The sequence below is a fragment of the Mugil cephalus genome, chromosome 23 (genome assembly GCF_022458985.1).
Source record: "Mugil cephalus isolate CIBA_MC_2020 chromosome 23, CIBA_Mcephalus_1.1, whole genome shotgun sequence".
NCBI lineage: Eukaryota > Metazoa > Chordata > Actinopteri > Mugiliformes > Mugilidae > Mugil > Mugil cephalus.
In genome coordinates this window covers 3,415,706-3,558,408 of record NC_061792.1, presented here as the reverse complement: position 1 = coordinate 3,558,408, position 142,703 = coordinate 3,415,706, and the positions used below count along the sequence as shown (strand labels likewise).

The following is a 142,703-nucleotide window of genomic DNA, read 5'->3' as shown; positions in this document are numbered from 1 at the left end:
GAAACGCTAGGTTTTCGCCTCAGAAATATCGCGATACACACCGAGAGGGGTGGCTCACGGCCTGCGGCTTTGGCATGGCATGCACACACTCATACAGTGTGGTTAGAGTGTTTCAGCCCCACTAAACCACGCTGGCCTCTGGTGAGCCACAGAATCCATGGGGTGTAGAGTGACAAGCTCCCTCGCTCTCCATCTCCCCGACACACACAAGTATTCAAATGGTCTCGATCTTGTCTCTCATAAACCCACTGGTCTTTCTTGATAACTCACTGGATTTTTAATTTAATTTAATTTAATTACAGTATCAAGCCACAGATATAGACTCTAATTTTGTTCAGTTTTGCATGCATTTTCACTACAGCCAGCTTTTAAAAATAAAGTTTTAACAACTTTTATCACTGCTTCTGTCACTTTATCTTCCTCTAAATGGACTTTATGCTGAGGTTCAATTCGGACTTTGGACTTGCAGTGAATTGCAGTAGGTGTAAATGTTACAAGAGTACGAAACTTTCTCTGGCTGGACAGGCCCGCTGTAAACAAAGTGTTCAAACTGAAACGAGATGGAGTGGGCATGGACGGCACAGTGTTTCTTCTTCACTGGATTTCCAGAGCCAACATGCTGCACATACGCAGTCAGATGTCACCATTTTGCCAGTATAATGCAGAATTATTTCTTGCAGATGCAGTCTTGGACATTTAGTGTATGTTCAGTTTTACAATTATTAGCATAATTTCAGGAATGTTTCAAACAACATTGAAACATTTGGATTAAAACAACAACTAACAAACATAGATTTAGATAGAATTTATTGTTTGTTCAAAATAGTCCAGTTGCACATAAAAAAAAAACACTCTTGAAACACGAGTTAAAAAATAACCACATCAAAATTTAGTTATATTCGAAAATATTATACTACTACTATTAATAATGAAACAGATAAAATAAAATAGAATTATACATGATTTGCATATGTACAAATCTATAAGAAATACAAAAATATAAATATACACTATATACACAGGAAATGATAAGGTGCAATTGCATGGATGGACAAACAAACCAATTAAACAATGAGACACACTCTGAAAACTTGTTGTCGTCCTTTAGTGTTGTGCTTGAAACTACAGTACGAAGAAGACAAAGTCAGTTGTTGTCATTTCATTTCTCGTAGAATCCCTAATTTGGATAAACTGTTCACCACCTTCTCACTCTACAAAAATAGGCTTGGCTAAAAAGAGACCCACTCTACCCAGTGAATAAAACGCCGCAGGTACTGTCCTGGGATTTTAGTGATGGCAAACAATCTAATATAATTAGAATCATAACCAGTCAGCATTAGCTTGTGTCCTTCAGCCTACATGACAAATTCATCTTTGTAAATCATGAGGTCACAGATTTTTTTTTTTTCTTTTTTTTCTTCCTCGTGCACATAAACAGACACGCACGCCCAAACAAACACCGCTTTTCTCCGCAGGCCACTCTTCGCCTTCCATCAATCCAAATGCTTTTATCTAACAAAATACGGCACAGGCATAACATCAGTCATATAAGCTGCAGAGGCCAGCGCACACAAACTTTACCTACCCTTTTAATCAAAGTCAGCATCCCCATTCTCTATAGCTCTCTCTTTCTCACACACACACACACACACACACACACACACACACGCGCGCGCGCGCGCACACAGAGTCAGGTCGTGCCCTTCTCGTGTTTCCTTTGACACATGGTAATAGATTCCGCTGTAGTTCTACGCCTCAGCTAAGTGGCCTCACCTTTCACTGAAAACAAATCACTCCCTCTCTCTCCTTCCCCCCCTCCCTCTCCCTCTCACTCACTCACTCACTCACTCACACACACGAACAGAAAGGGTGAAAAGGGTCACATATGAGACGCAAGCATGTATCTATGCTAGTGAGGTTATTTGGCATGTATTTATGCCCCTTGTGCATGCATAAATACATGCACAAGGGTCCTTATCGGGACTCCCCGGTTGAACTCCACAACTATGAAGAACCATGAAGACCTTTAAATGTGGATGAATCTTTATTGCGACATCGGCTGCAGTGCAGTGTGTCATCGTTAAAAAATCTGAGTTTTAAACGACTGGAGTAGACTAGTGTCGAGATTGGTGTGATTATACCGGATCATGCTTCGCTCACCCTCAAACCCAAGGGATCATAGCTAAACGCTACCACCTACTGACCATAGAGAGCATCAGAAAATTTAAGATGATAGGAAAATCTGAATAAGAGATTGGTTTTTGTACGTGTTTTAAGACTTATGGAAATGCGGTCATTTCTGTATGAATTATTTAATTTGTAAAATCCTTTTTGCAGGAATTTGTGCGTGAAGTTTAACATGGTTAAGCCAGGCTACACTGGTCAATTCATTGACAAACGCCTCCCTTTTACCGTTGCAAATAACTTTATTGATAAACAGGGATAGACGGATGAGAAGAGTGAAAAGGCAACGGATGAAAATGGTCGAGGGGATGGGATGAAAACTGGGAGAGAGAGAGAGGGTGTTAGGACACACTTTTATAGGTACCATAGAATGATACAGGCCATGGTCTAGTACTGGAGCTTAAGTTACACTAATGTCATTATATGAATTCTAAAAAGCACCTGTATTGGATGGGTAAGGGTTGGAGTTGGGGTTTTGAGGTTAGGTTTAGGGTTAGAAGGATACGTGGCATGGTCTATTTGCTGAAGTTTTAGCAACTTCATTATATGAATATATAACAATAACAAACAACTGTATTGCATGGGTAAGGGTTGGGTTTAGGGTTAGAAGATTTGGAATGTCATCGTCTTGGGCACAGTCCATCATCCCTCACCCCTGGACTCCAAACAAACCTCCACCCCGAAAAAGATGAAATGTGGTTAAGATAGGAACTTTGAGCCAGGATGAGATATGGAGAATTAAAATTGGAATTCAAATCCATAGTCTGGTTGAAGTTAAGGGCCCAAATCCATAATCTGGTCAGGGTTAGGCATAAACCCAGTCTGGTAAGGGTTAGGATTCATTAATCATGTTAGGGATAAGCCAAAAATCCAGGACCTGGTTAGGGTTAGTGTTAAGGGTCAGGTAATGGTTGGTTTTAAAGACCAAAATTGAAAGTGGAGTTTCAAAAGTGTCAGCTTGATAAAGAACAAGAGTACAAGCATTGAAACAACATACATTTGAACATTTGGTTGAATAATAATAATAATACGAACACACTGACATGGTGGTATTTTTTTTAATTATGTTTCATTTAGGCCGAGTGGTTGCAGAGTGTCCAAGAAGCTGATCCACCTCCTCTCTGCTCTTCTGCACTGTGGAGTGGATCAACGTAGATTCCCTTCAAGGACAATGACCTTCAAAGATGTCCATCCATGCTCAATTAAATTTTTAGTAACTGGGATATGTGTATTGTGGTGTTTACCAATATTGTATTTATATTGGTAGAACCTAGTATGAATTGTGTTGCCTGTCTCACCAACATATTGCATGTTGCAAACGTACAAAAAATGAAATACACACAATTACTAGACTCCACGCTAGTGCCCAGTTGTGTCTTAAAAACACTGCTGTTGTAGTTATTCTGCACCCAACAGCGGTGCTGAAATAATTCTCCATGTTTTGCAGGTTTGGTGCTTGACAATGGTTTTAATTTAACCTTCACCAAATAGTCCTGTAAATTCTTATTTTTCTGTAAGCAACAATGGGTCCGTGATTCTGGAGCAATTGAGACCCTTCAATGCCCTGGTAGAAATATCTCTTAATAACTCTGACTATATTATCAGAAGAAGTGGAATAATTAGTGATAATAGGGAGGAGATCAAAAGGCCTGGTCAGCTGAAAGGTCTTAAAGGACTTTCTTAAAAGGGAGCGAGAGTACCCTCTGGTGACCAAAGTAGAGAATAGCACTTTAGTGGCTGTTTTGAAATCCTCCTCCCTACTGAAAACTCTGTGGAATCTCAGGAGTTGTGATTTGACTATTCCTGAGAAAGTATGTTTGGTGGGAGTGTAACGATTCGTTTTAACACCTATTCAATTCAAATCAAGATTCATGGTCACCAATACGATTCAAGGACGATTTTGGTTCATTTAGAACGATACGATCCACAACGATTCAGTGATTTGAAATCGATCCAGCCAAAAATTAAACCAGTGTGACTGAAATAAATACCTACTCAGCAGTGGTGGCTCTAGATCAAAATTACCAAAATTATCTGTTTTTGCATAAAATAAAACTTACATCTGCACAATGACATTTTTTTAATCTAAGCATTTAGCTACATGCAGAGTTCTTTTTCACAGCACGAGACTTAAATGTACTTTACATTATCTCACTCTTTCTTTATGTACAGTGAGGAGGAAAAATAGAAATAAAAAATAAAAAGGACACTTCTTTCTCTTTTTCATGATGATAGCCTACTAAAGAGAAAATGGAGAGGAACTCCTCTCGTCTACTCTCAGAAGGCCATTCAAGTTTTTCAATAAACAAGAAAGCTACATGATGTTGGTTATTTCACCCATTTCCCAAGCATGACATCATGTTTACTGACTTCAATAGCTTTGCTTATTCAAACATAACAAGACCAAGCCGCGATTAAGCGCAATAAAAATGGATTTTATCATTCTAGTGAACAACAGTAAAACACGAATATGTGACGTTATTTTAAATTGAATAGTTTTCCAACCTTCTCCTCTTTGCAGTAGTCCATGCAGGGCTGTTGGCTGTTCATTTTCACATCTGAACTTCCAAATCCGCGCTGTCTGTCTTTCAGAAGTAGGTAACACCATGTGTAGCACTTCAAGGAGTCCGTGTAGACCTAAAAAAAAAAAAAAAAAAATACGTCAACATAAATTCTGACGTGCTTAAATTTAATGCGTTATTTCCTAGTATCGATACAATTGATTGATTACATTTTAAAACGATATTAGATTGATGTATGTCATCCGGAAGGCCAACTTGACGAGCACAGATCGATGTAGTTGGATCATAGGAAAATAAATCGATTCATCAATGTAGTAGATGAATCATTACACCCCTAATGTTTGGGATGACGACTGGTTTTATACAGCAATGAATGCGTATCTGTTTTCTTGAAGAAATCTTAATAACCAATTTGTGGGTTTGTGGGAAATTCGGTCCCTTGTAGGCAATAGTATGCAAAAAGAGACTGAATCAATAACCGCCTTGAGTTTAATGGAGGGTGGGCTCGCTGTGGAGGAGTAGGTTGTATTAAGGGGGATCTACTCCTCCCCAGGTCCTCTCAGTTGTCCCCATTGTTAGGCTGGTCAAAGATCAACCGGAGAAACAACTTTGTGTAGGCCCTGCATCTCAACACTTTGAAAAGCGCCCACGTGGCCTCATTCCTGTCCCTTACCTGTGTGCAATTACATTGGAACGTTAGCAACTGTGACCGGACAATGCCTTTAAAGGTATGCTGTGGGTGGAAGCTGTTGTGGTGTGGGCTTGAAGTAGACCCGTACGTCTAGCTGTGTTGTGCTGTATGGATTGGGCCTTGATGGAAGGGAGATGTCAGTTCAACCGGGCCACAAAGTCGACAAAATCCTCCTCCGGATGTGTCCAAACCCCAAATATGTTGCCCAGATATCTCCAGTAAACATGCGGCAGTTTGGGACATTCCAGGAAGGCCGTTTCCTCCCACTCTGCCATATAATTGTAGGCCAGGGAAAACTGTTGCGATTCCCTTAACCTGCAGGTAGTAGTCCCCATTGAATTGGAAGTCATTACAGGTTGGGTGGAGGTGAAGCAGGGAGAGTAGGAACCTGTCTGGTTGGTTTTCATCCAGATGTTTTTCCATTATCCTGTGGATCCGGTATCCATTTCCATCTCAGTATTAGTGTAGAGGCTCTCCACATCCATGGTGAAGAGGAAACAGGGTCCCTACAGCCATAGTTCTTGGATTGAATTCTGTGGTGTCCTGGACAAAACTGCGATGTCCTTTTGAGAATGGGGTCAAGTGAAAGTTTAGGAGCTCTGCCAAGCCATAAGACTTGCTCCCACAGTTTGACACGATGGGTTGCCGCGGGGTGATTCTGTGCAGAACTGGCCAGGTCGATGGTGGCTTGTGGATTTTCGGCAGAAGGTAGAAGAGACACGGTCTTGGAGACACATCCCCTTTCAGTTAGGCCAATTGTTGTCCCATTTGAAGTTTCAATTTTGTCATTTGCTCCAAAATTTTTGTAAACACTTCGGCATATGGCACACTCGGGGGATCGAGCAGCTAACCCTTCGGTTCATGGACAACCCGCTCTACCTACAGAGCCAAAGCCGCCCCCAACCTTTCAGGTTTAAGACTCCAATTGTTTCCTTTGTCGCCATTGTGTTCATGTCAGGTGAAGAGTGGAGCCTCATCTGCCTGTCTGGTCTGTTGGATTACTTCCCCCAAATGTTCCTCCAAAGTCACGGAGGTTGATAGAATTGCCACCTCCTGAGGTGAGCTTGGTGGGGCCTGTCGGGGCAGTAGTTTTGCCCAGTTTTGCAGTGGAACTGAATCTCTTCTCTCCAACAGGGGAATCCCCTGTGCTGGAGTGTTTACAGTGTTTTGAAATTGGTTGTGAAGCTTCGTCATCCCCAGGGTGAGGGTTAGGGTTAGGGTTACGGTATGATTGGGTTCAGGGTTAGGTTTGAGGTTAGAATTAGAATGATATGGTGGGCGGTCTAGTTCCTGAACTTAAGTTATATATAACTTCATTATATAAATTGTAACAAACAACTGTATTTCATGGATAAGGATTGGGTTAGGACAAAAAAAAAAAAAAAGTTCCAGACCCCTCATTGGAGGGTCTGGAAATGCGTGGACTATCCGATATATTTTGAATGGGAAAAAAGGGTTTTAATTATTGATGAAATGAGATATATAAAATTAGATGATCAGTTGGGATTAGCGTTAAATAAATGAATTAGGGTTAATGTAATATAAATGGTTACGTTTAGGGCTATAGAAAAATGGTTAGGATCGATGGGATTTTTGGTTGTTCTTTGAGTTTGTTTTGAGGTACTATGAAATTTTTTAGACATTGTTTAAGAAAGGATTTGTTATATCCTCTTTTAAGGAGCGACTTGAATAATGTTTTAACTGTCTCCAAAAAGGTGTTGTTTTCAGTACAAATTCTGTGATAGTGCAATAATTGAGATTTAACTAATCCTTTGTAAGTGTGTTTAGGATGGTAGCTAGTTTTATGAAGTAACAAATGCTCTTTAAAAAAAAACATTTGACGCTTAATTGGTTTGTGGAATTAAAATTAGGTCCTTTAAAGACAGTGGCATCAAGAAAATCAATTGACAAGTCATTTAAAACATATTTTAATTTTATAGATGGATCATGTTTGTTTAGAATTTAAACAAATTGTAGAAAGTCTTTTGTGTGGTGCTATATCCCCCAAATATCATCTAAGTATCTTAGATAATAGGTGAGTTGTTTTGGACATTTTTTCAGGGCATGTTGCTCCCAATTTGCCATGAATAGAATAGTTTTAGGATTTCAAAATCAGGTACAAGTTCTACAAAATGATATGTATCTTTGACTTATGGTGGATGAGTTATGGATCAAGGGAACAGGTAATCAATATATTCAGCCATCTGATAAGTTTCAGAGCGAGAAACTATTGGTCTGCCTGATGGTATTTCAAAGGGTATGGCCCATTTATTTGGTTCTTTATGAATTTTTGGGAATATATATATTTTTTGGGGGTTAGGTTACTTGTCAACATTTAAATATCATTGTTTCCAACTAATACTAATACTTTTTTTTTTTTTTTTCAGTGAATCAATGATAATGTGAATTTCGGGGATCATTTTAAGATAAATAGGTTCTATCTTTTAATTGGCATTGCACTTCAAATATGTATTGTTCTCTTATCATAATGACTATAGCACTACCTTTATCTGCTGCTTTGATTACAATGTGTTTGTTATTTTTAAGCTCCAAAAGTGCTTTGAATTCATACTTAGTGATATTGTGTTTGATTTTATAATGGATGTTGTTGTAAAATTTTCCAATCATCTTTTATCAGTTGGACAAGTTCTTCCGCTAAACTTTGGTCCGTTGGGTACCAAGCTGAGGGTGGAATAAATCTGGGTGGTTCTCTCTTACTAGGAAAATCATGAAAATAGGCTGCTAATTTTAATTTCCTATGGCAGGACTGAAGACCTACTTCAAATTCTCAGTTTGCTTCTTTTTTGCCAATTCCCAAAGTGAGAACAAATGTTAGGCCTTTGTTGAGAATTTGTAGTTGTACCTCAGTGGGAATAAAGTTTTTTGCTAAAATTTTGACATTTTGACTTATTAAAGATATAGGTCTTGAACGACCCTCCTCTAAGAGGTTATTGGGGCCTACCAGTTTAAAGCAGCAATCCAACGTTCAAACATGTTCTTAGCTGTTTGTTTTGTCCAGTGGATTCCATCAGTTTCAGTATGGAACTGGTCCCTGGGTAAAAGTCTGAGATAAGGATAGTTTTTTTCAATGTATTGATTTAAGGCTTGGATGATGGAGATCTCTTTTAGGCCTTCGTAGCTGATCAGTGGGACCCAGAGTTCAGCTACCTCAAATAGTTTTTTTGCTGCTCTAATGGCACCTTGCATTTGTTAGTGGCCGTTTCCTTATTCTCTTGGGAAATATGATTTATTCCCAAGGATTGGACACCTTTTTCAACTGTTAGTGTTTTGATAGTATTTTTGATAACATGCTCAGCATTGTGAAAGTTAACTCCAGGAAAACTGTCCGTTTGCAAATCTGGAATAGAATGTCAGGGCATTCTGGTGATGTTCAAGTCACCCATGATGACCCATTTTTGGGTCGTTGTGAGGTGTCAATCCACATTCTTGCGTTTGGTGCAAATATGTTTTGTAGGTGCAAATGGATGGGTTGGTGTGAAGGATTGATCTTGATCATCAGTGGAAGAGTCTGGTGAATGAAAATGTGGGCTCGTGGAACTCCCACGCAGATGCAAGGGTTAGGTTTCTTTGATAACAGTCTTTATTAAGAAAGCACAGGTTCAAAAATCCAAGACAGTGAAAGCAAAGCAGGGTCTGAAAAATGGCTTCCATAAAAAATACCAAAAATAATAATCGCTCTTCTAAAGGAGGAAAACACAAAAAAACATACAGAAGAAAATCTCTCTTTGGAGGAATCAGAACAAAATCTAAATAACGATCAAGGTCAAGGCTGTGACAAGGCCGGTGAATGTATATAGACAAAGATGAACACTCTGGCACAAGACAAAAGGAGACCCGGACTATTTGAACACATGGAGGTAATGGGGAACAGGTGGAAGTAATTGAGAATCAGGGCACACAGAGAAAGGGCAAGTGACCTGAAACGAGAGGAGAGTTACTCTTCAAATTAAAACAGGAGGTGACGAGACAAAACATGGAGACAGGACAAAAACTTGACCTCACTATAGTGTGATACCCATGTTGACACACAGAGTCTTGAGATTGTCTTTGTGGCTTTGGAGAAAATAGTTGCATTTCTCCCTTTTGGTGAGTCTCCCGTGAAACTGTAGTGAGAGATAAAGGCGTCAAATCGAGACCCAAAGTTGTTCTGCGTTTTTTCTGACGGTTTTTGGTGAAGGTCTTGGCTGCCCAGAAAAATCTCTTCTAGAAACTGAGCTTGAGATTCCGGTAGAACTGTTCCCATCCTGCGTTTTAGTCTTTGAGGTAGAGCTGTTTTTAACAGCTCTTCCTCAATGTCACAAACATTATCATCTTCTTGTGGTTTTTCTACATGTTGTGGTTTAGGTTCATTTGAGTCTAAGCAAGAAGCCAAGAAGTGCTCCTGAATGATCCAGAACTTCCTGAGAAATGCAGTTTAGGTTGCGTCTGGCCATTTCACAGTGACCTCAAACTTACTTTTCTAGTCTGAGTCCAGTTCTATGGATAGTTCTTTGAGTAGAATGTCCAGATTGTCCTGATAATGGTTTTGTAAGAGTAAGAAGGTAGTATAAGATCATTTTAAGACCTGGCTCATCCTGATCCGTAGAGACGTTGACACTGATGTGTAAGTTGGTTTTGGGATTTAAAAAAAAAAAAAAAACGCATAGTGGCTTGAGGGTATGGAAAAGCATTGAACCTGGGTGGAGGTACAGGCTGGTTTGATTCAAAAAAAAAAAAAAAAAAAGAGTTCCGGAGGGGTTAGGGTTGAGGCTTGAGAATTAAATTCAGTTTTATTGTAGATGGTGAGTAGATGATGACGAATGGAAGGGTAGTGGAGACCTGGATGGGTTTGGCCTGTAGGAAGGTTTTGAAGCTGTTTCTAAGAATGGTCCTAAAGTACTCTCTGCCGGACAAACTCGAGAATAGCACCTTGGTGGTGATTTAATTGATCCTGCAAATGTGTGTTTTGAGTGGAAACTGTGATTGTGTAAAGGTGCATGTGTATCTGTGTCTTTGAAATAAACCTTTATGGCCAGGTAGTAGTAGTAGTAGTAGTAGTAGTAGTAGTAGTGTGAATTTGAGTGCTTTGAATATGGTTGTGTCTTTGTAGCTTTTAATTTCATGGAGGGATTATAGTTATTTAGGGTGTCTAGGAGCTTTTCAAAATCCTCCTCCAGATGTCATCCAAGTATCTATAATAATATAGGGCTTCCTGTCACATGCATCGAGTGTAACAGTCTCCCACGTGCCTATAAAAATATTTGCATATGCAGGTGCAAAATCTTTACCAATATAATTGTAATATTTCTTCGTCTGGTCTTTTTTTTTTTTTTTTTTTGTCTCTCTGATTGGTTGGATGCATTCTTGTCTATCAATATTTGTATAAACAAATAAATACTGTCAGCATCCATCACCACTCCTACACTGCCCTTATCAGCTGATTTGATGATCATTTTCTTGTTTTGCATTGTTCTTTTAGAGCTTCTCAGGAGTTTGATTGCATACTGCGAATTTGGAATGAATTTTCAAAATTGTGTAGGTCTAATTTAATTAATCATTATGCCCTCCTCCACTACATAAAAAAAATAATGATGCAATCAAATTTATTGCTAATCCTTGTCATATTCAAAAGTCCAATAACCACCAAAGCCCCATCATCTTCTTTTTTTTTTTTGCAAAACAAAAAAACATTTAAAAATACGTATTCTCAGACCGGCGTTTAAAGGGTTAAAATCCAGAAAACTCTTGAAATGTTGGTAGTTTTGAGCAGGTCTCAAGTTGTTTAAGTGATTCATTTAAAAAAAAAAAAGTAGAAAACAATATTGAAATATGAGGATGTTATGGCTGTTTTTTGCACGTGTACATTTTTGCCAAGAAAGTTTCCAGAGGGGTCAAAATTCATCACAAGAGTTTAAATGACATGTGAGAGTAAAAGGCACTGGATTTTAATTGGCAGGATTGAAGACCTACTTCAAAAAATTTGGCTATAGAGACGAGTTCCTGTAGAAAATCAAGTCACGAGCTGTAACACAGCCAAAATGATCACCAAATGGGAAAAAAAGAGAAAAAAAAAAAGTATAAAAATGCCTGAAGAGGGCATAAGGGTTAAGCAGGGACAAATGAAACGGGGTCAACTTGGTATTTTTGGCTAGTAACGTAACATTTTTAAACCCAGCCTGAAAAAAATGGCTCTCGGGGACCTTTACTTTAATGTGTTGGCCCTGCGATAGGTTGGTGACCTGTCCAGGGTGTACCCCACCTCTCGGCCGATGCCATCTGGGATAGGCTCCAGCAACCCCCGCGACCTTAGTGAAGGATTAAGCGGTATGGAAGGTTAGATGAGAAGTTCAGCTAGTCGTATTTTGGGAGAAGTTTAACAGAGGCACCTGAACTGTGGCTTCAGGTACCCTGTTCCTGGCCACCCCAAGACCCCCTGCAACTTGACCATTGTAGCTCATGTCTCCTGTTGCCAATTGTTAATCGCACAGGATAAGATGAAGGTTTTCACCTCTGTGGAGCACACAGCCTTGCACAGGAAGAGACTCTGCATGTTTAAAGGTTGTGCCACGGTAGCTGTCCACCTGCAAGTCCTGGCTCTGGAAAGGAGTAAACCTGGGGCCTCATGTATCAAGGCTGCGTACACACAAAAATGTGGCATCAAATGACCATGGAAATGTGCGGTGCCCCACGCCAACCTCATGGCTAGCGTATGCACGTTTCCACACCTATTGTTGCTTTGGCAACACTAAGAGGCGATGCTGAGGAAGTGTCAATAATGTGAAATCCAGTAGTCCTCAGAGCGATGTGCACATCAGAGACACATTAATGCACAATTAACACACACGGGTTTGCGCACATAGGTGGATATAAAAGCATGCGATAAAGAAAATGGTAGTACCAATGTCAGCCTCGGCTTTGTTAGAAGATATTGCAAATGGTAACATTAGGCGTGAGACAGTGTTTAGAGCACACAAAGAACTACTTGCAAACAACAACAACTGGCTGAGTAATTTTCGTTTACTGAGGCCAGTATTACTTGAGCTGCAGATGGCCCTAGAGCACAATACAGCGCAGAGCCAGGGGCTGTCCATGCCCACACAGGTGCTGACCACTCTGGGGTTCCTGGCAACGCTTTCCAACGGGAACTGGCTGACTGGTCAGGGGTGTGAGCATCGTGCCAAGGTGGCCTGGTTCAATGCATGACTCGTTCATTCTGATCATCAGCATGGTTGGGAACAGGCTGGAGACTGGCACGGTGCACGATGGCTGGCTTCTCAGTGAGCAAATAATTTATCAGTTAATAAAGTTGTTTTGTCCTTTGTGTTTGTCTCCCACTAAAGCACCTATAACTAGAAAACAAACAAACAAAAAAACAAAAAAACAACCCCAGAACTGACCAAGAAACCAGTAATCTGCGATGCAGGCCCTATTTAAATTAATTTGTATGTTTAAATTGGGGCATGGACAAGGAGGAGTTTGGTACTTCTACATGTGCACTCAATTCCATGATTGATTGGGATGTATAAAGGAAAAGTGCTTGGGTGTAGTGCTTGTGATGTGTGTGGTTGTGGGTGATCCTTTTGAGGTCCCGCTGCAGGTTGAATGGTGGCTTTCTGGATAGCTGTGGTGAGCTAGTCGTGGTGGCCAGGACCAGTTGATGCTTGGGGTCCGATAGGTGTGAGTCTGGGTATGGAAAAGGAGAGCTAAGACCTGGTCCTCTGGCTGAGTTTGATGATTGTCGGCTGTTCCTCTGTTAAGTCTGGAAGTGGGGACCAATCTCCTCCTCCGCAGTCAGTCATTGTGGACACTGACATAGTTGGGGCTCGAGGTGGTGGCCCGAGGAGTACTGGCATAAGGGGGTCCAATGAATCTGTGCCCTCCCAAGTCTGGGTGGTGGTTGAGTGTGTGGGCATTTTTGGGGGGACAGCATTCTGATCTTGTGGGGCAATCTGGGTGTCTGTGGGAGCCTGTTTTGCGAGGTTGGCCTTTAAATGGGCCTCAGTCTTCTGGGTGGTCTCTGGCTTGAATCTGTGTCCTAAATTTCTGTTGGCCCAGGTAGTGGCAACCTGAAAAGGGCCCTGTCAATCCTGGCTGGGGAATTCTGCCAGATGTTGTATGTCATTGATCATACATTTGTCATAATGTTGGTGCAGGATGAGCAATACAGTGTGCTCCCAATTTCTGGCATTTCCCTCAAGTAGCCCCTGTGTAGTGTTATTAGGGGATGCTGGGTTTATGAAGTTGGCCTGATTTTGTGTGACTTTGCTGATTAAGGGGGAGGGTCAGTCCCTGAGACATTTCATAAGTGATGGACCAATTTGATTATCCTGTGAATTATATGAACCTTGTGCGTGAAGTCCTGGGACTGGAAGATTGGGTTTAGGGGAATTGGGTAAGGGTTAGGGTTGGGGTTGGGGTTATGGTTGAGTTTAGGGTTAGGCTTGGGGCTATGGCTAGAATGATACAGGGTGTGGTCTATTTCTTGAACTTAAGTTATAATAACTTCATTTTCGCAATTCTCACAAACACGTATTTTGGATGGGGTTAGGGTTAGGGGTTAGGGTTACTGTAATCTAGTTCCTGAATTTATATCATAGTAACTTCATTATATGAATTCCAGCAAGCATCTCTATTGTATCGGAAAGGGTTGGTTTCAGGATTAGAGTTGGGTTGGGGTTAGGATTGAGTTTGGGGTTATGGTTAGAATTAGGGTTGGGGTTACGGTTACAGTCTGTATTATGGTTATGCTTACAATGATATGGAGCATGGTGTAGTTCCTGAACATAAGTCATAGTAACTTCATTATATGAATTCCAATAAACATCTGTACTGTATGGGTAAGGGCTTGATTAAGGGGTTTAGGGAATTAGGGTTATGGTTTGCATTATGGTTATGCTTACAAGGGGCATGGTCTCATTCCTGAACTTAAGTTATACCAACTTAATTATATACGTTCTAATGCCAACATCTGTGTTTGATGGGTAAGGATTGGGTTCAGGCGACTTGGTTTAGGGCTGGGGTTATAGTTAGAGTTTGTATTATGGTTATGATTAAAATGATATGGGACATGGTCTAGTTCCTGAACTTACATCATACTAACCTTATAAAATGAATTGTAACACTAACATCTTTGTTGAATGGATAAATATTGCGTTCAAGGTTTGGGTTGGGTTCAAGGTTTAGGGTTATGGGGTTAGGGTTTAGGGTTGCCATTTTCACACATCACGCCACACCTCCCCTTTCTTTCAAACATTTCTTTCACCCTCTCTCCTGTCCATTCTCTTATATACCTCTCTCCCTCTTCTCTTCTGTTTATTGTATATTGCTCTTTTCTATTTTTTATGAATGGTTTGCAGTGGTAAGTGGTTACAAGTAGTAAACCTTCTGGTGATTTGCTTTCTTTATGGTATGCTTGAGCAGTGGTGCCTAACTCCACTAGAGTACTCCACTTTGCTGGTGTTCGGTTTCTAAGATTATCCAACCTATTCCAGCTTTTTTGATGTAGCTGAGCTCGCTAGTGTTGTCTTATTTCCTCAGAATTTGACAAAAGTATTGATTAGCCCCCTGCTAATGTTCCTGCTGTCCTCATTACCCATCTGTTGTGTGTTTGCAGCTTAAGGATGGTCTTTTGGTGTAAAAATACCATACTTGGAATCAGCTCCAGACCTTTTAACTAGTAAATAGATGCCCCTCAATTGTCCTAGAGACAGATCAAGAGTTGTCCACAGAAAGAAAAGGGGGGTAAAAGGGTAGTAAAGGAAATAAAATCCTTGAGTTGCAAGTAGCAGAAGTTTAAAACTTGTGTCACATACACTGCAGAAAGGGCATTTTCTTTGTGTGAAGAGTTTGGTTTTGTTGTTCCAAGCTTTGAGTGAAATTTAGCAAATTATCCATTTTCATCACGAATTCCTACCAAAGAAATAGCTGTCATGAAGACAGACAGTGTGGTCTGTGGAATACAGTTGGTCAAAACCATATAAGGGCTAAGGGCTAATCCCTAAGAGGGATAGGGAGACAGGTATAGACTTTTTTGGTTCACAAGGGAAATTGCTTGGTCATAGTAGCTCAGTTGCACATAAAAACACTCTTAATTTGATGTAAGATAGTTAAACATAATGAAACTAAAAAAAAATTAAATCAAAAATAAAAATGATAAAATAAATTGCAACATTTCTTTACGAGATTTGCATATGTAACATTTTTACAAGAAATTGAAATGTACAAGAAATAGAAACAGGATTCTGTGGCCAAAGCAAAGGAGAAGAAGTGGCATGACTAAAGACATAGAGACAGACAGACTTGACGTTTCTAGAACAAGATGGATGAGACGGGGGGAAAAGGATAAAAAAAAACGCTCTTTCTTTACTTTCCTTGAACTCCTTCACTTCCTGTCTCTCCCACACGTGGACACAGACACACAACGTGTCAGACAAAGCTCTGCAAGACGGACAGTAATGAATGAGTGGATGTTCTTAAAGCTGAATTCTCTTCACCCGGCAACTAACTCAAATGCAAACACACACACACACCTTCACTCTTTGAGCCGTTTAGTATTTTTTCCCTTCAGCGATTTTCCACAACTCTCAACTAGATTGGTAAAAGGGGCGAGTATGGTATATTAGTTGTTATTAGCAAGGGTTTCCCACCGTCACTCTGTCAACTTCTTGCCTGAGGGATTAGTCATCACAATGAACAACTAAACAAAATGCAAAACCGTGTCTTTTTGTAATTTTGGACACGAATTCTCAGCCTTTGTGTGCGCTTTGATGTGCATCCCACGCTTCTTTTTACAATCTATGTGTGTCTATGTGCGGGACCTCCAACCTTTCATCCAAGTTCAAAATGACCCCAGAATTGTGTGTGTGTGTGTTTCTGCGCATGAGTTTGTCATGTCGTTTTCCGTGTTGAATGCTGTATTTGTGAGCTTTGTCTGTGTGTGTGTTTATGCGCAGTTGGTGTGGCTCCAGGCCCTCATGCGTCAGAGGGCCTTTCTCTTTCTGTGGCCCCTGAGCAAACATATTAAGAACTACCTTATCACTGCTTATACAGCCAGGCCCGCACACACACACACACACACACACACATTAAACACAAGTCTAAATTCACACATTCACAAAAAGATAGCTTTGACACCCAACACACAAAGCCTGCCGCCAAACTCCCCAAATGTCACAGACCCTTCGAGGAGAGAGGGGCGGGGGCTAGGGAGTAGACGGTCAACGGTTGACGACAAGCAAACTCGGGTTTATAAAAGCGAGATAGGTCGACTGTATGTGAAAAGGGAACTCACTCTAGACAAGCCATCTTCAAGAGGCGCATCCATGGACTATGAACAGAGAGATTCAGTTTGTTTAACAGATAAAAAGTTAGATATTTAAGTGTAAATTCTTCTTATAAAGTAGACAAGAAACGGGAAGATTTTAGAACTACTTCACCTATCGCAGCTGGAAAGAATTCTGGTTGTCACGTAGTGTTTTGGGCGTTTTAGAAAATACCAAAATCTCCAAAGGCCAAGTCACTGAAAGAATTCAAAAGACAGAAAAACAAGCTTTTTATTGATTTCACCTGACTGGAAAATAACCACAGCTAACGTCTACTAGCCTGACTTTGACAGAAAGTCCGAAGAACCAAATGGATGAAGTTTTTTCATCAGGAGAAAGATCATAAATTAAGAAACCTGTATAACAAAGGTGCTTTAGGAAAAATATCCTGACTCCCAGTTTGAAATACTTAATTTTCAAGAAATTCAAGTTACTGCTCTACATGCTCGTCTTCTCAACTACCGCCGCAATGGTCAACAGAGCGCCAGTCCTGTCGGGGATGAAGGTAGTCGTGATGATGCTTATGATTCTTGGGAAGCAAGCAGAGACCATGACTACAGAGAGAGGTAAAGAATCTGTAAAAAATACCAATCACTCAATGTCATCAACATGGCATGTCTTAGTTGTGGGAAAAGGTTTGTCGTTTGTAGATCTAGCCCAGTTGCCGACATACCTTTTATTAGGGGATTCTGTTAAACCAAGAATAAAGTTTTCCTTTTTTTGCATTGTTGGTCATAACATTCTAAATTGTTTAAATTGTTTGGGATTGAACCTAGGGCAAGGGAATGCCCTGCTTATGGCTAATCAACCATGGTATTGCCAATGGCTCAGTAGGTAGACCGGGTTGCCCAATAACCAGACACATGCTAAAGTATCCTTGAGAAAGATAGTGAGAACTGAATTACTATGTTTACAAATTGATAGTTCTGTGTCATTGTTACTGTAAAGTGCATTGGATACAAGACTATTTATCACAAACCACAATGTGGTTGGGGTTCAAAAATCCATTTGATATAGTATGCATATTCTAGTTTCAAATGGGCAGTTTATTTAATGTGTTGGGGTGTCATATTTCTGGAGAGGAAAACTGGACTGTATGTAATAAGCATTTTAAGAAACATGGATCTCTTTAAGGTGGTTACAGAAAAGTCCTCACTACTGCAATGAATATGCATATAAAATGGCGGGTTGATTAAATTCCTGAAGACCATATTAATCCCTGCCATGGCACTGGCCTTTGGCTCTAGAAGTGAATTAACTTGACTTATCTTAAACAGGCCACATTGGTAAGTCCTAAAAATACACCTCTCCATACATACAGCAGAAGTTGAACAAACTGCTGTGTATGAAGAGGAGCTGTTTAACCCTGTTGTTCTTGCAGATACAAATTCAGAAATCACCTGGGAGAGTACAAAAATACAATATTCCTTTAGCTCAAAATACCAGCAGTCGACATGAAAGGGGCACATTTACAGCATGATAAGTGCTATTTGAGGACCTTTTGGTGCAGCGTGACCACATTCCTTTCATTCCTTACGAAACTACACAGTACAAAATAAATTTGTGTGTGTGTGTGTGTCTGTGTGTGTAAACACAGTGACAATGAGCCGCACTATGGCAGAGACTACGACGTCACGGTGCCAACATGCAAACACAGTTCATGCAACTCTTATGTCACAGCTCTGGGTTCAAGGCTCCTGCAGTAACCAGTTAAAACAATCCCACCAAAATAGTCTCTGTGTGTCTGTGTGAGGGTTGTGTGTTTGCATGGGCTAACAAAAGACAGAGAATCTGAAGATGTCAGCAAATTAAAGACAAAGCTCAGCTTGCTCAAAGAAAACCTACTATTCATTCTACATTCTGGACACAGTGGCAGTGCAGCCAGTGAGAAGTTGCTCTTGGTTAAGGGTTTAGTCTGACCTGTTTGTATAGTGGTATGTCAGAGTCAAAACCAGTCATAGCAAGCTTGTATTTCATTGTTTAACGTGATGGAGTTACAACTTGCACTAAATCCTTCACCGTAATACCTCTTGCATTCCAAAAATCTATTTACCATTACAATAGACCGTAGCTTGTCAATCTTAGGGCAGGGTTCAAGGTTGTAATGATGCGACCCTGTCCTTACATCCACACTATGACTGCACATATTGAGTTCAACCAATATCATACATTTCCCTGCAATGTTAATCGAATTTCTGCATCTTTTCTCCCAGGCTTCGGAAGACCTCCCCTGGATCCTCTTCCTACATACACTCAAGTGTCAGGTCTTCCGCAGAAGGCGTTCACAGTAAGTCCGAGCCAGTACCTGAAACGCTGGCTCCTGAGCGTCAAAGCAGCCGGGCTGGATGGGACAACAAAAGCCGCCGACAAAACCACTACAAAGACCGTCACCGACCGGGACAGGGCCAGCCGACCGAGGATCGGTCTGGATGCAGCCGATCCGGATAAACGATCCAAGATGCTCAAGATGATCTCGTCCCTGGAGGAGCTGCAACGGGCATTTACACTGGGTTCACAGATCACTATCATACCACGAGGTATCAACGCCCTCATGTGTAGTTTATTGACTGTTAGATATATTGCGGTGAATATATCAAATATATAGTATATGAATAATAGTTATTATTATTATCACTTAAGCTTGTTTTGTTTTGTTTTTTTCATTTCAGCAAATGGCAAAAATTCAGGAAGAAAAAATAAAGTGGTAAGTTCCAGTACTATAATTGCAATTTTCAGTGGAATGTTATACGCCTAATAGCGTGCCACAGTTGCATAAACCTGGTGAATTATAATAGGCTAGAATTAGTTTACAGTCTTCATTAAAGACCTGAATGGTACATGATAAAATATACAAATCTTGGAGGTGGAAGAAGTAAATACCTTCTAAGCCTCAAACGGATCCAAAGAAAGGCACTAGAACTGATAAAATGATATGTAATGAAACATCAGTACAATAAAACCAAGGCGTTATTGGTTCAATGTATGTTTAAAATCTCGCTTTAATTAACCATTCCCGGTGTGTTCTTCCTGTTTCTTCTGTGTGGAAAGCTGCCTGCTGCCGAGGGAGCGGTCAAGCCCACGACTTCTGCCCCGGCAGTGGTCGACAGCACCGCAAGCGCAGACGTTGACGGGCCGAGCCTGACGGGCCGAAACTTCAGGAAGTCTCTTCCGCCGCAGGCCAAGAAGACCAACAAAAGAGGTGACAAATGTTAACCGGCCTTTTCTGGACGGTGTCTTTGCAGCCTTGGGGTGGGTTGCTATTGTTGGCCACAGAGGATGACCAACATGCCATCTAACCCTAACCTTTTTGTTCTTAGAGACGAGGTGCCCAAATAAACCAGATTAACACAGCATTTGTACTTACCAGCAACTATAAAAAGCCTTTAAATGCTAAACAGTTGCAACTTATATTTTGTGGTGTAGCAATAGACATCAATATCTCTTCAAATTTCATATAAATGTTTTGAATATCTTTTAACCAAGAGTCCTCTTTCTTCCACAGTGTGTTTTTGGAAGTACTGCTCCCAAAACTGACTGACCACTTCACCTTCCTATCATTTCATTACATCCATCTAGATATCCCTCATATAAGTATCTCCTAATTAACAGTACACACAAAAAAACAGTCTTACCTGGTTATGCACATCTGATATAGTAAGCATCTCTCCATCCCATTTCCCGTCCTCTCCCGTGCCTGCTCCCAGTGCTAGGAGACCGTCATCCCCTGGCATTATGAAAGCCCAGCGCCTCCCACCAGGCTGGCGCCAGCCGAGTCCCGGACCTTTTCATTCACTCATTAATTAACAAGACTGACCAATCAAAGAAGACGATGTGTGCCCGTGGCTGGGGCACATGAACAATCTTTTTTTTTTTTTCTCACTAAAGCTTTTTTTTTTTCTTCATTATAAGACAGACACGTGTCACTTTGTATGTGTGTGCCAACTTTGAAATAAAGTTCATCTTTAGCATGGAAAACTGTGACAATAAAGATTGAAAATGTATTTTTCTACAGTTATACTCTCTTTAGTTCTTCATTATGTTGACAGATGCAGATTCTGAGCTCCATTCAAACACTCAACTAACTGCCCACTTTGTTTTCTTGATCTATTTAATATTTTAATACATACAATATTTCAATAATTCTACAAACGTTCAAATAAGCTTTCTATAATATATGAGAAGTAAAAGACAAGATTTGTTTTTTTAGTAATGAAAATATAAATATGAGAAAGGGTTAAAATTCACATTTAAATTACAACAAATTTTGCTAAAGTGGATGATTTCTACACTGAAAAACCTATAATGGGGCCCGAAACTGAATGGTTTACATGAGTAAAGTGCTACATGTCAACCATAAGGATCTATAACAAAGAGAAAGCTTTTTATCAAAAAAAAAAAAAAAAAAAAATGCACAAAAAACTGTAAAATATGCAACAACCTCTTGTTTCTAAATATATGTTTTTCGCTAAGACTCAGGTCATTATTGCACACGTATTTTGTGTTGCACATTGCTACTTATACGGCCTTTGTAATAAGGGTATTCAGAGTTATGAGTTTGTGATGAAAGAGATACACAAACTCCGGTGTAAATTGTCCAGGATTGAGATTGAGATATTCTTAAAATGACCGGTTATCAAATTTAATAATTTTTGGCATTCTACTACCGATTCATGCAGATTCTTCTAGGCTGTAATAGAAGATGAGATGAGATGACCAAATGATGGTGGTGTTGTAAATCTAAATCAAATGAAAGTAATAAACCCTCAACTCTAAGGGGGTGCAATGATAATATTTGCACAAAAATGCTTGTGTTTCCAATATAGAACGGCATCTACTAATGACTGACAAGGCCTAATGTAAAAGATATCTGAAACTTCCTTGACAATGATTATTAAGCACAACTTTGATTGTTCACATGATATTTTATGCACTCACTAGGCCAAGTTAGTGATTCAATATACAATAATTGGTGTGAATATAGGCGACAGTCAGATTTTTTACAAAAAATGTCAATAAACTGTACGTTTAAAAGTCAACATCATTAAATGAATTTTTATTATATTTAAGGCTCTAATGCATAGAAGCTGTCAGAAACCTATTGCATTTGTTAATGAAAATATTTTATTTCTCTGTATTGTTGTGACTATTATTCCATCACACAAACCGAGTGTGGAGGATGAAACCTATGCAAAGATGAAATTTTAATGGAAGATAATGGGGTCCAAAATTCGTGAAAACTGTCGAAAGTCCACACTCTTTAATTTGAAAACTGAATCTTTGAATTGAGGAAAGGGTGTAGGTAGGAATTGCAGCTAGTTGTATATATTTATGGAGCTCAAAACTGATTTGAGAAAACAGCACAATCATAAATAAAATGCTGAGTGTTTTATATTTCGATAATCCATTGCAGGAAATCATAGCCGCAAGAGTGGAATGGACGGACATTGCCATAGAATGGGTTTTCTCTTTAAGATACTTTTTACTGTGAGCAAATTCATGCACAAATGGGTCCCCTCTAGTTTGACCCTTAAATTAAAGCTGCAGATCTGCACTTTAAGCCCTCATTCATTATAAAACTATAAATAACACTTCGAAAAAACAGCAATGTCTTAATAACAAAACATATATGGACCTAATCCTATAGCATAACAAGACTAATTAGAGCTTGTAATGGAACATGGGCTTGACAGATCATTGCTTTCTCCTCCAGGTTGCCAAATTGAAATCAATTGCTCCATTACAAATATAGAAATATTGAAATATGTAATTCCAGCAGCAAAGATCAGACACAATGACAATGTGTATCTTCCTATACATTTTGTGCCTACTCAACCCTGCAGATATGTCACATGCGACTTTGCCCAGCCTTAAAAGTATAGTATCAACTGAAGGGCATTCTTCCCCTTCATGTTTCTATAGTGATTGAGCTGTGAGTGTTTACTGTCTGTCTGGGTCATTACATCGAGGAGATTTCCACAAAGACTTCCACACCATCATTGTCTCTCTAGTCATGACTGTGTCATTCTGCATATATGTACTTTGCTTGAAAATATCTTTAACAAAATTAGATCTTAACAAAGCGTTTACATTACATTATATGTTCTGTATCTAAAACAAAGCTAAAAATATTAGGTAATTTACAGACCCTAATTATATGAATTGGGAGGTGGACACCATCCCAGCTAAAATTATTCCTAATAAATCTCCAGTCAGGACTGAAGAAGCCAGTGGTTAACACCTGTTATGTCGACGTCAAACTAAATGGAATGTCTCACTCTGTGGTGGTTTGAAGAAAAAACATACTAGACCAAATGTCCAACAAATGAGTTTATTTAAATAAAGCTGCTTTAAAGGGAACTAAAGGGAAAAAAAGACTTTAATCCACTTTTTTTTTAAGGCAGAAAAAACAAAACAATTGAAAAAGGGTGATTTCTCCAACCTCCTGAATCACAACGTCTTGGAAATACCCATAGCTGAGTGTATATGTTTTTTTTGTTTTGTTTTTTTTAACAATTTTATAAAAACAAGGAAAATAAATCACCAATGGTTCTCTTGAGACAGAAACCTTGTATGACTAATATTATGTGTGACATACGACTTTGTCATGTTAGTCAGAGAGACGGTAATAGATGACATGAGATGAAACTTTGGATGTATTATACAGCTTAAATCATTTTTTATACTAAGCTAAGCTACAGCTACACTGTGTCACTTTGACAAACTAACCAGAGCACAGGCCTGCCCACACTTTGATACATTACAAAACATGTGTCCAAAAAAAAAATCACAGTATGAGTAAATAGTCTCATTGCGACATCATAATTGACTGCTTATAAAATGTATATATTCAAAACACTCTTCGACAGCCAGGACTTTAAATGCTATTTATATTCATTAATGTTTAGCAGAGGAATTAAAGGATAAAAATGAAATCACATTATGCACAACGTTGTGCTGTACTAAGCAATATTATCAAGGGGAAATGAACTAGTTAAAAAATCCTAAATAGACATCTGCCAGAGATAGAGGTTATATGACTCATATACCAAAGTCAATTCTCTTCTTTATAACACCAAACAACATTCAGACACTCTGATGTCTTCCAGTTTCCACATATCCACAACCGGTAAATGTACTAAACGTCTCTTGAGTATTGTCTTTTGTACGTGCTTACATAATTCATAATTAACTGAAATGTGGGAGGGCAGCTAGCCTGGCATTGCCATAACCCAATCATGCCCCATTTGGATTTCATTATGGGCTGCGTTTCAGCCGATCAGATCCATTTCGTTGTTGACAAATTCAACGCCACTAGATGACTAAAACGCTGTTACTTTTCTGTCCATCACCACATAAAGCCCACAAACGTGATGTTACTAGTCCGGAAGATTATTGCAGGGTCATAATCGGCTCCCAGTGGAGTGGTTCCAGACCACCTTTCCACTGTAGAGCTTACGTTTTTTCCCCACAGCTGTCAGAACTTGGAATGTTAAAACAATGACTGCCACTACACCTACATGTATGTGTCTTTATGTATGTATGTCTGCTCGTCTGTAGTAAGGTTGCTTTCCTTAGTATTGTCTGTTTGTGTAATGTAACTGAGATGCATTGTTTTCAGACCTTGTACTGAAAACAAAATACCACCGGCGCCGGTCGCGTGGCTAAGTTAGGGTTCTAAGTTAGTTCTAAGTTCTTTCAGGGACTCCAATAGGGGTATGTAACATGCTTGATACATAAATCTGCATACTAGTGAAGGAGGCACATACAGTGGGATTTGGTAATTGGAATTGGGTAGCAGGATGCTAGGAAAGAGAAATTTGAGATTATTAGTCAAACAATTTTGTCAAGAAAGGGTTAGGGCTAGGGTTGGGGTTAGGGTTGAGATTGAGAAAACGAACGCATCACTGTAAACCACCACTCCAAGTATTGGTCAGATGTGGCTGGTATGCAGAGCTAGGATGTAGGTACTTGATTGAGGTCCTGTGTTCTTGACAATTGCTATGCCAACAGAGACCACCAGTCAAGTGGGTAGGGATTGAGAGGTTGTTTGGGACAAGTGAGTCAAACAAACTACAATTCCATTCAAAAGGACTAAATGGAAAGGAAACCCCATCATCATGTGGATTAATTAGGTTCATTGTCCATATACCATTGGGCTATCTTGAATTAAAGTATACATCGAATAGAAATGACCGCAGTGGACGGTAACCTATTTGTGGGCTGTTCCTGTGAGCATGCCGTGTTATTGTGCTCTTATAGACATAGAAAAATTAAATCCACAAGCAGCTTGGCAGCGTTTTTCTGACCTAGCACTGCCCCAAGGCTTTTCTGCCAGAGAAAACTGCAATATGGACACTTGACTTCCCCCAAACACCTAACTGTGCTATTTCTGTCCCTGTTACTAGTTTTCTTTCTTTTTCTAGCATCTTGAATCTGTTATTATATGAGACACTTTTCCGGACTCTCATTTGATTCGTTTTGCAACATCCAAATAGGCAAATTCGATCTCCCTCTCGGCAGGGCAGGTCTTGGTGAACTCCTCTCTCTGGTAGGCGCAGTTCAAATAGCTCCACACCCGTGTCATCTCTGCCGGGATCTCAAAGCCCCGGTATTTTTTGGCTACCACCTAAGAAAAAGCACATTAACGTGCATATTCAGAACAGCTCAAGCGATCAAAGCAAAGTGATCTCTATGGAAACTTTGTACTTTACTATATATGCATCAAGCTGAACCTTTAGGATGTGCAGTTTAGGTAGCAGGTTGCAGTCAGCCAGGGTGAGCTCAGGCCCATCCAGGAAACTCCTCGAGGACTCGGGCAGGTCTCCTGAGGCATATGCATCGATCTCCTCCGAAAGGGGAGTCCTCAGAAACTCGTCGAGGCGCGAGAGGGACTTCAGCAAGGCTTTTTCTAAGGCTGGAAACACAAATGACAAGACTTGTGACTGCAACCGCACCAAAGGTATTTAAAACTAGAGCTCATTCAAATTTTTTTGTCCACTTGAGGGCAGCAGATGTTTTTCAATTTTCTGCTTTGGTCTCCCCTGAAAAATATGTTTGTTGTTGTAAGGGCTAGGGCTATGCTTCTGCTTCACAGCAATAGTGTCTGAGAGATGTTTTGTATGTTTGCCAGGTCACCACTTTGACCTCTATGACTGAAAAAGCTGTTCAGGCATCACCAGGGGATCTTCTGTAGTAAAATTTTGTGCAGTTGTGTTACCTCTTTCTTAATTCTTAAAGCAACTAAAATAAATGAATGAAAGCACAAATGTAAGATTTCTTTATGACTGGATTTTCTTTGTCTACTTTCAGAACCTGTGTGAAGATCTGCTGATGTTTCCATACAGTTAAATTGATTGATTGTTTAACTGTTAACAAAATATACTGTACCAAATATGGGTTTAAAATGTAGAACATCATATCAGGAATGTGTTGAATATCCAATTTGGACAGTTTGAAAAAGAACTGATGTGTCATTCGCGAATGAGCCGGTTCCTAGAACCGACCGTAGTGAATAAGCCAGTTCCTAGAGCCGATTCTTTGTAGCGAATGAGAAGAGCCGATTCCCGCCAAACTTAGATCCCACCATTGTGTTAAAGGTCATTGGGAAAAAAATTTAAGTGAAAACTGGACAGCCAAGCTGAAGCATCTGGATATCTATCTACTTAGTCTTTACGTAACATTTACATACACTGTTCTATTTATTCAAGGGTTCACCATGAATAAAATTAATAAAACAAACAACCAACAAACAGCAGAAATATATAACATATATGGGTCTGTTTTTATGTTCATTTTTTGTGCCATTTTAGCAGTTAATGACACAGTAAGTTATAGTTGTATACCAAATATAGGATTAAAGGGCAGGCCAACAGCTTGGTACATTTCTTGGTACATTTTCACAACAAAGAACACGCCGGTGACCACCATCACATAAACAGACCTGAGTACCCACAGAAGAAAACATTAGTTTGACGAGTATGTGATTTTGCTGTGGTAATGAATACTCTCTATTTTTACCCAAGCCTACCATTAACAGAGCGAACACGGAGGCGTCTACCATTCATAAACCTCAGTATTTGATACATAGATGCCATCACTGTCCATTACTTTTTATTCGACCTATTACTAAGGCAGGCCTTCTGAGTTAAACACACCAAATACACATTTGTAGCTATCCACTGTTTTCACATTTTATATGTAGAACAGGTGCTGCACTTGCAAGGCGAGCGCGCATCGCAGCAGACTGCCCAAGGGCTTTATAGCCCACTTCCACTTAATGCTAATTGGTTTGGAATGGTGCTTAATGTGCTGGACCGTCCATACTTAACCGAGTCAAAGTGGGTAGGGAAGCAACGGCTTTCCCATGATTCATTTGCCATTTAACTGATTACACAGCAAATTGTACACTCATTCTGCCCTAATCACTTACCATCGTTGGTGTCTTTCCTTGAGTTTTTGATGTATGCGGAGAACTTGGCAAAGATGTCAATGCCGGCCGTGTTGGCTTCACCATGTTTGGGAGCCAGTTTGGGATAGCTGGTGTTAAGGACACATTAGCAGATTAGATGAACCAGCTTGCAGTTATTTCTCAAATGATACTGACATTGCATTTTCTGTTATCATTATAAAAGTGTGTTATAAAAGTGTGAAACAAGCTGTTTCTCTAAAGAACCTCATGGACGTTTGCAAACAACATATTCTTGTAACATCTTTAAATCAACTTGTGCCAGTAAATGTGCATTTGTGTACCGGGGCGGGGTCAGTTTCTCCTCCAGGAACTCCTCTATTTTGTTGACATCAACCTTCACGTCACCGTTAAAGGTCATGAAAGGAGGGTTAGTTCCGGGAGCAAGGTCCTGGAGGTCAGCGGGCTTACTGACCAGGCAAAGCAAAGAACACCAAATATCAATGACCTGCTTTCCCTGTACGGAAATATGTTCATAGTATGAAAAGGTTCATGTGTGTATAGTGGGTTACCGCTTGAGGTCGACGGTGGTGACGTTGAAGAGAACTCCTTTCAGCCACAGAATCATAAAGAGTCTCTGACAGAAAGGACAATTGCCGATGGACTCCCCATCGCTTCCTGCCTACACACACACACGAACATAAGTTAGCCATACAATAACTCAGTCATTCACAAGACACTGTATTTTAATGAAGAACCACAATTGTGTCCCATTCGCAAATTTATACAAACTCTCTGATCCTGCAGTACCTGCTGAGCTCCTTCTTCTAGAATGCAGTAGCCATATAAGGTACAACATCTAATGTGAACATCATGTCTTTGTAGACCTCCTCGGGTGATAAACCCTGGAGATTGAGGTAGCCAAAGATCTTATCAGTGTCACAAAAGTTTATGTCATACTTTCGGCAATATCACAAGTATATTGTGTATTGTATTTCACCAATATAAATTGTGTGATTACAAAATACGGGTTGATATCAAAGACCTGCAAACTGTATTCTCCGCCTGGGATCATGTGTTTCCCCAACACATGCACACAACAATGTGGTGCAGTTCAGATTACCAGTTACTTTCTCTGGCACCTGCTCTACCAGGTATGAGTTAGTAGATAGATCGGGCGTGAGGGAAAGCAAGTTGAAAGAGAGGGTTCTTCATGGGTTGTGAGGACCTTCCATCGGCTGCTTCACATACACAAGTAAATAAGTCAGTCAAATTGAACACTTGCCAACAGCGCAGAGTGAAAGGCCCGGTAGGGAGTCAGCTCAGAGGGTCAACAAAGAACTAACTGAAACCAACGTGATCTAATATAGTACATTATTAATCCAGTGACATTAATTAGTCAATCCTTGGCTCTTGTTGACAGGGTTACCTAGAAGTTCCTCATAACCTACACAGTATGTGAAGTGAGGTGAGAACGTGTTGTTTGCGGCGCCTCTGTGTCCAGAACTCTCAGCACCAAATAACATGCTAATCAGCTTACAGAGCGAGAATGTTGAGATTAACCCTACATGCTACCACCATAGCAGAGTTAGCTGCTTGAACCCAAATCCTTAGCTATATAGGTAAAACAACAACAAAATAAAAAACAATATACTGTATTTTATGATAAACCGAAATTAGCACTTCTTTTGACAAAACTGTCATCATGTCATAGCGCTATTCACATTTGCTGACAAATTTATTGACCAGTTGGCTCGTTGTTATCTCAATAAACCCTATTCAACCTTTCTGGACCTCAATGGTATGGTTTTCCAAATGAAACAGAAGAATGCTTGAAGCTTTCCATGTCCCTACCTACCTACCTACCTACCTACCTACCTCAGTCTGTGTTGCCAGCAGAGCTGCTGACAAAGGAACTCATTGTTTGAATGTGGTCACCCACAGAGAACAAGGTCGCTGTGTGTATGTGCAAAGCAGCGCTCAGATATTAGTACATTTTTTCTCAGAATTAAACCTCTCCGGTAATGCCCTCTATTATTCTTGCCTCAGTCAGGAATGCTCCTAAACCTGGCTTCTCTAACCACTCTGTGGGAATGTGTCCACAGGTCTGTGTTAATTAAAAGCAAAGCACACATGTCCAGAAGATGTAACAAAACATTGGCCGTCATGAGCAAAGGTCACATTTCCAACTTAAATGTGTATGACGTTTTACGCTTATTGCTTCCAATGCCTTTACAACTGCATGCATGAAGCGGTGTTGGCTATTATGCCTGACGGATTAGGACATCACCATGCTAATGGGATAAGGTAAGCAGATCAAGATTTATCTCTCACTTGCTCTCTCTCTGCACACATAAACACACTCATACAACTCTAACACTAACCTCAAGTTAAACTTAATTTGAATATTAAACCAGAGGATTACCTACCTACAACAACAAATGTCCTCATAAGTGCAAATGTCCTCACAACTACAAAGGTCCTCACGGTGATAGAAAGACAAGAATACACACACACTTGTGTATCTCTGTGAGGACCTTCCATTGATATAACGCATGCACCTAATTGTAAGTCTAAATGGGTGAATAAGTTGTTGACCTCAGAATAAGTAGCCCCACAAAGTTAATACTTGGACAAAATACACACTGACAAAAATACCAGAGTTTGCATGACTGTATATGAATATGGACAATGCATCCCCACATCCTTGCATTGGCAAAGCCAATGCTAATTTCCCTGGGATACGGATGGCGCCATCTTTCAAGTTCAGAGTCTGCGCAGTACACTTCAAGAGCAGAGCCACGACATCAATGACCCGCCCCCACTTCTGTCAGAATCACTCATATTTTCATTTAACTAACACAGCGCTTTGCTATGCCTCCACCAGTTTTAAAGAATTGTTGGATTACACACTCTACTCATTGTTTATTATATTTATTTTTTTTTCAAACACTCATGGTCCTATGGGCCCACTTCACGGATTGGTTGGAATGGCAACCTGATGATGATGTCACATCCTGTAGCTATGGCATCAAATAACTAACTAAAACAAAACTTATCAGACAAATTGACACAATTGATTGTATGTGTCAGCTTTATATTAACTACCTAAAAAGACAGAAACCCAATTATTTGACGTGTACTGTAGTGTTTTGGTTTAGTCTAGGAAGTGGAGCTTGTGACCTATGCTGCAGCTGGTCGCTAAGGGGAGCTTCACTTTTGAGGAGCTGTTCCGTCGTCCTATGGTACAACCTATGGTATGGAGTCATCCAACACATAAGCTGATATGCAACATGCAGCTAAAAGGAGTACATTTAGTTTGAATTGTTACATGGGAATCATTTGACTAAGACATTTAACTTATCTTGTATGTCACAGTGACTATGTAAGCACCGCTTACTCGTGCCACCAGACAGCCTACCCTACTGTCATTCAGCAGCAGTGGGCCTCATTCAGCTAGTTTTCGGTCTTTTGTTTATGCGTGTGGCTTAAAAATATAAATGTTCACATGGCTTAAATTATTTATTTCACTGATAAAATGCATTCAGTGAAATACAGTTGCGAAGAGTGGCACATTTGCTGACGATGCAGCTAATAGTTTTATCAATTTTGGCAAAGCTGAGAATTTGTAGAACTGGTCCAATCACATTAGTCTAATACCTGAGACTGTTATTTACTGCAGTTTTGATTAGACTAAAGTAAAACAATTGTATTTCTTTTGGACTTTTCCAAATGTCATTTGGGTATGCTCAGGAAAGTATGGACAATTTTTGTATCCCAAATATTTCATTTGACTGTATTTGTGAATGTTGATGGTGACTTTGCCTAAAGCACCAGCAGCATCTCATCATACTTGCATCAATTTGTCTCCAAGAACTGATGCGTTCCATCTCTCCAAAATGTTTTATTAGCATACCCTAGCTAGCTCTACTTTCTGTCTGTCTAAAACACATTTGATGTAGACAGTAACTTCCTCTCATGTCAGACAATAAAACAAAAATAAAACTCTGAGACAGGATGTGGCACCCATTACAGGCAATTGCATTGACCAAGGAAAAAATTAAGGAACCCTACTACAGGTTTCATTGGTAGGGCTATCTGTTAATAAACTGCATTACCTTAACATAAAGTGAGATCTTGTGGTCCTCATCATGGAGAGTTCTGTTGTTCCCGCACATGGGGGGCAATGGGCTTGACACTCTCCTATGGGAGATCAGTCTAACCTCCTCTGTTACCTCCTCCCGCTCACGAACATATGAATGGCCGTCCTCCATTAGCACCACCCGCTTTTTCTTCACATTCTCGTCTCTTTTTCTGGGCAGGGATTCGTCTTTGATCACTGACTTCAGCTCTTTTATCCAGTCCTCCTTCCTTGTTGGAGATTTCTCTTCACGCAGTGTGTTTTTCGTTGTCCATTCTTTCCTTATGATCTCAGCCCCCCGAATGTCTTTTTTAACAGGTTTCAGTTCTTTCTCATATTCCTTTGGTTCCGGGGCTATCTCTTCCTCTAATTGATCTTTTTTAATCCAGTCACTGTCTTTTCTCCTAGGTGACAGCACTCTTGCTTTCCCCCACCCTTCCTTCCTAAGAGGCTGAGGCTCAGGACACAAGCGTTCGGTTTCCAATGCTTGCTTCAGTCCTTTGACTCTTCCATTTATATCCAACTCTACCTCTCTTTTGTCCTCTTTCTGCGTCTTGTCCTTATTTGTTTCTTCTTTTTCATCTTTCTGTTTCATGTCATCCTCTTTGGAAACCTCAGCATCCTTTTCATGCAGCTCTTCATGCTCTTTTGTCTCGGGTGTGGCCTCATCAGACAGGCTTGCAATTGCGGCAGGAATCTGTTCTTCAGGTTGTCTATCCAGGCTCTCCTCTGTCTCTTCAATCTCGTCATCAAGAACGGTTACGGGCTCTTCCGCCATCTCTATCTCCCCCTCTGTCGTTTCTTCCTCTTGTCCTCCTCCTCCCTTTTCATCTTCTACAATAGCTTCTTCTTTTAGCTCTTCTTTTGAGCTGTCTGTGTCTGTGAGTTCTTCAAGAAGCTGTGAGGGTTGTTCTTGAGAACCTCCTCCCTCACCTGTTGAGGATTCATTCTCCTCTGATGTGACCTCACCTCCCAGCTTGTCCAGTTCAACTGCTCCCACTTCCCCCAGTTCAAAGGCTTCCTCCACATGGTCCAAACCAAAGTCTTGCTGTGTGTCTACAGGTGTCACATCTTCATCCTTCACCGTTGGTTCTGACTGAGCGACCATACCTGAGTTTTCAAGAGAAACTACTTCTTCTTCCTGCATTTCTAGATTACCTTCTCCTCTGTGTTCTTCCTCACCCATTAACTCCCCAACAACATTGACACATTCCTCCCCCTCCTCTTCTCCACTCGTCCCTCTCTCATCAATCACGGATGGAGTGTTAAACCCAACAAGTTGGTTTTCCTCTTCCTCCTTCTTGTCAATCCCCGGCATCTCCGCAATTGTCTCCTCAAGTGTTAATTGATTAGCCTCATCAGTTGTACCAACTGTATCAACGGGTATGCAGTCAGTGCTAGGAGTTGAGGTAGGGCATAGAGTACCTTGAATGTCCTCCATGTTATTTACCCCAGCGGTGACAGCGGTTACATCTATTTCTAGATCATCAACATCTTCTATTACCTCACCAGTAGAGAGCAAAGTAGCAAATTCTGATGCTTGTGAGTCATCAGCAGATAGTTGTGTACTCTCTCCTAACTGAGTACCCAAATCCTGAGGATGCGCCACTTCGACACTGGTGCCCTCATCTGTTTCTTTGTCGCTTACTACCATTTCTGCACTTGCCGGTACTTCTTCTTGTTGGTTTTCTTTTGTTTCTTCTTCGTGTTCTATATTGCAGTCTACTAATACTGCAGAAAGACACGGATTTTCTGTCATCATGTTTGTGTCTTCACATTTTGTCTCTGCTGACTGCTCATCTGTGTTTTTCTGCTCTCCACCTCCCACTTTTTCTTCTCCGTCCCTATTTTCCTCATTTTCCTCATTTTCCTCAAGTCCTCCGATGGCTCCCTCCACCTCTGTTATTAATCCATTCGGTAACAGAGCCACTTCGATAATCCCCCCTTCCTCCGTTTCACTGTGTTCTCGACTTTTTTCTTCAGCTTGGCCAAGCACTGGTTCGGCCATCATCAATACGTCTTCCCCTACCTCCTCTGCTAGTTCCACTTCCTCATCTTCTTCATCGCCCTCCTCATCCTGCCTCTCTCTCTGGGTATCCACATCTGAAGAAATACAGATTGGGCTGTGGACAGTTGCTCCATTTGATAGATCTGTGTTTGGGCAGGAAATTGATTGAGCCATTGGGAAAGTTTGAGGAAATTGAGAGAAAACTGATTTTGTAATAAAAGGTACTAAGACTGAAATTCCAAAACAATTCCAGGTTCTAGATTAAGTCCAAGAGAGAAGCGCAGAGTGTTGAAAACCAATATTCCATAAAACAAGTAAGACGGAATGTCCCAGCGTTTCTGGTGTTTGAAAGTAGTAGCAGTAAAGTTTTTCCAACCATACAGAAGGACTCAAACCGAGGAATAGCTACCAAGTTGTTGAGGGACGACTTTCAGATGTGTCCAGGATTCCGGAAAACTCAGGACGAGAATGTTTTTCAAGCTCTGAGAATCACAAAATGCCGGCAGGAGATTCCAAAGTTCTCGGTAAATGAAAGAAAATCCAGAAAATCCACCCCCAAATAAAACAGCTAATACTATTGAGCCTTAGTGTTTGTACACACACACTCTTTCTACGGCTTGCTTTGGGCTATGGGGTTCTTAAACCACTACCTTGCCTCTCACTCTCCCCCTGCCCCTCTCTCTCTCACTCTCTCTCTTTCCTCTTTCGCTCTCTCCTCTCTCTTACTCTCTACCAGTCTACCTCCTACCTCCGAAGGATTAAATGAAGGCTGATCTCCACATGACAAGAAGCTTAAACCCCTCTGCCACCCGCAGACCAGTACCAAGTGCGTTGGAGTTTCTTAAACACACACGTTTCCACTGAGCTGAACTACCAGGCAGGAAGATTATCTGTCAATGGGAATTTCCTGGCAAAAAAAATAAAAAAAATTAATTCGAATTAGGGACCTACACCAATCAGCCACAACATTAAAACCCCTAACAGGTAAAGTGAATAACATTGATCATCTTCTGACAGTGTAATGTTCTACTGGGAAACATTTGGACCTGGCATTTGTGTGGATGTTACTTAGACATGTACCACTCGCCTAGACGAGACCAGACACCCCAACCCCATAGCAATGACACACCTTGATGTCAGTGACATTTGTTGCAATGGGTTTTATTTTGTTCGGCCACAAGATGGCAGAATTTTCAATTCAAATAATATTTGTAAAGCATAGACTGTATATAGCCTATACATAGTGTGGTATAAAGAAACAAGTAAAATATTGGGCTGTGCATAATAATTGTCAGTGTTTTGTTTCTTCAGTATTTCAGTTTAGCTTAAGAGACGTAAAAAAGGAGAAAAAATATATATTACAAATAACCAAAAGAAACAATAGATACATTAACGGGCAGATTATTTTACTTATTTTATTTTATCCCAATTTATTTTTGCTTTGTTTTTAGTCGAGAGTGATATTGTTTCCACAAGCATAAAAATGCCCACGCAATTAAAAAATAATGGACAATTAAAAAAAAGAAACAAACAAACAAACAAACAAACAAAAGAAAAAGGAAACATCCTGGGGCTGCTAGTGATGTGCGATACCGCTAGATTTGGTATCGATCCGATACCAAATCCGATACTTGTAAATGATTAAGGTGGATGCATCATCAGTCAATCAATCTGAATGAATTTTCGTGACCTTTAAATGTTTTTGGATTTGCCTTTCGGATTATTAATCGGTCACAAGCTAGTACAGAATTTGGACAAAGTAAATAGGAAATACGTTATTATCCCAATAATCTATAATAATAAAAGTTTTTGATCAGAAACAATACAAAATTACCACTTGAGAACAAATGAAAACAAATACTTTCTCAGGCAGAGTGTTCAGAAACTAAAGCTAAATCTCCCTCCTCATTGCATACTCTGCAAAAAAAGCAGTATTTAGACCAAGGGTGTCAAACTCAGTTTAGTTTGGGGGCCACATTCAGCCCAATTTGATCTCAAGCAGGCCGGACCAATAATACAGTAGCAAAATAACTTATAAGCAACAACAACAACTCCAAAATTTTGCCATTTCTTTCAGCGCAAAGAACAACAAGTCAGTTGGGAGAATGTTTATATTTAATAAAAAATCAGTCAAAAAAAGTTATATTTCTTTATCCTATAAAGCCTGAACGTATCTCTGGTGATATGGTGATGAAGTACCATAACTCATGTTTACGGTACGTGTAAATGGTTAGCACTATTGTCAAAATTCTTTTGTGACAAATTTGCTTTTGTCTGGAAGACTAATTTTCACATTTGCAAATTCACGCAGTGGGCCAGATTTGGCCCTTTTGGTCATCTGTGTTGGTCCACGGGCCGTACATCTGACACCTGTAGACAAACACAGTCAAGTCGTCCTTTAAAGCTAACTACAGACTTTCAGAGGTGTTTGTTGTGCTGTTCATACTACGTGGCTACCGCTGCAGTCGCACAACAGAGAAACTCAAACTTAAGTATCGACATCATTGCATTGGTATGGGCTAATATCGATACCAGGGTTGGTATCTACATTAACAATATTTGGATCGATCCGCCCAGCTGCTGTTCAGTTTACGTCATCTCCTTTATCCTCTGCGCCATGCTAACGCAAATGCTCCCATAGCTGCATTTATAGTTAATATTAAGAGGACATTGTGTAGTTTCGGTTGAGGGCCGTTGCAAAAAAACAAAAAACAAAAACAAAAAAACACGGCCGCCTTCGGCCGCGAGTGACAAATCGAAGACATTCACAGAAGGCCGTGTCTCACTTGTTTAGGTTCCTGGTCTGCGTAAGTTGTTAGCCAGCTTAGAGCTGCTTTAAAGCTAATACACTGAAGAGCAGCTTTGCAGCTTTTACTTGTGCTGGCGGAGGAAACCGCCGCGGACAGCGCTGTTTGAATCCACCACACTGTCATGAAATAGCGCTCACCGCGTTGCTGGTACGTGCCACGGAAAGTTAATTCTACGTTTCTAAGTGTTTTCAACAGCTACCAATGTCGGGGATGTGGCCGACGTGGGCCGGGTGTTGTTGCGCCGTTTAACTGCGCGGACTCGAGGTTCGCTAACACGACTCGTCCCCTTTTCCAGAGACAAGTCTCGAGTTCTCCTACAAGCCGTGATGCAGCGGGCAGAGAATGGTGGCGGCGGCGGCGAGGAGGAAGAGGCCACTGTGGATGTCCAGTTCACCGACTTACCGAATGCACTGATAGCATGCAAAGCCCCGGAGGATTTGTTCACCGATGGCATACTGAAGGTGCGTTAAAATAACAAGCAGCGGCATGTTATTGGGTCGTTTATGTGTATTTGGTGTATGCCGAAGTCAAGGGTGCTGCTTTTGGGTTCGTAAGACACGTAAACTAATGTGTTGTGTATAATGGGCTTAAGCGGGTGAGCAAGGACGTGCTAAATCGCCTAACATTTGAAGGGAGTTTGGTGCTATGCTCTGTAAATTCATATTGACTGTATATAAAGATGGACGCCCTATCCGTGACGTAATCAGGGGGGTCCAGACAATTTGCATTGCAGGTCGATGTAAGGTGTGGCCCCCTAGTACAATGTTTCACATACACCAATTAAATTAGATAGATGTTTTACTTATCCTGAGGGAAATTTAGTAAAAAGTAAGACCGCAGCGGTGAGAACCACAAATCCTAACCACTAGACCACAACATTAAGACCACTGACAGGAGATGTGAGTTACATTGACCATCTTGTGACAGTTTGGTGTTCTGCTGGGAAACTTTTGGACGTGCCATTCATGTGGATTTTGCACATCCACCCACCCACCTAGACCAGACCAGGTACCCCCGCCCCATAGCAATTACACCCCCTGATGGCAGCAGCCTGACACAAATTAGAACAACTCGAAACGTGAAAAACAGCACAAGGTGTTGACCTGCTTCCAAATTCCCAAGATCCCAAACTGATCAATTATCGGTGGGATGATCCACAGAGGCCCCTCCCCTTAACCCAAAGGCCCCCACTAACAATATTGTGTTGGCAGACACCACAGGACACCCTCAGATGTTACATATCCATTCTCTAATGGTCAGTATCATCTGCACAGTGAAAAAATGTATGTAGTTCCTAATAATAATAATGTATGAGGTGAAAAGTATAGGTCCTAGCACAAAACCCAGAGGAACTCCATAAATACCTTTTGTCCTTTGTGAGGAAGAATCATTGTTCAATTCCGTTTTATTTTTATAGCATTAATAACTATACAGATTTTCTCAAAATCTGGCCTGAAGCCTTGAGAGCAAGCCTGAAGGTGACGGTGGATAAGGATAAACTCTTTTCAGGAACAGGAAAACCCTCTGAACAGGAAGATATATTAAGCAGAACCCAGCTCATATGGAGGGATCTGGCAGATTTTTGTAGAGTTAAAAAAAAAAGAGTGGGAGAAGAGCAGGAGAAACAAGATAAACAAACATCTGTCATACATACATCTGACTAAAGCAAACGTAAAATCTGATGACGATACAAATGCAAGATGTAGCTGATGATGTCACACGACAGTTTGAGAACGAATATAAATAGAACCGTCGGTGACATCAGTAGTTCTGTCACAGGCGAGTTAGCTGCTACAGTGATTAAATATAAGAGGAATAGTAGGCAGGTTGGAAAATTTTACATTCAGGTGGGAGTGGGTAGCTGCAGGCTGTGAAGACTGGGCAGGTTGATGAGAACACGACAACAGATGTAGTGTGAAGCTCTACAGGTCAGAGACACACAACTCCAGCAGGGCAGGCCAGATATATTCACAAGAACATGGAGGAGGAGGAGGGAGAAAGAGAGCAAGCGTGCTATATAGTAGTAACAAAGTAGAAATTGGAGCTCGGTGGGAACAGGAGCAGGAGCTCGGTGCCGGAGCTTGGAGAATAGAATGTTGACATGAGTCAGTCGACGTCTTTTTGATCATCTTTCACACACAGGTGTAGCGAGTTTGGCTTGTTTAGCTTTTTGACCCTTATCTTTTGGAAAGGCAGTGCTCTGCTGAACAATAAGTGGGACGTTGGAACATTAAATTGCGTTTCCTGCTGGGTGACGGAAGGAGGGGGCATCACTAACTGTGCATTACTATTGTTGAACTATGTCATGTCTGTCAGTAGCCGTCGCCTTACTGTTAAAACACCCTGAGGGTGAGGGTTGCTTGGCCAATATGATTGTTTGTTGAGCATGATTTTGTCATGGATCTGATTCCTGTCAACTATCATTTTATAGGGAAATGTTTTAGCCAAGCAAAGCATCAAGCCTTACTAATCCTTAGACGAAGTGCCCCCCCCCCTCCATAGCCGGAAAGGGTTCAGAATTCAACTGGCCTCCCCTGCCCACGCAAATGGCAGCTGCGCACATGATCCTTGAATTGGGGTTGCGGGTTGCGGGTTGCCAGGATGCGTCGAAATTGTGTGTAGTCGGTGGATTGTGTGCTCTAATCTCTAATCACCATCATCACGAAACATTAAAAAAAAAAAAAGTAAAACAGACAGACAAAATGAAAGAGAGCCGTGCCACTGCTGCAGTCATTTTCGTCATATTCCTTGGGTAATGCAGGACAAATATAGGATGCCCCAATGACGCCTTTATTCGGGAATCTGTCGGGAATCCGACTCTCGATCCAGATGCACTGTACGACTAAATTAAGTCTGAAGACAGGGCTGCCCAAGCTGATGTAATGAGGAGACGGTAGCTTGTACCTTGACTCCAGAAACCCGGGTAGTCTGTACTACAGAAGTCATCTAGTCTAAAGGCTCGGTTAGGGTTAGGGTTAGGGTTAGGGTACTGTGATACATAGACGCCGCAACCCACGTACGTAGCCTACGCCGGATTGCTAGGTGTCTTTTTTGCCGGTCGGATTCCTTTTCGTTTCTGGTTCCTGCTTCATTTTCAACAACAGCAATTGAATTTCGCCAACGGCAAGTCAAGTGTTTGTGTCTGCGTTCATTTCTGGGGAGGTGCAGACCTCCTCGGTGAACTTTTTCAAACGGTGAACTCCAGCTACCAATCGAATCGCAGCCCTTGCAGTCTGTTTTATCGCAGATCTGGGGATGTCTTTGGAACATTTGTCTCTTGACTCTGTCTTTGGGAACCTTTTCTCTTACTTAAGACACAGCGTCCTTTTGTTGTTGTTTGGGCGCAGCCTTTGCCTAAGTGCACTCGGCACCTTCTCTTTCTTTTCTTTTCTTTTTTTGCGGTGAATCAAGTTGGTAATCACCTCGCCAAACATCCACATCGGTGTACTTGCACTGTTGCTAGCCAACCACCTTTGAAACAGAAGAGGAAGAAGGCATCTTGATACAAAGGATCGGCCTTGAACGAGACTCATGACGGATTAAATCCGACCACTTTAAAAACGTCTGGAACGGCGACAATCGCAGCAGGAAGTATCATAAGGTTTTCTTCCACGCGGCGTTCCGCATACCCAGCGTTTGCTGTCAACCTTTCCACTTTTCTTTCCCGGAGCGTTGTTTTTCCATTCGACAAGCGGCTCCTTTCCGCATTCAGCCGCTGCAGAAAGCAGATTAATGTGTCAGTTTGCTCAGCTGTGATTATTTTTCCAGCATCTCACTCGCAGACGCACGCCCACGCACTCTCGTTGCCCTTGTGTCTGTATGATTAGTCAGCGCCTGGTAGTAGAAGGATAGATAGAGAGGGGGGGAGAAAAGGGAGAGAAAAAAAAAAAAAACGCCCCTCCCAGTTCAACCGGCGATTGGACTAGAGTGAATGAACAGATTTATGAGACCACAGAGAGAGGGAGAGGATTGTGGGTAATGCGTCATCGGCTGGCAGGGTCTCATTTGAGTGTATGTGGAGCAGGATGTAAGAGAGAGAGAGAGAGAGAGAGACGGCGTTTGATCAGGCTGAATGACAGTTGTGGGTCTCCACACCCAAACCTCTGGAAAATTCCTCCCATTCGCAGACTGCTGCACTGCGTCCTCGGAAAGAGTGACCAAAGGAGGCAGGAATAAAGCAGATATTTAGAGCGCTGGACCAGAAGAAGGGAAGATTCTTTCTCTCATCGTCCGCGACGGCACGCTCAGGAGTGACACCCTCGGATTGTGGATTAGGCAGCGACGTGGACCGGTTCCCCGGGAGGTCTGCGAAGGAAGGTCCACGTGCGAGGACCCGCGCGAAAAGAAGACCGGACCGCTTTCGCGTCAAGAAGCGTACATATACTTCCCACTCAGCTGTCACCCTGGGGAAGGCAACTCTCCTCCGTCTCCCCCCTTCCTCTCCATCGCCGTCATCGCCCTCCTCCTTGTCGCTGTCGGTTTTGGCGTTCCGTCGCGCCCTGTCCGCGGTCATCAGGTGGAGGAGGTTTCAGCTGTCCGGGTCGCCGATCATGCACATCAAGACCGCTAAGGGTAACCGCTTCTGCCTGGTCGCCTCGGTGACCAACCAGGAAGTGTTCCACCGTCCCGAAGCGAAGGTAAGAGAGCAGCACAATCCTTGTGTCTGCACAATTTTGCGTGCATCTGAGCATTATTAAGTCGAAGTCGTCTTTTTGAAGTCGTCGCCGCCAAGTCACTGTTGGAGTGTCGCTAAAATGAATTAAATGAATGTGTTCAGGAGTATGTTACTTTCCAGTACTTCTGTACGTTCTGGCCGGCTACAAGTTTTCCAGCAAATTTTCTGTTCATGTGTGGGGTTTTATTACCTGGAAGCAAGCCAGAACTCTTTTTCTTTTTCCTTCCCACGAAACCCTCGTAGGGGAAAGTTGGTCTGGAGTCAGATATTTTGGGTGGGCTTTATGAGGTAATGAACGGAACGGTGTGGTCGCGTACGTCATCCAGGCACAGCAGAGTTGCTCTGATGGTTGCGTGCAGAGGTGGAATTCGTTCTCGGGACGAAACGCGCCCCGTGAAGGAATCCAAACGGTGTAATGAGATTCAGAGACGAAATCAGGTTAGGGATTTTGTGCTTTTTCTGTTGAAATACTCTAATATACCGTTATAGTTTCCAGTTTGCCCTCATCTTTCTCTGTGAAGTGTAAAACCTCTTACACATCTGAGGGATTACCCTTATTTAAACACACATTTGTGTATTAAGCTGTATTATGCCGCATAGGGATCATATACCCTCTTCTTATGCATTATCTATCTAAGCTAAGCCACACACATATCAGCTAATTCATCTTTCTTTTATTTTATTTTTTTGTTCAAGCACGCCAAGAGGAATTTCTTATCTGCATTTATAACTTGTCATACAAACAAAGACACACACTTTTCAACACCAACTGTGACGGCAGCCAGATAAGTATCTTTTGGACCCGTTCTCACCTTGCATCAAGATGCGTCTCATCACATCAAGTGTAAAACCACGTACACCGACGTTCCGCCATCAGTGCCGTTGTTTCAGAACCACGAACGCGGGACTTGCGTGCGTTGCGCGTAGGGGATTAGGGCGCCGCACGACTACACGACACAGAATGCGTCTGAGAAAGAGCTCTGAGAAATATCACCGTTACGCCGTTTCCAGCGGCAGCGGAAGGTCCGTCACGTTCGATTTGTGGTGACTCGCTTTTCAAAGCGAGACGGGAAAACCGGAGCGCGAAAAGAACGAGGCGAAGCTCTAGTCGGAGAGGAGAGGACGTGGGTTGGCGGTCCGTCAATGCGGCCGGGACACGTTGTCTGGGTTTAGTGGTAATGGACATCTGTGAGCCGCCGCGTCCATTCGTCTCTCTTAACTAATTATCTTCTATAACAATAATTGGACATCTAAAATTGAGTCCACAGCTCCCCCTTGACGCACAGTCGGACACAGACTGGCTACAGGCTCTCTGCGGCAAAGAGGAAGGACAGATATAGTGTCTGTTGGCTATTTTTATCATTTTTAATCATCACATCTTCAATTCTCTTAACTGCCTCCACGGCCGTCTCTGGCCCACAGTGTTAGTATTTTTAGATAGGAGGTGAAGGAAGAGCTGAAGGGAACAAATGAAGTAGAAGTGGAACCTGGTGTAATCTTTTCCAGATTCCAGTCATCGCGTCGCCCACATCTGTTCTCACCGCTCGCCCTCCCCTCCCCTTCCCCTTCCCCTTCCTCTCGCCCTGCAGGCCAGGTTCGAGGCGTTGTTCCGTTCGTTTGACCCGGAGGTGCAGTTCCAGTACTTCAAGTCCTTCCGGCGGGTGAGGATCAGTTTCAGTGACGCTCTGGTCGCAGCCGAGGCGAGGCTCCGGCTGCACAAGACCGACTTCAACGGCAAAGAGATGAGACTTTACTTTGCTCAGGTAATACTTAAGTATTTGTCCTTTGGCATAAAGAACTAATCCTCCTGAAGCTCTTAAAGCTCACTAATGCCACTTAACACAATCTGGATGGCATCTCTGTGCTGCCATTTGTATGGACCCAAAATATAACCCTCCAAACATTTATTATGAGAAATGACGAGAATATTTAGGCTACAGGTCAGTAGCTTTCAGGCTGTTATTGATCGGTAGAATCTTTATCATTCTCACAGATTGGTTCTTTGTCTGACACTGTTTAACCTTAAGGCTCCATAATATTGAGCCACGCACACTCAAAGCTGCTGCCTGTGTTTGTAATCGCTTCCCATTTTATGTTCAGCTGTTGCCAACCCTGACATCTGCCGTTCTCCTACAGTCCGTCCACATCGGGAGTCCTCGCCTGGAGCCGCCCAAGCCAGATAAGCAGTTCTTGATCTCCCCACCTGCCTCCCCTCCAGTCGGCTGGGAGCAGTCTAAGGACGCCACGCCAGTCATTAACTACGACCTGCTGTGCGCCATCTCCAAACTCGGACCAGGTACATGACACGGCGTGGTTTAATTTATTCCATGGATTGGAAAAAAATGCAAAAAGTGAAGCTAAAGCAAGTAGAGCTCCCCCTGGTGGCTGACTGCAATATAGGTTATAGTGTTAGTGGATGGGACCAAATTTTTATTTATTATTTTTAAGACGGTTTCTGTCAAGTGTCTATTTTTACCTAGAAAATTAGTTTTAGATATTTTTCTAACTAAATAGTCCATAAAATTATAAAAATAGGATGTGACATCATGATTGACAGTTGCCATTGAACGTCATCGAGATGTTTTTTTTTTTACAAGCTAAGCTTTGAACCTCCTTAAAAGATGCGGTATAGTAAAAGTTATTATTCAGTCTCGCTGGCCTCTCTAAAGCGGGCTCAGAAATCTACTGCACTGTTAATTTCCAGGGGACAAGTACGAGCTCCACACCGCCACGCCCACCACCCCCAGCGTGGTCGTCCACGTCTGCGAGGACGAGCGCGACGACAGCTCGGCCCCCGACGACAGCGACCAGGACGACAGGCCCCGCCCCCCGCGGCCAAAGATCATCCAGACCCGCCGCCCCGACTTCACGCCCGCGGTCGAGCAGTGAGCGCAATCCGCGGCGGGCGCAACCTGACGGCCGTAAACATTTCATCCTAAAGTGATTGGTCGAGAGCTGAACACGCTGTCGGAGCTTTGAAGGAGGTTTTGGGGGGGGGGGGAGGGGGTTGGGGGACTTTGAGAAGACTCCCCGAGGGGTCCTGCGACGCCCCCTAGATGAGCATGTCACGAGACGAAGCGAGAACACATTGCTTTGAATGCTGCATTCATGTTCCGTGGGAAACGCAGGACAATGATGTTCCTTGTAGAAGAAACGGTTCATCCGATTTAGCCATCAGATGAGATGTACCGCTGCTGAACGGGAGGTAATATTCATTTTGAAGCGTAGGAAATCATATATGCTAATGTTTTAATTCTAGTCTAAGAAGACGTTTCTGGATTTTTGGATTGTGTTGATATTTTTGCTAAAAAAAAAAAAAATGCAGGATGTTGATCAGGTACAAATAATGTCTGTACTAGACCATAAGAGTGATTTGGATGTGGCTTCATTCCCACATGACATGTATGCAGCATCGTCCTGATGAGTCATGTTTTCCTCATCTAGAGTCTGGAACATAAAGCGAAGAGGCAAACGTTTTTAAACTGAATCATTAGACATATCGATGTGGATATATGCTAGGGTGCTACATACAGTATATGTCAGTGAGCTGTAGAGGCTGCACACATTTTTACACCGCTGGCCTGCGCTTTTTCTGATGCTCTTGAGCCGCGTTTCCCCGCACCGAAGAAGTCATGCCGGCCGCGAAGGCTCCCCTCACTCTTCACTAGTGTCTGACTCTGTCTCTTGCTTCACTTTCACAGCTGCTTTGCGGAGAGCAAAAAGTCAAAGCTCGCCTTACTCGTATTATACGGTCAACCTGTGCAGCGTTTTTCTTCTTCTGGAGATATCGTCCCAAAATAAGAGCAACCGCATTCTTGTTACTGTAATGAAAATGTTGTACATTTATGTGTGAATGTAGAACATATGCGCACAGTCCTTGTTAATCTGAGGTCTTTAACAATGGTAATTATGGTAACGAAATAGTATTTTGAAAGAAAACTCTTTCAGCTAATGTATGAGGGGACAAAATGCAAACATGTATTCAACCACTGACTGACTTAAACCCCACCTGCCTGTCGAGGTGTAACCCCATTTTTAAAAGATTGTGCTTGTATAGGTGTAACCGTTTCTAGTCTTTTCAACAACCAAAACGATGTACGTGTGTGCGGGTCAGTTCGTCTTTCTGTTCGCTGTGCGCACACTTGTTGAATCTGACATTTTAAGTGTCGACGTTAAGTGTTCGTCCACATGTCTCAATGTTGTCACCGTAGACTGTAAATAAAGATGGACGTCATAAACAGCTCCTCGAAAGTGAATCCTAAGCAAGTAGGGCTCCCCCTGGTGACTGCCAGTTGCCTTCCCAAGTGTTTTGTAACCCCCCCCAGCTCACCCTCCACCGCAAACTGAGAAAATAGTATAAGGTTGACAGGGAAGTGGGGGCGCATTGTCCATATTTATATACAGTTTATGTTTGTTACACAGGATATGTTAAAACTTGTAAAAAGACGTGTAAAATTGCAGTTGCAGTTTTTTAAAATACTTGAGTGAAAACGCACCTCTGTTTTCCGTAGGCAACCCCTGCGTTAACCGATGTGTGTGTGCCTATAGCTTTTTTTTTTTTTTTTTCCCTTCTCCTGCTCTGCCCATCTGTTTTACGAGTTGCAAACACAGAAAACAAAGCATAACTGGTCTTTCGTCGGCTCTAAATTTAAAGATTTGGGGGAGTTATAGCAATCAAGTGCCACTTAACCAGAGCAGAATGTCTATTTCTAAAGGTACTTTTTGCTTGTTAGATTAGCTTGTTAAATCTTGTCGCGCATTCTTTGTAGTTCTCTGTAATCGGATTTCTGTGTTGGTGACATGAAGGGTCCAGCTTTCTTCTTGTGGATGTCATTTGAGGTGGGGGGGGAATATCCACTAACGGAAGCATCACTGTGCACTGTGTCGTTATGGGATTGAAGAATACATAAGGATCTTAGCTACCTTTTCACTAGCTGTTGACTTGTTTTGAAAAAGGAATATTGAGTTACAACTGAATAAATGTTTGACCATAACATCTCGTGTCTCTTTGTGCATATAGTTGAGTATGGGATACATATGAGTATGTGAATCAAAATAATTAGGAATCAACATGACAACTTCAGAACATTTCTCCGCTAGTTCATTCCACTTTTGTTAGTTGCTCTCAGTACAGAGAGTAGAGAAGTGTAAATGCACTACCATGTATAAACAGAAATGACATGCTGCCATGTAAATAAGATGATTAACATAAGGGTATTTGTTCAATAAAGGAAATTATGTTAAGTAGAAAATGTATATGAAAATAATACTATGCGATCAAAAAGTTAAAAAATATCTCAAAAAATTCTACCTTAAAATACTCAACCTCAAAAAGAGCCAGACTTATGGAAGTATTTCTGTGCCATCAGAGTTTGTGAATGAATTTCTAACTAAATTCAGTTCACAAAAATCAACATCTCAAAAACTTCATCAAAAAATTTTGCCTCCAAAAAATTTTACCTCAAAAAAATTCAACCTCAAAAATATCCAGTCTGAACATCCGGGTAACTAGGTAGAACCACTCGGCCTGTATCTCGATTCATCTTACGTTCCGCGTAATGACGTGGAGTTTGTGAATTTTTTTGTTGAGGAAATTTATTTAGAAATTCATATTAAAACTCAGTAAAAGTAAAATTAACTTGGCCTTCAAAGGGGGCGGGGCCTAAGATAAAGGTAAGGGAAACACTACTATATATAAAGAGGGGCAAACAAAAAGATTTTGAAGCTCAGTGTAATCCGTACCTTTGCAGCGTCTGAGTCTGCTTTACTCTTGGTTAATCCAAAAGCGGGCAGTGTGGCGGCAGGCGGGTTGTGGCGCCCTAGGGAGACGGTTAGCGGCCTATGACGGCGCCCACCTCTCATTCTGTGCAACTATTAAAGGAGGAAATAAATACGCTTACAACTCTGGTACGCCAAATGCTAAGAACTCTAGGGCTAATTTCCCCATGTGTCCATGCTAAAAGTGAGAGGTTGTTCCGGTCTGAGTGACAGGTGTGTCCCGTCTCAGGTTGCTATCTGGCTGCCTCAGCTTTACTCTTTGCCCTTTTTCCCCAATAAGCCGGGGCTTAGGAGGAGTAATGCACTGGCAGGATGACAACGACATGTGCCACCCGCACTTGTGTACATGTACAATTGTATCAGGGTGCAGGCTACAGCAGTAGTACTGTTCAGTGCTGATTTAGAATAGAGAATATTGAATCTCAAGTCGCTCTTCATAAATCTTTTTATTTATTTTTTTTTGCATTTAAATTTATTTTCGGGTTTTGGCCAGCAGGAGGTGCTGTATGCTACCCTATGCTTATCAAGTAGTTTAAGTGTTAATCTAATCAGATAAAATACTGAAATAATATTTAAGTAAGCCCAAAAGGTGCAAAGAAAAGCAGCATATTATTGTTTCCTCCTAGAACCACACATAGTTTCCATTTGCAATAGCTAGAAACAGTCATGCAGGAAATATGTGAACCATGGCTCCACTGATCAGACCAACAGCAAATAACCTGGATTGCTATCAGGCAGACTCATTATTCATTTCAAGCCAGAATTAACTTCTCGACAGCTTTTTGTCACATGCCAGTTTAGCAATGTGACAACTTGAATCGTGTCACTGACGGTATGAAAGGGCCAGGACTGAATAGTGGATTGACGTCAATCCTTGGCAAACAGCTCAAGGCTCAGTGGCATTAAACAAATCCCGGTTGAATATGATGACTAAATGAATGAGTTATGTTTTGTTTCTCCTCTCTATGTACTTCACCAGGGAAAGGGGGCGGGGCTTCATCACCACCATGGGTAGAACGGATGTAACTAGTCTAATAGGTTCAGCTCAGTTCAAGAGGAATAATTAAGAACTTAATAGTTGGTGTCATGATGATAATAATAAAATGTCTTGTGTTAGATTTTGAAAAATCATCAATTCTAATTTGTTCTTCTCTTTTATTCATATTATTGTGTGGCTCCATTTAACTTCAGCGCTGTGGTGGAATGGCTACGACCTGCTCACAGCAAGAAGGATGCCGAGGGTCAGCTGGAGCCTTTCGGTAGATCATATGATTTAATACCTCACTAAAGCATTTAAAGGTTTCTATGTCAACATTGGGCCAGTATCCTGTAATAAATGTGTGTGGAAAATGGGTCCAGTTTTTCATATTTCCTAATGAAGTCATTCTGAGTGAGGTTGAGAGTGGTTGTTGGAGATTCACTGCAATGCTTTGCTGCACCCTAGTGGTGAGACTGATTGCTCTGAATTCACAGTTATTCACTGAACTAAGGACCCTCTCATTCTTCAATATTTAATTTTTTTTTTTTTTTTTACAACTTTATATTAATTTGGTGATCATTTTGGCTGTGTTATGGTGTGAATGTCTGCAGGAACTCTTCTCTTACGTGATTTTTTTTTTTAATCAAGTGTCTCTTTACTGTCACATGTCATTTATACACTTGTGATGCATTTTGCATTTATATTCATATATAACTGTTGGACTGTCTTAGTTTTATAATTCCAAAATGTTCAATGTACTGGACAATGTTCAACTCGTTTAAATTGTATCCATGCGGATGTGGATAAGCTTACAGGCTACTGGTGAAGCTTTGGCGCCCCCTGCTGTGCCACCACTATTGTTGCAGTCACTCGCTTGTGGAACGCTCACCCCGAAAATCCACCGGGTCCGTCCGCATCACGCCGCGCAAGCGTCGCGTATTTGGTCCGTCCTCAACTCGGCGTCAACACTCACCGGGCGGAGACACGGGCGCAGAACGGCAGCGCAGCGCTGGCTTGCGAGCTGGCCATATTCACGCGAGATCACACGATCACGTGATAATCCTAGATGTACACGAGACCGCGGGATTACTTTTCAGGCTTTGTCCTTTCTTGTATTGTCCTTATAAATGAATATATGTATATATAATGAATGTGTTGTATCATAAATGATTTTATGATGAAAAACGTTGAAAAACGACCGGATTCGCGCTGCAATTTCTGTCTGACTTCCTGTCTGAACAATCCACTTTCTGTCCAGCTTGACGCGTGCGGCTCGCTTGAGCGTCAAAAATAGAACAGACGCGTAATGCCCGCGTGGCTGAGCGTTGAGATGCGTCTGAAACGGAGCACAACGGAGCCGGTGGAGGTTGATACATTGACTTTAATGGGCGCGTATTACTCGCGATGACGCGACGCTTACAATACGCGACGCAGATGGACCCGGTGGATTTTAGGGGTGCGACATGGTGCGACACAAGAGTGAAGTACCATACAAAGTCAAACAGTTACTGCATAATCCAAATGGTTGATTAAACCTAATTTATTGACGAAGACGTAATTCAGGTGGAAAATCCAGACCCTAGTCCACACAAACCTTCTGAAATTCCCTGTTTCCCCAAAATATAAGGAAGTGCGCCCCAAAATGCTAAATGATAGTTATCCTTTGAATTAATTTATTAGAAAGAATTTAAGCTAGAGTTGGGAAACCGTTATTTATGACAAACAGATATAAAAACGACATCATTTCATGTCATGTCATTTCAAAGTATTCAAGTTGTTTCTTAAGAATACAAAGATTCAATTCTCATATTATACTTCAATGAGGTAGTTGTATATAATGTTTATTTGGATTGGAATGGGATCTTGGTCAGTGACTGATGACATCTCGCAAGAACACAAGTATAGACAAGACACGCACATTAATAAACATCCCATATTTATATATGTAACGTTTAAACACCAAACTAATTTTGCAGCAGTTATATCGAAGGTATGTGCTAACAGTAAAGCGCCTTTATTTTGAAAAAAGACATTGAATCAGGGACATGTAAAAGATAATAGTACCAGTTCAAAAAACAAGAAAAGACCCCTCAGATCCATCTAGCTTAGACAGACCTATTGCATTGATATCACATCTGTGTCATCATCATGGAACACATGGTCACAGGAAGGTTAATATATTTTCTACAAAGTGAAGCTCTTCTGTTTCCAGGCCCTGACAATCTGCATTTAAAACATCTGTAGATGCCTCTGTGAATTAGGAGAGTTGCGCTAATGGTGGCACACTGGGTCAACTGGTAAACATCTTCCCAAGAGTGTCAGACTGCTTTGAACACAATTAAACTAACTTCATGAGTTTTCGTTAGAATCAGATCAAGCATTACAGTGGATAGAGGAGAAGGAAAAAGAAAGTGTAGCTATTGCATCTGGCAGTACCTCAGCAGTATCAAGCATAAGATCAGTCACATCAGCCTTCAGAACCAATATAATGAAATATTACTAATAATATACAGAACACAAGTTAAGGGCATATTCACACAGTTCATCTGGGTCCCTGCTCATGTGGGTGTGCGAGAAATACGATAACCAGAGGAACAATCCCCAAGGAAGGCACTAACAGCGCTTTTGGGGAAATCAGCAGTCAAGGCACACCATGGCATTATTAAGTTCCTGACAGAAACTGAGTTAGACAACAGAAGCTAGACTTGTTGTTTTTTGTTTGTTTGTTGTTGTTTTATAATCTCCAGTCCAGTTGGTGGCGGTAATGCACCTATAAGTTGGTTTTCCAGATGCCTATAAACCCCACAGAAGAAGAAGAAGAAGAAGAAGAAGAAGAAGAAGAAGATCAGATAGCAAGTAATATCGAGGCTAAAATCCCGATACCGACACCGATGTCGATACTTTCAGACGTTGACTTGGATATATTAAAATTATGACTTCTACAATGATTAATGAATTTGTGAAACGAATTAAACGAACTGCCACATATCAGACTTCCTTTCAATTGGAGCAATTAAAGACAACCTGTACAAATCAACAACTTAATTGAAAATCTAAACAAATCACATTTAAGGAATAAAATATCTCTCAAACAAAAATGAATAGAAGAGCAGTCGCTCTGATTTCGATATATTTCTTTTGGGACCAGACAGAGCGGTCTTCAGTTTTTTTTCGGTGTCATAAAAGGATTGATATTTCTCGTGAAAGCGGACTTGGTATCGAGATTTTGATGTGAAGATCGAGTCTAAAAAAACACACATTAGATCGGAAGTATCGATATTTCTGGATCGATACGCACATCCTTATGTTGTTCATGTTGTTCCGGGTCACTCATGCTAATGTAGCTTAATTTGTTCAAGCTGAATAACTCCGCTTCAGATCGTCAAAACACTTTAAAAATCTACAATACAGCTTAACAGAAAGCCTTAGCGGATTATAAAAGCACTGCTGCACAAAATGTTGGCAACAGGAGCAGTAAGTAGGCGCGGGTTTTGAAACTTTGTCATGCTAACCATACCAGATATTCATACTGCCACATACTATGAAGGGGGTGGAACTCATTATAACCACCATTAAACTCATTCCTTACGTGGTAATGTGCATATGTGCTGAAAATGCATTGGTGCAGAAGCCCGTTTATTTCAAGCGTCCAGTAGGCTACATACTTATGCACAGTTTATACTACTGCGCCAAGTTGACGCAGAAGCTCCTGCGTTAACGCAGACCCTGCACAGACTTCGCTGCAGAGCCGACGTGCAACTCCCCAGGAATGTAACTACATACATAACTACATGCTGCAGTGAGGCAGTGTGCAAGAGCTGTGATTGGTCCACTTGGTTGTGGCATAGTTCCGATTTAGTATTTCCTGCTGCTTCTCCACATCCGTACTTTTCAGATTGATTGCTTTGGATCAATAAAGAATTGGAAATGATAACTGAGGATGTTTGGAGATACATTTGTCTGAATAGTGTTTGGCAGAATTCGGCCGAAATTTCTGAGAAAGTTTCAGCCTCCATTGTTGAAAGCGAAGCAAGAAACATAAATTAATCCACCAGGCAACAAAAACACAGCGACTTCTAGCGTTTGGGTGGGGATGTTACAGAGCAAGCCGGACTGATGAGCGCACAAGTATAAATGTCACACACTGGCAGAGGATCCATGCGCAAAGTTCTTGCATAGCCCTGCGCAGTAGTACAATTACGGCATAAGACTGATTGCATCACATTTTCATTTACAATGAAAATACACTTATGGGATACCCTGATTTCAGGCTGTCACCACGGCACTGGCACAAGTAGACAGAGAAAAGATCTACCAGTGGATCAATGAGCTGTCCAGCCCTGAGACCAGGGAGAATGCCCTTCTGGAGCTCAGCAAGAAAAGGGAGTCTGTGCCAGACCTGGCACCCATGCTGTGGCACTCCTGCGGCACCATAGCAGCTTTGCTGCAGGTCAGTTGGGCCTTTAAGGGAAGATATACTTAAAATTCATACATTTAAGTGTTCTATTTTTCTATTCTATTTAAGTGTCTCATTCTATGCCTGTACCTGCATCCCTGTCACTGCCAGGAAATCGTCAACATCTACCCATCGATCAATCCTCCCACGCTGACAGCACACCAGTCCAATAGAGTGTGTAATGCACTGGCACTCCTCCAGTGTGTAGCCTCCCATCCAGAGACAAGGTAACAAGGCAATTCCTCTCACTCATTGGTTAGAAATGCCATTTGTTATTGATAGATAGACACCGATCAGCCACAACATTTAACCTGCCGACAGGAGAAGTTAAGGACATTGACCATCTTGTGACAATGCAATGTTCTGGTGGGAAACCTTTGGATTTGCATTCGTGTGCATGTTACTTAGACATGTACCACACACGTAGACCAGACCAGATGCAACCACACCATAGCTATGATTCAGGATGCAGCCTGAAAAAAAAAAAAAAAAAAAAACGGTTTAGGAAAAACTCAAAAAACATGAAGAACAGCACAAGGTGTTGACCTGGCCTCCAAATTCACTAGATCCGAAACTGATTAAGTGTCTGTGGTCCACAGAGGCCCCTCCCCTCCACCCATAGAACCAAAGGCTTCTACTTTCTGTTGCTAGACACTGCAAGAAACTCTTAGAAGGCCCATGTCCATTCTCTGATGAGTCACAACTGTTTTGGAGGCGCAAGAGAGACCTACACAATATTAGGAAAGTGGTAATAATGATGTGTATCATCTGGCTTCTTAAATAAATATAAAGAGTAATCTGCACAGTAAAAGAAATGCATTTAGTTCTTAATAACAACAATAATAATAATAACAATAATAATAAAAGCAAACATGTATAAGGTGAAAAGTATAGACCCTAGCACAAAACCCTGAGGAACTCCACAATTACCTTTTGTCCTTTATGTGGATGAATCATTGTTCAGTTCGGTCCAATCCAATTCAATTTTAGACCTACACAATATTAGGAAGGGGTCATTATGTTATGTCTGATCAGTGTAGCTATAAGTTTTTTTTATTCTGACTGCAATAAGACATCCTGTTTAAATAAATGACGCAAAATGAATATGTGGTGTGTAAATAACACTAAAACCAAGTATTAAAATATTAGGACTCAGATTGGGATCAAACCCTGTAAAATAATGAGGGAGCTCTACTCCCAGTCGAACCTATTACACCTTAAGTAGTGTTGCTCACGCCGGAGCTTTGGTCCTGTCACAGGTCGGCTTTCCTGGCCGCACACATCCCGCTCTTCCTTTATCCGTTTCTACACACCGTGAGCAAAACGCGGCCGTTTGAGTACCTCCGCCTCACCAGCTTAGGAGTCATTGGTAAGAAATCTCAATTTCTGCTTTCCCCTTGTTGAAACTGATGTCTTGAAAGAGCCTAGTCTCATGTGTTCTGTGTGTCAACTCTGCGTAGGTGCTTTGGTGAAAACAGATGAGCAGGAAGTGATTAACTTCCTGTTGACCACAGAGATAATTCCTTTGTGCCTACGCATCATGGAGTCTGGAAGTGAGCTCTCCAAGACGGTACTTTGCCCTCGACTTTTTTTTTTTTATTATTAATTTTCCTATCATTCCTGTATTGTTATCGAGTCTACTCGCAGACTGTCTTTTCCTGTCCAGTCAAGGGCAGTAACTAGAGACGCTTCAAAGAAACCTGCGAAAATGTAGATTGTATATAAATATGGACAATGCATCCCCATTTCCTTACGCTGTTTTCCTTTGTATACTGATATACAGAATCTATGATTCTTTGACCATTTTCCAGAGAATATGAATGATAACACAAAAACATTTTTTCCACTCATGCTTAGCGGTTGGGTGAAATCATTTATTGTCAAACGACTGTGTTTTCTCTTTTCAAATCATAATGACAACAGAAACTACCCAAATGACCCTGATCAAAAGTTCTCATACCCTGGTGACTTTGGCCTGATAACATGCACAGAAGTTGACACAAATGGGTTTGAATGGCTACTAAAGGTAACATTATAACCTGTGATCTGTTTGCTTGCAATCAGTGTGTGTGCATAAAAGCTGAGTGAGTTTCTGGGACCCAGACAGACTGTTGTATCTTTTATCCAGCCACTGACGTTTCTGGATTCTGAGTCATGGGGAAAGCAAAACAATTGTCAACGGATCTACGGGAAAAGGTAGTTGAACTGTATAAAACAGGAAAGGGATACAAAAAGATATCCAATGAATTGATAATGCCAGTCAGCAGTGTTCAAACTGTGATTAACAAATGGAAAATCAGGGGCTCTGTTAAAACCAAACCACTGTGAGGTAGACCAACAAAACTTTTGGCCACAGCTGCCAGGATTGTTCAGGATGCAAAGAAAAACCCACAAATAGCATCAGCTGAAATACAGGACTCTCTGAAAACTAGCGGTGTGGCTGTTTCAAGATGCACAAGGAAGGAAAATGGACTGCATGGTCGAGTTACCAGAAGAAAGCCATTACTGCGCAAATGCCACAAAGTTTCTCACCTACAATACGCCAAACAGCACAGAGACAAGCTTTAAAACCCTGGAACAAGATAATTTGGAGTGATGACCAAAATTGAACTTTTTGGCCACGACCATAAACGTTACATTTGGAGAGGTGTCAACAAGGCCTATGATGAAAGGAACACCATTCCTACTGTAATGCATGGCGGTGGATCGCTGATGTTTTGGGGATGTGTGAGCTACAAAGGCACAGGAAACTTGGTCAAAGTTGAAGGAAAGATGAATGCAGCACGTTATCAGCAAATACTGGAGGCAAGTTTATACTCATCAGCCCGGAAGCTGCACATGGGACGTACTTGGACATTCCAACATGACAATGATCCAAAACACAAGACCAAGTCGATCTGTTATTGCCTACAGCAGAACAAAGCGAAGGTTCTGGAGTGATCATCTCAGTCTCCTGACCTCAATATCATTGAGCCACTCTGGGGAGATCTCAAGCGCACAGTTCATGCAAGACAGCCCAGGAATTTACAGGAGCTGGAGGCTTTTTGCCAAGAAGAATGGACAGCTTTACCATCTGAGAAAATAAAGAGCCTCATCCACAACTACCACAAAAGACTTCAAGCTGTCATTGATGTTAGAGGGGGCAATACACGGTATTAAGAACTGCGGTATGTAAACTTTTGATCGGGGTCATTTGGATGTTTTTTCTTGTCAAAAATTTGTGTTATCATTCATATTCTCTGAAAAAAGGCCAAGAAAGCAAAAATTCTGCAGGGGTATGTAAACTATTGAGCACAACTGTATATTTATGTTAACTACCTAAAATGACAGAAACCATCCTTGAATAAAAAAATTGACATCTATTTTAGCGCAATAGACTGACGACCTGCCCAGGGTGTACCCCGCCTCTCGCCTGATGATAGCTGGGGTAGACTCCAGTGCCCCCCGTGACCCTAGTGACGATAGTTGAAGAAGAGATTAGATCTGTTTAAGTGTTTCAATTTGGCTCAAGTCGCGTCCACTAACATGGAGGAGGCGGAGCTTATGACCTATACTGCAGCCAGCCACCAGGGGGAGGTCCACTTGATTTCCACCATCCATATTCACACAGTCTATGGCAAAAACACATAGCTAGTAACTTAGCCCAAAAAGACTAATCATATTTGATTACAACCACAAAATGACATTTACTGTTTTCGACTGTTTTCTAGGTCGCTACATTTATCCTACAGAAGATCCTCTTGGACGACACGGGCCTGGCGTACATCTGCCAAACCTACGAGCGCTTCTCCCATGTCGCCATGATTCTTGTGAGTCAGTTATATCCTTTGAATAATTGAGCGCACTTGCTTTTTTACTCCCTGGGCCTCACGACCTCCTCTTGTATTTCAGGGTAAAATGGTCCTCCAGCTCTCCAAAGAACCCTCGGCCCGCTTGCTGAAGCATGTGGTGCGGTGTTACTTACGGCTGTCTGACAACTCCAGGTACTTCAATGGGCAAAAACGCAATGGAGCCAAAAGGAAAGGAGTAAACAAACCAGACGTAGGACACTCAGTGTGTTCAATTACTTAAATACTCTCAGACCTGTCACTTCACAGTTTTATAATGCATCAAAAATTTCAAATATTAATCCTGAAGTTCATGAACAGTTAACGCCTCTACTCAAATTTTTCAAAACTGATGTGTTTGAGTAATCCTAATAATGCCCAACTCTTAATGGACTCATTAGCAAACATCTCTAAGTTAACGTTACATGTATGAACTGATTCCAGTCCAATTCACTAGGTCCCGTTTTGACTAATTAGGGGATATTTCAGTTCAAAGCAAAGGGTTTTGGATATTTGTGGTATTTCCCCAATATTTTATTGGCTTGTGTTTCATTAACAATTAGGCGTGACCTAATATTATTTTGAAAGCAGTCTTGCGAGACTGTAGGGAGACTACGGGAGAAAATTGATACTGGAATTGTATGGATCAATAATGGATCTTTAAAATGAAGATTGATTTGAAATAGAAAACCTTTTTTTTTTTTTTAAACTGGCTAAATTATAGAGTACAGCTGGATTATCGAAGCTAGCATAGGTACATAATCAGTAGCTATCTAATTAATTTCTAATTTCTAATTTCTAATATCTAATTCTTTAAATTATCGGAATTATCATCGGATGAACATTGAAAGATATTTTCAAAGACACTTTGGACCAGAGGTATTAACGCACCAGAGTACCAGGAAACTTGAACAGTCTGACAAGTTGTGCTGCTTTGGCAGCCGAACTAGTAAGTAAGGGCTAGCAAGAGATGGACATTTATTCATTCCCTTTAAAGTGACTGATCTCATTCTCCAGAGGTTAACCCGTTGAATTCCACTGGTAATTTTATTTTTAACTTCATACATTTTTTAAAATGCTTTGGCGGCATGCTTGTTTGTGACGCCGACGAAGGCTGCAAGCAGAATTGGTTGGTTGGTCGGTCAAATAAAGTTGCTCCAAATACTACTAAGTGTTGCTGGAGTCTCAGGCATTTCGTTAGTAGTAGATAAAGTTAGACAGTACAATTTCTCATTCAACAGAGGTCCGTTGATCTGAGGGGCAAGGTCTCAGTTAGGCTTGAACATCTGGACATTGCAATTTTACACCATTCTTCCAGGAAAAATGCTCAGACTCAGGTTGCACGGGGATCAGGTGTGCACCTTGTCCATTCACTTTGTTGTCTTTAAACCATGTCTGGGTAGCTTTCACCGTGTGCTTCGGACCATTGCCTTGCTTCCGGTTGTCCTCCAGGACTCCACTGTGTGTTTTGCGGAATTCGTTTCACCCCTCATAAGTGACCCAGGGGCTGCCGCAGAGGATCCTCTCTATGATGCTGCCACCACCATGCTTAACAGTGTGGGTGGTGTGTTTGTAGTGTTGCACAGCATTTGGTGTCTGCCAAACATAGCACTGAGTTTGCTGGCCTTGTTGCCTTGTTCCTTCCACTTCCTAATGATTTTTTTCTTGGACTATCTTTTGTGACTTCATGGTGTAATTGTAGCCAGGTATAGGGATCAACCAATGGCTGGACCTTCCAGACATAGGTGTCTTTATAGTACGGTCACTTGAGACACATCAACTGCCCTCAGGCGATCTCAGTTTCACTGACTGTGAGACTTCTTGCATGAGTTTGCTGGGACTGTTGAATAGGATCAATGAATATTTATACAATCACTTATTTTACATTTTATATATTTTTGTAGAGATCTGTTTTTATTATTGATTATAACAGTAATTTTTATTAGACCGCAATTGCATGCATGCATGCACTGCCGCCCCCACAATGTTTCGTTTCTGTTGTAATGACAGTGACGTAAAATACATATTTCTAGGTGAATGTTGGGTCTGATACTGGCAGTGTGTCCATGAACCTATATGTGTGCTTCCTGTTGATCAGAGCGAGAGAAGCTCTGCGCCAGTGCCTCCCCGACCAGCTCAAAGACACCACCTTCGCCCAGGTCCTGAAGGATGACACCACCACGAAACGCTGGCTGGCCCAGCTGGTGAAGAACCTGCAGGAGGGTCAGGTGACCGACCCCCGCGGGATACCTCTCCCCTCACAGTGAGCGCCCTCACCGATCTCTTTCTGCTCTTGGTGCACCAGCAAGGAACTGCCAAACAGATGACGAGCCTTCATGAATTCAGAGACAGCTAGTGTTGGAAAGGTTTGAGATAACTACCTAATTTATTTTATGACATTTTCGGTTTTAAATTCAGCAACAAAGCTAGAAAGTCTTTAAAAATATGTCTTTAAACCAGGCAGAGTAGGTACTTTAGTTTATAAGACTGATTGTAGTGAAAGTTCTAGTAGATGTTTCCTCAGGTCTGCCATTTTTATGTTGACAGCAGTAATGTGAGAGACCTCTCTCTGATTTCAGAACGGAAGTTCCAACATTGAAAGGCCTTATTTTCCAGAGTCATGGCCACCCACCTTGGACTTGGCTTTGGCACCAATTTGATTGGTAGAATACAGGCAGCACAGATACAATAATTAAAAACTTGAGCGCATAGTGCCAAATGAATGTAGCCTGCCTTGTCTTAGACACAGCTCCTTATAAGCCATCCTTGATGGTGTTCCACTCAAATTTAGCCGACCTACAATGTGTTGTCCAGAAAATGCCAAGAGAAGGCATTCTTGCACAGTGATAAAAGAAAACTCGGCAGAAAGAATAAAAGAAGATTTAGTAACTCACATTTTTGTTTTTTTTTCAGTGTAATGTATTATGTTACCTTTATTTTGTAATCTAATTACAAAATACTAGATGCAGTTAGTTGTCGCCCAACAACTAAAGGAGACCGCACAATTTTTATGAAATACTTGAAAAGAAAAGGCTGTTGCCTGATTGTGTTCTTGTTCACATGTTCTACTTGAAATTTGCAGTTCTGTTCCCATGAATCCTTATATTCAAGTCGCCTCAGTGTGCCGTATATGATATACAGATTCAGTGCATCCTAAAATATTTAATCTGCTAAAAAAAAAAAATAAAAAAAAAAGTTTTATGAAACATAGGTTTTTGTTTAAAAAAAAAAAAAATACAACCAAGAGCAAATGGGTTTTCAGTGTGCATACTTCTAAACTAATACTTAATGGAAGCACCTTTTGATTCTATTACAGGACACTGTCTGTGTAAATAAGAGTCTTTTGCATTTGTATAATTTCCTGTTAATAATTTCCAGCTTAAGAAAAACATGATGCTGCCACCTCCATGCTTCAGTGTTGGAGGGATGGATCTGGTGTTCTTTTGTTGATGTGCCGTGTTGCCAGACATACATTTCAGTCTCAACAGACCACAACACATTTTTCACATAGATATGGCAGGCTCTTTTTGAAAGTTTAGCCTTGCTTGGGTGTGTTTTTTTCTTTTCTTTTTTTTTGCCACCCTGGTTCATAGCCACGTTATATTTTCTCTATTTATTTAAGGCTATCTTTATTGTGTTCTGTCTTTTATTATAGAGAGTATTAGTATTAATACTCCCTTCTGGTGAAGACAAGTGTGTACATTACATGAGCTTGATAAGTGGTTGATTCTGAACGCAAATCAACAAGTTATAAAAAGGATGCACACTCATTTGCACTTCTCATCCTTTTTTGTGTAGGCTGTAATTTTTACCTTAAAACTGCAGAAGTTCTTTTTTAACTTCACATAAGCTTGCTGCTTTAACAGAAACTTTGGCAGATGTGCCTTTATTGTCCAGAGGGGAAATTCAAAGATGACATGGCAATACAGGGAGTTAACAGTGGGAAAGAAACTGTCTATACAGTAGTGTATAATACTGGATGGTGCTTAAATACTGTCCACTAGAAACAGCAAAAAACAGTGTGCGTATATATGTGCCAGAATACTGTTCATATGTGTACATGTGAAATGTCTGTGGTATGTTTATACATATGTCAGAACATGTGCAACACATGTGGCATTTGTATCGAAAATGAATAAAACTCTTTGCAAAATCTGCGGTTAATTTGTTCTTGAGTTAAAGACAGTGGAGTTTGGAAGGTACTGCTTGATGTGGCGTTGTGGAGTCAGATGAGCTTCTTGAACTCTGACATACTCAAACACTCCAGTAAAACAGTATAAAATAATATTATAACAATTACAATTTCAAACAAATAGTAGGGATAGGGCGATAAAGTGGGTTAGGGGTAGGGTTAGGGTTAGGGTTAGATAATGTGGAACTGGCATGATATGCAGTGTGTTCCAGTTGCGCCCCCGTAGGGCGACTCATGTTACAGGCCAACTAGTGGCAAAATGTGGGTCCCAAGAAAAGTTTGGGAATAGTCAAATATCACGTTCAACTTCCCTCTCACCATCTCCTCTGTCGCTACCACGGCTCCATCCCCACCACAGAGCTGACCTTTCTGACCAGTTTACCCAGTACTGCTGCTATGTCAGCTCCCCATCACATCAACGCAAAAAAGAGAATGCTGGCCATAATAGGCTGGTTGAGCATTCTCCCTTGGTCTTCCTGATATCTTGTCATGTAGATCTTTGCCAGAGGACAATCGGTTCCCAATCGACCAATTCCAGACCAAGTTTCCACCACAAAAATATTTCAGGCTTGGAGGTTAGTTTGCCTCCCGGGCTAAGTTGCCGTCACACCATCCTTAAGTACTCCCTACTAGGTCTCCGTATTCCTTCTAATCATTTGTGTTAATGGCCAGTGATGGAGGTGTTATCAAGAAATTTTGGTGTAGATGGCGTACAAAACTGCTCTATGTTTCTGGTCACCATGTCCAACAAGTATTTTGCAGCCCAACGCACAAATTCCTGGTATTGCTTAACCAGGTCCTAGTGAGGAATTTGTGGAACAACCGATTTAAAGTCTCATGATGAACAGTTTAAATGAAAAGTAAAGTATTTTTACATTTTCTGTATAGAGAGGGAAATATGACAAGGGAAGTTCAACTATTTAACAAACTAGTATGTCTGGTATAAATGAGTTCAGCTCACCTATTGTAATTTCTGCTGCTTGGGTACTGTAGTTTTCCTACTCGAGGTCATTGTGGGGGACTCCCTCCATTTTAGCCTTGGCTCCGTCTCTGTGTAATTTGAGTTGGGTCACTGAGCTGAAGTCGTGGATTATTAATGCCTCCGAACCCGAGCGGAGAGAGCACAGCCCAAAACCACAGGGAGAACATTCATATCTAAACTTCCACGTGTGAGCTCTCAGGTGCGTAAGTGATGGCAGTAATGATGCCGTAAGTGAGATGGGAGCAGCATGGTTCATTTGATGAGTAATGCCTCCCTGATGCGCTCTCTTAGCAGGCTTGTCGCTAAACTGACTTGATCAAAGTTTGATGGTTTGGTCCTGGTAACATGAAGCAGGACAGAAAAAACACAGTGTGTCTTTGTGCAGTTGAGCTGTGCTGCTAATCCTCCAGCTGGCACCATGGGATAGACGTAGTCAAATCTAGAGGGCGACGCTCTGGTCATGAGTATCCAGAGTTACAGCAGTCATGCTGCCACACTAACCCCAATTCCCTAAGGCTAGAATGTGTTTTTGAAATAGATGGTCTAAGTCATTCTCCCGAAACATCGCTTCGTACATTGACTCCATATAGTGTGAAATCATAACGTAAATCAATCTGATCCCGTGCAGGGACTTGACACCTCACGTTGCCTGTGGAGATCCCGCAGTAGTGAAAAAGTTTCGCGCCAGTCACTTGAGAGTCAAAATGGTGTTCATTGCAGACGGTTTCAATCACAGAATATTTATAGCCCCATAGACGTACTTTGACGTAAAGGGTTGATCTTATCGTGGGTACGCTGGGACGACCTTTTTCCCATCCAGATATCTCAACACCAGAGATGGTGTCCAAGAGATTTGGTTTCAGAGCAACACGCCCATACATCATCAAAGTTCAATTCAAGAAACCATATACTCTGGGTAACTTTAAATCCATGGGATCATATACTGTATTCTGGAAGTTTCGTAACTCCCAGACGCCACCAATACATAATCACACGCTAATGGCAATAGAGCTGCAAAGTGCTCCGGTAGTCATTGGTTGGTGGCATGGTTGGTCTACCAACGTCTTGCCCAAGGACATCCGGCATGTCAAGGGGCCGGTGGATGCCACCACCGATTCTGCAACCAGCGGACAATCTTTCTCACTTTCCACCAGAGGCGCCCATTCTATAGTGGGCTGAACATTTGCATTCACACACAAAGTGAATATGAGCTTCAAGCATTTTCTTTAGCTCAGAATTAAATGTGATGTAATGAAGACAGAGCAAAAAGCATGTGGAGGGGGGAGGAGGAGGAGGAGGAGGAGGAGGGGTGGGAGGAGGCAACAGGTGAGCATCGCAGTGGGTTGACTCAGGCTTCAGTCGCTGCCGGCTTTTGTCGCTGCAGTGTGGCATGCAGAGGGACAGCAGCAGCAGCTCCCGGGACATATGATCTCTTCCAGCTCTGCAGCAGCGACGAGGATGATCCAGCAACAGGTAGGATACACCTCAACGGTTCCCATTCATCTTTAGCTTTTCCCCGTTTTTGGCTTCTTGTATAATCTTTAAATACACTTTATATTTTGCAAAAACACAATGTGTCACTTCCATGTACTTCCACACTTGAATAGTTGAATATCTGAGGGAAGAAAGCAAGAATTTATGTGATTATTTGCCGCATTTTTTTCTTTCTAAGTGAAATGCTGCTTGATTTTATTTGGTTAGGTTCATCCAAATGGTTTTTCTTAAAGCACATAGAAGGATTAGAGTTTATCTATCGGGTTTAACATTTCCCTAATAGAGTGGATATACTGTATAGACTTTGTTTAGTTAACACGCATGACAGAGGAGCACAGCTGCTATAGTTTTGTATTATAACTGAGTGAATATATTCATTCAACTTCATTCGACTTTTTCTGTTTTGTGCTACCGCTTTGGATGCAATATCTGCCTTCCACTCAGTTTAAAATGACTTGTCTGTTTTACTATAGTCAGAGCTAAGCGTTACAGCTACAGTGAAGGCAAAGGCGAGCTGGTTCTATTTGTTGGTGTTAAGAAGTGCGGGTTCTTTGTCAGCAGAACAAAATGATGGGGATTTTCATTCAGGTCACAAATGAAAGGCAGCAGGGATTTGGGAAGATTAGTTGGCTCGCACAGCTCGACCCGGAGATGGAACAAAAAGTGCAGTACGGGACAAAACGCAAAGCACACAACGGGGGCTGCAAAACAGATCAGCTTAATGAGCAGCCTGATGACGCCCTAGACAGTGTGGGACGGAAGGCTGAGAAATGGGGTGGCAATTGCCATGCCTCTGCACTACTGATATTTGATTGGAGAACAATTAATTCTTTATTCCATGAATCCATTTATGAGTTCATTAAATACCTGTCTGAAAGAGGTACCAGCACGGAAAGTTTACACATTTTTCATGCTGTTGACATGACAGAGCACCACTACAAAGTGTCCATGCGGGCACGAAAATATGCAAAACCACCAGAGAAACGCAACACAGCCCCAAGGAAACACAAAACTGAGACATATAATGACCACAAATGGCTTAAAATATAAGGTCAAAGCAACCAAACACTGACCGCAAGGAGAGCAAAATGACCACAAAAGAGAATTAAGAACAAAATGAACAAAAATAGAAGCATTACAACAAGAAAAAAAAAAAAAAAAGCAAACACCCACAGGGATAAGCAAAACAACCAGAAAATTACCACAAAAGGTAAGCAAAACAACCAAGAGAAGCCAAACTACCGAAAGGGTTCACATAGAGGGACGAATCAACTACAAAATGACCACAAAGAGAAGCAAAACAATTAAAAAGAACCACAAAGACTAGCGAAACAACCACAAAATGACCATAAAGACAAGGAAAACAGCCACACAATGACCACAAACTGAAGCAAACTGAAGCAAAACAAACAAAAAGAAACACAAAGTGGAGCAAAACAATGACAAATGATCATAAAAGAGGAGCAAACCAACCAAAAAATGTCCACAAGGTGGACCACAAAGACTCACAGGCGGAGGATGCACAAATTGCCACCTATGCTTCTGCACCACAATGAAGTGGTAATAAAATGCAGTTGTAGTGTTACAGATGGTCTATTAGAGAACCAGAGGACTTCATTATTCCTTGATCTCATAAATCAATTGAAATCTCTTATCTTTACAAAGACCCTAATTAGAAGAAGATGTTCATTTAGTGATACCAATACACAAACTTCAACGCATGGAGTAGGGAGTTAATATTACAGAGCAGAATGAAATAAATATGACAGAATTACAGAAATGTATGTAAATGTGTGAAACAATAAGGAATAGAAATATTGTATACACAATACATATGCTAGAATAGAGTTCACACGGAGTGTGACGACTGTTATATATTTAGAAATACATTTCACATATGTGCATGTGTGATGAATGTACAAATTCAGATACGTGAAATAAATGTGATAAATATCTCAAAGGGGATTTCCCTGGTGACTTTCAGCTTCCCCTTCATCCCCTTCTCTATCTCTGCCTCCACTGTGACCAGTTCCACTGCATAGCTGACCTTCCTGACCAGCAGTGTGTTGGCACCACGAGTCTTCATGCCGGCACATCGCAGCAAAGAAGATGACACTATGCACAGAAAGAACATCCGGCTCTATCCCTGTCTTTCTGTAGAGGGCCTCAGTGTTGTCTTACCTTTGTTGAGCCTAGCGACTTGTAGGGTTCCACAGGTTCATTTGGCTTAGCTTTTTTTCCCCCCAGAAAACTATATTATTTAATGCAGCCTTTTTACCTACCCCTTAAGTTTTATTTTATAAAAAGTGCTTTTCTGATATCTGTCTTGTTGTCTTTAGATGGCAGTCTGAGAAGATAACAAATGGCTTCCACGGGGAGTGACCTCCGTGAGTCAAGTCACCTTTTTATCTACTGCGGTTGGGGTTAGCTTTGTCTAAATATGAAACTGAGAGCAATATGTATATGTATATGTATATGTATATGTATATGTATATGTATATATATGAATTTAATGTGTTAACTTTTGTCACAGGTAGATAAAGGATACAAATATTCTTGGTGGGTTTATATAAAGCTTTTCTACCTATTTGTACTCAAAGGGCCTACCTATTCTATGCAGACATTCATAAATCAGTGCCAGGCACTGGGAGCAACTCAACGCTCAGTGCATTGTTAATTGACTCTTTGGCATGTGGTCTATATACGAGGGATGGAACCTCTAAGCCTCTGGTTTGTTGACAACCCAACAAAACTGCTGTATCTGACAAGCCACAGTAGGTATAGCAGGCTACCTCATCACTCACTAGTATAAGGGTATGGAAGTTTAAGTGTGTCAAATGGACCTCAACATGCTGGTCTCTTTTCTTTTCAGGCATTCAGGGGGATGATAACCTCCAGTCCATGCTGGTGGGGACGGTGATGAGGAAAATCAAGTCTCGTACCTGGAAGAAGCAGCGATACTTCAAGCTGCAGGATGACTGCATGACCATCTGGTACAAATCCAAGAAGGCTGGGAACACTCACTCGACATGTAAGAACACAACTTTTTGTACTTTGCTGCCATACCAACTCAAGAGAAAGAGATGTAAGTAATTCTAAATTGTGCTTCATTTCGTTTTCTTTAGTTTCTGTGAGTGATGTTGAGGCGATAAGAGAAGGCCACCAGAGTGAGATACTGCTCAGCATTGCAGATGAATTCCCGGCTGACCGATGCTTTACGCTGGTCTTCCGAGGCCGCAGGGGCAACCTGGACCTGGTGGCCGAATCAGCTGAGGAGGCACAATCCTGGATCAAGGGCATAAGGAAGCTAATTGAGAACCTTGAAAACATGGGAGAAAGGGAGAAACTTGACCAGTATCCTTTACTCAGAGTATAATATATGTATGCCAACAGTGGTATGAAAGAGTTTTCCAGTTGGCAGTCCAACCTAACACTAGTCGCCATACTCATTGTGACTGAGCCATGCTGAGCGCCTCGGCTCGTCAGACTTCATCAAGTGTACGTTGAAGCCATTGAATGGGACACTTTCCTTAAAGGTTTGTACCCAGATGGATTGGTGACTGGTTCAAGAAAGCAGACAAAGACAATGATGGCAGGATGAACTTCAAAGAAGTGCGAGACCTGCTGAAGATGATGAACGTAGACATGAATGAGCACCATGCTCATCGTCTTTTCACAGTGAGAGCCTTTGACACAGACACATATACTACAGACATGTCCGTGATTTACAGATTCACGATAGAGTTTGGTTTCTGTTACCATTCTCTTGACAACCCCCGTAAGAGTTCTTGCATTTTGATGCAGATGGCTGATAAGTCCCAGTCGGGTACCCTGGAGGATGAAGAGTTTGTGCTGTTCTACAAAATGTTGACCCAGCGAGAGGATGTACTGAGGATTTTTCAGGAGTACTCAGCTGATGGCCAAAAGCTATCCCAGAGGGACCTGGAGGACTTCCTGAGAGAGGAGCAGCTGGAGGTGGATGATACCCAAGAGCATGCCAAGCAGCTCATTGAGCGCTATGAGCCCTCGGACACAGGTACACCAAGGAATGCACTGTATCTTGGTGTTAGTGGGATCCTAATGCTGTAGGAAAATTATGATTAAGTCATTTCTATTGTCTTTTAGCAATGGTTGAGACTGTTTGAGAAGGCTCTGACCCAGTCTTTCTGAATTTGCAGCCAAACTGCTGAATGCTATGACATTTGATGGCTTCTTGATATACCTGGGCTCAGCTGAGGGCTCCATCTTCAACCCACAGCGGAAGGGTGTCTTTCAGGACATGCGCCAACCGCTGTGCCATTACTTCATTTCCTCCTCCCACAACACCTACCTGATGGAGGACCAGCTCCGTGGGCACAGTAGTGTGGAGGGATACATCAGGTAAGGCTCCTTTGCATACTCAGATAACAATTAGTCACACATCCATGTGAAATAAGCAGTGCTGGAAGACTACTTGTGGAGTAATAACCGTTCTGTAACATGCTCTCTACTGTGACTCGGTTCCCATCGTTTATTTTAAAGAGCCGGTCAATAGATTTTGCTAGTTTACGAACGTCAAACTGCAGTCACTGGTAACATGCCCATGTTGAAGGGCAGTTTATACAATGGCAGACTAGGGTTATCTGCAATCACATGGTCAAACACGACTTTTTACCTTTTTCACTCGTGGCTCTCTCTCCTTTCGACAGTTATTGCTCAGAATAATTGGAAATCATCAAGGACTCCAATTTTTGGGTCAAAGTTCTCCAAACTTTTCACAAAACCACAAAGGAAAATGCTCAAAGCTTTCTCTAGTCAAATCTGAACACGTGGACCGGAACACTAACTTACCTTTTAAAATGGCTCTGTTATCTCCGAAGATTGCTGAACACTAAATCACTCTTACATCTGGCCAGTGCTTGACTTACAGCATGCCAACACATCCAAGAAATACCAGTTAACAATAGATTATTCAGAAGATGGTTCTCTTCAAATCCACTTCCGAACCTTTTAATAGATTTCAGGGTCTGTCTCTGAGGAAAATGAGTTCTGTAACATGTTCCACTGTGCCTAATGAGTTTTAGCATTAATTTCCCCCCATTCACTGCTTTTCCAATCCTCACTAATAAAATGAAGTGTGAGTACTGACATAATATTCTTTCTAAGGGATTAATTCCGTTTCATCAGATTGATCAATGCAAACATCTGTCTAATGACGGCATCAACAAAGAAGATTTACTCAGGCTCAGTGTATGTTCTACACTCATAGAACCCCTAAGTGACAAAGTAATAAATTAATTATCCTTTCTACTCAGGGCTCTGAGTCGTGGTTGCCGGTGTGTAGAAATAGACTGCTGGGATGGTGCAAATGGAGAGCCCATCGTCTATCACGGACACACCTTCACCTCCAAGATACTCTTCAAGGATGTTGTCAATGCGATTGGCAACTACGCCTTCAAGGTACCTGTGCCCATTCAGTCCTAACATGTTGGAAAAGACTAGTAAAATGGTCTTGCTTTTCAAGACAGCAAAGCACTCTTTGTAATCCTGATGCGAAAACATTACCTTTGTTCCTGCTGTCCTTGTTCTGTAAAGCTGTACCAACCAATCATTTGGCATCATATTGTCTATTAATAAGTGGAAGTACAACTGGGCAAGGTTTTGTATTAGAATTCTAGCCCCACGCCAAAGTAAACAGCTGCCAGTTCACAAGTATGTCAGCTGTGTATGATGTCTGTCTGCAACTGAATATTGTGGCCTCTTGATCCCATGTCCATCCATCCACTGGTCTTTCAGCCAGTCAGGCGTGACTCGCAGGTGTATGGCAGCACGCGTATTAGTTTTCCCTTTATGATAATGCTCTTCAGTGTTGAATTACAAACTCCCTCACTAACTCACTCCTACCCTCTACCTCCTCCTCTCCCCGTCCAGGTATCGGAATATCCAGTCATCATGTCCATCGAGAACCACTGCAGCATTGAGCAGCAGAGAGTCATGGCCCAACACCTCAATCTCATTCTCGGTGACAAGCTACTGAAAACCACACTGGACGGCAAGGCCCCCATCAGGCTGCCATCTCCTGAGGTTAGCAGTGCAGTCACTGATCTTATCCTTACTTCACTGTGCTTGGTACTAGGTGGTTATAGCCTATAGCTGAACCCCAAATTACTCCCAATGTACTATTGTATGAATTTCAAAAGGGACATTCAAGCTTCTCACCACAACATACCGTCTCAATTTGCTTGAGATATATATCTTCATCTCCTTGTTCACTTGATTCTTTGTACCGCATCCTTGTCAATGTGCTACACAAATTACTTTCAAGTTATCAAATGTCTATGCAAAGGACTCTGTGGCAAATTGGTGCAGTGTCAAACTACTTTATGTTCATTGTTTCTGATCATTGCCTGTGAGCTAAAACAGGTAAACTCTATACATTCTGTCTCCTTATCAACAAGCTGACATTCAAAGGCAAAATGGCAGAGCAAGTTTGCCTGTGAAGTTCCCAGTAATTCCAGTCATGGTATATCCTACAGACAGGCTGACACAAGCGCAACTCAACAGTTTCTTGAAGATATTTCACCCTTCGTCCATTCTGTGGCTGTGAGTTTTTGATGTTCAGATGTTCCATTTGATCTTCAATTCCCCACCAGTCTTGTAAAACTGTGGAGTGGCAAAACATCTTCAAGAAACCCTACAAGTCCTGTTGCCCTAGTGTCTGCCCCTAGCATCTAGGCATCATTTCATATATATGATTTATTTGGAAATTAAACTGTACATCGTGGGTGACTGGAATTTCATTGGGCCTCTCTGTCAGGATCTTAAGGGGAAGATTCTTCTGAAGGCAAAGAAAATTGGCGGCCTAGAGGAGAGTGTGAACGGAATTGCAGAGGAGTCTCTAACGGGGGAAGTCAGTGATGAAGACGAAGCGGCTGAAATAGACGAAGACAACCTACACCGCGAGAGTGTCCGTCACAGGGTTAAGGTGGGTCCAATTGCTTTTAATGCGCGGCTTTGTAACTTTCTTGCTTCAGCCCCATTATGCACGGCATCATGATCCAGCCTGATATAGACCATGGAACGTCCATTTCAGGGATTTTTTAGGCTGATGATTCAAGACAATCAGGAAGTGGATTTCATTGTACGAATTAAACACTTAATAGATTAAGGTAACCCAAAATAAAGGCTCTCCTTTTGATTAAACATGTCATGTTAATAATTGAACATATTGAACAGTTGTTGCATGCACCGGCATACTGTTTACATCCCAATAACCCTATATGGTTTTATTTGGCACTTAATGCCAAATAATGAGCTACACATATTTATTAAAAAAAAATAATACATCTCAACTCAGTGCTCAGGATACCGTCTGCTTTGAACCCTAGGTTTCCAGTGATTACAGAGAACACAAATGTTTGTTGTGTAAGCAAACCCATGTTCCGTGAGCAAAGACATAACCCTCTAGTAGCTGTTTGTATTGAGTTAAACCTTCACAAGTGTGCCGTCCTGAAGATTCCCACCCTGGGGGAATCAAGCGAGTCCTTAGGTCCTGATCTTTAGCTGATGTTGGTGGAGCCAGTTTTTCTAGACAACCAATCCTCTATTAGGACCTGAAAGGACTCATGCAAGTCACAGGGCAGCACATTTTTCAAAACCAAAGGTGCTACAGATTTCTTTGAAGAATGTTCAGTAGACCACTGCAATGACTGTCTGTGCCCTACTTACCGAGTCTGGCTATGTTTAATGCTTATAGCTATACAGTAGCAGATTTTAAGTGCATATTGGTCCTAAGTTTTGAAGAAAACAGCTGTGAACCATTGGTACTGTCTTAAAACTACAAATTCTGTGTTTTTGTCTTGGGTGAGAGTTTTTTTTTTTTTTTCTTTTGGTGAGCCAACCAAAGACGCCCAGACACCTCATTCGCCTTTTCTTCCAGTAGAGAAGGATTGCATAAACTGCTCTCATCCCTCATGAAAAATAGAGAGGATTGAAAGGCAGGGAGCAGACAGACAAGGTGATCTGTTTACACAAATGATAGCACAGTGAGAGATAGTGGTAGGCAGGGAAGACAGAGAGAGAAAGAGAGAATGGAACTTCAACCTTGGGCAACCACTCACGACACCAACGTCCTCTGCCCTAGCTATCAAGATGTAGAGTTAACTCAAACAAATCCTTGTGCACAGTATTTGTTTTTATGATCTGAATAGATATTATGCATTGTGGTTACGCAGTTACTTTTTTAGCTAGATAATCTTTAAATTTTATATTTTATACTTACTTTATGATCCCAGACATTGGAAAAATGGAAGATAGCATGTTCATTTGATATGAACAGTAGGAAGTTTCTCATACAGATTTATTTTACACCATAATAAAGATTTTTTTTCAAAAAGCAATAAAAAGTGTAAATTTGAAATACTTGTTGAACCTAATACTCATTATGTTTTATTACAAGCCTGCTTATGAAGATGATTAGCAGGCATTACCTGGCCCGTTATGTAGACCATGTGGCGGTCATATCCAGTGTTGCAAATCAAGAAAGTGCTGAGGTTTTTTATTGTTGAACTGAAATGCACAGTGGGAGTAGTAGTTGACATATCCTGTAAAATTGCAAGTTAAATGTCAACTCAACAACTCACATTGGGACTGGGAATGGTTTATACCTCGGTGAGAAATGTACCAATAGGTAGAACTTATTATTATGTTTTATGTGGCTGACTTAGAAGTATTGTACATATACTTTGTATTGGGTTTACAAACCCTTTGAGTTTGTAACAGCGTGTTGAATGTACTTCTGGGCCTAGTACAGCAAACTAAGTGTCTAAAGGAAACAGTTGGCACTTTGAGACATGTTTATTGATGAGGGGCATGAAATGCTACCCTGGGAATCCTGTCAACAGAGCCATAAGAGGTGAGCCCAGTGTCTGGTTTGGCAGCGATACGAGGTCTGAGGTGCCCCTGCTGATGGTTTAAATGTCGGGGGAGATGTCTGGTAGATGGGTGCTGGGGAGGTGAGGGCGGACCGGCCTGATCAGCTTTCATGTGGAAGCTGGCAGGCGTGCACGTTGAGGTACGCTGGATGTTTCCCTATGCCTTTGATCTGTGCAGCAGTGGCAGCGCACCTGCTTTCGCTTGGCATTGTGGTTGTGTATCGCTTACACAATTCAAAAGGGGGTTATCTCAAGGTTTCAATGTGCTTGGCGCTTCCACCCATGACAGGACTCCTTTTCACCCCAAGGGGTTTACCTCATCACATGATAGTGACTGGAGCACCAGTCAACTGATGCTAATGCTCGGTTTGGACATGTGTTGAAGTCAATGGGCCTCATGTGACTTAATGAACCTGTAAGGTTTCAATGCCTAATCGTCCTGCCAGTCAACAGAACCTATGAAGCCTCTTAGATGACTGACTTCCCTGAAAAACTTCTTTATTAACAGTGATCTGCGCAATTAAGTGTAGTTGTCATCCTTTAGGTATACAGAAATCTTGAAAAAAGTAAGTATTTTGTCAAAAATTATGAGAGTTTTCATCTCACATTAATTGCTCAAATGTTTATATACTTCTCGAACCACTCGTCGACTAGCTTACAAGTGTTACTAGGTAAAATGAAAGTTTGGATTTGCTGTTTAACAAGATTTCAGAATGCATTGTAATATTATAGTCTCTGGTGGGAAACCCAAGTTCCCAAAATGGCTTCAACCTATAGATTTCTATAGTCAAGACTGGACCACCAAAACAACATAACAACAAAATATGCTATGGTCCATGTGGCTGATACTGATAGCTCTTCTTAGCTAGGTGATATCATTTTCAGTGTTGGGCTTAGCCACAAAAACCTCCTAGCTGTGGACAGGACACAGTTTGCCTAGCTTATTAAAATTAGGAAAGATTTATGTTCATGGTTACAACATGCATCTTCACTGTATACAACACTGCATCTTCCAGTGTAAAGGTCCAGTGTTTTGTTGGCTCATCCATGTGTCCCGCCCTCCTCCTTGTACTGAATTTGGCGCTCTTTCATGTTACCTAATACTCACTAAAAATACAGATTTTTCTTTGGAGTGTCGTATCACTTTTGCCTCTAATGTTAACTGCTATGTACAGCAACAGTAATTTGGTTAGATTATAATATTTAGTCATTATAAAATGCCCTACAGAGCTTATGTGACATGCCTATATGTGAAAGCGAATGGTCTGAAGAGTGTACCGGATCTCGAACTGCTAACCCTTCCGGTTCGTGGACATTCCGCCCTACACACTGATCCCTAGTTCCTTGCCTTGTCACAGCAAAAGGTGTTTATTACCAAACCCAAGCATCGATCAGTGTCATCCCTCTTTCATCCCTTGTCTTCATTTCATTTATTTTCACAGAGGTCAAGGCAGCGTCTGTCCAAGGAGCTATCGGACTGCGTTGTCTACTGCAAGAGTGTGCACTTTATCAGCTTCAAGCACTCCCGCATGCATTCCAAGTTCTATGAGGTGACGTCTTTTACTGAGTCTAAGGCCCGCAAACACCTGAGAGAGGCTGGTGAGTCCTGTTATACCATTACGCATCACTAATAAGCACAACATTCTGTATTAATTTTTTGGCTCCAGTTACACCTCAACATTAACTATCCTTCTGATGTATTATTTCCATTCCAGGGGCCGAGTTTGTGCACCACAACTCGCGACAGCTGACCAGGGTTTATCCCACCGGCTTCCGAACTGACTCCTCCAATTTTAATCCTCAGGAAATGTGGAACACTGGGTGCCAAATCGGTGACTGCAACTGAACAATAGATTTGACTTGTTTCAGTCTTAGATAACTCTCAGATTTTCACCATTACCAGTGTCTTTCTTTCACTATTAAGGCTGTACTGGGCTTAATTTTGCGTGATGAAATCTTTTGCGGAACGGACGCCATTGAGACTTCAGACGCTGTAAATGAATGAATGAGAGTTCTGACTCTGTGTCAGTCTGGCTGTAGTGCTGGGGTTGTTGATATATTTCCCCTATAATGATGAATAACATGTGGTTTTAGCATTGTGAAGTAGAGACGGTATTTAAGACTCTTTGAAGGGCGCTGGATCTTGCGGATCTGTTGCTTTCAAACAGCTGTTCCAAAGACTGGTTCATTGGGATATAAAACTCTATTATGAACAAATTATATTAGACCAGATTTGATTGATGGGAAATACGCAAGTCTATTTCACCAAATTGTTTTGTCTATTATCTATAAAAGATTTCCACATAAGTTTCCCAGTGCAGCTTTAATAATAATTCCATTCTTACAAAGTGCCTCAGTACACTCCGTTTTTTTTTTTGTTTGTTTTTTTTTACCAAAACATTGTCAAATTATCATAAAGTAAAACATTTCTCTTTCCCTCAGTCGCACTGAACTTCCAGACAGCGGGAGAGGGCATGGACTTGAACGACGGACTTTTCAATCAGAACGGATGCTGCGGCTACGTCCTGAAGCCCAGCTTCATGAGAGAGGGAGAGAAAAGGTTTGACCCCGAGACGCCTCAAAAACTGGATGACTACCAACCTGTTGTCCTCACCATACAGGTACAGAGCCCAGAGAGCCTTAAAAAGACTTTATACGGTCGTCACATGCAACATGGAATAAATTTGTGTGTTATGCGATAAAGGTCATCAGTGGTCAGCAGCTGCCCAAAGTCAACATCAAAGAGGATTCTATTGTGGATCCTATGGTCAGAGTGGAGATTCATGGGGTTCCTATGGACCAAGCCAAGCAGGAGACCAGATACATTGAGAATAACGGTACAGAACCATTTTTCTTGGCTTATACACCACAGAAATACTTTTGTCTGAGTGCTAGCAGTGAAGATTTTGGCCTTTTCACAGGGTTCAACCCCATATGGTATGACACTCTGCGCTTCACCATCCACACTCCTGAGCTGGCCTTGGTGCGCTTTGTGGTGGAAGACTATGACAAGACGTCTAAGAACGACTTTGTGGGGCAGTACACGCTCCCTCTTAGCTGCATGCAGCAAGGTAGGGTAGATAAAGTTCAATGCATTTATACGGCTGCCCCTACGTAACATTTTGTGGAATTCAAACCAATTAAACCCAGTAGTTGTCCATCATCGTTCAAATTGTTCCAGCAGATCTTTGCCAGAAGCGTAAGCAGTTCCCAACCAAGTGCTTCTTGACCAATTTTCCGAGGGAGTGCCCTTGTGACCGTGTGCACTACCTCCACGAGTGTCTTGATTCCAGTTCTCTTACGTACAAGTAACTGAAGATGTCCTGCTGCCTCCTAATCCCTTTTGTTTTCTGTTCTCAGGTTATCGTCACATTCACCTTTTGTCCAAAGACGGAACCAGCATTCCTCCTTCCTCGTTATTCGTTCACATCCGGATCACAAATGTAGAATAAACGTTCTAATCCTAAGAGACAAAGGTACCGGTTAAAGCATCTTCTTATTATCTCATTTAGTGACAAGAGTAGAGTTTTTCCTCACTCTAGAAAATATACTTCCAAATAATGCTTGATATTAGTATTTGATGTAAATGAATACAATGCCAAATCATTAGTGGTATTAGTTCGAACGAATATATTAAATCTGCTTGTTATTGTCTGTTTTGTTTAGTTTACTGTACTGTATGTAACTTGTTCCTGTGAATGACTTGAACTTTGCTGCTCATGTTTGTTGTAGGATGCGTTTCTTCTGGAATGTTTCGCTGTACAGGAGAATGTGCCACCATATGTTTTAATTGGGATGCGCAGTCAACTTTTACTTTAGGAGCACTTTATTAGGAAGGCGTAATCTTATGCAGTTTAGTCCTAGCTTAGCCTAGCCTAGCCTAGCCATACTCAATTCTCATCCAAAAAAGGAACTGGTTGGTAACACTCTTTTGGATGTCATTTGGATTTCACTATGGGGTGTGTTTTAAAGCCTAGCATAGCATAGCCAGACTCAGTTCTTATAAAAAAAAAAGTGTCTGGTCTGAGTCTTTTGAATTTCATTTGGGGTGTTTTAAATAAGCCTAGCCTAGCCTAACCTAGCCTAGCCCACCCAGACTCAATTCTTATCAAAAAAGAAAAAGGGTTTGGTAACATGGCATTTGGATTTGGTTGTAGTTGTTCTGGCTTTCAGGGTATTGGGTTTTTCTGTCAATATACAAATTTAATTGTACCTAATGCAAATCCGATACATTCTGAAAATCGACTTGTTTCTAAAACAAAAATCCTACAATTTAATGATTGATTCTTTTATCGACCATACAAATTCAGGGATGAGTGCTTCGTTTCTTTGACGGTTTGGTTTTTATCTTCTTGGAGATTCTCATTCCCTTCTTGTAGTTTTTATGCATTGCAACTCTGAAACAGCTGGAGGTTGAGCGTCAAGGGGCATTATGACACCTCCCAGTGTCAGTTTTCCGGGATTATGGTTGTCTTTCTGCGTTTTGTATTGAAGCCTCAGGCTGAACAGGAAATATGTGATTGTGGCCGATTTGCTTGAATTCCCATCCAAATTTCAATTAACAGAGACAGGCTAAAAATCCATATAGTTGTTTTCGTGTATTTTGTGGTATGTACATATTACCCATTTGTGTAAAATCGTTTTGATATGCCTTTTTTTGTATACACAGATGCGTTCATATGTACTGTACAGCATAGCACGTTGTAGTGTTTAAATCATAATTTGCTTGTTTGTTGCTGTTGTTTTTTTTTTTTATTACCGTAGCTAAATCGCATATTCACTTGCCACATCCTGCTGCAAATAAATATTATTTTCACTTACAAACAAATGTGTCATCCTTCATTTTTCCTTGAGGCCTGCTACGAGTCATGTGCTAATCGATACTGAAATATGGATAGTTCCGATCCCAGATCTTTATGCTCTAAAATTGATTCTCAAATCAAAATATTGATACTTTCAATACTTCAGTCACTAGTCGCTCCTCACCAACTAGTTGTGGACTAGTTGTTAACAATTAAAGATTTTAATTTATTTTAATGGTGTTATTATTTTACTTATTCCACCATTTTAACATATTTTGTATGACTGTGTAATCTGTTTGGTTTTACTGTTGTTGCATTAGCTCAGCTATATAGTAAATAAGGCCACTGCCTCAGTTTACTTCAGAGTTTAAAATAAATAAATAAATTACTCTTACCCTAACCCTAACCCTATTCTTAATGCACTAATCCAGCGCAGTATTTATCATAAATAACTATGTTCCTACTTTCCGAAGGCAGCAGGTGTATATGCTTAATTGTTTTATTTAAGTATTTAAAACAAGTTTAAAGGGAGTAATTTAGAACTTATGGTGTTAGTATTACGTGAAACTGTCCTTTTGTGCTGTTTTCACCCGGCGCAGTAAACCGGAACACTAGCCACGCTTGTTGCCATATGGTTGCCATGTCAACATTGCGACGTGAAGTTACCGGAAGTGCAAACATACAGTGCAAAATACAAAGTTTTAAATTTAAATTATAGTTATCTCAAGTGTTTCTGCAATGTATATGTCACGTTTCACTGAATTAGCTTCAAACTGTAGCCATCGTAAACAATACCATAACAAAAATTATCAAACGAGGACACTTCAAAATGAACACAGATGAGTTTACTTTTGTACAAGTATATATCAAACTGTCACCATTGGCAAAACACAAGCCAAAAAAAAAAAAAAAAAAAAAAAAAAGATAAACAAGACATTTTCTTTGAAGACGGCTGAGATTTACTTCCGGTTAAGCGTCCTACGTCATACGCAGTCGACACGGGGGGCAGCGAAGCAGCTGCTCGTGAGGAGAAAAGAAAACACCCCTAGATTAGTTCGCATTTAAAGTTTGCTCGGCGACATCACCATGGTGGGGAAGATAAAACACGTCCGGCAGAAGCTCCACCAGGAGGCGGTGAAGTTTGACAGGCCGGGCGACCTCACAACACAGCCCCCCGGCTGCACCTCGTTGCCTCTGGGTTTAGTGAAGCCTCCCTGCGCCTCGGAGCGAGACGCGACGAGGAGTCCTCCACGCGTGGAAAAACATGTCACACAGGTCTGTCATGTGGAATGTTCAAGTAACCCACGCTGACGTGATGCTAAGAAAAGAATATGTGCGGGACTACTTTAAAACTATTTATAACGAGTATGTTAAGAGCCGGTTATTATTGTTATTATTATGCACTGTCCACGTGACTGAGTTCCGCTGGAGTCAGAACATCATCAGTCAGACTTTAACACAAAATCAAGCACAAAGCGCTTTACACAATAATCCCACCTGCACCCATCCCCAACACAGACACATATACACACAATTTAATAATCTGTGAAAGGGCTTCAAATGAGATCAGCATTCATTAAAACTAAAAGCTGTGGAAAGCCGCTATCATAGGCGAGGAAACACCAGACACTGGGTAAAGTGAAAAAATTCAAACTAAAAAATAACCAAAATGCTAAGTTATATAAGAGGTAGTTTTAGTTGTGTTTCTAATGTGTGGCTCAAAGCTACGATCGGCATCGAAGGTAGCGCCGAGGTTTTTTCATTTGCTGACAAATGAAATGTTCTCTGTCTGGGCTTCCGGTGTCTAATGAATGCACGTCTTTTGCCGTAATCTCACAGGTCCTGGCGGAGAGGTCTTTACCCGCCGCTGGGATTTTTGCAGGCACTAAAATCTCACCAGAGGCTCTGGTGCAGACGCTGAAGTTTGAGGATCCTCCGGATGTGCCCATGCCTGCAAAGACGGGCGAGACAAGTAAAGCTGCACATAGTGGTAAGCATGGCAGTGGGAATTGGTTTTGGGCTACCCCTTTTGCTGATTAGTTTAACTAAGCAATAAATAATAACATCATGTTTGAGCACTCACTAACTGGACTGTACTACCTTGTGAAAATCTGCACATCTGCCCTTTTATGCCTATTACATATGATTCAAACTAATAGCTATTGCATAATTTAGTTTAGCCTCACCGGCAGTGCAAATAGCAGCAAGTGCTATCAGCGAAAAGACTATGTCTGATACTTATTTTGTGCCTATATTAGGTACATTAAATGAATGAACTCTATTCCTATTACTGTTACATGACATACCTGGACGTTAGAGGGCGCCAGAGGCTTGTATTGTCCTCTGGATACTACAATGGCACCACAACTAACTACATTAAAGCGTGTTTTACGCATTTATGTCCCACTATCTAAAGCTGAAGGAACATCTCCCTCCTGCTTTTCCAGAGTGGCACTGAGCAAAGTCGTTGAAAAAGAAAAAAGATTTATAGACCTTGGTGTAAGTTTACCCGAAGCTTGAAATCACGGTTTAGGAGCGATAATAAAATATTCAACACGCTGATTACACATTTTATTTACCTGAATACTGTGTCTAGTCTTTTTTACTGTGGAAGCTGATTAGACAGCTCCACTGCTGCTGGGCAAAGCACTCTGCGGTGTCTTCAGTCCAATTAGAGACGTTGTATCGCTTACAGACTCTGGACTGGAGACCCTGGCTTCTCTTTCTTCTGAGGTCATCTTGCTAAACACATTCCAACTTCACTCATCTCCACTCCCCTACTCATCTTTCTGCTCCTCTCATTTTAGGCCAGTTTATTTCTCTCCCCTCCTGTTCATTGCTTAATTGTAACCAGATTTATGTTCATTTTACCTCTCGGTGTCTCTGCTTTATTTATTGTGTTTCTCCTGTTTGGTGTGAGGCTAAATCACCTTTTATTCATATGCGCAGTAGCAGTCAAAAGTTAGGACACACTGTCTAATTCAATGTTTTTGCTTCATTTTCATTGTTCTCTACATTGTAGATTAATACTGAAGTCATCAGTTCTGTGACAGAACACACGTGGAATTGTGTAGTAAACAAAGCAAGTGTTAAAAACCATATTCTTGGTATTTTCCTAATCACCTGGAATGATTTTGTGTCTTCCCAAAACTGAATTTGTATAATTTCTTTCCTTCTTAATGTGTTTGACACATTAATCAGTTGTGTTATGCAGTGGTTAGATCACCACACATCCTCTACAGTGAGTAGCACTATTTAGCTGATGTTCTAATCCATATCATGACAAGAACCACTCAATTAAATTGTCAAATGCAACTTTGTAAAGTTCAATTTGTTGTACCGTGGGACATAGACGCAGTAACCTACGTACGAACCCTACGTACGAGCCATTTATACTTATGTGCTCATCAGTCTGGCACACTCTGCAACAACACCACCCAAACACTGGGTGGCGGTGTATATTTTTTTTGACGGTTGGGTTTTATTTTTGCTTACTTCCCACTTCACTTTCAACAATGGTGACTGAAAGGTCTGCCGAAAGCCCGCTGCAGACGAGTCGCACGAATGTTTGCATCTCCGAACCTCAGCAGTTAACCTTTCCTTGATGCGTTCCATGTAAAATGTGGATGAATAAATTGCGGAGGTCGAGAAGCAGCTGGAAATACTGAAATGGAAATATGCTACTGCTAAGCTGACCAATCACAGCGCTTGCAGTCTGCCTCTGCATGGTATAAGATAAGATAAGATAAGATAAGATAAGCCTTTATTCATCCCACAGTGGGGAAATTCTCGTTGTTGACAGCAGCAGACATTCAACATCACAAACAGTGCACACAGTGTAGATATAGGTGGACTAAAAAATAGAACATATAAATATCAAAAAATTTCTAAAAATGTATAAAAAAAATCTACATTACAACAGTATGTAGTTCCATTTCTGTGGAGGTGCCTATCAGGCTGTGGTGTTAGGTTCTGCGTAGGCTCCGGGGCAACACCATTGCAACAGCATCAATGTGCTCTCCAAGAAGGAGAGTGAGAGTGCTGGGTCAGATGCCCTGTATTCCGATATTACGCGACCTAAACTCAATTGAGCAAAGGCAAAGCAGCCAACAACTCCTCAACAACTCTGGGAAAATCCTTCAAGACTGTTGTAAAACCATTCCAGACGACTGCCTCATGAAGCCGTATGCGAAGAACATGCAAAGTTTTTCCCTTAACCAAATGATTCATGGTTCAATCCTCGGTACATGACACATGCTGAGGTTTTCTTAGGCAAGATGCTGAGCCTGAAGTTCCTGGTAGTGTAGGTGTGTCGTTGTGATTGCAAAGAGCTTTAGGTTGAAAAGCACTATATAAATACAAGACCCTTTTGAGTACATCCCATTGTATGGGTCTTTAAAGGGCCTGCTCCTGAAATCTTGGTAAGTCAGAGCTGATGTGGAGGAGGCACTCAAAGTATCAATTGTTTATTAGGCAGTAGCATGTTTTTAATGCTCCATCAGAGGCAAAATTACAATGAACACATGTCTGAGTAAGACATGCAGCCTGTCTGGTTTTGGACGCTGGGTAGATAAGGGGGTCACCTTTAGTGGAAAGCCGATGCTCCCAGTGGGAGTGGAGTGGTGGTAAAGACGCCCTTCCCGTTCTCTCCCCTCCGTAAACACCGCAGACACTCGCTCCTTCCCAGATTAGATTTCCCCCTCCTTCCACCCGCAATTGTAGTCAGCAGCAGATGCTTATCTTTGCCTGTTCTTTTACTGCAAACAGCGGCAGAAACACTTGTGTTGTTTCGTGCCGTGGTGGCAGATAAAGGCCTGCCAGGACTCCCGGAGTGTATAGACTCTGGAGATAATGTGCCTGTCGTGGGGTATCGCTCAATAAATATTCATATCAGTCATGGATTCGGTTAAATATCTGTCCAAACCTAGGTCCGTCACAGCCCTTAATCTTATACACTTGTGTTGTAAAATCCAATCCAATTTCTTGAACCTGTTTACAAGTCCTAAGTGTATCTCGACGGATTCCTTTCGCTGCTGGTGGGCTGCCAGCCAGCTGAGCTCACTGAAAAATGAGAAATGACACACAAGCCTATGTGTTGCTGCTGATCTTTGACCTCGTCAGAGCTGGAAGTGCCAGCAATCAATGGATGGAAGCTAGGTCATAGCCATAGACATAACATGGCCCTAGTTTACATGATACTGAGAAATTTGATATTGGAATGTATTGTATTGTACAGCCTTCAATCACAGTTTTAGAAAAATGATGTCCAACCCAATATTGGATTTTCAGCAATCAGCAATATTTGGGAATAGCGAGTTAATTGACTCTGGGTTTCCGAATCAGTCTTTTTAAATGTTGTGTTTCCTGTGTGCTGGAATGTATATACGCATACAACGATCGGTCATTACAGAAGCTTTAAATGACTTTATTTTTGTGATCTCATGGGAAGCTTTGTCTGTGATAGCTCTTTTCCACCGCCATTGAGATCAGGAAGGGAAATGAAATGTTTGAATGAATGTGGTCCAGGCCACGGCGCAGATATCTCTGCTCTGCCGTGTCAATGTTTCCCACCCAGCCACTGTTAAAATTAGACCACTGATAATGTAGAAGTACGAGGCCGAGTAGAATTTATATAACGCGCACATTCTCATGGTTTATCCGTTATGCCCTAGCCTCTCTCTCGCCCCCGAGGATGTCCTGACCACAGGGAACTTCAAGGTGGCTTTGCTGATAAGATGTCAATAAAAAAAACTTTCCCTTCCAGCCAGGGTTGTTATTCACAGAAAGGAAAGGGAACCAGATAGGTCTGTAGTTATTTCTCTCTGTATCGCTGGTGTATTCTTTTTTTTTTTTAGTCTCTTGTGTAGTATTCCTGCTTATTTATCCCGTAAGTATGCATTGCAGTTAGAATGAAATATCATCTGAGAAGGTAGCCCAGAGGTTCTTGTCCAAGTTCATGTCCATTTATTGAGGGGGTGCATTGATTTTGACACGTAAATTCAATGTACAGTTTGGGAAGAAGAAGAAGACACTTCATCAGTGTGTTAACCGTGTGTTTGTGTTTTCACAGGCCCAGAGGAGAAGAAAATCAAGTCAAAGAAAGAGAAGATGAAGGAGAGGAGGGAGCGGTGGCTCAGCAGTGAGTTGATATCGGCGCTTTAGAGCGTTAACCACAGCGTTACCACTAAATTCGGCTGATTAAACTGCGTGATTAAAAAGCGTGAAACTTAAATGCGACATTTAAATGACATTTTATAATCCTGGCAATAAGTGGCAGTAGACGACTTGTCGGGCTTGTTAGTTGTTGGACAAACTTTGAATTGATCTGGGGCAGTACTCTAGAACATATGAGGGGTGCCTGTCCAGATCATACACCCTATGAGATTTGTAGTAGAACGAGGAACCGTCAAGAGATGTGAAGAACTGAAAGACGCAGGTACTGAGATTCCTTTAATTAATGGTGAGATACGAAGGGAGGCTTCATTACTTATTGATCTGCTAGGAATGATGCCAACTACATGTCTGCCTCAAACTCTCTCCAGTCCCAGAAATCTCTCCATCGAGTGAAAGCCCGTCCGGTATTCACTCCTATGTTACTTTGGTGCCTTTGCCACCAATATTCCATGGAATTATTTTCTCTAGCTCACGCGGAGAGACTTTGATATTGTCAAGCGTCCATGAGTCATTTTCACCTCCGTTACCAGTTGTAATTGCGGCTCAAATGACCTCCTCTTTCACTGTAATTGAAATCCAGTCCCGAGCCACATCCTTGAATCTTTTTTTATTTTATTTTGTGGGAAGATCTTCTTTCCTTGCTGCATCCTCTCAGCCCGGTGTGAAATTCAGAATTCGAGAAGTCGGACAAAAATGTCCTGCCAGCCTAGCGGATGCCTGTAGGCCTGTTCGGTAACCTACATCACGGCAAAACAATTAATGCGGCACCCAGTAATGTCAGTAATCCTTTACCAACTATTTCTTTATTGTTTGTCAAGCAGATGCAGTTAAATGTACCTGAATTAGCTATTAACTGTTCTTGCTGTGCACGGCTATACAAACACCTCTCTTTCAGCTATGGGCCATTTTTTAATAAGCGCATCAGCAGCTATTCAGACACAGGTCTGTCATTTCTCTGTAGTTATAACTCATCTCCCCAACACTGCCGCCAGGATCTCCAATAATTGGGGTCAGGCCTGTAACTGTAACCTTCTGCTGAGCCAATCAATTCCTAAGTAACACAACACGTCTCCTCTTCAGGCGTATAATTAGTTGTTAATGGCCATGTGCCTCAGTCTTTGCTGAAACCCAAGCCAAGCTGAATGGTGTACAGTTTTAAGGAATAAGGAGGACATAATAGCGAGTGATTAGTTTTTTTTTTTTTTAGTTCGTAGACATAGGGCAGGGAGAGCAGAGTGAAGCTTGATTTTTGTAATTTGTTTAACCACCAGGATGCGAGTGGACGCGTAGTGGACACTGGGTCATGTTGAAAAACCTCATAGCATAACACCCAACTGCCCAAGCTAATATGGAGGTTGGGCTAGTAGCTGCCAATATGCACCTTTTGGTTGGTCATTTTCAACAACCACCATCTCCAGCCTCTCCTTAACCAGAATTAAAACCAGAACAAAATGTAAAACCGTTTTGGGATACTGTCCTTAACACAAATACATTGTGCATGGCTAAGATCCAAAAGAGACGCATACACATCATCCATGTAGCTGAGTTTACAATTTATAAAGACAAATATACAGTCCAAAGTCACAAGATGGCGCTGCTCATGTCCCTGTGAAAATAGTGTCACTTTGGCCAATGTAAGGAAGTGGGAATGCAGTGACCATATTTATATACAGTCTGTACTCTCAACAGATGACGTCCACTCATCGCCAATTGATACCACGAGTGCAAATCTGTGATGATATTTGACTAATTTAAAGATATTTTAGTTAAGATAGAAGATTTGTGGTATTTAGAGTACACAATATGTACAACATCTCGCTTATGGCTTTGTTTTTCTTTTTGTCACCATACCTTTTAAAATAAAAAATCTTCCCCTCACATCCAACTGAGGCATTTAGCCTTTTGTTTCTTTTGTCTTTCTACCGCTCCCAGAGATCAGTTCAATCAAGCAGGCTAAAGAGCAGCAGGCAGCCGAGGCCCGTAGACAGGCCACGCCCGTGGTGGGAGACATGAGGCCGCTGGCGGACGCCTTGCCCACGCTTTGTCAACTCATTGGTCCCACAACTGCAGCCACCACCTCTCGTCGGAAAAGCAGAAAAAATAAAGCGTAAGTTGCCTGTGAAGGGTCTCAGTCAGTGAGGTCAGGGTATGTCAAAAAATCAAGCTGAAACAAAGGCCTTGTGGAGTTTTTGGAAGACATTCAGGTAGGGAGGAACATCTATGGGTGATGACCATCAGAAAATCTTGACTTGAGTCTGTTAATGACCAGATCTTACCTGTGGTTGTAATGAATGGTAGTCAAAGGTGCTCTAACCTACAGTTGGCCTTGTTCAGCTTTTCATTTGGATAATGTTCAAGTTGGCATCTCAGTGAGCTGGGCAAAGTGTGGTAATCTATAATTATTGAGTTTAAACCTAACCCTGACACAATCAAATTAGAGGTTGTGTAACTGTCTTTGCAACTGTGTGCTATTACTGGCCTTTAGTGTTCAGTTGTAGTGAAACCTTGCAAGTCAAACAGAATGTCTTAGTCTCGTGTGTTAAAATGTCCCTGTCTTTTTGTCCACCCTTCTTCCTTAAGGCCGATGAAGAGGCCTGAGCCGACTGATTTCAATCAGATGAAACAGTCCCAGAAACGGAAACTCTTGTAAGCAACTTTGATTCGTTCATTTTTCTTGACTCCCATTTCCATTGATCCTAAAAAGAGTGTATTTAAAAGCATGTTTGTCCTCTTCTTTCAGGGAAACCGAGACCAACCAGTTCAACGACGCAGTAAAGAAGCTTTCTGGCAAAATGAATCCTCTGGCCGATATCGGCGAACTGCTGAGAAAGAGGATGAAGAAAGAAGAGGATGGCTGTAGCTAACGGTGGCAGCAAATGAACTGTGTGAGACGGAGGCCCTTCCACGCACATGAACGCAACACAAGCACATGAACACGAACTGGCTTTGTCAGGAAAACCCGACGCCACACCCTGACTCCTGGTACTACATCACACTTCTGGACTGCTGACTAACTGATGCTTCTGGCTGGACATAGACAAAATGAGCTGGCGTTTGTAAATGACGACTGTTAATTATCCCTCGACTCCTGTTATACACACTTCTTCTGCAGTAATAAATTACTTTTCATGATTTGAAAACCCCAACTGAATGTAGTCGTTCATTTTAGAATCAAACAGCGCACATGCAAACATATCATTGTGTTATCGTTGTGCTGTATTCAGAGATCAGATCCCAATCCTAGAGTGACTCAATGGCAATAACCATAGCAGCTCCTCGGATCCGTGCTAACTAGCTTAGGTATCACCTACCTGACTCCACTCCACTCCACTCCACTCCACTCAGCTCAACTTTTTTGCCCTTTGAATTAGTTAAGACGGGTAGCACCGAGACGGCCATGGCTGGGGCCAACACACTGATCTTCCGCAAGAATCCTATACGTGATGTCAGATAGTGTGCCATCGAAAGGTTTGTGACACCTTCACGCAACATAGATTTGCATTTGAAGCTGTCCCTGGAAGAGGCGACTAAGGTCTGTACACTTAAGCTATGCCTCCAAGACCTGCTGAGGTCAGAACATCTGGACATCTTGAAGTTCTTCTTGGCATTCCCAACAATATCTAACTTGAACTTCAAGCACAGATATGGAACGTTTAGCTAGGGACATTAATCCACCTGTTTGCCTTCTTTGACTAACAGTTAACAGATTAGGACAGCCCAGCCTCAGTCTCATTTTGGGTATGTTGTCACACTGTCCCCCTGGCTTGACTTTGCAGACTGTTCATTAACCAATGCAACTTCGTCTTTGTCAGTTTCTCCTGAAGTGACAAATTGAGTCCATTAAGCAAGCTGAATTAAGGCACAGGGGTCCTATTCTGATAAGGGAAGGTGCTGCACAATCAGATCACGCAGACTCCAGTGAATTTACCCTATAAAAACAGTTTAAAATGTCACATTTCTAGTAGTCTGCGTTTTTTTCCGAACCTTATCTCGTCACGACCTTGTACCTAATAGTTTGGCGTCCGGTTCACGCTATATACTACCAGTATTGCAAAATGTATTGAAAACAGGAAAACGTATATGGCCACATATATTGTAACACAAGTAAATTACTTTCTACGGCCACCAATTACAGGGACAAATATATTCCTTACGAGGCACTTTTTCCTGCTTTGCTTAAATACTTGTAATCATTGCTCATAAAGTTTGCTAGCTCAATATTTCAACTCCTATGTAATAATATAGCAAAGAAACCATGTGACATATCTCCCACCCCACCCTACCCCAGCCTACCCCACCGCTCTGGCTGGCTGCTATGATTAGATTAGAGGTAAGAAAAACCTAATCAATAGAAGGTTCGGTGCTGCTGCGGGCCATTAGGACTCATTAATAATGGAAGAGAGCAGTGTCAAATTAAAAGTAATCAGAGCTTGTCTTTAGCATCCTATGCATACTCTTTATATATAAACCGGTGTGAGCTCGCCGTCAAATCTGTCGGTGTGGGTTTGGACGTTTTTAGGGGTCCGAGCAGGAATGGACTCCTGGAGCGGCCCAGTTAAAGCCCAGTCTTACAGACACTTGACTCTGACGGACTATAATATCCATTATGGAACGAACAAATTGCTCATATCCAGGTGTGAAAATCCCTTGAAGACTTGTCCTAAACAGGCTGAAGATGTAATTACTGAAAAAGTGAGAGATTTCAGTTTCTTTACTAGTAACACATTTCTAAAAAAAAAACAGACGTCACATAAAGAAAATTAAAAAAAAAAAAAAGTTTATAAGCACAAAATAATATGTGCTTATAATTTTTTTTAACTGCGTCGTACAATTCACCATATTTGCATTGCAACTGACATAAATTTAATTAGTTCCATAGCATGAATTTGTATTTTGACGGACAGAAAGAGGTGAAAAAAAGGACTTATGGCATTTTCGAATAAGTAATACGTCAACAGCATATTTAATTAAGTGACACATGAAAATTTAAGACGCAAGGCATCATATTTTATTATCTTGATTGTCCTACCCGTCTAAAACTAAAAAAGACAGTCAAATCCACCGTCAAAATATGATGTAGCATAAAAATGTTTTCATTATTAATCAGACATGGATGGGGTGTTGTTGACCCATCCATCCACCCCAACCACCTTTCTATGTGCGTTTGTTCACATTTTCCCTGCCTTTATGTACATTTTTTTTTAGCCCTTAAAATAATAATCTTCTTTTTACTGACCAAATTTACTGCAAATATTTTATTTGAAACAAAAGCTGAATTTAAAGTGTCGGCCTTTTACATTTTACGTAGCGAGATGGAGATAAAACTGATTGACATGTCAGCCGCTACCCGAAGACGGTGACAACCGGTGTCTCTTTTCTGTTGGATATTTTCGAGCCATGGATATGTTGGAAAAAATGTCCCCCCACTTCCAAGGTAAGTACGTTTTATTCACACAATGTCGCCGCAATGTCAAGTGCGCTGGTTCAATGGGAGGCCTTCGATGGCACCGGCAGGGGGAACATCAAACGTCTGTTACGTGTAGGTGCAAACCCTGAAGCTATTTCACCTGTTAAGATGAGACAGGATAAGATAACACCATATTTTATTTGCAGCAGTTTAAAGGCAGTAGCACACGGGAGGTGAAAGGGAGTAATAGGACATTAAATTAGTAGGAAAATTAATAGAAACAAAGATTAATTTTTAATAGAGACGGCTTTACAGCTCTTTGAAGGGAGCTGGATCTTGTGGTTCTTTTTCTTTCAAATAGCCATTCAAAAGACTAGCTCATCTTGATATTTATTTATTTTTAAGATGCGAAGGGGTAACTCATTTTATCCTTGAAATAAGCACTATTATTTACAGGGTAATATTTAGATCAGAATCCTTCAACCTTAAATACCAGCCATCCGACCAATACATGTTCTCTTTGATGGAATACCTGAGTCAGTCTATATCTAAAAGATAGATTCTAGATGGAGAGATTCTTTATTTACTGCAGGAGTAACACCTTGAATCAAACGGCTCACAACTGTGACTCGGTTCACATCATTTATTTTATAGAGCCGGCCAATCGATCCGTGTTTTTTCTTCCTCAGTCCACAGTGTTAAATGGTCAAATGTCTTAGCTGATTTCATATAAAATTTTATTTGCCAACAGCCTTTTTAAAGCAGCTGTTCAAAAAAATCTGTAGATCGTATTCTAACCCTAAATTGCAACATTTAACATTTAATATTAAGCTCAGTTAACCTTACAGATACTTTATTGATCCAAAACAATCAATTCGAAATTTGCAAACATGTCAAAAGCAGGAAATACTAAAGCAGAAACATGCTTCGAACAAGAGGACCAATCACAGCTCTGCCCCTCTGCATACTTACATTTCTGAGGAAGGTTCGCGTCGCTAGGCTCGGCATAGGGGTCTGCGTTGTTTTCTGCGTTTATGTCACAGAAGTCTAAACCGCCTATTAAAGCAACAAAAAACAAAAACAAAAACTTGAACTGATACTTGGTTCTCCCAGTTCATTTTAAAGAGCTGGTCAATAGATTCAGTTCGTTTGTCAACGTCACAACTCCTGAACTATGAGACTTAATATTTTGCTTCTCCTGTGGCCCTAGTGTAATTATCCAATATGTAGAAGTATTTTATACCGTTTTATACTTCAATTCAACATGTTAAATGGTCAGCTAATTTTTATTTATTTATTTATTTATTTTTTTAGTTGGTGCTCATTAAAAGCCAGCAGAGATGTGCTGTTCGTGAATGAACCGAATGTCCAATATTGCACAGCGTAGCATATACTAAGTTTAAATGATTCTGTTCCATCTTACCCTATCTTTCCTCACAATGATAATTTCCTGGATAAAATTCGTTAACCCCAGGCCTCGTGGGGCACCTTAAAAGTAAATCATATCAAAATGAGCCAGTCTTTTGAGCTGCTTCGGATCCACGCGATCCGGCTCCCTTCAGAGAGTCACGAATCCCATCTCTAAACACCAAGAGTCACACATACCAATGCAGTTTTCCCTTCATATACAGACAGCGCGTCCAATCAGTGGATCTGCTGGCGCGTAAAGCCTGGCCTCATTTTATCTCCACACCACCACCACCCACCCTTTTCCTCCCGTCCAATAGGAAAAGGGAGCTTTTGGAGCCGCCAAAGACCTTACCCACAGATTCATTTTTTTTTCTCCATCCCTCACCCCGCACAGCTGACACTCCGCCACCGGTCGAGACGTCCTCTGAGCGCTACAGGGTCTGCGTGACGGCGGCTCCTGCCCGAAAGCGCATTTACGCACAAGTTGAGCGTAAGTACCCATCAACGGGTTGCTTTACTTCATATTATTTTAGCATATTTTATTTGATAGCGACAGCCTTCCTCTCCCATTCGTCAATTTATCCGAGGAAGATTTTACGCACGCTGTTTCTGAACCAGTGCAATAAAATGAGAATCCCACTCATGCGCACGCCATATAACGTGGTCATTTTGGATTTTATTACATGTTCCATGTTGCTTGCCGCGCAGATGTTTCCCAGTTGAAGATGGTGTCAGTGTCCGGGGAATTTTAGCGCAAGAAAACTGCTCAATACTGTGGTGTTAAAGATATGCTCCAGGAGTCCGCCCGACAGCCCAAACTAGAATTTAGGACATTAGTAGATTAACTTTTAAGTTTGGATTGACTTACTTGAGGCAGATGTACTGTATATAGCGATATAAATGAGACTTAAATTACATATTACACTATTAAGATCAGAAACACTCCAAGAAAACAGTTCTAATTTAATTTAATTTAATTTAACTTTATTTTATCATATTTTAAATTACACATGATATACCTTATTATCATTATTACAATAAGCATCCCCCCAAGATTATTCTATTTTAATTCGCCTTTATTTTATTTTATTTTATTTATTTTAATACTTGAAATTAAACACAATACATATTACACTATTAGAATTAGCAAAAGAGAAATAAAGCAGTGCCATTTTTATTTGATATTATTTTATTACTATCATTTTATTTTATTTATTTTTTTGAAGACTTGAAATTAAAAAATGAATCAAGAACATTTTTGAATGCTTTCCACCACTGCTTTGGTTACAGTCCAACAAGGCCTCTGGTGAGAAGCATTTATAATTAGGCAAAGTTCTCATAAAATCAAGTTTAGAACGCAAACAGGGATTAAATAGTGGTACGTTTTCAAGGAAACATGAAACTTTGAGTTTTCTTTCAGCGGAGATTTGTTCATTCACTAAATCAACACCAGATTTGATTATGTGCATTAATTAATATTGTGGACATATTGTTGCAACTACATAAGATTACAGCTTGACGGCATCCATAAAATATTCCATTTATTTGTGTGTTTTGTACTTGGCCATAAACTTGTAGGCTTTAACTTTAACTTTAATATATCCTTTATCACTCCAAAACACAATCAATATCGTGCCATGAGGCGTATGATGAACTGAGACGGGTGTTAATCTTTTGAAATATAGCTAAGTTTCTTTATTTATTATATACTAGATGCTTATTAAGTATTGATAGTACAGTGGTTATTAAGGCACAGTTTTTGTTTAACAGTAAAAGTTTGCTTATATTATGCAAATCAATTTAAAAGACTGTTGTAATAAATATATGAATCATGCGTTTGTATTCGCCCTGTAGATGGTGAGTGAGTGAGTGAGTGAGTGAGTGAGTGAGTGAATGAGGAGTAATTCCCCTGTTTTAACCCTCAGACCCTTAGGGTGTGTTTTCAGATATTTCCACCCATCCTCTGGTATCTGAGGAATATCTTATGGGAATTTCTGAAAAATACTAAGAAAAGCCAACGTGCACAAAGATCTGTGGAAAAAAAAGACGTACCAGCTGAAGTTGTCTGTTCTAGGAAATATAATATAACATGTAAAGAAACACTAAAAGGCCATGCCTTTTCTCTCCCTTTATTTGGAGGTATGGTATATTAAGTAGATTTAATACAATTAACTGAAATTGTTTGGACCTTATACATTTGTGTATATGAATGCTGAAAGTCCATTTGAAGAGAATCATGAAAAAAAAAAAAAAAACGAACTGCACATCCATTGTTGTGGCGTAATAAGTGGGTCAGGTCCAGGAGATGTATGATAGCAGGGCTAAACACATTGGGGTATCTATATTTTTTGAAGCATCACTATTGCAGTTCATGCGGCCATCACATATTTCTCGGTCCATCTAACCCCACCACCCATTTTCTTCCAATAACCATGCATTAGATGACATGCCAGCTCTCCACCCAACAATATGAATTCTGGGAGCTGAGCATCGCAATCTTTGTTTATTTCCTCTTGTAATGGATTTCACTGGAAAACTTCAAAAATTCAATTTGTGATTGTTTTCTGCATTATAGCACACACTACAGTTTGTTTGATCAGCTAATGAAATGCAAGTTTAGCTATCATGACAATATGATTGACTTAAGAGCATAGACTGTATATAAATATGGACAACACGTCCCCACTTCATTGCATTGGCCAAACTGATGCTAGTTGAATTGAAAACTTTATATCAAATTAAGAGAGCCGTTCAAGTCAAACTTTGTCAGATTTTATCATGTTTTTGCATTCGTGGTATAAAGTGTTTTCACAGCATGTCAACAGTGCAAGAAACGGGCCGAACTAATTCAGATGTTGTCCAGAGTTTCCCTGGTAGATCCTGGTATAGCTTCGCAAAACACAAGCACCTGCATTCCTCTGATAACTTTTGGCATTGATTTGCAATATCTTTTCGCAGTCTGTAAAATTCCAATGCGGTCTGCCCAATTGGTACAGCCAAAAACTCAACAATAATTCACCATTTTCTACTTCAGATCTACTTCGATCTACTTCAGGCCATGTTTGCCTTTGCTGAGTGCCTCCAATATGGAGACTTCAGGACTGATGACGCGCTGTGAAAGTCCTGTATGTATGTATTAGTAATGAGTGGACATTTTCGTTTTCATGTGTTGAGACTATAGACTGTATATAAATATGGACAACACGGAAAAAAGTTCCATAGAGGGTTAAGCCAATTTTCCCAGCAATGCAGTTAGCGGCATCTTGTGAGTTTGGAGCCAGAATTTGCACAATATGGTCCAAGAGTGGAGGCACGTGGAGTCACATTGCTTACTAAAACGAAGTAAATCTGTATCTAAAATGACTCAAACTATCCTTGGTCCCATCAGGGGACAGCCAAATTATCACTCATTTCAATTTTAACCCTACATGACTTTTTTATTTCTTGTTGTCCGGTCAGTTTCATGAGGATACGTCTGGAAAGGACGGCCATCCAGTTGGATAATGAAAGACAGATAATGCCTTAGTTTTGTTTTCTGTTTGCTTCACAGCATTTAATATGATCTACAAAACAGTACAAAGGTCAGGACAATGTCCTACAAATCTGCTCATGGAGAAGGATCCTACAGAACTGGGATCTTGAAACCCCCTAGAGCAAGCCCTGAAGCGAGGTGGCAAGGAATAGCTTTCTTTTAACAGAAAGATGCTTTGACCTATCTGCTCACCACGAGAGAAAGCTTTGCGTGTGGAGTGGTGGCTGGGGAAGAGGAGGCCGGACACAAGGACAAGGGAGAATCTGAAGCAATCAGATAAATTTAAGCTTGGGACAAAGCACATTAGCATACATGTTGCACACAAGTGTTATTCATGCAAAGGGTAATGATACAAACTAGACTGACAGTAGTAGTAAAATGGAGAGCATTTAAACTGCAGTATTAATTATAGAGCTTTGTAATGGGCATCCAGTGCACTAATAAAACTGCTGTTAATTATAAGCGAGGAAGTGATGCAGAAACAAGGTTGTAAGTGCATCCGGTAGGAAGACATGCACAAGCATTCCACGGTGAGGTGGAAGAGGGAAGCAAAATTTAGCGTCCAAAAGAGATGTGGCGGCATATGAGGCTAGATAACTTGATTGAATTACTACAAGACCTTTTTTTTTTAAAGGAAAAACATTGATTATGTATCTGAAAGTTAAAGGGATGTTGACAAACCAAGTGGACCACATGCCGGAAACTGAACCCCCAGGTGCGCCCAGTGCTCGGCTTCTTCGGACAACAAGCCCAGTTGCCTTTGTGTTGGCTTTGTTTGATTCCTTTTGGATATATTAGACCTTGTTCCGATGATCAAAAGTGTGGAACACTTGAACCGCTTTATGAAAATGACATGGCCAACTGTAACACAAAAGCATTGAAATGGTGAGACAGCAGGCATTTTGACTTAAGACACTAGGGCAGTGGTTCCCAAAGGTTTTCTGCAAGGACGGCCCTGTCTCCGAGTTGTGTCTTAACTTGTTCAGCTTGTCGGAAGCTAATGTTTTTAGACAACTTGTTACCCAAAACTGACGACGATACATGCCACGTAACAGTTTCTCATTTTTGCCTCGGAAGTTGTTTTCTGAGCTGTTGAAGAGTCATCCTTTTTCTGTAGATTCAGCTAGGAACTCTCTCCCAAACCTCTCCATGGTATGCTAGCAGCGCTTAAGGAAGCTTCATTCAACTGCCTTCCCGCAACCCCCCCGTAATAGCTCCACACCCCCAACTTTGGAAACCACTGCACTACAGCAACACATGTTTTTTAAGTCAGAATCAGAATCATGAAATAATGTTTCCTGTTTTTGGTATTTCTCGTGGTACGCGTTGAACCACAGCTGTAAATTTTAGACTTGGGCTCGAGTCAGGCATGTCTCAGATCTTGAGTGCTCTGAGATGTGACCTAAGAGTACTCGTAAAGGTTGACTTTGTACTGCGTTCAAAAGTAAATACACAGGAATTGAGTTTTTCAGTGACATTAAGGCAGACAAAGGATATACCCATCTGGAAAGTGAGCTGCACAAGCATACCGGAGTTGTCTCGTAAATCTACTAACAACAACTAAAAAATGGCATTTGTTCAATTTTTATCTGCAGTGATTTAATAATTAGCTCTGCAAGATGCTTGTGCTATGGCGCTTAGCAGTCCCTGGACCTTTCTGTGTGGAGTTTGCATGTTCTCCCTTCCAGATTCCAAAGACATGCTAGTTAGGAAAAATGGTGATTCTAAATTGGACGTGGTGTCTACGTGAGTCTGAACAGTAGGTTGTCTGTCGATGTTAGACCTGTCATAGGGTGGTGACCTCCCCAGGGTGTACCTTGCCTCTCGCCCAGTGACAGCTGGGATAGGCTCCAGAACCCCCTCAACCCTCTAGAGGATGAGCGACAGAGGATAATGAAATGAATGAAAAAGACGAAGATGATTGTGAATACCAACTTCCTGTTGGTAGAAAGAAACTTCTTGTTTTAATTAGCCTAATTGCAGAGGCATCTTCAGAGGATTCTTTGCAGGCCCGTTCATCTTCACTCTACAAACGGCTTTTCCATATTTTCTCACCAGTTTTTCCCTTTCTGTACCCGCGAGTCCAGGCCCAGCCCCGCGTAGCACCATGATGTACCGCTGTCGAGCTGGTTTTAATATTTCATAGACCGCCACTTTGATGAAGCAGAGGGAACACCCGCCCTATTTAATGGGAGTCAGGCTATCAATGCTGAGATGTCTAGTTGATGAATCATTTATTACTCTGTTTTTTTCTGTCTTTCTTTCTTTTTCCTCACCTGCTTTTTGGTGCATTCAGGCTCACCACGCATGCATCCAGACAAGCTGCTGCCTCACATTACTGCAGCACAGGAAGTTTTTTATATTTATATATTTTAACACATGAACCGACCAGCTGTTCAAGAACTGTGCCAAGATATTGGAAGCACCGATGGATTTTCTAACCTCTCCACTACATCTGCATATCAATAATCAACCCTACAGTGTAAATGTGATCGCTTCTTGGTTTAAACAGGAGCCCTTGAAATTCCTAAGAAATATATATATATATATTAAAGAAATATAATTTTAGCGATATAAGCACTGGTTTTGATCTCCCACTGCAGGAAGAGATTGCAATGTAATAATGATACAGTATATTTGCTCAATGTGGATCAAAATGAACTGACTCAACTGTTACTTACACTGAGTGGTTAGGTTCAGTGCTTTCACTTTGCAGGCCTTTGCAGGAAAGAACTGAAGATGTGACGTTTGCGAACAAACCGACAAACTATGGACAAACCATGGAAACCAAGTTGTTTGTTTTCTTGTTTGCTCAGCAGAGTTATGCCCCCAGAATAAATAAAAGTATCTATCTAGAATCAATATTTCAGAATAATTCAAACTCAGATATCACAACATCCTATCAGAGTCCCTTGCCAGGTCAGCTGAAATGATGGGCCCCGTCCATGATTTTGATTCAGATCTAAACCCCATAATTGCTCCACGTTAATATATCTCAGATAAAATAAGTAACATGTAAATATCAAAATGAACCAGTCTTTTGAACGGCTCTTGGAAAGGAACAGATCCACAAGATCCGTCTCCCTTCAAAGAGCCGTAATTCCCACCTCTAGAAAAAAAAAAAAAACTTTAGATCTAAATTTAGATTCAAGCTAGGTTTGATCTCCCTCTGATGTTCAGAGCACCTTGTAGTAGCAGTCTTACTGATTAATCTTTTATGGGCTTTTTAATTTACTCTGTATGTTCGCACCTCATTTTTCATGAACAGCTGGCCATTTTAAGCTGCTAAAAGTCATCAAAATGTGTCTTACTCTTAGCTATTATTATTATTTTAAGTCAATTCATCTGCTTGTTATTTCCCCAATTAAACTTTCATTTATGACATATGCCTCTACCTGAAACATCAAATAAACTTACCTAATCAGATGGCTGCATCTCACTCACGGCCCCGTCATGACTATATTTCACTCACTGTATACGTATATACGTATGGATTTAACACGATTACGATCAAATAGGTTCAGACTTGCTGTGAGCTTTTTTGTCTTTTTAAATATCTCGTTTCGGGTGCAGTCTTCAACATTTATAACGGAATCAGACAAAAAACTACTTTGTCCGTCATTTTTCGAACACCTTATTTGGTTTGGGAGTTAGAACTAAGGCCAAAAACAGCAGAGTTTAATGTATGGCCAGTAAGTAATGAATTAGATTTGGGTTCTAAAATCAAATTATGTGCTGGAAGCCGGAGCCCCACTGGACTCACTCCCACTGGAAATGATATCACACCCAACACTGTTCTGCCATTTAGAGTAGATATAGTAATAGAATCCTTCCCAAATTAGACCAACACTGTAGAAAGTTTGAAAATCATTCTTCATTAATTTATTGTTAAAATATTTTATCACAAGACAGTCCTTGTAAAAAAAATTTGAAAATATAATAAGTAGAAGTTTATCATACGGTGGCAAGTTAACCAAAATTGGTTTGGTTTGAATGAATTGATTTAAACCATTTTTGTTTGTTGTAGACCTACATGTGAGCCATCCTGTCAGAGTCCCTTGCCAGTTTAAATGAAATTCAGATCTTGCATTAACATCCATCCTGGGCAGTCTGATTTCAAGTGATCAAGATTAAAGTGAAGGTGTCAGTGCACCCAGAATGCACTAGGGACGCATTTGAGCGATTACATCTCAAACCACATTTAGAGAGTGGTCCATCTGCCGAAGGCCAGCTGGGTAGAAACAGCTGAAGACAGGTGTGAACACCCCCAGGACGCATTGAGAGATCCGGTCTCTGACCGCATGTGGAGGTTGTCTGGATTGCCCTGAGTCACATTAAAGACCGCCTACGGGGTTTCTCCAGCATCAGCGTAGTTTTATAATGAGAGCCATCAAATATTGTGTAGGTCTCCCTCGTGCTTCCAAAACAGTTCAGACTGAAGTCGCTTTTAGAGTACTGCGCGATCTAGATGCTGCAACCTATGTACCTATGTAGCCAACGCTGGTGTGAGGCATTTATACTTGAACTTTGTCAGTCTGGCTCACTGGTCGGCAGGGGGTTCATTTTTACTCGTACTTCCGGCTTCACTTTCAACAAGGGCAACTGAAACTTCCGTGGAAATTTAGTCCAAATTCTGCTGAAATTTTGCCAAACACAAGTCATGGTAATGTCTATATCTCCACACCTCCTCAGTTAACCATCATTCTTGGAAACAAGTAAAGGGCAGCCACTTTTCCATCTCTATCACAGACTAAAGGAACTTGAAAGCAATCAATACACATAACTGCGTAGCAACCTTGTCATTAAACAATTCTTGTAAGCGTCCTCTGAAGCCCCCCTCCTGAACTTTCATTTTCATTTCAATATCAATAAACCAACAGAGTCGGGACAGTAATAGAGTAAATGGCATAAAGCTAATGTGTGTGTTTTGTGTGTGAGCATTTCCTCAGCCGCACTCCGTCAGCAAAGTGTCCCTCGGCCCCGGCCGCTTCCATCAAGACAGACATTTTCCGATACAGTAAGAGACAGCCAATCGAACTGCCTCCGTGCCTGGCGTAATTCGACAGCGCTCTAGGGACTCATTCGGCCGTGTGACTGGCCAGATAAAAGCCCTCAACATAAATAAAAAGAACAGTTAAAACGACAAGAGAAATGGAGTTTAGACTGATGATACGTTTTCTGTGTGTCTTGGTGTTTAATTTGACAATATTGTAATATAAGTAATTGGTTCTTTTAGACTGGTATTTGATAAGCGTACAGGTAGCATTGTATTGCAAGTATTTCTGATTAACTTTAATTTGCACATAAAACACGTGAACAGGCGTTTGTTGCTTCCAGGTTTTTCCTGTAATTCATTACTATCACATTGCTCCGATTTTAATTTTCACTTTATTGACTTTTAAATAATACATGTAACAAACACCGCCACTTCCGTTCTGGGAGCATTTTAACATCCCAACGGTGCAAACATCCTTTGGATGAGCACAGAAATTGAACGTTTGCTTTCTTTTTAAAAGCTGTAGCAACGGCCAAAAGATGATATCAATTAACTGCTATCTTAAAGGAGAAATGAAATGAACATGTGTCAGTCCTGGTACTGTGACCTATATCCAGAATAACAACTTTGCTAAAGTCAAATATTAAAAAGTTAAGTTTGCCAAAGATTTAAAAATTTTTCAGATTTTCTACCTAGCTTGCTAGCTAGGGAGTCGCCATTTTGAAGTGACATCATTAGACTCCGGCTTAGACTCCTCTAGATGTCTGTGGTATGTAGCACCAAGACGTTAGCAGCAGAAGTCGGATAGTACAACCTCCAAGGATTAGGTTGGATTGGACTGAGATCTGTGGGATTTTGGAGGCCAAGTCAGCTACCAGTTCCCCTCTGTCCCTTCTGTGAACTACTTTTGATGACTGCAGTCCAGGAACACCCAACAATAGCCTGTTTCCCCTGCTTCCAACATCAACTTTGGGGAATGTCCACTTTCTGCCTGATACTGTACAGTGTATCCCACCCACTGGCAGCAGCCATCATAATCAGTGTTATTGGCTTCACCTGCCAGTGGTACCAATGTTTTGGCTCATCGGTATTAGTGTAGGAATTGCAAGTTCTCTCAGATTGCCACCATTTCATGCATCCTGGCAGGTCCTTAGAGGGCCTTAGTGGTAGCGGTAAGGCCAGCAGACAGCTGAGGAAGGGATATTCATGTTTCGGCTCTGCTACCGAACGCATTTTATGCTGACTGTGGATTTTTTCTTCCTGTCTTGTCCGCCTGTCAGGCTCCGATACTGTCCAACCCTTATTTCCCCAGCCACCCTCTGAAAAATATGCGAATACATCACACCCGAGTTTGCTTTGCACCGGTCTGCATGGGATTTGGAAATGGAAAACTCGGCTTGTCGCCCACCTCATTTCTGTTTGTGTTTTTATTACAGTCAGATATTTATTTTGCTGACGTTTCAGACCACACAGATTCCCTAAACAGGAATATCTTGTTATTGATAACGCTCAATTGTTTAGCTGAAGTGGATATTTGAAGTAGTCATCTTGAAGTGTTTGAGATCAGTGTGATGAGACTCAGGCTCCATTCAGTGTCCATTTTTGCTAAAAATAATCAGCAGTCCGTCATGGTTTAACCAACACGTTTGTAGAAATGTATGGTGGCGCAGACAAAGGAATTTTCTGAGGACCTTAGAAAAATAGTTGCTGTTGATCTTCAGACTGGAAAAGGTGTCAAAACCGTCAACAAGTCCCTCTCACATTAGCCAATGTTCGTGTTCATGAGTCCACCATCAAGAGAACACTCAACAGTCATAGTGTGCATGGTAGAGTGGGAAGTATAATGCCACTGCTCTCCAACAAGAGCATTTGGGGATGGATGAGATGTAAGTGAGAAGCATTGTGTTAAAAAAAAACAGCATTCCAGCACTATGAAGCATGGGGGTGGTAATGTCCGTCTTTGGCGCTGTTTTGCTGCATCTGAGCCAGGACGTCTTGCCATCATTTATGGACCAATAAATTCTGAAGTATACCAGATAATTCTAAAGGACAGTGTTAGGACATCTGTCTGTGAACTGAATCCTAAGAGGGACTGGCTCATGCGGCGAGACAACGACCCCAAGCACAAGTTGTTCTACAAAAGAATGCTTTAAGAAAAACAAAATTAATGTTTCGGATTTGCCAAGTCAAATTCCTGACCTTAATCCAATAGCAGTGTTGTGGAAGCTGGACCTGAAGAAAGCAGTTCATGTGAGGAAACCCACCAACATCTCAGGGCTGAAGTGGTTCTGGTCTGAGGAATGGGCAGATCGGCAGTTACCAGAAACATTTAGTCGCTGTTATTGCTGCACAAGGAGGTCACACCGGTTACTGAAAACAATGGTTGTTGTTCGTTACATGTATTATGCCTAAACTGATACGGAATGTTCGTTCTGTACAACCTTACCCTCCATATCTTCCCTGCCTTATACGCAGAATACGTAGAGTAGACATCTGTATACGACATTACCCCAAATAGAGACGAGACAAAAGTCAGCGGTATCATTTTTGTTACAGCTCATTGTAAAGGCACCAAATGACCCAATAGAGGGCCTTGCGTGGTGCAGTAGATCTACTGTTAGGTGGTTTTCTTGGCATATTTTTCACTTTTTATTTGTAACATCTGCCGCTTCTGTCAGTGTTTCACTGCGCAAATTAAAGATTCACATTACGCAACACATGGCGATCATTTAGTAGCCTCACACACTAGTAGACCCCCTTGTGTCGTCAAAGACCATTTCTTGGTAGTCTTCTTGTAAACAATAGCCTCTGCCCGACAAATGCTTTGTTTCTTTTTTTTCTAAACAACCACTAACTTGGGAAACCGTCCCGGTCACGAACACTTGACCGACCAAAAGGAATGCTGAATCTCTACAAGTGGAGTGCACGATACATCTTTCACTGTGACACATTTGGCAAATCGGGGGTATTGGAATTATTCTCATAAAACCTGAATATCTGACTAAGTCCAGACTATGTAAAATTAATCTGTGTAGGATAATGGTGGTTTGAATGCAGTGTAGCGAAGCCAAGTGTCCTATCAACCTAAAAATACGACAATGGGCCGCAAACAAACCAAATTGGTATGTGTACATACATACCACACACCTAAAACTAAAAACCAATAACTATGTTAGCTAGATGTGTATAGTTGCCTTTCTATGTGACCTCAGTGTTCGCTGATTTGTCAACTGCTGATTTCATATGTTGTTGGTAAGCCAGTCCGGGACCTTGTTTACCTTTATATACTTATATACCTTAGAGTTGTGACATTCACTAATGAAGAGAATCTATTAAACGGCTCTTTAAAACGAACAATGAGAACCCATTAGCAATTGCCCAAGTTGTATTTGCATGAAACTGTCAGGAAGTGTTGTATTCTAACCCAGCAGCTGAGGTAAATCTCATTTTAGTTTTGACAAGGAAAAAAGGGCAACTGCAGATGTATGCCTTGCTGAGCTTTGGTTTCTGATGTCATGGGATCCTCTTGTGAATCCTACGTCAGAGCGCTACTGTCCACCGCAATGTCAATCTAAAGCTGACGGAACTTTTTCCTACAGTTTGATTAATCATTAAAGCCGATCCACGGAGTCTGATCCCCAGTGACTCCTTCATTCACCTCTGAAGAATATTAAGATTTGATTTATATTATGTCTTGCATTCTGCAGCCTCTGGCTTTAAGAGTTCTGCTTCTACGACTAACCTTCAAGGGAAAATGCTTCCATTTGTCTTTGTATCATGTAAATAACACACATAAATCCACTGGGCAGGTTGGATTATTCCATAATAACAAAATAGTCAGACGGCAAAGAAACATTCAATTTCTTTTACCATCTATTGCTTTTAATTTTCAGTAAGCACCAGCAGACCTGCGACAAAAATACCATCAGTATCAGAGTATTGTTATATTTATGTATTTGCCATACAGCTCACAGTCAGATCATCACTTCCCAATTAGGTTGAACATGAATGTTATGAAAGGGTCGCAAGACGGAGAGAGAGCAGCGCAGAAATGTTACTTCTGAACATGTAGTTCGAGCTGTTCTTTCTAGTGTGAGATAGAAGTACTACAGCTCCACCTACAGGTCACTTACTGTATGGGTTATAGTCTAAAAACCATTGGATACTACATTTCCCATGATTCCTATTTTGTTACATCCTCTCTGCTTGGTGAATGTCAGCGTCACTGTGACTTACTATCTTTTTTTTATCAGTAAAGGTTTTTCAGGTTTTACATTTATTTCAAATGTAGTTGGACAGTATGATTATTTTCAGTGTAGACACAAAGTATATATGAAGTAGTGCAAAGGGTACTATTTACAAGATATTTACAAGAGAAAGTCAAAATATTAAAAGTATTGAAAACATATAAAAAATATATTTTACTGGTTCAGACAGATAGCAATAAAAGGGTGTGGAGCCAGGGCATCAAATGTGGAGGAAATGTATGTAAGATGCACCCTGCAGTTCACACATGACAAAACAAACACACACACACCTTTGCCTATGTCCCCAACATCAAATTAAAGTAATTCTTATCATTACATCCTCATACCCAGTGTCTGTTCTGTAGTCATTCTGCAATCTCCATTTTGCCCACAAGGGGTCAGTGTTTACTTTAAGCTTCGCACTCTGCTTCTCAAGACCATAACTGCCCTTCAAGACTAACCTTTACTTAACAAACAGGTTAAACATCATGCTGCATGTTTCACTCCGCTAGAGCCAGTGTTATATCGAGTATAGGTGGTTGGTTTTCAGCATAGACTGTCAGCCTGCTCACTAGAAGCTTACACTATCTCATAAACATCTTGTATTATGTGCTGTTTAGTTTCCGTGCCGTGTTGTTAAAATGCCCCCTGGAGATGTACAGCATTCCTAAATACTGCTGATAGCTTCCAGCCTAATCCAGTTTAATTGTATAGAAAAAAAAAAAAAAAGAACACCACCGCAACTATTCACATCTGGCTACTACTAAGTAGCTGGATTACATCATGCAGTCTACTAATAAGTATAGGAATACAGAGGAATAAGCAGCCAGCCCAATATTTGTTCATCCGTGCAACTTTTTTTTTTTTTATCCACACAACCAACTTCAAAGCTGGTCAATTGGGAATGTAACTGTCTGATCTGGCAACATCTAGTGCATTCAATGCTTCCAAAAGTCAAGTATAACCAATGTTAAGAAAAACCTTACAGATCATTTAAATCAAAAGCAGCACTATGTTAAAACTGCCCTTACTGATTTTGTCCACTTATAGTGGCAGGGTAACACTAACAGACAAATTGTCTGTCTCTTTAGCTGTTAAATGTCCCATTATGGTTAGGGTTAGGCTGCTCCTGGTACCGATGTTGTCAGCTGACACCAAAATAAAGTTACTAAAGATGGACAGCGGAATGGCTCCTCAAAAGTGGAGCATACGGAAGCAGAGCTCCCCCTGGTGACTGGCTAAAACATTAAAGACAAAATTATCTGTCATTTGTGGTAGTTATGATGCACATTCAAGTGTCCATTTTTCTGATACGTTAGTTTTAGTTAGTTAGCTACAAGTCGCTGTGCCAGTCGCTCTGTGAAGCAGTCCCGTACGATCATGAGAGTAGCAAAAAAACTAATAAACGAATACTACAGTGTATAATCCAGCGTTTGTAAGTGGTTTAGGTAGAGCAGAGTGCTGTAATAATCGACAAACGACAATGTGAGTGAGTCTGGAGAAAGAGTGCTCAGCTCCACTCCCTCAAACCAGCGTCAGTTTGGCCGGTGGAAGGGAGGTCAGGTAGTCCATATTTATGTACAGTCTGTGTAAAACCAAAAACTACAAACTTAAGGGATAAAAAGGGAACTGTGGTTGCTAACTTTCTGTGTGTTTGTCACAATAAGCAGCTTGTTTCACATTTCACATAGTTAATAGAACAAAATCTTCATTGAGAGTAGCGTTAAAAAAATACAGTTGCTTTAGGTAGCAGTGCCTTAGCATGACTCATTTTTTATCAGAATGTGAGACTGGTAACACTTAATTGGTAACCCTAACCTAATACAGAGAACCAAACACACTTTATGTCCAAGTCATTTCCTAATATCAACAGACATGACTGCGAACTCTGAAAACCTTGCTTTTCTGCATATTGTTGCTAACAAATTCAACTCGGTGGCACAAGATGATGTGTATGTCCACGATTTTCTTCCATCCATGACCGCACAAGGCCCACCCAAACGATTTCACCGGTCTGACAAATCTTTGCATAATCGGGGTTGTCTAGACCAACTTTCTGCTACAAAGAAGTTGTGGGCGGGGCTTTGGAGTTTGCAGTATCTGTCGTGGCAAGTGTTTGCTATACGTTAAGAGGAACAACTTGACATTTTTGACAGCGTGACATGAAGAGGAAGAAGAAGCCAGTAGTTTTGGGTGCTTTATTTGCAGGCTTTAAAAGATATTCAAATAGGCACTCTGGGCACTTATCATTTGATGAAATGTCACATGCATATTCAAAAGCCACTTTTCTTTCGAGAGCGTCCGCTTGCCAAGTTCGTTCCAGCCCAAAGTGGCGGATTTGAGTAGATGGAGAGAGTGGAGGACAGACAGAGAGGTTTACAGAAAAAAAAGGAAGAAGAGGAGATATCTCAGCCCATTTGTCTGACAGCCTTTTACCTACAGCAAGTCAATGTGCCGACAGTTCTCTCCCATTTTCATGCTACACTGGCCGTCACTCCCCATGCCACCTCCTTCTCCTCCTCCTCCTCCTCCTCCTCCTCTTCAAACTTGTGCGAGCACTCTGTCTGCACTTAGCATTAGGCTGAGAGTGACGAACACAGCGGAGCTCGCAGGGCAGGCCGAGGGGACAGGCACATATACGAGGTTCAGCCATGGCTCTGCTGCTGGAAGGCTTCCACGCCACAGCAGCCTACTACTGCCTGGTCCGCCACAGGTTCAAGAGGAGGAGGAAGAAACGGTCAGAGCGCAAAGGTATGAGCCGTGCCTACTGTTGCTCTCGGTCGGGCTGTTCGTTTGGGTGAGATGTAGACCGTCAAATTAATCCCTTAGGGCGACAGATAGACACTGATCCAGAACTGGATGTTGTCTTTCAGCTTGAAACTACTAGTTTGTAAGGCTTGTTTCTGATGTATTGGACATTTAAGCCTTTTGTTATTATTTCAAAATTTGAATTTTTTTCAAATTCAAGTGTATTTATCCAGCACTTTTTAAAAAGAAGTTGACCAAGGAGGCATGAAAACATGTGTAGAGGACTTCATGTTCAGTTCATTCAGGGTTGGATTCGGTTTTAGGGTTCTGTGTGAACCTGGAATGAAACTATATTTGCTACATTTTTTGAAAGACATAACTGAGGTGTCTAAAATGTTTGTTTGTTTTTTTGCATGATTTAGCCTGCTGATAGAAGGAGTCACTTGTTCCTACTGGAGCGGGGATTCTTGTAATTGAAGTCAAAAGAGAAGTCCCTGAGTTTGTCCAGTATAACAGCATGTTGTAGAAGAAATATATGGGAATCAGTTTCATTGTTCCTGCATGACAATAATGTACATACTTCGATCTGCCATAACATTGTCCATCTTGTGACAGTACAATGTTGTGTTGGGAAACTTTTGGACCTGGCATTCATTCATGTGGATGTTACTTAAACATGTACTACCCACCTAGACCAGACCAGGCACCCCCACCCCATAGCAATGACACTACATGACGAACAGCACAAGGTGTTGACCTGGCCTCCAAATTCACTAGACCCCAAACGGATCAAGTATCTGTGGGGTGATCCACTGAAGATTCTCAAAGACCCCCCCAAGAACATTCTGTTTCCAGAGGACACCCTCAGAAGACCCATGCCTCCTCATGACTGACTGAAGTCCTCTTTGAGAACCTGAGCCAGCTTTGCTCTTTAGATAGAGCGGGTCCCCTACAGGAAAACCAGAGGGTTGGTGGTTCAATCCCTGGTACATGGACCCCACACTGAAGTGTTCCTTGAGCAAGTACCCGGAGTTACTCCCAGTGCTTGGTCCTGATGTCTGAATGTGCCTAAGCTTGTGTGAATGAATGGGTAGATGCGAATGCGCTTTGAATACCAATGGTAGGAAAAGTGCTTCGTAAATAAAAAACTCCCTCATAGAAAACATTCAAAATTAAGTTGAAATTATTAACTGAAGGTATTTAGTTTCTTAGTTGCTTACATTAACAATATCTGAAATTGTAAACTTAAAAAACCTTCCTCTTAAAAGATGATTTCTTGTTAGTACACTGTGTATAGCCATAGGATTAATAAATGTGGGCCACTAGGCCTACAGTATGTGTGCCTGAGCCTGGTACGCAGTTTCTTATTTCTTAGCCTTAGCACCACAGGGCTCTATTGTTGTTGGGCTCAGAGCCGAGAGAGACAGAGATTGGAAGTCAGAGTAAGGTTTTCGGTAAAGGCAAACCATCAAAATAGTAAAAACCAACGAGTGTGTGTGCTCCGAGTTTAATCATCTAAAGAACACCAGCTTTAATGTAAAATATTAAATGCCTAGTTTCTGGCATCTCATTCCAAGATAAAAGTACAAAATAGCAAAAACTTTAAAGTGTAGCTGAGTTAGATCCCAACTTTCATCTGTTTTATTATGTATCAAACCAGTCAATTCTCAATGAAAGCTAAAAGTTGAGCCTCATTTGAAGTTTCGTTAATGCTCACAAGGCTAACTGAGATGCAAGGACTAGCTTCAAGACGGAAGTAGACGTCATGAATTATTCATCAAACGTACTTTCCTGTCCTGCTGAACTTCTGTTAACACAGTGCAACTAACAAACTTGTCCCCTCGTCAAGTTGTGTTACTCCACATCACGTCGTCAGTGTTTGTGAAGTTCTCTAGTAGAGTTGTGACGTTTGTGAACGAACTGAATCTATTGACCGCCTCTTTTTCCTGTTTTCAAACAGACGCACACACAAGCTCCTGATTCACTTCTCTACTTACTATTTCACTATTTATACAGTATACGGCACATAGAATGAAATTATGTATGAGTCCATTTTTAATTAATTTTTTTTTAAGTAATAATGCGGATATTGGATTTAGCGACATCTAGCAGCAGCCTGTGCAGTTCACATACTAATACTAAACAAAATGCTGTTGAGATGTGGTAATCTATGAGCAAATATAGGTGAGATTAAAGAAAGTATCAGCCCATAAGTCTAACTTATAGTAAACAGTTAACTTTCAATTTTTCTTTGCTAGCTAGCAGTGGCGTTTTCTTCTCGTGGCCAGGGGAAGCCATGCTTCCTCTCTTTCTCACCGCTATAGCTGACATTAAATAAAAACACTCTTCTTCTCTGCTGTGTCACTTCCTTTCTCTAATTATTGAGGATTTTACAATGTGTGAAACAGCGACCCTCTAAATGTTACCTGGCCAAATACAGTATTGCACTGTTGTTTGAAGGGAAAACCAGACAGAGTTGGCTTCGCTTGGTATATATAATATATACAATATTTTTTGATATGCTTTATTAGTACTGCTGTGTCCTGAATGCCCCTCCAACACATTCAAGTATCAGTTGCTAGAGGCAGGAAAAGTAATGTGCGCTCAAGAGCGAATGGTTTGTAGGAATAATATTTTTAACTTTTAAGCACTTGAGACGTATTTTCCCAGGTTGAGATGGTCACGTCTGTATAAGAAAATTTGGATTTCCCCATTGAAAGGTTTAGGACTGATAAAAACTGTAAATATGGCACCTCTACAGTTACATTATCTTGTTGCACTCTTTCTTTGGGGTGGCAGTGACCTGAGTATGAACGCCCCCAGCTATTAGGAGACGAACATTAATTAGCAATTTCGTTTGCTTCTTTTCTTGAAACTTTAGTTATGATTGAAGTTGAAACTGGCTCAACATGGTGTATACCAGGGGTGTCAAATTCATTTTAGTTCAGCAGCCGCATACAGCCCATTTTGATTTCAAATGGGCCAGGCCAGTAAGATAGCAGACAACAAACATAATAAACAAATTAACAGTGGACGAATTAGGAATAGAAGCTATTTTCTCTTGACAAACTGCAGTCTTCTATGTCATTTGTGCACTTTCCAAATTCATGCTTTTGGCCTACAAGCCATATGTTTGACACCTGTGGTGTAACAGGTTCAAGTGTAGGGTTTTCGTTGGTTTCCTATGTCTCTCTTGGGCTTCCCGATTATGAAAGTAACCCCTAATGACAGAGCAAGAGAAACTGGATATCTTAACCAGTGGCACCAGGTTATCTCGGGGGAAAGTCAGAACCTCTAAGCAGGAAGAAAAACTCACACAAGAAATGAGTGGAAACACTTACCATAAAATCAAACCAATGTTTGGCCATCACATCATTCCCACTTACTGGATTTTTCTATTATAAGTTCCAAAATGCAACCCCAGTGCACATTTTTACACTTTAAAGATCATCCACATATTATGAGTGGAATTTCAGTGATTATAGATCTCAGTACTGCCGCTGAGCTTCTAAACTTTTTAAATGTCAGCATTCACATGTTTTAAAGGAGACAAATGAGAACATTTCCTTCCCGTAAGTTTTTCCTCTATCACTTAATAAATGTCAGAGTCGCGTAGCCAGCCCGCTGTTAAGGGTCCCCCGACAGCTCCGCTCGAGTCATTTTCCGCTCATCCCGCTTCATTGGCCCCGTGCATATTTGCAAAAGGCCCGCTAATATTTTCTCTGCCTGCAAAACTCGAGTGCAGTTAATCCGTGCATTAATTCAAATTCCACGATATCACGACCAAAAGCAGCAGGCGCGCTGTGGTGTTTCATCTTTTTTTTTTTTTTATCCCACTCAGGAATATTCTGTTTATTCATGCAGAATGCGGTAAACAGTATTAATGTTTTAAAAAAGGAAAAAGAAAAAAACGGAGCCATTGTACATACTTTGCATATGGGGTGAGTTAGAATCCCATCATTTCCATGTTTCTGCTAAGCAGGGTGTTGTGAGATGAACTGAAGTGTGAGTTTAATCTACTGGGAGCAAAAGTGAATTTCAGACAAGGTATAAGTCGATGTGCTCTGTGAGGCGTGTACGGCACGCCGCCGCTAAGGGACGTGTCTGTCGGCCCAAAACCGCAGCTGCAGATCTCTGTCTGGCAAACAGGCGCCGCTTTATGATGTGGAGTTGATACAGCTTTGCCCTCCCTTCTTCCATCTCCCCCCACGCCTCCTCGCCCCTCATCCCTGCAGCCTGAAGCTATGCTGATAATCCGCGCTCTCCTGAAATCCTCAGGCTCAGGGGTTGTGAGCTCTGCTTGGGGCGCCGTCTTTCACCCCCACTGTCCATCACAATACCCCTTCAGACAGGTTTTCCTTTTTAATTAATGACTGATTTTAGATGAGATTTGTGTTTAAAATGCAGCGTCTGTCACGTGGGCAGGAAGGTCCTGCCATGTGGCACTAAGAGATTAACCAAATTTGAGTTAAATTGTCCTGTCAGGTTTATAATCCTCTGCATCAACAGAAAATAACGAATCGAAACTGAACCGTTAAACACCACGACAAAGTACGACATTGTTTTTACATTGTTTATTCGCGCCTATTGATTATTGAACTAAAAGTAGTACCACCACAGTGTAAAAATACACCATCAACAATCAGATTATTTAATTATGGCACCAAGTTGTTGTTGTTGTTTTTTATTTTGCCAAATCTGTCACATAGCTTCTGACATCCTTGGCAACCATGGCTCAGGCGCCCTTGAGCTAGGAACCTGAACCTCTTGAGCTTCCCGGACACTGCCCACTGCTCCGAGTTCGCTCACTACTAGGCCCAAATATCAAGACATGACGACATACATACAGTAAAGACCACACACTTAATATGCAGTTGATTCTTTGCGTTCCACCGAGACGGCCCGTGAAATGCACTACTACTCCAGAAGGCTCTTCAAGTGTCCTGTGGTATCTGGCGGTAAAACCTTGGCAGAAGTGTGTCTTGAAAGCCGTGGTAGTATGGAGAAAATAACCGTCAACTGTGAGGGCATGTTTTTGTTAAAAAGGTGAAAGAAATGCAGAACAGAGAACACCTACTCAGGGTGGGCCTCTTTGATGGCTGCTGCCATCAAATAGTGTCACTGCTATTAGGGTTAGGGTGCCTGGTCTGGTCTAGGTCACGTCAAGTTAATCACCTTTGGTTGTACACTAGCGTGCTGAATAACCTGGCACGTTGACTCTGAGAACTGACTGTTCACCTCGTGTCTAAAGTATCCCAGAATTAATATTTTTTAACTTCGTGACCATGTTGTTCACTTTTTGTATAAGACAGTTGCATTGTTTTTCAGATTAAGGTCTGAAACAAGAAAAACTAATCCCTTTAAAAACTGAGTAATTTCGTATGTCCAGATAAAGCTGCATTTGGCAGTTTAACATGTTCATTACCAAACAACCAAAATACCAGATTCTAAGAATCAGACTTATTTTTTGTCACCGAGCCAGAGCCCAGCCCTTCATGTTCCCTTAAGGAAACAGTAGAAATGTTATTAAGAGTCGAAAGGCATAAAAGTGCATGCTAATTAATATCTCTGAAAAGTCTGACGAGACTCCGGACCGATCAGAGACATACCTCGCTTGTCAGGGTCCAGGAGGCAGCGGCAACCTTCCACCTCTGCACCTGCCCATCCATCAGCTCCTGGTCTCGCTAATCCAGAAGCCGTGGGGTGTGAAATTCAACATCAGGCCCAAGCTTTCCCGTACCTAACCACTCTCTCTGGGAGATAACGATGGACCCAGCCCGGGCCTTGACTGGAGCGAGGAGAACAGCGATAGCCATCTGTTGTCCGCGGCAAAGACCAGTGATGCACAGAGAATGGGGTGGAGGGGGATCAGCGAATGCAAGGAGGGTGACCTTCTCAGACCTTATGAAAAATAAATATTGAACTAAAAAAAAAATTTAAAAAATGGCCAGGTTCAAGGAAAGTAAAAAGCTCTGACTTGAGGAGAAGAGACGTTGTTAGACATTTGTCCCAGAACAGTGTCGGAATTTTTGATGTACGGTGAACTATAGTATAACTGATGCTCCTCACAATGCCTCATCAGGTAGTTTTAACCAAACATTAATAGTGAAGGCAGAAATGAACACCTTTCTTTTAGGTTTAAGGTGTTGCTGCATTTACCAATCAACCAGACACGTTTGACTGAGCTTCTGTTAGTCCCAGAAACATTTAAAAGCATAATCTTACTGCATCTGAAACCAATATTAAAGGTCCCATAGAAATATTCCCTTTAAACAAGTACATCAAGTTCCATGTGTAATCAGAAATTTCAGCTCAAAATACCTCACAGATCATGGCGCCGCCATGTGAATCGGAGATTGCTAAAATGACTTCGGAACCGGTGCGCGGACTTGTTTGGTGCTGTTCCATTGCCAGAAGTCGGAACAACGAGACTTTCAGAGACAACTGGGGAACTTTCTGAGGGAATCCTGGACTGGTGAAAAGAAGGCAGATGGGACAGAGTTCAACTGTAAAATGTCAAACAGGTTCTTGGGGGACTCCATTTGTTTCTATTCTTCATTCTTATTATGCTACTTCTGAACTCCTTAGTGGTTTTCTCACACCTTTATGGTTGAAGAAAGACCCACATTCATCCTTATTTAGCACCATCCTCATATCATTTCTAATCTTTTAAAATCACAAATCCCAGCTGTTAGTTAGTGTTAGTGTTGTCACAGTAAGATTTCGACTAATGGGCTCATGCTGTTGGTGTATTATGCCATGCTTGGCATTCATTTTCCTTTCACTTGGTTCTCCAATCTCTTTTGTCTCCTCCTCCCACTGAGTCCTAAGCTTTGTTAAATGCCTTTACGTTTTCTTTGCATGCTGTTCGTGCATCTCTTGGCCCCGTGCGCTTAAGCTTTCCTCTCGGGAGCTGGTCCTGAGCTGTTGCGTCTCTGGGGGGTTGTCCATTTCTTCAGCAGGCCATAACATTTCTGCTGGTCTGGTGCATCATTTTGCCCCTTTAGTCACGGTCTGATGAAGATGTCGGAAAAAATGAAGGCGGGATGGCTCAGATGCAGCGTCGAGCTTTCACTGGCATCATTTCCTTGGCATCAATACAGCAGAGAGTCTCTAGTAGATGCTGTATTTATTCCTCCATCCACACTACGTGAAAGCACCAATTAAGTATTTCACTTAATGTAGAGTATTCCTTCTAGCACCAATATTTACTACTAAGCTGTAGAGCAGAGGTCTAAAACGTTTTTCAGGCCAAGGACCCCCAAACTGATGGAGGGATTAAGCAGGGACCCTGTGTTCTCTATTAAACTATCATTTAAAATAGTCATTTTGCATTCAATATTACGCTATTCAAATAATACACATGTTCAAATATCCATTTTTTTATTTCAAACATGTGCAACAGTAGGGTGGCAGTACAACTGCCAGGAACATAAACATACCTACAGAACATAGCTAAGCAACTAAATTATTGACAGTTCAAGGATTTCACTTTAAACCTAACTAAATGTAGTAGGGGACACCAGTCATTTTGGCCTCAGTAGTTGACTGATGGCTGCCCTGTTAGCTTCTCTCCTGCTTATATTTCCCCTCAGGACTGAAGAGGCTCTTGACCAATGGGGGGAACCTGAGTGAATCAGTGTGTAATATGCAGCATTGTGATTGGCTCAACAGCGAGAGGGGTGGGGCCTACTGTGTACAGGAAGCTTAGATTGACAGTTTTTGGGTTGTGTGACTGAAGATAACATCTTCTCCCTCCATTTATCCCTTTACTGATATATATTGGATTTGTGTTAATGTGTTTGAGGGGGAAAATTAAAAAAAAAAAAAATATATATATATATATATAAAAAATATGTAAAAAAAAAAAAAAGTCTCATCAACCAAAGATGTTGCGACTCCCCACCAATAACCCCATGGACCCCCTAGAGATCGCGGACCCCATCTTGAAGACCTGTGCTGTACAGCCTAAGTGGCTAAAATCCCTGCGCCGTTGATTGTTAGGTTCGGCAATATGAACATACCAACTTTGGGAACTGTATCAACTTGTCAGTTTTGAGTAAAAGGGAGGCAGCAAAAATACAGCTGTGAAGGATTTATCTGACATACCTTCCTATCTTCAATGAATACAGGGCAGTGGCATGTCCTAATGTATGGGTGTGTGTTGACCCTAAGGTATAACATATGTATGCATTACCCATATTCATATCTATCCTGGAAGCTGGACCAGCTTCACTGTTCACAATTTGATTGTGGCCGATAGTTGCCATGGAGTCTGTCCATTGGGATATGATCATGCTATCTCCCGGACCAATCAAATTGGGCTTTTTGCTGTGATCTTCTCAGCACAGTGAAGTTTAATTTGTTACAGTAAAATGGCCCTAATTGGTTGTTGTACTATCCAATTGCGTGTGGAGGTAATTTTTTTCTATGTATCAATTGTAACGTGGCCAGTAGAGATGGGATATATGGTTCTTAGCCAGATGTTTTTTAACCTGAGACCCTCTCTACCCCTTCTCCACCACCGCTGCAGATGAACTGGATGGATTTCTCCACATTTGCCTTTTCTTGTGGCTTTCCTCTACTTTAGGAAATAAGAAAAGTGCTTATAAGTCTATAGTGTATTCAGTATTATAGTTGATTTCCTCCTATGCCTTCTCCCGAGTCTGTTTAAACTCGCAGCATTTGTCTCCTTTACTCGGTGTGGAAATGTGTTCAGTCGTGAGGCCTGTTGTGTGCTGTGGTGCGTGATCTGAAGGGTTATCATAGGCGGAGGCAGCATAAAAATATTTTTGTTTAGTTTGCAGCACTTGTCCCGATTCTCCGTACGTCACGGATGGTCGGCTGCACCGTTTTTTGTTTTTTTTTTAATGTGCACTTCGCTTCCCATTGGTGCTGGCTGTTTATTCTCAGCGGCTGCATTTTATTTCCAATTTATTTCCAAATCGCTGCACAACACATACTGTTCCATATGAAAAAGCGTACAGAAACATTGTCGGTAAATCAGATCCTGTAGCAAACGACAGCAAAACTTTTACTCAGACTGAGGTAAACTAAGTTAAGATAATTTTCGGATCCCTAAAAAGTTTCTCGACAAGTCTTTGTGATTATATTTGTTGACATTTGACTTACTGAGTTAATTTTCTTCTTCCATTATCTTGAGAAAGGCAACCTGCTGTAAGCCCTTCCACTTTTCTCCCACAACAGAGCCAAAGAAGCCTGATAACACTGACATTTCTAAAACTTTGAAGCCACACAGATGAGTGGCAGCAGGGCAGGAGGGCATGTCCCATTCACAGAGGATTCATTACCAAGTAGCAAGGCTTTCATTGGCTTGGAGGTTTACTTGAGAGAGAGAAATTCTAATTTCAGTGGTCGTAATTAATTTTCTCACTGATAGTCGCACAAGTATAGCAAACATTGTGAGCCAGTGGCTTCTGTAACAGAGACGAAAACAAACCCAACATGACACAATACGGCACTTTTCAAACTTCCTTCAAAAGGAAAGGCCGACAGTGTTAGCTAGGAGATTCTTCTGAGCCTGACTTTAGGCGTGCAGAGACCCGATCTGGTTTTACGCATTAAGCATAAGAGCTACATAATTTGACAGTAATATTATTGTGGCATGGACCTAACCTGAGAACTGTTAAGTGGTCTACGAAGAAGTTTCAGCTTAGATCTTTACTCTTTACATACCAGTCCTATTGCCTTTCAGTACAATCCCGACACAGCTACCATAATCTGGATGGGTCATAAGAGGGAGAAATACCAACAGTAGTCAGTTAACAGCAGTTAGTTAATGTAGGTATTATCATAATGTTATTTAACTTTGTCGTTTTTAATAGCCTGGTGCTGTAGTTAAGAACCCTACTGGTTGCCTTATTGGTATGGTTTTTATGCAAGGAAGAAGAAGAAGTCAATCAGATTTAACATCTTGTGACAATTCATGTTCTGCTGGACCTGGCATTCATGTTGATGTTACTTAGACATGTAGCACCCACCTAGACCAGACCGGACACCCTCCCACCCAATGGCAATAACACTCAGTGATGGCAGCAGCCATAGATCCCTGTCTGATCAAGTATCTGTGGGTCAGGTCCAAAGGCTTCCACTTCCAGACACCACACAATCCTCAGATGGCCCATGTCCATTCTCTAATGTTTTTCAGGCCTACACAATATCAGTTAGTTGTTCACATTGATATCTAAATCATTCCTTAACCTTCCCTGTCACCAAATAGTTTTTGCCTAGTTACCTAGTCAAGTTTAATTCCTTGCCATGAACATTATTATTACAGTTTTTTAGTTGATTAAATCTGTTAGTGTCATGGCAATTCCCAATGACTGCAAAGCACCTTGCCAGTTTAGATTTTATATGCTTTATGTGAGGTTTCCAACAGATCTTGTGGTCCAACAACACGCCCAGAAATTTTATGTAACGTGGTCACAATGTCGTGACTGATCAGCTGTTTATATGGTGTTATACTAAGGAAATACAGATGAAATAGAAAAGGTGCAAAGGAATTATACAAAGACTATACTTTTAGTTGTTTTTATGACAATTACCAAAGTCATGTGAGATCATTGGCCGAGACCTAGGATTCACTTCTCCTGTAGAATCAACATGGGCTGGATATTTAAGCTCAGTCCAAAATTTGTCAGAAATTATTAGTTCCTACTAAAAGTACACAGTCTTGACAGAACTTTGTCAACCTTCTTTGTTGCCTGCAGGTCAAGTACCCCGGCCATCTCGAACGCAACAGAGGCTGCTCGTCGTAGAGCGGGACGAAGTGGAAACCATGAGTGAGTTATTTTTATATTAGACCTCATGTGGATTATTATTGGAGGGTGTATAAATGCAATTAAAAAGAAAAACACAGAATCTAGGCTATGTCCAGTTACTATAAGGCCTAAATATATCTTAACCCAATAAATGTTTAAATATCCCTCATGCATCATCGTATTCTCCCAGAAATGTCCTTCAAAGTGCAACTTTTTTTCTTTCTTTTAGTTGGTTCTAGAGGTGGGATTGGAGATTAATCCCATAGTCAGAGTGTATCGCCTGGGAGGTTTCAGCCTATTTTGATGGCAAATTCTAACAAAAAAAAAAAAACTCCCCTAAGCCCCTAGAGAGAGCCACCCCTGCATTCAGCATGTAGGTCTATTTCAGCCTAAATCAACCTGACCCTGGGTAAGCCTCAATACGATTTTACGGAAAAGACGGATAGAGCGTTACTCTGAGGGACATTGACGTGAAGGGCAAAGCAGACAAAAGCAAACACAATTCACCTTACAGCATCTTTTTTTTTTTAACTCATGGTTTATTTGCAAGCGAAGGACGTGGTGTGCTTTGTCAAAGGGGAAACGGAAAGTAATCTCAAAGACGTGAACCAGATACCCAATTTGACATTGCGATTGAGCTCGCCGCTCATTTGTGTCGACGCAAACTGATGGAGCCTTTTTAACACTCTTTATTATTTGCGTCCAGTAATCCCATCCCTGTTTTGTGTAAGCCAGAGTCTTACCAGTTGGGAGAACATGTGGATTACGCCAGATAGGGTCATGAGGTTTGGTTGCAGCCTGACGACGGAGGCGCTAAAGATTGTTCAAGGGCATTTATTTTGTAAAATTGTCAACAGAAAATTAATTGAAAAATTAATCAATTATCAGGTGATAGGTAGGTGGTTACTCACACTTATAGCCAAATGTGTCTGTCCCTCCAGCTGCCCCATAGTTCCAGATTTAATAAAAACAATTTCCACTTCTCTGTTTGCTTGCTGAACTGCAGCATTCTTTTTTTTTTTTTCTCAGCGCAGTAACAATGACAATATTTTCTCTCTTCCCCAACAGGCCTATAATCGCTCCTCTCCTCTTGTTGCTCAGGGTATTATCCCCATTATTTTTGTTTGTTTGTTTGAGTTTTGTGTCCCACTTGCATGCCTGTTATTTACTTTGCATACAGTAGTCTACTCTGCCGTGGCTGGAAATCACACGGTTCTCTCAGTGCACTGTAGTCTTTGATTGGGGAGGAAGGGATTTGCACTTTATGTTGGAATGCATAAATGTGTAATAATAATGACAATTGGCTACAGTTGGGGTTCTGTTGCACTTTATCGAATCTGAAATCTTTTATCAAATCTGAATGTCGAATGTCTTACTGAATCATATTTAGATATAGGCTTAGTCTTAGATAGACTTTATTAATTAATGAGGGAAATTGCTTGGTCATAGTAGTTAAAAAACATAAAAATCAAATAACATAAAAAATAAAACACTGTAAACATAGGCTGATTGAACATGATGAGCCAAAGAAAAACACCAAAGTAATTTTTCTTCCATCTCTAAACCCTATCAAATAAAGGTTGTGACATGAAAGATTTGATAAGGGATTGACTGGCTGGCTACCAGAACCAAAATGCCAGTCGTCTATACAATCACACTTAACTGCGTCCAGTCACAAGCTGTTGATTTTATGTGCTAAAACTACTTTACTATTTTGCTCCATTAAAACTCAAAAATTATATTTTGGCAAAAAAAAAAAAAGTTGGCAACCTTTTTGTCTACCTCAATCTTTCACCACCACCCCTATAAACCTTTTTTTTACAGGAGTGTTTTTCTTTCCCAAGCACCGCAAGGAGTAACCTATCGAGCTTTTGATGGAGGATGTTATAAATGGAAATTTACATTAAGTTCCACTGGCTTTGTTAACAGGGCCTGGTGATATGTGCTCCCAAAACATCATTGTCATCCAGAGAAATACTTTTTAATAGGGCCATACCTTGAGAATTGATATATTTTCAATAGGTTGATACTGACAATATCGATTTCTCAGTTGTAATCTACATTCACACTTTTTCACTGGGCAATCCCTGGATTAGCTGTTTGTGGGTTTTTTTCATAAAAGTATTGACCTGTTTAGAAAAAAAGTAATACCAATCTAATATATTGTATTCTTAATGTCATTAGCTAAATGTTGATTAAGGAACACACTTCACTGGTTCAGTTGCAAACAGAGATAAAGGAATCTCTAAATTTTACATTTACAAGATCCTTCAACGAAGGCATTGTAAGTTACTCTTTCTGGGCACCGTAGGTTCACGCAGCACTGATGTTAAGGAAAATCAAAATTTGGACAACCTTTTCTCCAAAGAGGGGGTTGCGGCTGAAGTTGCCGGACACCCCAATGGGAGTCCTGGGGTTGCGAGGAAACGTCCCCTAGAGGAGGGCAATAATGGGCACACACATTCCAAGTACAGGCCCAAGAAGCGTAAGAAACTCCCTGGACCAGTTCCGCCCAAGAATGCCCTTATGCAGCTGAATGAGATCAAACCAGGTCTGCAGTACAAACTTCTCTCTCAGACTGGGCCAGTCCATGCACCTGTCTTTGTCATGACTGTGGAGGTCAACGGGCAGTTCTTCGAGGGTTCAGGTCCGACCAAGAAGAAAGCAAAGCTGAATGCAGCAGAAAAGGCACTACGCTCCTTCATCCAGGTCCCCAACGCCTCTGAAGTCCACATGGCCATGGGCCGGACACTGTCCGTTCACACAGACTTCACCTCGGATCAGGCGGACTTTCCGGACGTGCTGTTTAATGCCTTTGAGACATCCAGTCGTATAGAAGTCCCATTTTACCTCGCTTCCAACAGTAAAGGTCCTTTCAGCTCATTGGTTATCGAGTACCCTTGGCTATCCTCCCCTGTTCCAAATCTAGCCCAGTCCCCCTTAACTCCAGCACCCTCTACCTCCATCTCTCCACCAAGTGGCAAGAATCCTGTCATGATTCTCAACGAGTTACGGCCAGGCCTCAAGTATGACTTTGTGTCCGAGAGTGGGGAGAGCCATGCCAAGAGCTTTGTCATGTCAGTGAGGGTAGATGCCCAGAATTTCCAGGGTTCTGGGAGGAATAAGCGGCTGGCCAAGGCTCGGGCTGCCCAAGCTGCTTTGTCTGCTCTCTTTAACATGCAGCTAGACCAGCCACCATCACAACAGCCCATACCCAGAGAGGGACTACAGCTTCACCTGCCACAGGTAAGCATTGAAGAAGGTAACAATTTTTAGTTAAGGTATGATAACATCATCACATCTGACATCAATGTAAAGCACATTTAGTAACTTTTAGGTATCTGGACATAACCAATCTTTTGATGTTGCGTTGCTTAGCAACTACACGGTTGTCCACCAGACCAGTTTTGATTTCTGGCACATTGCATCCTTAGCAAATAGAGACACTGCCTTTTTGACAACGCCTCCATCATTTAACCCTTGTATCTGTCTTCCCATTGACCATGCAGTCTTCCTGGGTCAAAACTGATCCAGTCTCTTTGATTATTTTTTTCTGTCCTTGATGATACTGTATATACCTGGTAGAGTGCCACAAAAAGGCACTTCTGTTATTAACATCATCATCATCATCATCATCACAAAGTTCCCATTCCCATGTCATCCAACCATGGGAATGGATGCTCCATCCAATTCAGCCATAAGCCATGTTCCTCCTAATTTTCTTGATGCGAACACCTGAGTGGGACAACCAGTTGGGTGTCCCTCAATCCCTCCAAGCATCCTCTCTAAATCCACTCTTAATCAGGTCAGGCTTGCCACACACCTATAATTCCACCAGCTTCTGCTAGCTTTGTCCGGGTCAGGGGTTCTTCCAGAAGGACTCACTTCAAGCTTGCCTTAATAAACCCTTTTGAGGGGTATGGAGCTGGAGCTTCACAGACACATCTCCAGGCTCGATATCCCACTTCTTTTATCTGATTCCCATGACACTTTCTGACCTATCCCGTCAACGCTTCTCATCTCATCCCTTCATTCCTCTGCTTACTTCACTTTGAGTCACATCAATTAACAAACTTGCATCTCACAAAATAAAGCATTACATATCAGTGCATAAATTGGGTTATTTTTATTTTTGTGGTGGAAATGCTGTCCGAAAGAGGAAATGGCCTTTGATCGTAGTCTGCAAACAGCTTCTTGTCTGATCTCCATCCACTAATGGAAGACTCTTCTAAAACTAATCCCTGCCTGTAATCCCTGCACATATAACAAATCTGCTATCTTAATTACCATCACTCTATGAAAGCCGTACAGACTCCACTATTCATTATACCAGTCTTTCCAAGTCACTCTGTCTGACTCATTTTGTGAAGCGAAAGAGGATTTGGTTTCTTTTAAGTAGCTCAGATCCCTGCCTGTCATCCACACCACGGCAATGTTCCTAATTGAAACATCCAATAGTAGTTTGTGTCCAGATAAGAAGAGCTTTCAGAAGTGTTTTATCCTACTTTTACATTGTTATCTCCTGCTGTTTGGTGAATCATACTACATGAAATTGAATAGTCAGTGTATGAATTTAGATATTTTTACATCTAACATTTGTGTCACGTCTGATTCCCCAGGTCCTGGCCGACGCTGTCTCCCGTCTTGTCATTGACAAGTTCAGCGAACTGACGGATAACTTCTCGTCCCCACATGCTCGACGGAAAGTCTTGGCAGGTGTTGTCATGACAACAGGTATTTCTTAATCAGTTCTGCTGCCAACAGTCAATGTGTTGTCAATATCACTCATTAGCTGCATTTCCAGTACAGTTTTTTGCATAATAAAAGCGATATTTCTGGAATGTCAATAAAATCTAATTGCGTTTTGTACATGTTTCCACTGAAAGGTGATAGTTTCGTAAAGTCTAGTCTTGTGATTCTCTTAAATTCTCGTCATGTAAGACTTCACTTTGAGGAAGATGGACTTCAAATGAGCTGGTCACATGGAAAGTTAAAACCTGCTGTGTTTTGAGAGCACATTTTTGTATTGTGTGTACTCTAATTTACATTTGCCCAGTCTTAACAGTGTAACATATATAAAAAAAAAAGTCAGAGTCGGTCACAGCAGATACACAGTAACATAGAAGCCAGACAAACGTTCCTTCTAATGATTTTTTTGTGGCCTGGAACCTGGCTGTTGGGAATTGTTCATGTTGTAAAGAATGTAATCTAATTTTAGTCCTATTTTTGATTAGGGTTCCGAGCACTGTTTCTACCAAACGATTTGTACTGCTCATCAGCTGGTTTGTATGATGAAGCATGGTGGTGCGAACATCATGCTAGCATCATGTTATTCGAAGAAAATTAAAAAAAAAAAATTTTTATCAAGTTATATCTACAACGCAAGATGTGAAAAAAAAGTTATGAATACTTTGTGTATATTGTGTGGATGAAGTTTATTGTGGTGCTTGGGTTACACCAGGTTATACTTGCTTAATGTATCCCTGCAAACTCTTTTTTTTTTTTCCTATCAAGGCACAAATGTGAAGGAGGCTCAGGTCATCTGCGTGTCCACAGGAACAAAGTGCATTAACGGTGAATACATGAGCGACAGAGGTTTGGCCCTCAACGACTGCCATGCTGAGATTGTAGCTCGTCGGTCTCTCATTAGGTTCCTGTACTCCCAGCTGGAGCATTTCCTCAGGTGATGGCTTCCTACTCTGAAACCTCAGTTTACCCTATGTGCTCGTCAGATCATGAAAGAAGAACATTTGTGAACCTTCTGTGAACTGTTTTCACCCTCAGATTTCAGGTTAACAATCAGAGGCCATTTGTAGTCATCCTAATATGTAATTTAACTCCTACCTTTGCCTACCAGCAAGGTAGTCAGTCAAACCTCACCAGCTGTTGTCTGTATTTTAATCTAGTAACGATGAAGAGGTCCACAGGGAGTCCATCTTCACCAGATATGACAACGGACAAGGCTTCAAGCTGAAGGACAATGTCCAGTTCCATTTGTACATCAGCACCTCCCCCTGCGGAGACGCCCGTATTTTCTCACCTCACGAAGCAGGGGTAGAAGGTGAGCAAATGAATAGAGGCTGAAAGTCCGCGCTGAAAGATACACCTTTAAGAACTTTTTTTTTGTTTGTTTTTAAGTTTGATGTTTTCCCAAATCCTTGTATTTGTTCCTTTGTCAGATCAGGGAGACAGACACCCCAACCGAAAGGCCCGCGGACAGCTGCGCACTAAAATTGAGTCGGGTGAAGGAACCATCCCTGTACGCTCCAGCAACACCATTCAGACGTGGGACGGTGTTCTTCAGGGCGAGAGGCTGCTCACCATGTCCTGTAGTGACAAGATTGCCAGGTCTCTGTGGCGCGAATACGACCCATTCAGCCAGTAGTTAGCACTGTCCCATGCAGCGGTGTAACCTGGGTACTTCGATTTCATATAATCTGCAGGTTGGGTTGAAAAGAAAGGTGCTATTGGTGTGCACTATAAGTACTTGAATAAATCTAGCTGTAGTACGTACTTAACTGTCTTTCAAATGATCAAACTAACTACAGAGCCATTTGAGGTATGCAGAGTTGTTTTTCCTAGGCTGCACATCATATGAAAGGTGGGACCCAAACACAAGGAAGGGAAGCAAAAACCAAGGCACACAGAGGCTGTGAATTCAGGCAGGAGGAACAGGATAGCACACTGGTAACTCAACGTGACAATGGAAAAGCAGGGATATAAAATACACAGGCTGATGGGATAACAAGAAACAGGTGAACCATGAGCAGAGCAGCACACCAACAAAAGACAAGGCAAGACAAACGAATGCCATAACAAGGGAGTAAAGAAAAGATAAGAGAAAAGAAAGACAGACATATGGACTAGGGATATTTTCAAGGATGGTCAATTACCAGAAGTCCGCTAACATCTGAGAACTTCTCTTTGGTTTGAAGAATAATATCCCTCCCATTTAACCTGTGGTTTTATAAAAAAGATGACTCGACTAAGACCATCACTCTTAACCCCTCAGGTGGAATGTTGTTGGAATCCAAGGCTCTCTGATGAGCTATTTCACCAAACCCATCTACTTCTCCAGCATCATCCTGGGCAGCCTGTATCATGCTGACCACCTCTCCAGAGCCATGTACCAGAGGATTATTGAGCTCGAGGATTTACCGCAGCCCTTTAATTTGAACAGGCCACTGCTCAGTGGTAAGAAATTACAGATTTCCTATAAATATCCCATTGATATCTCATGATTATAGATTCCATGTGATATCTGGGGCTATTTTCAAGTTGTATCATTTATGAACCAAGAGAGTCTTGAAATAAGTGCTTGGACGTAATGGAATTCTGAAAAATCCAAATACTCAACCAAAAAAGTCAATTTATTTAGAAAGCATTATCACATTCTTGGTTAGGTAAGTATACAAGTAGTACATATATACATAATGTGTCCTTGTTCCACAGGAGTAAGTAACGCAGAGGCTCGTCAGCCGGGAAAGGCGCCCAACTTTAGTGTGAACTGGACAGTGGGAGACCAGGGCTTGGAGGTGATCAACGCCACCACAGGGAAAGATGATCTAGGTCGACCCTCCAGGCTCTGCAAACACGCCCTCTACAGCCGCTGGATGCGCCTGCACTGCAAGGTAACACTCAGCTGAGCCATTGGACATTTGTTATAGTCCATGAGTTTGACTGTAAGGTGAAAATACAGTCCTTTATTACTCCTCTTGTAATACATCTAGGTTGTGCCGGAGGCACTGTGGGATGGTGGGAGACTTAAGCTATTTTGGGACTGTCCAAAAATTGTGGTTCATTGCAAAGGTGTCAAAATGTTTTAAGTTAGATCCTAAGTCACGTATATTGGGCGTATTCCTGAAGAGCAGACAGAAAGGGATGGAGGTACCATATTGGTTTGAAATGGGTTTTCCTGTAGATCAAATGAATCAGCACAGAAGCTGTTGATGTAAATGAATTAGGGGCTGATATATCTGGACATTCCCACTATGCTGTGTGGTAAGAATGCATGACAGATAAAAAGAAACGATTTTTCCCATCAACCTACGTTATATAAAGAGGCACTGACTACAAATACCTAGAGGAGGACATGTGGACAGGGGTTGGGAAGTAATGTCCAGAAAGACATCTGCATAATATGACTAATATGACAAAAACAAATTTACTTCAAATAACAACTCCCGCCCATGTCCCGTAGCTCTCCTCCATCATGCGGATCAAAAGGCCAAGGCCCAGCAGCTACCACGAGGCCAAGCAGGCGGCGGTGGAGTACCATTCCGCCAAACAGATGCTCTTCAGGTCCTTCTACAAAGCCGGACTGGGCGTCTGGGTGAAAAAGCCGATTGAGCAAGATCAGTTTGCTCTCACCACGTGAGTCAGTAAGGCGGTCGCTACATGACTGTCAAACTACCGACTTGTGAAACGTTGGAGGACTAATTTCTTCTGGATTGTCATGGATTGGACATTCCCGCTCCTCCACCTCAGTTTTTTTAATATAAGTATGTTAAAGAATACCACAGTTTAGTCAGTTATGCAACTCTTTTTGAGAAGAAAATAGCCTGAGTTGAAACCGAAGTTGGCTAAATGACATGTGTTTTGATAATAAAAATGATCATTTTGCATGTAGTATTATATCAAACTCGTAGGAAAGTCCTCTGCAAATGGTATAGATATGGTAGTTTGTTTTAAAGTTTCAATACGTATACTCAGAGGATTGGGAGGCTACACGTTTTCCGCTTGTGTCATCACAAATGCATACTTTAATGTCTGCACCAAGGTTTTGATAGTGGTGGAATTTTGCATTACTTCATAAATGTACAACTGTCAAACCTATGATTGATATGACACAAACTTTAAGTTGAGTCTCCGCAATTTTTTCGCTATAGTTATAAAGCTGTAGATAAAGACCTAAGTCTACTGCCCATTAATTCTGCAAAGAAGTGTCCAACAAATAGTAATTCATTTAAAAGAAGTTGAACAAATTTATGACCTTCTGCCCTGGGAGGACAGAAGTTGCGCGGTAGACGGGAAGACCGTGCGAAGCTTAAAGACTGGAGATTGATCTCCTGAGACGCTAGCAACTTTCAAAGCAGAAAATAATTTGGGATCGGCCTAATTAGAGCCATTGGAGCAAAATGAAATGCACTTTTTATCCTAAATGATAAACCCAGTGTGATGGTAACATCAATCACTATAGCACATGGATAAAAAAATAATATAATAATTCAACAATTGCTTCATTTACACAGGCATTCCGTTAATTATCACAATAATTTAACAAAAATGCCCTGTGTACCACCTCAAAGGGAACAGACTACCCCGATGTAAAATAATCAGCAGTACCAGGAACCAGGACTTGTTAACATTTCTTTTTACCACCATTAAAAAGTTCACCAAAGAAGATGTCAGCATCTGTCTACAGTAGTTTAATTTCAATTATTTATTGTCTTTTGTATATTTTCACCATGAATATAAATGTTATTTGGGAAGGATGTAGGCCTTCTTAATTTCTTTGTAGTAAACCTAAATGTTTTTTGATTTTTTAAAGTCTTTCTTTATTTTTAACTAAGGATATGATATTTGTTATTTTATGTCCTTCTGTTTCTAATTGTCTTGATGATCCTTGTTCTTTTTTTAAGCCTTACCTGCATCCAGGTGCAAGTTACATTTGCAGAATAAATGCATTTATATGTGAGACTATGACCATTTAGAAAAGCAATTTTGAAGGGATGATTGAAAAAATTATGCTCTGTAGGTCAGTCCTCCACTCCCAGAAGTCGCTGATTGGTGAGATTCTGCACTCCCGAATGACTTGGGCTTGCAGACCTTCTTATTTGAATGTGATAAATGACAGTTTGTTCACACCTGACAATGAGAGTGAGAGTTAAAAATTAACAAAGAAATAAAGTACAGTGTCTAATCCAACATTTCTGTGTAACTGGTGGAAGTAGAGCAGAGTAATTAAGTATTAATTAAATGGAAACACAAGTGAGTTGTCACCAACCCTATGGACAGTTTGACCAATGCATGGAAGTGTTGATGCATAGTCCATATTTATTTACAGTCTACGGTAAAGACAGTCTAAACATCAAATGATTTCTTTATTGCTCTCAGCCTTAAGTTAGTTATAGTACAGTTCAATTCAATTCAATGAAAAGGTGTGACCAAATTTTTGACTGGTAGTGTATAGACCCCTACACAGTATTTTGAGGAGCGGAGCTTAGCTGGAAGCAAACCATCTCAAACACTGTAGCTTGTAAGCGGTGGTTAGCATATTTCAACGGACTGTTTTGGCAAGAATGGATGAGGAAAACACATATTGTAGAGAATTACACTCACTTCCCCACACAGTAGTTCTTATTTTAAAAAGTTGACTCTGACTGATGGGACTACGTACATTCACCAACCCCTACACTCTCACTCACTGGATGGACAAAGGAGGACACAGAGGGGACGAAGTCTGGTCTGTCTTTATCAAGTGAAGCCTCTCCAACAAACATATTAAAAGAAGTGGAACCACTGTGGAGGTGGCAAATGCAACTTCTGCTCTGACACCCTTGAAACATACAAATAATGTTGCGTTAGCTACACACAGCTAACACTAGCTAACATGTAACAAGAATCCCCCACAAAATTATTAACTTAATGTAATTTCAGTCACAATTTAGTCTAGCCCATAACGTTATACAGGCTGAAACTGATGATGCATTACATATTAATCTGACCTGATATCAAGTATGTGTTTGACAGGGAAAGTGTTCATGTCAAGCTTCTCTCTTTTTTGCCTCCAGCTAACGTTGCGATGTCACTGTGACGTAGGCCATGAAGGGGTCTGTATTAGTTTGAGATTGCTGAGAAAATGCTACATTTTTCTGACAGAATCACATGCAGCTTTATTGTCACTATTTTAAAAGGATGTCTTTAAAAGTCAACAGACATCATTTCATGGTCCCTTTTCCTTTTCAGGTGCTTTTTTTTTTTTAAAGATTAATGGAAAACTCTGCATATACGAGAGTACCCCGTTGATTATACGGTCCTTATTGTGACCCTGGACGCGTTGTGTGTTCACATCGCCAAAGGAATACAGTCAAACACAACCTAGTGTGTGCTTGCAGCTGTATGATTGGATTGCCGAGAACACATGTTGATGCAAGGTCTGGACAAGGTCAGGGTGGGGCCTGATGCATGAGCGCTCCCTGTAAAGCATGACAAATCCAACAATGGAACGTGTAGAAACTTGAGTAATGGATCAAGAGATTTAATAAAATGCTTCTACAGTCATTTGTTCCTGGTTGTTTTTGCTTTTAAGATAAGGTGACTTGAAGGGAATGAAAAAGGAAAACAGAAAATAGACTTTTTATGAACAAGCAAATGGGTTTCTGAAGTTTGTATGCAAGTATACAACAAAGACTTCAATTTGGCCGCAGAAAATGTTTTCGACGTCTAATCAATCTCTGCCTCTGTCAGAACCATTGATCAGAGCACTGTTTGTTGTGTATGCATCATGGACTGTAAGTAATGATGGGCGACGGAACAGCTCCTTTGAAACAAGTATAGCTCCCCTTGGTGGCTGGGTGCAGGATAGGTAATAAACTACGTCTCTTCCCTGTTTGTGTATGCACAAAACTAAAACACTAACATACACATTATTTTTTTTGAGGATAATTTCTCCTAGTTTAGGTAGTTAATATAATGCAAAATAGGGGATTAATGAATTGTTAACATGAGCAACGTGCTATTTACAAGCTGCACAGCTTCATGCCAGTGAAGGTACCATCAAATAGGTGGCTTTGAGTGAATGCCACTGCATTTTTTATTTTTTTATTTTTTTCTGTCATTGACATGGTGCCAGGCAGCTGTTTTTTATCTGCTGCTATCTAAAGCTGTCCTGGCCGCCATCTCGGCACGAGCCCGTTAGAGGCTTATTTCTTTGCGTCATATCAGCTTCCGGCACCTGTGCAACATGAGAGCGCCGAGTAATCTCGCCGCGTTACCTGTCCTCTCTGCATAACCGGGGTGCAGCCAGGCCCGCCTTTCAGTCAGACCTGTGTGCTGACAGATTGTTGTTGTTGTTTTTTTTCTTTTCTTTTTTCTCTACATCCCTCCTTCGCTCCCTGCCTGCCTGCCTACTACAAGAGCAAAGTTTAGGAGCTGATTTTGATTTTCTTGGCTGTGGGATTTGAGAGAGATAGAAGAGAGCTTCAAGGTGAAGTGGGATTAGTGAAAACTGCTGCCATTTCCCCCCAATTTATCTGCAAGTCTCTGATAGTGGTGAGACACAGACTTTGTGCGTTTTAGTCTCGCCCTCAACCAGTCCACGCTTGGATCATGGTGTCCAAGTCACGCAGGCAATTTTATACTTGCGTCATGGCCTGCCTCAACATTCTGACCACCTTCCTAATATTGCGTAGGTCTCCCTTGTGCCCCCGAAACAGTTGTGACTCATCAGAGAATGGACCACGACCTTCTGAGGGTGTATTGGTGCACATGCATTCGGCATGTTCCAGGAATCAGGGATTCCCATAACGTTACAGTTTGTGGACGACACTTGTCTTAGCCAAAATATGGGTAAATAGTCTCCTTTTGTCTGTTTTCCATGAATTATATTGTATCATACGTGCAGAGGTTATTCCACCAGTCACTTGTCAACTAAACTCCTCTTAGAACACTTCCCACAGTTGCGGATATAGGCTGTTTTATTGTTGATTAGAGTTGTTCCTTAACTGTTTTTCTGTGTCTGCCTGTGTCAGGCTGCATCCTGCTGGGGATGGCTGCTGCCCTCGAGGAGTGTCATTGCTATGGGGTGGGGGGGTGTGTATTTGTGTATTTACTTGTTATTTTTCCTTGTTAAAATGGCCACATTTGAAGCAATAAACAAGTTTAGAACCAGGTACTATTGACTTTTCACATGGCTAACCTGTTTAAAATATGTGTAATTTAAGGCATGGTTGACAGTTTGACAGACTTTGACAGTTGGGCTCCACCTTTTCCTGAATTAGCTGGGAGTTACGTGCAGTTTGACACAGTTAGTGCACTTTGTAGCTATGGTGTCAGCCCAGACCCTTGGCAGACCTTAACGCCATAGTCTAACATGCACCTCCCCATAGCGACACAGACTGCCAGAGTCTGTGATTGGTCCGTTTGGTAGTAGAATGTTTTACCACCAATATTTCGTAAATTTTCGAATTGTATTGTTTTTTATAGAGACGGAACACGTCAAGGAAAGGTTCACTGAGAAGGTGTAAATATTTGTATGAGTTGTCTTTGGCGAAATTTCGGCCATTGAGGAAGGAAGTGGAAAGTGAAGCCGGAAGTAGAAACAAAAATTGGCAAGGAGGCAAAAGACTAGCGTTTGGGTGGCATTTTTATAGAGAGAACCAGAATGATGAGCTCACAACTATAAATGGCCGGCACTGACGTAGGCTACGTACGCAGGTTAGGCCGTTTACCTCCCGCGTATACTTTAAATGAGCCTTTAGGGAGAGTCACGCACTGACAATAGAGGACATCTATGGGTGATCCCATGGAGGTCTTATTCATCTTTATTTCCTTACAGCAGCTTTACCGTTAAATGTTAGGACTTCTGGATTATTTGAAAAAACAAGCATCAGCTCAGTGTTTTGTTAAATACTAGAAACAAGAAGAAAAAAACCTGTCAGTTTAAAAGTGAACACTTTTTGCAGTGAGATAAATGATGCCACCCCTCCGGTGGCTGTAGCTGTCCATCCATTAGGACACCTCATTAGTCGCAGCTCGTTCGGCAATCCAACCCCATTAGCCACTTAATGGGCCTCTGCATGAACTTAATGTATGTACAGTAGCACTCGACAGATGGTCCGAAAAAGGCTTCTACAACAGTTTGCTTTTTCTCTCGAATTCAAAACTATAGTGATATTGTATGAAAAAAATCCCAGTGGATACCTTTTAGTACGAAAACATTAAGGGACACCAAGTCAAGTTTAGACTTCAGGGTCAACAGACATGATGGGTGCCTCCTCTTTAGCTGATTTAATGCCACAACATAAGTTTTCACGCAGAGAGACATTTCCACGTGGCTGCTAAGGCAGTGCTATAGCAGAACTGGTGGAGATGGTGTTTTTTTACGCTAGAAAACTAACATATGATGCTGCAAAGAACAGAAAGCACAAATGCCCTGAAATCTTCTATTCCCCACTGTGTGCTGGATTATTTGAACACCTGCTGTGATCTGCATGAGGCAGACCTCAGATCTTGTTGTTGTTGTTTTTTTTTTCTTTTAGTAGTAGTAGCACTTTTAGTAGTGCTTAAATAGTTTGGGTTTGAGATGCTGAAGCACCGCTCCCTCGCTCCATCCATTACAGTTAAAACCATCAGCGGTTATTTTGTACAATTAAAAACAGAAATTCCAGTTACATGCACACATGGGTTTCACAGTATATATGACAGTAGCTGCTATTTTTCTAAGCTTTTAGTCTAGATAACTAGCTAGCATAAGGCTAGCATAAGGCTTGGTTAACTTCAAACTTCATTCATTTATAAAGTAGTGTTGAGTGTTTTTGAGATCAAGGTTCACATTAATGATGTTTATTTTTATTTTTATTTTTCTATATAAAATCTTAACAAACGTCAAAGAGAGACATTGACATTTACCTGACATAATAGGGAGAAATTAGTTGACAATCAGTTCTTCCTTTTAATCGTCTGCTCCGATAACTTTCTCCGTTTTTGTTCACTGGGGAAACGGTGGAGTTTCTACCATACAACTCTGTTTGGCTTCACTTTAGAGGCGCTGTTCCATCATCCATCTTTATACAGTCTATTGTTATCAGTGTAGAGGATCCAGTAACGTTGATTTAAGTCTGGCATGTAACACTAACCCTCAACAGTGTCATGACAGTGTTGCATAAAGACACAGGAAACAGCAGCCAAGCAAACTACTAACCTGTAAAGAATCCCACATGACTTGATACGTTGAACCTTTGTACCTCTGAAAACATAGGGTTAAATTTGAAGTTACCTCTACCATCTCCAAATCCTGCTTCATTACACAAGTCTCTGGTCTAATGTATCCCTAATGGTTAACCGATTTCTACATTTAGTCAGTGACAAATACCATACCTGTATAGAATCAAACACTGCATTCCCAACACTGTATTTTGAAACGAATGGTTATGAAATGGAGCAGTGAAAGAGCTCCAGCTAGCATGAAGGTGATGTAATTGCTTGCTATAAATCATACAGCACGGGACAATGGGACCCCATTCGTGCCCAAAATTTCCATTTTAATTTTCTGCTCAGTGGAGTTCATATCTAGGGTGACGACCTTTCCTCTCTGGATGTATGAAAACTAGACTCTCTCTTGGATGAGGAGCCGGGTAAGCATGTGTTACACATTTCTCATCCAGTCAAGAGAAATGTCAGACAGCATGTAAGCTGTTATTTATTTTTTATTTTTTTAGATTCAATAAAGTTCATTCAATATGTCGCAGCCTCTGGTTTTACTTGCTCGGAGAAGTCGGAGGTGGACCACTCATTCACATGAGTCTCCAGCCAATAGAAGGATAACCAGATCAAGATGGATTCCTCCAGCTACAGCTAAATTTGACATTAACAGTCTTGCGGTTCCAATCAGGTCGCTAACACTAAAGCATTGGTTAAAAATATTAAAGAAACCCAACACCTGGATGACTGCGAATCTTCATAGAAGTTGATGTACACTGATCACAGGCGAAGTGAATAACATTCACCATCTTGTGACAAACACAGGAGCTAGGAACAACTCAAATAACATGAAAAACAGCACAACGTGTCCCTCAACCCATAGGACCCAAAGGCCCCACTGACACCATTCTGTTGCCAGACCCCACAGCAGACCCCAATGCTTTCTCTCTTCCAACCTATATCTTCTTAATCCTGTCTCCTCTGCAATGCAAGATGTCACCGTGCCCTGTGTTGCAGAGGAGCCAAGCTCATCTGGGTTAACTCCAGGGGTTCAGGCATTCAGTCCTTCAACTATATGATAATTTCCAAAAGCAGGGCCACGGATAACAGCAGAATCTCTGAGTAATTCCAGCGAGCAAGCATTGATGGAGTTTTAGAGAGGAAGAAAGGGGAGAGAGAGTCTGCCAAGAAAACACTGAAAGCCAATGCTGAGGATTCTGAAAGCTCAGACAATGAAATCCGTGTCTGCACGGAGCCATTTGGCAGCTCAAAAGACAAAAGAAGTGTGGGTAAAACGTGCCCAGTAAAGTCTCTCGACCCATCGAGCCTGCACTCCTGGGTTACCAACATACACTTGTCACCGCTGTGAGTCTGATAAGAACACAGACATGAACACGATGTACACACAAATTATTTTATATAACAGCTTGCGAACTGTGGTTAAAAATTCAAATAGCTGAATAGTATTTGGGGTAAGCTTAAACATGCATATTATACATATTCAGTAACATGTACAGTATATCCAGTCAATGTTTCTTTAGTTGTTGCTAACAACTTTAGACTGTAATATATATATATATATATATATACATATGACAGAAGCTGAAGCAAGTACAGCTCCCCTTGGTGGCTGGCTGCAGTGTAGATCATAACCTCCACCCTCTCTATGTTAGTGGATGGGAGTTGGGCTAAATTAAATCACAAAGACACACCTTAAATATGGTTTCTATCATTTTAGGTACTTAATGTAATACTGGTGCATACTCAGGTGTCATTTTTTTCTTTTGTTTTAGTTAGTTATTTGATGTCATCTTAGGGAAATGGGGACATGCCCGTATTTTTATACAATCCATGCTTACGACCTACACAATGTTCACCTTGAGTTTTTATTTTATGTTGTTTGTCACTGACAAATAGCCTAGTCTACTCTTACGTACTTGTTTGTTGTTGTTGCCCTTGTTCGTAGCTGTTGTCTATTTCTGTGTAACAAGATTGGATTTTCTTATAATGCAGTTAATGGCCTCTTCTACCCTCTTTTGTTTGTCAGGTTCTGAATGAATTAGAAATTTGCTCCACTGCACACAAATATAAAGTCAGTAGGAGACGGCGCACTTGTTAAAAACACAAATTCGTTTGTTGGCAGAATTTTATTGCTAATTTAATCTTCTATAATAGAGTACTTTAACTGCCATCTTGTGGCCACATGTGCTTACTACAAGTACAGATGCAAAATAGCGTTCTGTAAGCCGATTGGCTAAAGAGCCAAATAGTTTATTCTCATTGGCTTGCTACAGTGTCGTCACCGCGCACTTGTTTGAATGGCGGAAGAGGCATAATCTCCTCTGCAGCGTCGAAAAACTTGTCGGCTGGAAACGGCAACGTCTGTAACTGGTAACTTTAGCAGATAAAGCGTACGTTTCTCAGTAATTCACAGTCCGCTAAGGATAACATAGGATATTCCCGGTAGTAACGGCACGCTGTTAGCTGTAGCAGCTAACTTGTTAGTGTTAACTCAGCCACCGTATGTAGCCCTCAGGTATAAATTATGTCACAGTGAAAAGCTCTTTTTTAAACACTGTTTTCTCTCAAATAAGCTCCGAGGTTAATGCGAACGACACGCTGGGTCACCAACATCTAGTTTTCCAATTGTCATAGACCTTTTGTGGATAAACGGGATGTTAAGTTTCGCTTGTCCACGTCGTCTCTGTAAGTTTGAAGAGAATATGATGCGAAAGCCCATCCAGAATAATGTGCCGACACTGTGTTTAATGTAGTAGCAGACCTGTCACAATGAATGCACGACACAAATATAACAAAGAACCCACACTGATAATTGTTTTCCCGAAGCTTGACGTTTGACTTCAAACGGTCGCTTTTTAATGACGTCACCAACTGAGAATTAGTGCCGTTAAAATTATACGGTGACGCTATAAAGGCAAAGAAATGTGGTCTCCGATACAGCTGAAAAAGAAACATTAAAGCAAAAGTTTAACAATTCAGTTATTACACGCAGTTATTATAGTTAATTGTCTACCCTGTGAATTTAGTTAAACCACTAGAAGATTACTAATTGGTATTACATGTTTGCATTTGTAGGTTGTTACCACACTGGCAGGCCACCGTTTTAGAAATACTAGATTTGTTTTAAAAATGATTTTAAAATTCTTCCGGGCTCTAATGTTGTGCTCTTTATTTTTTTGTTTTATTTACTTACAGTTCGATGAAAATATGGACCTGGTAAGTTAAATTAAACCCTCCTTCCCTGATAAAGACAAAAGTGTCTGTTTCTATTTTTAATTTAATTTAATTTTTTTTTAGAACTTAGCGGTGCTTTCTGCTATCATATTTGGCAAAATAATTATTGACGTGTCCAAGGCTCTAATAATAAGCTTCCCTTTATTTTTGTTGCAACGTTTTGTGTTCTTTTCTCGTTGTCTAGAGAATAAACTGCAGCTTTTTTTCGTCGTCCCTGTTGTCACTTTGTTCAAGATTTGTCCAAGAACAATCCACTTTGCATTTATTTAGATTTTTGTGTTTTTAAAAGGGTTAAAAGTCAGAAAATAATCAAACTTTTGGTATTTATGATTAGTACTGCAGTGAATTGAAAGATTTATGTAAAAAAAAATTGTCAATATATGCTATTTTTAGGGCGTTTTTCAAGAGGACAGTTTTGTCCCTTAATGGTAACAACACAATTTAAAATCAGGTATGAGGGTTAACAAAGCTACAGTCTTATGCTCGTCGCAGTGCACACAGGCGTGCGTTTGAAGGGGAGGGGGCCTGTCACAGAGATGGTGGATGCGTGGATCGTCTTTCAGTCATTGCTGAGCTGCAGTAGTGGAAGATCCTGCCAGTCAAGGTAGTGGGGAGGGCTACGGAAACACGATCACTCGTCGATTTCGACACGAGCCACAAGTTTAGAGCTAGAGTGCTAGGTTTATGTGGAGTGTAAGACTTTTTTTTTCTAGATTGAATATGAACACAGAGACCCCCCGTTTTTTTCAATCGAGAAATAGGACATATGTTTATCTGTGGACCTATGGGCTGTTTAAGGTAGAGCTAAAACATCTTATGTGTATAGTAAATTGACATTTTAACCGGAAACCGCTGTAATGCGCTGTTTGTACTTGTGCTGCAGCAGGAGCAGGCTGAGTGGGAGGACGTGAACAAGCTTCTGCAGCATCATGGTTTTAAACCAGTGTTTTTTGCGGATCCTGTTGAGAATGAGAACCTTTCAAGTAAGAGCCGAAAGATGTTAATATGCCGAAAGAAATTGCAACATTTTCAAAATCTAAATACATTTGATTATTATTATTTTTTTTTTTTTCATGTGAATGTGAATGCTTTGTTTAGAAGACAGTGTAAACTGTCCTCATAATTGATGTCTCTTTGTCTTTAGATCTGGTCCTGCTGGACAAAAAGTCAGCTGTTGAAGTGAGGACAACTCTGAGGACAATGCTGACAGACTCGGAGAGGAGACAGTCTCTCATCCAGGAGCTTGTTAAGTCCAACAACCAACTTAAGTAAGTTCAACAGTGAAAGCCGTAGAATGTTTTTACCCCAACAGAAAAATATTATACTGTCCTTCTGGACCGTTTTTTTTTTTTTTAGCATATTTTACGTTAAGTGCCATCAAGTTAAAAATGTCAACACCAGGCCATGTCTTAAAAATGTCAGCAGTGTAAAGGTTCTTTTGGAGTACTGCGTGACCTAGACTCCTCTACGTATCAACAGCGGTTTGAGCCATTTATATTTGTGCGCTTGTGACAATGCCACCCAAATGCTAGTCGGCGCTGCATCTGTTTTGCCACTTGGGTCAATTTTTGCTTCTGCTTCCTGCTTCACTCTCAACAATAGCAAAAAGCTGCAATTTTGGCAAAAATGATGGATACAAAAATTGCATAGATGGAGAAGTAGCCGGACACACTCAAGCGGAAAGATGCTACTACCAAGCGGACCGATCACAGCTCTTGCGGTCTGCGTTGCTGCAGTCATAGTCACATTTCTGGGAAGGTGAACGTCAGCCATAATGCTAGGGTCTGTGGAGGGTCTGCTTATGCTCTACGCTATCACCCTATGCTATTGCCGTAGCTATGGTGTCAAATTGACGCAGACGTCTGAACTGCCTGTAAAGGTTTAGACTGGCACACCTCCTTCACTCTGGTGCTCAGTGGCGTCCCCCAAGGTTATGTGCATAGCCCACTTCTGTTCAGCCTGTAAACCCATGACTACATCCCCGGACGTGGATAAAACTCTAGTCGGAAGTTTATGACTTCCAGCTAGACATCACAGGTTGGATTACAAATGGTGAGAGTAATTTACTGCTCAGTGCCAACAAAAATAGGCTGTGGTGGAGCAGTTTAGTGAACAGTTTAACAGTCTTGGGCATTGCATTCATCATCTTGAGTCAGATCTTCCTTTTGTCTTAAGAAGTGACGAATCAAAATACAAGAAAAACTTACACCATGACAGTCAGTCAAGTCCAAACCCTCAAGCGAAACATCAGTTTGCTGTAACACAATTACAAGGATATTGATTTGTGTCTTTTATTCATATGTTAAATTCACACAAAGATTCTTAAGGTTTGTTAAATTCACTGCTGTACATGTACCAGTAGATGTCCAAACAATGATGACATAATATTTAAAGATTTTTTTTTTTTTGTCAGTAACATTGAAGAAACCGTAATTCTATCTATCTAAACATTCAATCCATAACCATAACAAATCCACTCATTATATTGTCATCGCCATTTTGGCAGTGAAAAACATCGTTCTGCAGGAATGTATGAAACAATGCAGAGTAAAGTCAAACCAGGATGGCCAGCTGGTGGTCTCTTCCTCGTGTTCGTATCATGTCAGTATGTGGCTAGTGAATAATGCATACGCAGTGTTGCATGGACCACCTGTCCATCTGTCACCCAACCTCATCAGCATTAGATGAGTATCACACATGGATACACCCCCCTGGGAACTCACAGATCAGTGCAGGTATGAGGCGTAAACCCGAGGCTAGGTTGCGGAGTGTTGGGATCGAAAGACTTTGACTGCAGCTATAATTTCGTTCGTTTTGAAAGAGAAGAAGGCATCTGACAAACTTAAGGCTCTTTCAGAGGGGCCGAGACACTGACTCGTAACTGCTAAGCAGAAATGTTGCCCGACACGAGTCATAAAAATGTCATACGAATATGTCCGAACCTCCACCATTCCTCGATGCGTTCCACCTTTATTGATCCGAAACAATCGCCGCTCTCGCGGTCTGAGTTGCGTTTAGGTCCAATCTGGGCGATCCAATCGCTTAAAAAAGAGGGGTGTGAAAACCCACAGGATGCATTGAGATCACATTTTAGAGATCCGATATCTGACCACATTTGGAGATGATCTGAGTGGCATGTGTCGGCATTCCTTTCGTAGTGTGAACGCAATGCATCCTAGGGGCGAACCGAGGTAACCGCTAACAACGTTTGCATGTTGCCTGCTCTTTAGAGGGGAGATTCAGGAGCACATGAGTCGAGCTGCTCACCAGTCCAACAGGGTCGTGGAGCTGGAGGGGTTGCTGGATGAGGTGAAGACCAGAGTCCAAGACCTGGAGGACCGCTGCCTGGGGAAGGCTGTCCACCAGAACGGCCACGTACAGCAACTAGAGCAGGAAAAAAAAGAAGCGCAGGTTTGCCATCCGAGTACAGATGCAGAGTACGCAGCAAAACAGCATGACGCACATGGCACCTCCACTGTTTTGTCTTTTCAGAAACACTGTCAGGTCCTGGAGCAGCAGCTGTCTAAATGGAAGGCGGAAGCAGCTGAGCTTCAGAAGAAACTCTACTTTGCAGTCAAAGAGGAAGAGCAACGAGCAGCTCGGCAAAGTCAGACTTTCCAGATCATCTGCAAGAAAGCGAGCCAGCCGAGCTCTCCTGCAGATCGGGAGTAAGAGCTACAGCAAAAAAAAAAAAAAAACATATGCTAAACTGCGGTTACACTTTTTTGTTGTTAACGACAATTAAAAAGTGAATCTACCGTCATATAAACGTGTGTAACGTTGATATTCTGTGTGCAGGGTGCTGGATGTGATTGACTTCTACGACACTAAAATGAGTCAGCTACTGGATGAGCTAAGGTAACACGTGTTCATATGATGCCAAAAAATAACAGTGCTATTTCGTGAGGCATTTAAAAAAAAAAAAAATAGTTTACAGATGAACAGCAGGAACTTAAACTACATTGACAATTAATTGCATTCCAACACAATGAAATGTACATAAGGCGGCGAGTGGTGAACATGTGCAACTCTCGTACTCTGAAGATGTGCATCCAACAGTTGTGTTGAGCTGCATTTCAACATGGTTAGTGGAAATGCTCCATTAATCCACTTAAAACCAAGTCAAAACTGTGGAAAAAAAGGTGGAGCGTGACCGAAACTGATCCAGACAGCAGCCTGCGAGGGCATACACCCATCGTTCAAAGCGCCCACGCCCTTATTGATACATAACTTGATTTCATTTACACAGACGAGTTATGTAATAATTAGAGTTGCCATGAATCAGGGCAAATATTCTTGAGTTGATGCAAAAACACACAAGTATTTATTAATACTAATATAACACAACCTTGTCCATAATGAAGCGCCATTTTAAATTTTTTAAATTTTTTTTAAAAAAAAATTTAAATTATTTGCACATAACCAAAGCTAACACGGACACGTCTGTGTTACGTTTTCAATAACAAGTGGAACTGGCAAATTAAGGGAACACGGTGTTTCTCTTTGACAATAGAAAATATAACTTCTTCTTTTCTCTTCAGCCGCGTGACACGTTCCTCTAAAATAAAAGGCATTATTAACATTCGTGGCCACTTCATTTAATAGCATCAGGAGTGAGAGCAAAATTTGTAAAGTCATTTTCTGCCCAAGACTGTTCCTTGAAGTCCTCAAATATTACTAAAAGCGAGGTAATGTCTGTTAAGCATGTGGAAATGATGAAAGCCAATGGAGAGACATCTGATTTGGATACGAGACATGACTGCGTCTTTCCTCAAGTGTTTGTCTTTGACACCAACTTTGCCATTGGTTCACACGGGGAACACAGGGTGTACACTCGGAGCAGTGGGCCGCCACCCTCGCCACCTTTGTCCAAGGAGCAGTTTGGGTGTCGGATATCTGTATGAGTAACTGTTTGGATTCCTTTTGGATTACTTGCGTCAAACATCTGCGATTGTGTGCCACGACACGGCTTCTCAGAAAACCAGATCTGGCAGCGTGAATAAATCCAGCCAAGTACCTTTTGAAGCATGTTTCTAGCACCGAGACACTTAAGAATCAGAATAAAAGAAAAAGGTGTACCATAGTGAGTTCTCCTGTTTTCAATGGTAAAAAAAAAAGTCCTGAATAATAAAGGACATTAGATCAGACAAGAAGCTAGTTCTGGTTGAGCTATGGCTGTCTGTTTTGGTCCCAGGTCTGCCAAAGGAGAATCTGAAGGATCGAAAGCGTCGGATCGAACAAGAACTAAAAAGACGTCCAACTCCGTCACCTCATATTTCAAAACCATTCTCAAGGTAATTCACGAAATGTTTTCGTTTCTAAATGGACGTTTCTCAAAGCAATGAGTAAAATGTAATTTCTTCCCAGGCATATCAGGAGCAGCAAAAGGAAAGCAGAGCCGAGGTAGAAGAGCTAAAGAATGAAGTTGAGAGCTTGAAGCAAGAGTTGGAAAAAAGGTGTGAGCGATTTCTCTCTTTTTTTTCTATTTTTTCATTCACCTGCAACACATCACATCAGCATTAACGCCCACCGCGTTTCTGCGCGTAGGCCGACTCTCAAAGAAGTGAAGTTCTACAAACACAAACTGCGACGCTTGGAGGGATTGAACAAGCACAGTAACGCGAGGTAGGAACAGTTCTGAGCTCTGAACTGCCTCTTTCAGAGCTGTGGCCCTGTGCTCACCTCACTACAACGCAACAACCACACGCAAAAAGTGATGTTGGCGCAACAGTCCGACTAAACATGCTGTAAATGAAACTGTTAAAAAACCTTTGACTATGAGTGGACAGTCTGTAATCCCACAATACGTCATATGGCTAATTAGCCATATATTGTTATTATTATTATTGATGTACTTTAAAAAAAAAAAGTCCTCTGCCTTAATTTACTGATGCGCCATTTATATGGCCGCGTCAGTTTGACATTGTTGCTACGTAGGGTCCTGCGTATGGTCTGGTGTACATCTTCCTGCTTAGAGTTAAATAAATCATTTAATTAGTACTATTAAAGTCTCCTGACCTTAAAGTGAACAACCTAATCAAATCACTGTTGTAGTAGAACTTGAGCTTATACTATGGGATTTATCCAACCATTTTTATTCAACGTCCCCAATGTTTAGGAACTCAAATTATATTTTTTTTTACCACCACGTATCTCAAGCCTCTTGCCCGCAGTTTCCTTCACAAACCGAAATGCGTGTTCAGTACGGCTGAGATCAGGTTCCTGATTTGCAAACTGTAGAATACTCTACTACTTTACCCTGAAAGACTGGATCGTTGTCCATCTGTGCTCTGACAGGCACTTGTTTCACAACTCATTTTTCAAGTAAATAACCTGTGATCAGGGTACCACAGGTTTCTGTCAAAAGTTCTAGGAACTTCTCAAGGGTTAATGTCTGAAGGTCAAAGTTCCCTACAGCACTCTGACCTCAAAAAGTAGTAAAAAGAGTCCAAAAAAACTTAAGTTGTGGAATCTTGTGGGCTTGCTCAGGCTACTATTAATCAAACAACTTTTTTGTAGTTTGGGGTTTTAAAAAACTTACCTTGACCATCACAAATGTTGAGCGCTGCAACCCTAACTATTTAAGTTCTTGAAGCTTCAGAATCCACCACTGTGTAGCCAGGAGGTGTTTGGTTGTACATCTGCCTCGCCATAACTTTTTGACACTCTAGTCCTTCGGCTAGAAAGACAATTAGTAGCTCCTTAAAAGTTCTTGGTTCTGGAGGAAATTACGCGCAGTGGAAATGTACTTTAGCTTCCACTTAAGAGAGCCCTAGCTAAGAAGCTCCAGCTTAAAGCTCAAGAGATAACTTCCAGCTGTTGTCTTAAATAGAAGTACATCACTTACATCCAGAACCAACCATCTTTACAGATTGCCGAAAGAAGACTATGCAACTGAGAATAGTAAGAACACCGGCGACCGTGGCAGAGAGGCCAGTCTGTGCGCCCGCTATCGTCACGTAAGTGTGATTCCTAGCTGAGAATCTCGCCCTTCAGCCCTTGTCGTTTTCCGAAACCTGTTTTTTTTCCCCGCGCTTTCTTCCAGCTGTTGACTGAGATCAATGTAGTTGTGAGCAATACCAACGCTCCTTTACGACTGCACAGACAAAAACCCTCCGCTGTTGCTTTGGAGCCGACTGATTTCCAGACTCTCCTCCCTGCTCTGGAGGCGTGGGCCCAGCAGCTCCGTCTACTGAAGGTAGACGCTGAAAACCTCGACTTCGTCCAGCCATAAGGGTTATGGATGTTCGGATTTCTTACTTGTGCTCGTGTTCAGGATCTTCAGCGCAGTTTGAATGTACTGTCCGCCCGGCTGATGCCCTGGCAGCCGCCTGGTGGCGACTGTAATTTTGGCGAAGCAGTGAAGGTGGAGGACATCATGTTGCTGGTGGACACCATGCTGGAAAACACAGCGACCGACGACGAAAAGGTACAGCTTCGCTCAAGCTTACTCATACACAAGTGGTACGTCTCACGGGTTGAAATAAGTGAACGGGTCCATGACTCCAGTGTGAAACTGTAGAACGAAAAACCGTTTTTCTGCGTTGTTCGTCCCCCTAGTCGCTCAGGAGCCCCACGCGGTACACTCTGGGCTCCATGGTGTCTCATTTCCAGAAGCTGTTTGACGTCGCCTCACTTAGCGGAGTCTACCCTCGTATGAACGAGGTCTACACCCGCCTGGGAGAGATGACCAACGCCATGAGGAACCTCCGAGACGTCCTTGACCTAGGTAACCCGCGGTGCTCGCCTACACTTCACACGTCCCATTCACAAGTTTTGCGTATTTCTACATCCGTTTAAGGAGGAATTAAATCACGGTATACCTCTGAAAATGTTATTTTGCATTAGACAACAGAGTCTCTCCTGCTGAGGTGGTAAACCACGTGGCTAGGCTGGTCTCCTCAACTCAACACACTGCCGGATTTCATAATCTGCTAGGAGACGCCGACATCGACAGGTTCACATACACAGAACGTTCACATATTGTCTGAATACAGTAAACCAGACACCTAATTAAAGAGTTTTTCTGCTCTTTTCTTAGCATCATCACCAAAATGAAGCAGCACGAGGAGTTCTTCCCTACTTTCCATGCCCTCATAACAGAAATCTTACAGACTCTAGGTAAATGTGACACCTCTGTCTTATTCCTTCCTTTACTTCATTTTCACTTTTTGTGTGTAAACTGTCTTTTTCTGTTTTAATTACGTCTTACAGAAATAACTACATTACATGTTGAAAAGTTCACCTTTAAAGTCATTTATGAACGTGCCTGACTCTCGACAAGCAATTGACTTTGAGGTGGAGCGTTAGCAGTGGTTGATGCTAACACAGAAGGGAATCGTTCTGATCCTGCACTTTGTGTTGCAGGGGTCAGTCACCTGGACGACATCCTCCCTGCCCTAAGGTCTTTGACGTCGAGAGCACAGTCGCCTGTTTCTATACCTCTGTGAGTGTTGTGTTTTTGCTGATTGTGAAATGTGTCTTTTGTTTGAAATAAAATGTCTGAATGAGTCACCAGGTCCGTGCTGGGAATTCTTTCATTTATTCTCAGCAATAAATGCAGGAATACCTGTTCATACAATGGTTTAATCAGTCATATTGACGGGATGGGATGGCCTCCACCAGACGTTTGACTGAAGTTTTACCATCCAGTCTCTCGAAGGAACTTGTTTTTTGTTGGTTTTTTTTTTTTGGCAATTACAAGGTAAAGTGAAACTTTCACCCGACTGTGTACACTGACTTTTATGATGACTTGGACTCGACTTTGACGGACATTTACGATCTAATGCGTGAAGCTGGCACTGAGTTCATTCCCGGACGAACACCTTTGGGAAGTTAGGTGAACGGTCTCGTATTTATATCACGCTTGAAGCACTTTACAGCCACAGTAACACATTTACCCACTCGTTCACACGTCAGCGCCGGGCACTGGGAGCATGAAACATGTCGACGTGGAGCTGAATCCCAAAAGAATGCTTCCAAAATATGATGAAAATCCACTAACGGGGAGAGTTGATCCCCGGCTGCAGTGGTCACATGTTGCCAGTACACG

The 142,703-nt window shown here is 41.3% G+C and overlaps 8 protein-coding genes across 15 annotated transcripts; 7 read left to right on the top strand and 1 right to left on the bottom strand.

The window, feature by feature from the left end:
* The first annotated feature begins 16,699 nt into the window (after positions 1-16,699).
* Positions 16,700-20,719, top strand: urp2 (urotensin II-related peptide). The gene is made up of 5 exons (XM_047576715.1): positions 16,700-17,284; positions 18,932-19,255; positions 19,388-19,422; positions 19,767-19,917; positions 20,221-20,719. The coding sequence occupies exons 1-5, from the start codon at positions 17,161-17,163 to the stop codon at positions 20,250-20,252; spliced, it is 666 nt and encodes a 221-aa protein (XP_047432671.1). The 5' UTR covers positions 16,700-17,160; the 3' UTR covers positions 20,253-20,719.
* Positions 20,720-23,030: 2,311 nt separating this feature from the next.
* LOC125000698 (chloride intracellular channel protein 6-like) lies at positions 23,031-34,107 on the bottom strand. Its single transcript, XM_047576312.1, has 6 exons — positions 31,242-34,107; positions 27,696-27,805; positions 27,468-27,593; positions 27,148-27,254; positions 25,451-25,632; positions 23,031-25,344 (listed from the first exon to the last, which is right to left on the bottom strand). Exons 1-6 carry the CDS (start codon positions 33,444-33,446, stop codon positions 25,183-25,185), a joined length of 2,892 nt encoding a protein of 963 aa, XP_047432268.1. The 5' UTR covers positions 33,447-34,107; the 3' UTR covers positions 23,031-25,182.
* Positions 34,108-35,858: 1,751 nt separating this feature from the next.
* rcan1b (regulator of calcineurin 1b) lies at positions 35,859-45,751 on the top strand. Of its 2 annotated transcripts, none has more exons than XM_047576669.1 (5): positions 35,859-36,229; positions 36,378-36,543; positions 42,347-42,520; positions 42,894-43,053; positions 43,462-45,751. In XM_047576669.1, exons 2-5 carry the CDS (start codon positions 36,409-36,411, stop codon positions 43,644-43,646), a joined length of 654 nt encoding a protein of 217 aa, XP_047432625.1. In that variant the 5' UTR covers positions 35,859-36,229; positions 36,378-36,408; the 3' UTR covers positions 43,647-45,751. The 2 variants fall into 2 exon arrangements, with proteins under 2 accessions (XP_047432625.1, XP_047432626.1); XM_047576670.1 differs by lacking the exon at positions 35,859-36,229 and adding an exon at positions 40,210-40,719 and having other exon boundaries at positions 36,404-36,543.
* Positions 45,752-50,845: 5,094 nt separating this feature from the next.
* Positions 50,846-59,954, top strand: cnot9 (CCR4-NOT transcription complex subunit 9). The gene is made up of 8 exons (XM_047576166.1): positions 50,846-50,988; positions 51,785-51,964; positions 52,082-52,197; positions 53,230-53,339; positions 53,431-53,540; positions 55,681-55,779; positions 55,862-55,953; positions 57,896-59,954. Exons 1-8 carry the CDS (start codon positions 50,971-50,973, stop codon positions 58,062-58,064), a joined length of 894 nt encoding a protein of 297 aa, XP_047432122.1. The 5' UTR covers positions 50,846-50,970; the 3' UTR covers positions 58,065-59,954.
* A 2,362-nt stretch (positions 59,955-62,316) lies between these two features.
* plcd4a (phospholipase C, delta 4a) lies at positions 62,317-76,201 on the top strand. Its single transcript, XM_047576311.1, has 16 exons — positions 62,317-62,444; positions 64,805-64,852; positions 65,338-65,496; positions 65,591-65,819; positions 66,014-66,143; positions 66,270-66,501; positions 66,644-66,845; positions 67,760-67,904; positions 68,376-68,528; positions 69,262-69,429; positions 72,820-72,976; positions 73,093-73,209; positions 73,820-73,998; positions 74,082-74,214; positions 74,299-74,448; positions 74,738-76,201. Exons 2-16 carry the CDS (start codon positions 64,828-64,830, stop codon positions 74,827-74,829), a joined length of 2,271 nt encoding a protein of 756 aa, XP_047432267.1. The 5' UTR covers positions 62,317-62,444; positions 64,805-64,827; the 3' UTR covers positions 74,830-76,201.
* Positions 76,202-77,160: 959 nt separating this feature from the next.
* On the top strand, positions 77,161-85,493 carry slx9 (SLX9 ribosome biogenesis factor). The gene is made up of 6 exons (XM_047576122.1): positions 77,161-77,454; positions 78,019-78,169; positions 82,250-82,318; positions 84,286-84,460; positions 84,934-84,999; positions 85,094-85,493. Exons 1-6 carry the CDS (start codon positions 77,266-77,268, stop codon positions 85,215-85,217), a joined length of 774 nt encoding a protein of 257 aa, XP_047432078.1. The 5' UTR covers positions 77,161-77,265; the 3' UTR covers positions 85,218-85,493.
* An 18,270-nt stretch (positions 85,494-103,763) lies between these two features.
* On the top strand, positions 103,764-126,757 carry LOC125001176 (double-stranded RNA-specific editase 1-like). The gene is made up of 10 exons (XM_047577084.1): positions 103,764-104,696; positions 115,424-115,495; positions 117,786-118,720; positions 120,094-120,208; positions 120,989-121,157; positions 121,381-121,535; positions 121,654-121,822; positions 122,487-122,668; positions 122,927-123,105; positions 123,675-126,757. Exons 1-10 carry the CDS (start codon positions 104,597-104,599, stop codon positions 123,849-123,851), a joined length of 2,253 nt encoding a protein of 750 aa, XP_047433040.1. The 5' UTR covers positions 103,764-104,596; the 3' UTR covers positions 123,852-126,757.
* Positions 126,758-132,681: 5,924 nt separating this feature from the next.
* Positions 132,682-142,168, top strand: cep70 (centrosomal protein 70). 7 transcript variants are annotated; one of them, XM_047577120.1, is made up of 17 exons: positions 132,682-132,787; positions 133,613-133,633; positions 134,535-134,634; positions 134,796-134,919; positions 136,882-137,062; positions 137,144-137,319; positions 137,450-137,509; positions 138,846-138,945; positions 139,019-139,107; positions 139,199-139,276; positions 140,523-140,610; positions 140,697-140,849; positions 140,928-141,080; positions 141,212-141,380; positions 141,500-141,608; positions 141,693-141,772; positions 142,019-142,168. In XM_047577120.1, exons 2-17 carry the CDS (start codon positions 133,625-133,627, stop codon positions 142,099-142,101), a joined length of 1,752 nt encoding a protein of 583 aa, XP_047433076.1. In that variant the 5' UTR covers positions 132,682-132,787; positions 133,613-133,624; the 3' UTR covers positions 142,102-142,168. The 7 variants fall into 7 exon arrangements, with proteins under 7 accessions (XP_047433076.1, XP_047433075.1, XP_047433077.1 ...); XM_047577119.1 differs by having other exon boundaries at positions 132,682-132,807; XM_047577121.1 differs by lacking the exon at positions 132,682-132,787 and adding an exon at positions 133,083-133,102.
* The last annotated feature ends 535 nt before the right edge of the window (positions 142,169-142,703 follow it).

Coding starts and splice junctions, on each gene's coding strand:
- LOC125000698 (XM_047576312.1), bottom strand. CDS start 33,446: ATGGCTCAATCAATTTCCTGCCCAAACACAGATCTATCAAATGGAGCA. Junction 27,806..31,241: donor AGATCTCACTTTATGTTAAG/GTAATGCAGTTT, acceptor GTGTGTGTGTAG/GCAGGAAGCGATGGGGAGTC. Junction 27,594..27,695: donor ACCACCGTCGACCTCAAGCG/GTAACCCACTAT, acceptor TTGCCTGGTCAG/TAAGCCCGCTGACCTCCAGG.
- urp2 (XM_047576715.1), top strand. CDS start 17,161: ATGCTCGTCTTCTCAACTACCGCCGCAATGGTCAACAGAGCGCCAGTC. Junction 17,285..18,931: donor GACCATGACTACAGAGAGAG/GTAAAGAATCTG, acceptor CTTTTCTCCCAG/GCTTCGGAAGACCTCCCCTG. Junction 19,918..20,220: donor CAAGAAGACCAACAAAAGAG/GTGACAAATGTT, acceptor TTTCTTCCACAG/TGTGTTTTTGGAAGTACTGC.
- rcan1b (XM_047576669.1), top strand. CDS start 36,409: ATGCAGCGGGCAGAGAATGGTGGCGGCGGCGGCGAGGAGGAAGAGGCC. Junction 36,544..42,346: donor TCACCGATGGCATACTGAAG/GTGCGTTAAAAT, acceptor CTCGCCCTGCAG/GCCAGGTTCGAGGCGTTGTT. Junction 42,521..42,893: donor TGAGACTTTACTTTGCTCAG/GTAATACTTAAG, acceptor GTTCTCCTACAG/TCCGTCCACATCGGGAGTCC.
- plcd4a (XM_047576311.1), top strand. CDS start 64,828: ATGGCTTCCACGGGGAGTGACCTCC. Junction 64,853..65,337: donor TTCCACGGGGAGTGACCTCC/GTGAGTCAAGTC, acceptor TTTTCTTTTCAG/GCATTCAGGGGGATGATAAC. Junction 66,846..67,759: donor AGTGTGGAGGGATACATCAG/GTAAGGCTCCTT, acceptor CTTTCTACTCAG/GGCTCTGAGTCGTGGTTGCC.
- LOC125001176 (XM_047577084.1), top strand. CDS start 104,597: ATGGCTCTGCTGCTGGAAGGCTTCCACGCCACAGCAGCCTACTACTGC. Junction 104,697..115,423: donor GAAACGGTCAGAGCGCAAAG/GTATGAGCCGTG, acceptor TGTTGCCTGCAG/GTCAAGTACCCCGGCCATCT. Junction 118,721..120,093: donor TACAGCTTCACCTGCCACAG/GTAAGCATTGAA, acceptor CTGATTCCCCAG/GTCCTGGCCGACGCTGTCTC.
- cep70 (XM_047577115.1), top strand. CDS start 134,336: ATGTGGAGTGTAAGACTTTTTTTTTCTAGATTGAATATGAACACAGAG. Junction 139,277..140,522: donor AACAAGCACAGTAACGCGAG/GTAGGAACAGTT, acceptor CCATCTTTACAG/ATTGCCGAAAGAAGACTATG. Junction 140,611..140,696: donor TGTGCGCCCGCTATCGTCAC/GTAAGTGTGATT, acceptor GCTTTCTTCCAG/CTGTTGACTGAGATCAATGT.
- cnot9 (XM_047576166.1), top strand. Junction 53,541..55,680: donor GAAGTGAGCTCTCCAAGACG/GTACTTTGCCCT, acceptor ACTGTTTTCTAG/GTCGCTACATTTATCCTACA. Junction 55,780..55,861: donor CCCATGTCGCCATGATTCTT/GTGAGTCAGTTA, acceptor CTTGTATTTCAG/GGTAAAATGGTCCTCCAGCT.
- slx9 (XM_047576122.1), top strand. CDS start 77,266: ATGGTGGGGAAGATAAAACACGTCCGGCAGAAGCTCCACCAGGAGGCG. Junction 77,455..78,018: donor TGGAAAAACATGTCACACAG/GTCTGTCATGTG, acceptor GTAATCTCACAG/GTCCTGGCGGAGAGGTCTTT. Junction 82,319..84,285: donor GAGGGAGCGGTGGCTCAGCA/GTGAGTTGATAT, acceptor TACCGCTCCCAG/AGATCAGTTCAATCAAGCAG.